Source organism: Mytilus trossulus, chromosome 11, assembly GCF_036588685.1.
Source record: "Mytilus trossulus isolate FHL-02 chromosome 11, PNRI_Mtr1.1.1.hap1, whole genome shotgun sequence".
In the NCBI taxonomy this organism is placed as follows: Eukaryota; Metazoa; Mollusca; class Bivalvia; order Mytilida; family Mytilidae; genus Mytilus; species Mytilus trossulus.
Genome location: NC_086383.1, coordinates 42286503 through 42430681, shown reverse-complemented (window position 1 = coordinate 42430681; position 144179 = coordinate 42286503). Strand labels below are relative to the sequence as shown.

General features: G+C 32.8%; 6 protein-coding genes across 8 annotated transcripts; 5 read left to right on the top strand and 1 right to left on the bottom strand.

Annotated features, from left to right (window-relative positions):
- Positions 1-31800: 31800 nt before the first annotated feature.
- Positions 31801-37264, top strand: LOC134690065 (uncharacterized). Its single transcript, XM_063550039.1, has 4 exons — positions 31801-31898; positions 33352-33453; positions 34609-34675; positions 36892-37264. The coding sequence occupies exons 2-4, from the start codon at positions 33408-33410 to the stop codon at positions 37262-37264; spliced, it is 486 nt and encodes a 161-aa protein (XP_063406109.1). The 5' UTR covers positions 31801-31898; positions 33352-33407.
- Positions 37265-48039: 10775 nt separating this feature from the next.
- LOC134690064 (uncharacterized) lies at positions 48040-50838 on the top strand. The gene is made up of 5 exons (XM_063550038.1): positions 48040-48128; positions 48714-48911; positions 49206-49306; positions 49848-49941; positions 50636-50838. Exons 1-5 carry the CDS (start codon positions 48068-48070, stop codon positions 50836-50838), a joined length of 657 nt encoding a protein of 218 aa, XP_063406108.1. The 5' UTR covers positions 48040-48067.
- A 509-nt stretch (positions 50839-51347) lies between these two features.
- Positions 51348-59431, top strand: LOC134690371 (uncharacterized). The gene is made up of 5 exons (XM_063550344.1): positions 51348-51516; positions 54530-54637; positions 55468-55554; positions 56243-56327; positions 57832-59431. The coding sequence occupies exons 1-5, from the start codon at positions 51372-51374 to the stop codon at positions 59327-59329; spliced, it is 1923 nt and encodes a 640-aa protein (XP_063406414.1). The 5' UTR covers positions 51348-51371; the 3' UTR covers positions 59330-59431.
- Positions 59432-66634: 7203 nt separating this feature from the next.
- LOC134690370 (uncharacterized) lies at positions 66635-103573 on the top strand. 2 transcript variants are annotated; one of them, XM_063550343.1, is made up of 11 exons: positions 66635-66671; positions 67565-67650; positions 68162-68356; positions 91422-91528; positions 92680-92779; positions 93381-93515; positions 95185-95361; positions 97817-97924; positions 98694-98741; positions 100070-100148; positions 101283-103573. In XM_063550343.1, the coding sequence occupies exons 2-11, from the start codon at positions 67599-67601 to the stop codon at positions 103135-103137; spliced, it is 2856 nt and encodes a 951-aa protein (XP_063406413.1). In that variant the 5' UTR covers positions 66635-66671; positions 67565-67598; the 3' UTR covers positions 103138-103573. The 2 variants fall into 2 exon arrangements, with proteins under 2 accessions (XP_063406413.1, XP_063406412.1); XM_063550342.1 differs by lacking the exon at positions 66635-66671 and adding an exon at positions 66672-66726.
- Positions 103574-108591: 5018 nt separating this feature from the next.
- On the top strand, positions 108592-115021 carry LOC134691139 (uncharacterized). Of its 2 annotated transcripts, none has more exons than XM_063551423.1 (3): positions 108592-108662; positions 111038-111539; positions 114257-115021. In XM_063551423.1, exons 2-3 carry the CDS (start codon positions 111060-111062, stop codon positions 114824-114826), a joined length of 1050 nt encoding a protein of 349 aa, XP_063407493.1. In that variant the 5' UTR covers positions 108592-108662; positions 111038-111059; the 3' UTR covers positions 114827-115021. The 2 variants fall into 2 exon arrangements, with proteins under 2 accessions (XP_063407493.1, XP_063407492.1); XM_063551422.1 differs by lacking the exon at positions 108592-108662 and adding an exon at positions 108704-108857.
- Positions 115022-128787: 13766 nt separating this feature from the next.
- LOC134690063 (neurotensin receptor type 1-like) lies at positions 128788-131910 on the bottom strand. The gene is made up of 2 exons (XM_063550037.1): positions 131802-131910; positions 128788-129969 (listed from the first exon to the last, which is right to left on the bottom strand). Exons 1-2 carry the CDS (start codon positions 131802-131804, stop codon positions 128788-128790), a joined length of 1185 nt encoding a protein of 394 aa, XP_063406107.1. The 5' UTR covers positions 131805-131910.
- Positions 131911-144179: the final 12269 nt, after the last annotated feature.

The window sequence follows — 144179 nt, the reverse complement described above, 5'->3', positions numbered from 1 at the left end:
GTCATCGTACGACCTTTTAAACTTTGCATACGGTTTTGTTTTTTCTTTATAATGATTGCCTTGCAGAAACGTGTATTTCTTATCCCAGTATCTGATGGCAATGTTAAATAATTGACTAATTGACATTCATTTCATATCTCTGTTTATGGTATAACCTGATTGTCATTCCAGAGTTGTTAAACCTTATTGACAAATTGGACATGCTTTCATATACATCACAAATTCAACCCATTATGCTCTGATTGATTGTACACTTGTGCATTATGTTATAATTAGTAAACAGAAGCTCACTTTATGAAAAAAGTATGCAAAAGTCTTTTATATATTGTTAATGCATCTATAATATACGCATTTACTTTGTATAGAAAATGTTTAGACATGAAACTCTGATTTTTTTTTAAAAGCCAAATGTCATTTTCAAAGATTTCAATAAAAATTTACCTCGTAAACATGGTAAATACAGATATTTCAAAATATCACGGTTGAAGTCAGAAGCATCGAAATAATAAAAATGTTTTATTGTGTATAAACTTCAAAAGTTTCTCGAGACATGTTTAATCTAATAGGTCGGATTGATTAACAACACACACTGCAGACGAATTCAGGTTTCAACTCATGAATGTTATCTGGTGTACTAAGTGTGTGTAGGCGATAACAGATTTCGATTTTTGCTTCCAACTAACAAACAGTTTAGGTAGGAAAATGATAAGACCTACACCATTTACAGGAATGTTATGTTAGTTGTCGTCATATACATTGACTTACATATACAGTGATACGATTTCTAATGAGCAAATGCGTACTATATATTTTTCGGTTAACTATCAGCGGGTAAAGTTCGACCCTAAAATGAATTTTCTGAATTATAGCCAATATCATGATGGCTTTTTATTGAACTTACGTTTTCGTTTGACAATCACTAAAAATCTTATAGATGTATTTTGACCTTAGTAATTATCGGTTGACACTATCTATTTCACTGCTATAAGAACAATTATAAGACTTGTAAACTACGGAGATAACACGACCTGTAAATACTTACTTCATTCAATTTATTTGGTACTCTTTCCGATGTATAAAATATTAATGCAGGATATACGAGAATACACATTGTTCTAAGGGTTTTTTCGGGAAGGAATTATATTCTGACAAATGGATATAAACAAGAAGATGTGGCATGATTGCCAATGAGAAAACTCTCCACAACAGACCAAATAATACAAACATTAACAACTATAGGTCACCTAACGGTCGTCAACAATGAGCAAAACCTATACCGCATAGTCAGCTATAAGAGGCCCAGAAACGCCAATGTAAAACAATTCAAACTAGAAAACTAACGGCATAATTTATGTCAAAAAATGAACGAAAAACAAATATGTAACCCTTAAACAAACGACAACCACTAAATAACAGGCTCCTGGCTTGGAACAATCACAACCATACAGTACGTAGCAGGGTAATACATGTAAGCGGGATCCCGACCATCCCCCTCACTTTGTTTCAGAGATTATTAATGATATATAATCAACCATGATAGTTTATAGTGATATGATATTTTAGTAATAATAAAATCTAAAGAAAACGGAAAAGATAACACCAGTGCAATAGAACCTACATACCACTCAAGTCTTGGTTTTCAATGCATTTTTTAAATTGTCTATAATTAAGTATTGTGTCCTTTAATTACGGTTTAATGTTAGCTTTTGCATCCTCAAAACCCCTACCCCTTCCGCGGTTTTGTCTCCTCTACAAATTAATCACACGTTAGCCTACCTACACTTTATCCCTTATCAATATCAACGAATGATGAACAGTGTTTTTTAACCGAGAATGACATTTTTAATCTTTAAAAAAAAATCTACTAAAACAGGAAGTTGAAATGAATATTTATGGGCATATATCCACGGATTAGTTAATAGACTGTGTTGTGGTTTTCTAATTTAAAAAAGAAGTAGGAAGTTCTTCCGTTTGTCTTTCATATAGGTTTTCCCACGATTTTCATACCATCGAGGGGCACATGTCTCCTAATTCACTACAGTTTATCAATGTTTTATACTTTCAAATATGTTTTGTATTAATAAATGTGGTTGTGTATTACTACTCCAAGTCTTGCGGCAAAAAGAGTATTTAGATATTGAATGAAAAAATAAAATAGTCACGCTAAAACTAAAATAGATATGATGTATATATGTTAACATTAAATCCTACAAAAGAATTTATCCAATCGGATAATCAAAAAGTTTGACAGGCATAGGCTATCAGTCAATCAGTTGTGCCACCACCGATGTATTATTACAATACATTAGAAAAATGGTAATATACTGAAAGCATTCAATTCATTGATAAATGTTAACATATCGAAAAGCAAATATTATTGTATAGTTCTAATTGAATGATCGTACAGTTGACAGGAAACTGAGGAACTTTAAAATAAATTAACATCCGACATCAGAATGAATAGTTATCAAAGGTACGAGGATTATAATTTAGTATGCCAGACGCGCGTTTCGTCTACAAAAGACTCATTTTTAATATATAATCTGAGCAACGGTAACCTGAAAAAGTACAAACCAGTGCTAGGGACCGTCATAAACACGCATGAATGTGAGAGTTGTTTGCTCCTTGTTTGAGGCCTCAGTGTGATTTTTTTATGAAACAGCAACACGAGTGCTGTTTCTTTGCATGTGTGTGATTGTCTTTTTTTATGATTGTTGCTAAGCATGAACTGATTTTCTGTCATGAATGGATCCCTCATTTTCTTTTTTGTTCATATTTACAATTATGTTTCATAAGTTTTTCATGTATATATATCAAGGAACATAACATGATAGGTCTCCTAGCAATCGAAAAAAATGAAGTCCTCATTTTTTTCGATTGCTAGGAGACATATCGTGTTATGTTCCTTTATATGTTTATATTTGATGTTCCATTAAAATGTAGAACAATCTAAATTTGTTGATTTATATATAGTAGTTTCAAGTTTGTGGTAACTTTTCCCCGTGCCCTAATCCAAAGACAATATGTGATTTTATTAGCTAATAAACAATTTAGGCCAAGTATATTGTTGTATACAAGTTTTTTTTTTCTATTTGTATTTCCCGTGTCATACATAATTATTGTTTTATTTAATGGTACTAGATATTTTATTTGGGTTGGACGTCGTGAAAATAAAACTTCCTTTTTAGGATTTGTGTTATATTGGAACATGGAGAAACCTCACCTCTTGATTCACGTTTTTCTTGTTTTATTGAAATTAAAAGGTATGGCATGTTTCTCTTATAATTTGTTTGTTTAGTTGTATACCTATATATTCATGATTTATAATGTTAGGCTAATGTAATATATCTTTTATGGATACTAGACAACCTAATGATACACCTTTACTTGTGAACATTTACATTTATTAATAATTGTAATTTTCTTCAGAATCGACACCAACACAATTGTGTTATGGTTGTTATTATACAAATAAGGAAAATGATGAATGCTTGTCAACAAGACAATTTCGACCAGAAAACAAATGCGTATTCATCAACTTTAGGTTATTGTTAGGCCATTACCTTTGTTAATATCTTCAATCGTAAATTATCCTATAAATAAACTCATCATAGATACCAGGGTTAAATTTAGTATATACGCCAGACACGCGTTTCGTCTACAGAAAACTCATCAGGGACGCTCGAATCCAAAAAGGTTAAAAAGGCCAAATAAAGTACGAAATGTCCGAAATGTTTTTTGTAAAGGAGAAGATCATTACTGAGCCAACCAATGATATTTAATCTTCATCATGACGTCACGGGAATCCACTTCCACACATACACAAGCAACTTACATTTCAATGCACATGTATATGTATCAGAAATGCAAAAATAAAAGCCTCTATCTCGTTCTTTTACTCTTTGTATTAACAATTTAAGAAAATCTCTTGGTGTACGAAATGCATTGACAATCATTTTGTTTTGTTATTTACACTTCGAGACAAATTGAGACAAAGTTCTAATTTGTTCATTTTAACTGCAGTTTTATTCTAAAATCATTTTAATTTTGTCAGGATTTATTATGCAAAATGTTACATTTTACAATGAAAAAGATACTTTATTGTAAGAAAAGCTTACTCACCTCGGAGATCATAAAGACATTTGGCAAGGGAAAGGTAAATTACTAACAGATTGGGCATATATTCGAGATATGTGCATTTAACACATCCTTCAAAATGATGTCAGTTAGGTCTGAGGGTATTATTGATTCAATAATGTAAAAAAAAAATGATAGTTTATACTTATGTATCTACAAAGCTACGATTTGTTATCTAGATGAAACTAAAAAAAAATAATACTAGTATTCTAAATATTCAAAATAGGAAAAACCTTGCGTATGGACTTTATAATTTGGAATTTTATATTTTTAAACTTTACCATGTTTATGTTCAAGATAACTTTAATTTTGTACATGATGTTTTTTCATTCATATAGACTTCATACACTGTGTAATAGGACCATCTTAAACTGCGGAGTTAGAAAGCCAAATGTTATGTAGTGACTACACATTTTATAGTATCAAAGTACGTTTGAGTATTCGTGTTTGACTAAATTATGTGTAATACTATGTTGCTTCGAATTGTTTATGAATTCATATCTATGTTTAATTTACAACACATATAAACTCTGTTTTTGAACAAATTACCCGGCTCTTTAATTTGATAAAACAAAAATACATCAAGTAAAGTTCATTGTTTGACAAAACATAAATATTGACATCCTACCAGTCTTTTTAAACATTTCGTCATGCTGGTGACGTTTATAACTTATTAGAAAATTATAACAAATTAATTGATACTTTTACAAAATATTTTCAGATACAAAGATTTGACTAGTATGAAGTTTCCTAAATTTTTTTAATTCAATTCAATTCAATTCAAATATTTATTGCCATAAAACTACATATCTATAGTGTGTGACAAAACATAACAAAATGAAAATAAAAAATAACAACAAGATCATTAATATACACAATAAAATTAAATATTTTAAGAGTCTCCTATCCTCAGTTCAATAAACTGTTTTGAAAAGGATCCCAGCTTATTTACTTGAATGTGTGAAATTGGATTGAGTATATATGTTATTTTATCTATGTCATTTAAATTTATAAAGTGGATATTCTCATTTATCAAAAAATCAAAATAATCTTTTCTATTATCATGATTATTATGGTTTCTGTTACAATATAAAAAGAAATGAATTTCATATTTAATTTGTTGACAATTGTTGCATAATCTTTCTTCTCTTGGTATTTTAAGGTATCTTCATAACATTAGGATATTCTATTTAAAGTTTAACGCTTGATAGCTTTTCAATTTAGATGCAATGCATGTAAACCAATTGATTCTTTCCAAAAGACTTATTCTTAAAGGTTATCATATTGGTGTCTGTAGATATATAAGTTTTTATTACCAACCTCTCTCAGAAAGTGATCTTTGAGGTAATGGCCATTTATAACCTGTTTTGAATCAACCGAGATCGACTCATCAGAGGTAACTATGCATTTATCAAACTGGAATTTTACCGGGACTGAGACATTACTTCGACTCATCGGAGTTTTCGACACAACCGAGTTCGACACAACGAAGATCGACTGTATGTCAAGGTACGGTCTTCAACACGGAGTCAGGGTTCTCACGGAACAGCTCGTTATAAAGGGCCATACAGGTACCAGTGTAAAATGATTTTAAACGGGAAAACCAACGGCATAATCTATATAAAAAAAAATATAGCACGGACAGTCAAACTTGACACATTCGTGATTTTTCTATATAAAAACCCTGTGTGGATAAAATTTAGATGAAAAGTATTGGTCTCGTTAATAAGGGGTACACGACAATTCAAGCAACTCCTACCTCTACCAACTCGTTTTTAGTTGTTACGAGTTCAGTTGGTAACAGTTCGAGTTAGTTCATTGAACGAGAAGGGTACGACTTGGTTGAGTAACAGTTGTAATATACATGTATCTGTACGCTCTTGAATCTTCTCCAATATGATCCTTCTTGACTGCAGTCAATTGTCAATTAAAAATATGTTATGCAATTAATATATTAATATGAGACGATGATACCAAAGAAAGAAATAACATCTGTTAGTCAAAGTTTTCCATTATATCGTGTTTCGTGAAAAATAATATATGATACATACACACATATTACATGTATTATTCTTGATTTCATTTATAATACCTTTCATTTAAACGTGAAGTATAAAAAATGGGTTTGTCAAACGTGACAGAACATGTATTTTATAGATAGATATAAGTAGATAAGGTATGAAATGTATGAGTTTCAATACGACAACTTTCCATCCCGGTCACAATGTATAATTAAAGTACTGATGTACTGAACATCGGATGACCGCATGTTATTGTGAATGGCCCGACAAGCACTTGTCTCAGAAAAAGAAATCTCATCTCTATACCTGTAAGTGTGGTAAATGTACAAATATTTTTTTTTCTCGGGGACAACTTCGTGCGTGGATAATAAATCAATGACAGGGAAATCATTCTCATCATAATGACAATCATGATGTAGGGATGAAATCAGTATACTCTGATTTATTGTTATACATGATATCTATACTTGTATATTACAGTTACATTATAAATTTAATGCACTTGTATATCAATCCATTCTACGATCTTTATAATAGTGCATTACAAGTGCTTGTTGGACACGTCACTCTTCTGTTATAATTCGATATTTCTAACAGAATGGATTGGAGTACTAGGCATTTGTATTTTCCCGCAAACAAACGTTTAATCATCCATGCAGAGTTATCGTTTCTTGAGAATGCACACGTTCTTAGGATATTCTTCCGCATGCGTGTGCACATATATTGATGATTTTATAATCCTTGTACCTTTGATAACTAATTATACTTATATGTATATATAACAAAACATTTTAATATTATAAATGTATCTTCTTTAAAAAGTATTTGATGAGTATTCATTGAAGAAAATGAATTTATAACAAGCAATAAGTTAGTTTGCACTTGATGATGTCTCCGTATTAATTCTGTTTATAGATCACCACAAACTCTAAACGTTATGGAAATCTGGGCGAAAGCAATTCATCGGAATTCACTCACGGTCACCTCGATGTGGAAAGTAAACACATATAAGCTAAACGTACGGCCTTAAACACGGAGCATTAGAACGTTTTACTTCTGACACAAATCTACAATAAATTTTCTAGTTACCTTTACAATATCTTTGAACTGGTAATTTTTAAGAGCTTTTTTCAAAAGTTACCAAAATAAATTCTGTTTCGTAGATATCAAACAATGTAAAGAGCATTTTGTCCGGTATCAACACTTTACAAATAGTTAACATGGAGTGTATATTTGCATATTTACCGTTCCTCTTTAAACATAATATATCTATTGTTTTTATTTTTCATACTGTACTTAAATATATAATTGCTGTCATCCTGAAATTTTGTAAATTGTACTTTAAAAGTTATATGGAGAGGATTATCTTAAGTTGTTATAACTGGTATCCAATCCTAGAACAATAAAATATTCTTAAACTAGACATATTTGCTCCCCCCTTCAAATCAACTTCCTCAACGATGTTTTAAATCATGTAGTTTGTGATAGATTAATTCATAAACATGACTTTACTGTTAAAATTTGTTGAAGGCCATTCCCGTTTGATCATTGGAATATTAGCACTCTCTGCCATCTGTAATTGCGATAAAGGTATGTACAATGTATGATAGATAAAGGATAAGCAAAAGATGTCAGAGGGACATTCTAACTTTTAAGTTGTGTATTCCGAGATTACTCTGCTCTCCAACAGCTGATTTTCCAAACAAGCTAGTGATCACAGTCCCAGCTTTCTGGCAAAACAGCCGTTAGACCTTAAAGTATTCTTGGACTAGTTGAAAATAAATAGATATTTTCTAGGCTAAAAAAAAAGACCAATAGACACACAATAGTACCCTAAAACAAAACATCATATAAAACCAGAGACTGGGAAACACGACCCTTACAAAAACTGAGGTTGATCTCAGTTGCTTCGGAAGGGTTCACAGATCTAGTTCAATTAAGCATCAATCGGCCGTAATTTGTATAGGAAATATCCTTTTGATTTTGAAGTCCAATCCTCAATGGTCAAGTTCAAAGTTTATATAGAATATAGAGTGATTTTCTTTAGAAACAGCTGCATTTTGAATTGGATTTAACCACTATAGCTAAATAGCATATACATTTTAATTAACAAAGATAACGAAGTATTGCAAAAAACTTACAGACTACATAAAATTTGAATTCCAGATTTTAATTTAACATTCTACAATGAAAACAAGACCTGGTTGGAAGCTAGAGACTTTTGTTTCACGAATGGTGGAATTTACGTGTATCTATTTTTGTTTTTACTTAAGGCTGTTATTTGTGGAATGCAGATGGTAGAATTGACTCAATAGAATTTGATTTGAAAAATAAGGAAGAATGTCAGATTCGTTGTCCACAGTCAAAGTATGAGTTTTTTTGTCTTCAAGGTAATTTGATTATTATACTTCATATCAAAATCCTATATTGTGATTGGTTGATACGATAGAAGATAATTTTCTTTATTCAATGAAAAATACACGATAACCTTTCGTGGAGACGATTTTTCAGTTGTGCGCTTTATTTAATACGGATGAGCAGACTGTTACCTCTCGGAAATAACACTGGCTTCGAGCGTTTGACAATATCTTCTCCGGGAAACGATCTTCTCTGTCCACCTCTCATCTATATAATATAATATTTATACACTATTCAGTGACATGCATTCATCCCGGTTTCAAAACGTTTTCGCTAAAACAGGGTACAATATAGGGCTAGGATTATGACAATAATTTAAAATTAAAGAAAAATCTGTTTATTCTTCCGGAACACCGTAGTTCCCCTATTTTTGCTAGTTTCTTTTCGTATTGTTTAACTGTTTTTATTCAGTTTCTAAACGCCTGTCTGAGACGCGCCGAATTATGATATACCGTTGTCTGTCCGTCCGTTATCTCACTCGTCTGTCCGTCGATTCGTAGTCCACACTTCGAACACTTAATAAAAAACCCGAGTCCACCATCTTGAAGAAAATTTTGTTAAATTGTAATTATATCTATTGATGTAAGCTCCCATTTCATATTAATAGATTTTAGAATATTCGCTTCCATGTTATGAAGTTTTATCCTAAAAAAAGGGGGGGGGGGGGGGCTTTCCAGTTTTCGAACAATAACTAAAAAATGCTTCATAAACTTTAATGAAACTTTGGTGAATTGTTTTTATCTGTTGACTCAAGCTACCTTTTAATTTTTATAAATTTCAGATTTTACGTTTTTCAGTTATCAATTTTTATACTTAAATTTTGGACAATTATAACTCAAAAACACTTTTACAAACTTTTATGAAATTTTGGTGATTTGTTTATATCTATTGATGTAAGATCGCTATTGATTTGTATATATTTCATATTTTACATGTTTCTTGTTATGCAGTCTTGATCTTGATAAATGAGACTTTTTTCCAGTTTTGCAAATAATCAAAATATGCCTTCAGCAGTTTATGATGAAACTATGATGACTGGTTTATATCTATTGAACTAATGACCTTTTGTTTTTATATCTAATTTCTGATTTGATGTTGTACAGTTGTAGATTTTTTTCTTTTTGGAACAGCCAAGTAAATTCATTCGTTGAACAATCGCAGAAAACAGCCTAATTAAAGTCCAAAAAATCATTTAAAGCATAAAGAAAAGCTATAAGGACAAAGGGCGTATCATAGACTTATATCGCATCTCATTATTATTGATGAAGACGGTTTTTTTTGGTATTGATAACCGTGTTCACATTTTAGGTAATGGATTTCAAAATTTTGATAAAAGATATATATTTAATATATCATGTTTCACTGTGACATTATAAGTTGTAATTTTTTGTATATTTCCTGTCTTCTGAATTTAAAATTTTCTCCACAAAGCGAATCGAGAAAAAAAATAATATGTTATATCTTTAGAATTTTTAAAACATCTCACAAAAAACAACACACACATAATATGATTTGCATGTTTAATAAAAGTGTTTCCGAGGGGAAACCTGTCAAAAACCAGACGACAAAAAATAAATAAATTAAGAATCTTCAAGTGCACAAGCGACTAACATGACTGTGCACAAATCTTCGAACGATCATGGCAAAGGAATTTATACATCCTTATACAACAAAATATTAAAAAAATCAGAGAATACACGCAGTTACTGATAGCTAGTTCAATGTCAATGACAACTAATTACAAAATATGTGATGCAAGCACTTGCTGAAATGTTGGCTATTCAGTTAACATTACCATGTTATGGGGACAAAGTTCCCTATTACGGTGGGAAAATCAATAAAAATAAACGTGAAAATTTCCCGATTTTTTTCATTCTACCAATGAACTCAAAATCGTTAACACTTTTTAGCCTTTTTTCAATCCCCGCATCTGCGCAGAAATCTACTTCCTTTTCCGGTCTTGTTTGCATGAGACTTTGAATTAAATATATATTTATCAGCCTAGTAAGACAATAACAATTAAAACCAATGAGTAAACAAAGACTCACAAACCCAAAGGACATTTACATCAACAGTATTACATAATAATTAAGACAGAACACGAGCTCGAATAAAAACCGGGGATGAAATTTGATGGATAAAATCAGAGGATCCCGAAAAATTCTAAATTAAGAGGTGCAAACATCCTAAGGTGATACCTTACACTACAGGGAGATAACTCTGCAAAAATCAGCTCAATGTTTTAATCCCCTTGTATTGTTGAGGAAATGTAAAATTTATTAGTAATCAACATTAGTGTTTGTCAAACTGCTACATATCCAATGGGAATTTTCCCAGAAAAAATGTGGTTCATTTTTTTTTTTGAAATTTTCAGATTTTTGTCAACGGGTCAATATATTTTGTCAAAATTTCATGAAAATTAAACGAGCAACATTTAGTTCAGTCCAGTGTTTTGTTACCACCTTAAAATTCAACTGATTACGTCGTATAATAAATAACAATAACTCTAAATGAAAAATCTTTTATTTACTGTGTGCAATAAAAACCAAGTACCATGATTATGATTTTATTGTGTCCCATATGACTTCAACACTTTTCTTTAATATGAGACTGGCAGTACCTGTGAATGGGTTTTGGTTCTGTTGTTTATGACATTATTTAAGTATGACGTCATGTTCAATGTTAACAAAGAAACGATTTCATTAGGTAACGTTTTTTCATGTCAAACAATTATTAAAATAAATTGGTATTGAGTTCCAATCCTATATTGAACTGATTTTTGCAGAGTTATCTCCCTGTTGTGTAAGATGCCACCTTAAGATGTTTGCGTCTCTTATTTTATTTTTTTTGGAATCCTCTGATTTTATCCATGCATTGCTATTAAAACATTTGTCCACTTACCTATACTTTTCTTTTCATAATTTTTTAACAGATTGATTTTTTTTTTAAATTCTTGTTTTTCATTTTTTTTTTTTTCTAGTTTTTAAAATTAAAAAGCGATCAGTGTTAAAAGTAGGAAAAATTTGGAAAGGTAATAATTTCCAGACAAATTTTCAATGGTTTATATCTCGGAAACAAGCACACGTACCCCTCATTGTATTCTTTTTTTTTAGTTCCTTTAATGATATACTATCTATTAGTGTTTTAAAAAACATATTTTGAAAAAGAGTATTTTTGCACCATATACTTTCTGAGAAAATATTCATTGGATACATGTAGATAGCATAAAACTTTTACTGGGTAATCCTTATTGAAATTTCAACTAATGAATGCATATTTACAAATTTAATACAAAATGACTGTTTTAAAAAAACATGAGAACATTTTTAGGAGAAAACCTGCTACTGTTTAAATAGGGAAAATACCACAAAGTCATGATGACCCATCTCAAAAGAAATGTTTGGACTCTACTGAAACTGACTACGTTTTGATTTACAGGCGTAAGTAAAGTTGACATGCTCAAAATAAATAAAATTTACGTATAATGCATAAGAAATTATAGATAAAAATATAATAAACTTATGTTTTATTATTTCAGTTTTAAAAAGAAAAATCATTAAAATACTGAACTCTGAGGAAATTTCAAAACGTAAAGTCCGTAATCAAAAGGTAAAATCAAAAGTTAAAACACATCGAACGAATTTAAATCCACTATCATATTCCTTACTTGGTACCGTCATTTTCTTATGTAGAAAATTGCTGATTACACCTGGTTTTAAAGCACTAAACCTCTCAGTGGTATGACAGTTAAAAGAGACAGATAGTTAAAAATGGTCAAAATAGGGGTACACCAGTCATCACCGTGTCACAATCTCAATCAAAACAAAAACAAGCAAATAGTTAACAAAGAAGTAAAATAAACATATATCAAATTTAACACCGTGCGTTTGATGTCAGAATATACACGGCACACAGGTAAAGAGATATTAAATAATTGTGTCGACAAAAAAACAAAAAATAACACGTTATCAAAATTATAAACAACGTCAGTACGTAAAATCTATACACGAAGACCATCATGTTTTATTTGTAAAGAGTTTAAACGGAATATTTTATCAAAACGGTCTTGGTACCTTCCGATTAACCTTTTTAGAAAAAGGACGAAACGTTCTTTGACAAACCCCTGGTTCGGTAACTTTCTGCTCATTTATTGATGACGTTTTACAAAGTCAATAACACACTGTTTTACATCTAATAGTGTGTTTTTTTTTTAATTCCCTTGTCAAAGATTAAGCTTATAGCCTGTATCCTTTTACATGTAGCAATTTAAAGAATATTATTATTTTATTTTTGTTTTCTTTTTTCGTTTCTTTTTTTAAATGATTTACGCTATACATGTACATGTATACAATGTTAAACTATTTAAATTTGCCAATCTTATATAAAAACCAACATGATATTTGTTTCTATTGGTTGGCATATTGTTGAGGAAAGCAAAGTTTTAAAACTATTTAACTAGTGGTTGTACTGCTATTAAATATCTAGACAGTATGCAGATATATTTCTACTATTTTCTTTTTTCCAAATTTGTAGAAAACGTAGGACCAAATGTCGATGGAGATAATTTTAACTGTATTGCAGTTGAGTGTAGGCATCACGATCGCATTTTTACTGCTGAAAACTGTGATTCCATGTATAATGTGATATGTGGTAATGTTGGTTGATGCATGGTTAAAATGTATACAGATTTGATAATATTAAGATAAAATAAAGATATGCAAACAAAATAAGCAGAGGCATATTAAAATATATGTCGCAGTTATAAAATATTTAAATTAAGATATTATAGAAACGTTGTATTAAGAATCGACAATACAGATAAAAAGAATTGATCTCCCATTAAACAGAATAGCCGAAAAAAAAAGATAAAAATAAAAATAAACACAAAATGAAAAAGCTAGAGATTAATCAACAAGGAGCTCAATCACAACAATGGTAAACATAGACGATCTTCAACAGAAAGTATAAAAGTGTTTCTCTTCTCTCAACTTATAACAATCTTTAATAAACATGTTTAAAATTAATATTGCTAACATTGTATTTTAGAAAATACGAAAAAGAGGTCCGCTAGAATTCTTTACAACGCAACTACATTCTGTGAGAATGAAGACAGCTTCGTGAGATGCAACCCATCGTTATCATGCACAAGTACCAAAGAAAGTGTTGACTCAAAACACTGGACCAGTATAAAGAATTCAAAACAAATGTTTCCTCTAACAGCTAATGGTAAATACAGAATATAGTAATGCTTCATGTGTATATTCTTTTGGCAGACACATATTTTCTAGGATAAAAAAACAAACCACTTCATCAAAACATCAAAAGTCAGAACATATAGGTTAACACAGGAAGCAGAGTCAACTATATACAAAACCGAAATCATGTAGCGTAATTTCCGTGTTTGCTACATTAACATGTTCACTTGATGAAATTATGAGAAAAAAAAATGTCTGTTAATTGGCAAGGTCTGACTATCTTTTTAATAAATAAAACGTTAATAAAACATAGCACTATCATAGCTTTTGTGATGTCGTATTAGGCTCGGTTGTGGAAATAGGTTCTCACTCATGCCAAGTCAAACTAAAGGCTTGAAACCTTAAAACTAGTATGTGCTGCTTCTCTGCTAAACTCACGGCATATACAAAAATGCGGATTATCTTAATGGGACATTTAATCTTATCAGTCAAAGACAAAATCACAATGTCATGTTTAAAAAACAATCTACAAATTACAACGTACATAAATACGACAATCTTTTTAAAGTTTTAAACAGCAAATATGTACCATTATTTTAAAGGAAAATATACAGAAATTAAATCTCTTCAGAATGTTTCAATTAATTGTTTATGTACTGAATGCGTATGAGAAAATTCCAACTAATTGCTAAACATAAGCCTATGATCTTACCATTTCGAAATCTTTGATATTCATATATTCCATCCACTATACTACTACAGTCGAAAATACTTGCCATGAAAACGCTCACCATTCATGAGTCCAGTCTTAGACTTTCATGGGGCCTTTTTGGATGGGGGTGGGAAGCAGTTTTTTGTAGACTTTTCCGTTTTTCTTGATTTTTTTCTTTTTGTATGGTCAAATATTGAAAAGTTATTATGGAAGTTTGACAAATTAAAATGTTTACTTTAAGATGAGAATATATCATTGAGGCCGTCACAGTGTAATGTAAGAGAAACGTCTAAAGACCGGAATAAGTTTGTTGAACCATCATTTGTTAGCTGTAATGAGTTACGGACATTTTATTGTAGATATGGTACGTTTATCTTTCGATAATTGAAACAACAAATTTAAAAGTTGATAACTAAGCGTTAAACCTTTAAATTTACAAAACTGAGTTTACTACGCACATGCTTTGCCAATATTAGACATCATAATTGTTGTAACTAGAATACACCCACTGAAATCGAGGGCAAACGACTAAGATTAGCATTAGCATTTGCAAAATGACTTGGTAACTGATGATGAACGACGCTACTTATAACTGATATAAAAGGTGTAAATGAACTTTTTGTCGTGACAAGTAAAATGTAAAAACACAAAAATACTGAACTCCGAGGAAAATTCAAAAAGGAAAATCAAAAGGCAAAAGGCAAAATCAAAAGTCCAAACACAGCAAACGAATGGATAACAACTGTCATATTCCTGACTTGGTACAGGCATCTACAATAAAATAGCTTAAATCTAGCTCCATTGGACTCAGTTGTGTGTGTGTTTGTTAGATGATTTCTATGTGCAATCAAAATGTAGTGGCACATAGTTGTTAAGAAATTTGACACTTTTTTGTTCATTATATAAATGTATATATGTTATTACTTGGATGTGTTGTTGATTTTCAGTCGTGTCTTTACTGAAAATTTGCTTACATGACACATGGAAAGAATATAAGGGAGACAATGTCGTGTCCAGCTAAACTAAAATTGAACTGTTTTCTTGTTCGGTCTGTTTTAAGGACCCAACAAAATTTAAAGGATTGTATATCATATCTTCAGTCAATGTCTATAAAAAAAAATAACAAAAATACCGAACTAAGAGGCAAAATTAGAACTAGGACCTTGTCAAATGCAAAATCAAAATATGGAATTTAAAACGTTTCGAAGCTAATTTTCTGTATGAATTTACTGTATGACATATTTTATACACAGGGTCACGCCCATCGGTACACAACGCATCCAAAGAATCACCAGAACAAAATGTAACCATGGAACTTCCTGACAATGGTCATATTACTCGTTATATTATACCAGGTATCATTATAAAATAGAATAATATAAACTTTATTTTATGTTCTTGATAAATTAAATGATGCATTTATCAGCATCTGTATTTTTTTCTGTCTATGAAAAATAGGATAAAAATGTGGTGCACACTGACTAATCCGCGTCGAGTTTCAATTTAAAATTATTGTTTGCATGTAACCCATGAATTGTCGGAAAGGATGGTATCTTTTTCAAACAGTTACCAAAAATGTGCCAAATGATATCAAAATAGCACCGTCCAGTTAAACGTAAACCCGTTGTATTGGTCGTTTTCTTTTCTCCAATATGTAATGCACAGTTCTCTTGGGTTTTAACAGCGCCAGAATAATGACGAAAACATTCAATCAAATCACACAACCGAATTTATTTCTATCATGTCTAAAGTAAGCTTTTTAAAGTCATAAGAAACCTCAAATCAAACAAAAATAATGCATATGTTTTTTTATAACTCAATGGATAGTTTTCATTGTAAAACTTGTGTACATATACTTTTTTCTGAAGAGAATTCTTTAATTTATTAATATTTAGAAGAAGTTTACTTTATTTGAATTGCTTCCTTCCAGCAAGCAATTCCCCCTGATATATTTTCCGTATGCAAGGTGACCTCAGTGTGACCCATCTCGTAAAAATCCGGTGACCACAATACGCATGGATGTCCTTAAAATAAACTATTATCTGAATTTACATGATAAACACGTGCTCAAATTCCATGCTTTTTTGTTTATTTGTCGTCAATTGTTGACAAACAGGTGACAATCGTTAAACTTCGGCTTCAAACACGAACTTTAATTACCTGCCATATTTTCACAACAACACTGACCGATAGAAAAAAAAATTGACGATTATACGAAATTTACACTTAAAAAATGATAAATTCGAGCACAGAAGACTAAGTTTATGATGTTTGTGTGCATTGGTTTAAGAATTGGAAGAACATTATTTTTCACCGGTCACTCGTTTCTTATGACTTTAATTTACATCCAAGTAAAATCGAGTTTGAGTTTGTAACATATAAATCGATTGAAATAGAAACACTGAATGGCTAGTTGCTTAAAGGTAGAGAGCAGGCATCGTAATTGAAAAAAATGTTTGCTTTGTTTTTCTTCTTCAGGTATAATAGTTGGAATTGTTGGATCAGTAATTATTATAATACTAATAACAGTTGTGATAATAGCTTTCATGTTTAGGAGGTAAGCATCATTTTGAATCGGCCTGATAAGTTGTCCACAGGGTTATTTCCAACATGCGTATGAATTTGACTCACGTATACAATGATAATAATCTTCAGAAAATAAATGCTAAACACTTACTAAAACAATAGGTATTCATTCAAACACACGTGCAACATGCTAAACATATAAAACATTACACGGGTTACCGGGAACAATATCAAAATAACCATGAATATCAATATATCGTCTGCAAACCTTAAGTTTATAGTTATAGAATTAAATGTAAAAATTGTACAAAACGCAAGTTGCAACTTTTTGGGTGTTCTTTTGTGTTCATTTATGCGATGGCTTCTTTTAGGGACATGCGTATTGGTCACGGACTATGGCATCCTGTTTATTTTAGCTACTGATTATTTCTCAATAATATTAACACTTATTAAGTTTTGATCCTTTATTTTTCGAAAGCATTAACTTTTTTGTAGAGTCATATAGGTTGGTATAGTTTTAAAGAATAATTATGTTGATTTATTGATTGTAATATTTATTGCACACTCATGAAGAAAAAGATTGTTTTTATTAAAATGAGGTTATCTGTTTAAGTCTTTTAATTTGCTTTTTTAGGAAACATTCAAGAAAACTTTTATCGTTTAGTACAATTATCAAGAATGAGCCTAGCACAAGTAGAATGGATAGTAATACAGTTACTGCGGCATATGAACAGTTAAACAAGACAGATACAGACAATATTACACATTGTCAATCTTATGATCAGTTGATTGTACATGAAGAAGACAAAACCATCAAACACAACAACAGAATTTCAAGAGAGGAAGAAGGCACATACGAATCAATCGAAGAACCAATTGAAAAATATTATGACGCATTAACTGCGGAATACGAACAGTTAGAACAGAGTGAAATAACGAAAATCGCAAACGTGTATAATCCATTGCATTATACACCCGTAGAAGATTCTGATCCGACTAACGCCCGATCCAACACAATTATTTCAAGAGAAGAAAAAAGAAAATATGACACAAGCCAAATCGAAAACAAATCACATGAAAACGTATTTCCTTTAGAATATGAACAACTTGATATCACTAAAACTGACACAAGCACAAACGTGTATGATCAGTTACATGTTACAAACACTGCAGGAAAACAATCAACTAACGACCGCCCAAAACTCATTGTTTCAGGAGGAAAAGATACAAATGTTGAATCGACCAAAGATAAAAACGAATTTGATTCGAGAATAGTTCCTTCTGAATACGAACAATTAGATATTACATATCAGGATAAAATAACGAAAGCATATGATCAGTTGCATTTTAAACATGCTGTGGTCACTGAGCCAACTGACGAACACTGCAACAATTAAATTTCTAGAGAAATACATGTACAATAGGGGACAAAAACATATGAATACCAGAATAGACTATTCGTATTAGGAACAGTAAGAAAGTGCAGATATAGATAACAGAAAGAATCCGTATGACCAACTGCTTGTTGTATATTTGAAAGACTTTACTAATACTAAAGACCATCCACGACATCATAACTTCAACAGAGGAACTTGAAAAAAATGAATATTGAAACTCAAACAAATGACATTTAATCGATAGAAAATATGTCAAATTATAATTTTTCAGAGGTTATTTAACAGGAATATCTTTGGAAATTTCGAATCCACGATGCTCAAACTTGATTTGCCACTATTGTTTGTCGTCGAAACAGTACATCAATTTTTGCTATTACGTTCAATTTTTCTTGCAATTCCGTCCAACTAATTGGCTCTCTTCTCTGCCGATTTACCTCGTGAAAGCATAGCATGGCTTATAATTAAAAAGTGTTTTGAGACTTTAAAAAAAACTGTATTAAATAAATAGACAAATTCATTTAAAGTCAACTTTGCCTGAGGGAGTTGAAACCTTAGTTTCTTAAAAATTTCATAATTTAAAAACGGACAATTTTATTCATATTATATACACAAAGTTACAACCACATGTTTATAGTGTCAAAGATTATGACATACAACACTTTTTAAAACCATGATAATAAAACAAGTGATATTGAGAAAACTGCTATGAGACATCAACAGAACAAAACAAAACATAATCATACGGTCAATATACAGAGTTACAAAAAAACGAAAGTATTTACAAAAAGTCTTAAAAATACTAGTGGATGAGAAGATGTGGTACTTATTTTTAAATTAGACACATTTTCATATTAACATCTAGAAATTGATAAGAGGGTCGGGAGAAAACAAGATGAGAGATGATGTCAATTTCCCAATTGTGAAATTTCCATTCTTATGTAGCAATATTCCAGCAGCGGCTACATACGAAGTATATAACTCCCAATTGATACGTTATTCTCGGGCTTGTATTTCCTATCAAGAATTTTTGATAGAGGGTTGCTGCTCACAAGGAAGCTATTTAACTAAAGTTGAAATAATTCCTTCGTAAATTTCATGGAAGCCATCATGATAAAATTGAGAATGGAAATTGGGAATGTGTCAAAGAGACAACAACCAGACCAAATAAAAAACAACAGCAGAAGGTCACCAACAGGTCTTCAATGTAGCGAGAAATTCCCGCACCCGGAGGCGTCCTTCAGCTGGCCCCTAAACAAATATATACTAGTTCAGTGGTAATGAACGCCATACTAATTTCCAAATTGTACACAAGAAACTAAAATTAAAATAATACAAGACTAACAAAGGCTCCTGACTTGGGACAGGCGCAAAAATGCGGCGGGGTTAACCATGTTTGTGAGATATCAACCCTCCCCCTATACCTCTAACCAATGTAGAAAAGTAAACGCATAACAATACGCACATTAAAATTCAGTTCAAGAGAAGTCCGAGTTGGTTGACCCTTATGGATCAAAGATGATATCAGATATGTTCCTAACTACAATCATGTTCCATATTCACGAATGTCACATACGAAATTTGACGATTTACTGGGTTTGTAATAGTATGAGCAACACGACGGATGCCATATGTGGAGCAGGATCTTTGTATCCTTCAAGAGCACCTGAGATCATTCCAAGTTTTTGGTGGGATTCGTGATGCATAGTCTCTAGTTTCCTATGTTGTGTCTTGTGAACGACTTTTAGCTATGGCAGTACCAGTTAACTGTTAGCTCTGATATCTTTCTTAAATCTATTTCCACAAAAGATCATATGTTTTAGAATTTAGTAACTCAACTGGCATCTTAAACTTAAATATAAATCAGTTCACATATAATTGTAACCTTCGGTTGATTGTATGTAAAGACGTCATAGACAGTCAGAGAAAAAACATGACCTTGTGCAATGAAAGATACAGGTATGACAGAATAATCAAAAATCTAAATACAGTGTTAAATTAGTAATCGTTCGGAATAACTTCATTCAAAGGCTCGATAAGTTTAACCGGATACCAGGACTCGGCGATCAACATCATCATATTAATGAGTATCCATGTGCTAAGCCGGTTAATTTTTTTTTTACAGGTATAACCAAACTTCATAACCAAATTCTTGCATCTATACATGTATGTATCTAGTTAAAAATAGTCCCAGATACTAATTTTGATCTTTGACATAATATAATTACAATATACAGCGTTTTCACTTTTTATATAAATAGACCATATGTTTAATTGTTTGAATAGCTTGACAATAGTAATTTTTGGGGCTTTTCGGTGTGAGCCAAGGTCCTATGTATAAATTTGTACTTTGACCTATAATGGTTTACTTTTTTCAAATTTTGACATTGATCGAAAGTTCACTCATTTGCAATCTTACCATTTCTTCGAATATTTATATAAAGTCTTTAAATGATCATTGATAATCAATAATGCTGACATTTTTTTATTTATTCAAGACATGAACGTGAAATAAATCCATAAATGTATCTTTTAAGCGTGTAATATGTCTCCGACAACATCGGTTGTAAACTGGAAATGTGTACTTTCTTCTTTTATACTTTTAATTTGTATACTTTCTGGGCTTTCAAAAATGTCTGCCAACTGTAATGTGGTAATTATCAGTTATCGTGTAAACCTGTCTAGAACTGATCAAACGTAAAATTTAAAAAAATAATTGTACAGAGAACAAAATTAAGTCTTTCCACATCGATTTTAAAAGTTATTGATAAGAAGCAAGTTCCGGTTTGCTCAAAGTTAAAATTGGCACCGAATTATAAGTTTCTTCATACTGATATCGATGCGATCAATGAAAAGTTTCTGTATAATTTTGAGTGAAATAAAGGATATAATATGCTACTTCCGGTGTTGTAATTGCCACTTTCGGTCTTATAGCTTGATAGCTTCTTTCACACTGATTCTAAAAATATACAGTTGTTATATACTATCCACAAGAGACCACAATAACAGAAATTAACCACTATAGATCACAACAATGAGCAAAGCCCAGACCGCATAGTCAGCTATAACAGGCCCCGAAATGACAATGTAAAACAATTCAAAAGAGAAAACTAACGGCCTTATTTTTTTTAGAAAATGAACGAAAAAAAATTATGTAACACATGAACAAACGACAACCACTGAATTACAGGCTCCTGACTTGGGACAGGCAAATACATACATAATGTTGCGGGGTTAAACATGTTAGTGGGATCCCAATCTTTTCTCTAACTTTGGAACAGTGGCATAATAGTATAATATAAGAACGAACCATACAAATCAGTTAAAATATTTGCAGGTTGAAATTTAAAAGCGCATACTGTACGATACAATATATAGACCATTATAGTGCATTGACTTGACATATCGTTGATATGTCAAGTCAATGAACTATTATTGTCTTTATACTGCAATCTGGAAAAAACATTTCCACTAATTGTTTAATGTGTTAATTTTATTATTTGATTTAAATATTGGAAAACTCCCCCTTTATAAAAAGGCCTCATATCATGCAGGCGGAGAAATATACAGCACAATGAAATGTACATTTCCTAATGAAAACCTTAATCGATGGCATAGGAATTGTTTGAGAATGAACTTAAATATCGACAACAAACATAAAACATAATGATATTTAAGTGAAATATTTTTTTTCTAAAATTTGCAAAAGAAATAAGTTTGAGTCGTTGTATACATTGGAAACAAGAACAGGTTGAATAGGTCGTATGAATAATTTTAAAATTACAATTTCGACAATTTCTATTTAAATATTCATGAGTAAAGGTGATATCAGGTCAGTGACTGTATATGACATAGAAATATACAGTCAAAACATTTTGACTGCTCAAAAAGAACGAGTGCAGTATAAAATGAAATATATAAGTGACATATTGCGAAACAAATATTTATCGAAGGAGCAGAATTAGGCAGAAGAAAAAAAACAATAAATATAAATACATATTTGATTTGTCAATGATTTATGGTTTGATGCTGTGGTGTATATTGTTCTAGGAAAAGAAATATACTAGGCAAAAATGAACCGTGACATGTTTGTAAAATCATTAATATTTTCATAACAATAAGTTTAGAAACCCTAAAACAAAATTCAAAAATCCTTGTCAAGTAGATCCTGAAAAAATACTACAAAAATATTCATAAAAGTACGAAATGACGGATGGATGGATGAACTGACTGATGGACAGACAGATGTAAAACAGTATATCCCCCTTTTCTAAAAGCGAGGGTATAAATATCACATCAAAATTGATGACCGGTACATGATTAACAATAATGCAACGCTCAAAGTAAAAATATCTTCTTTTTTTTAAATTACAAATCATTTCAATACACCCAGTTCTATTGTTAGGCTGCGTAGTTTTTATTTCTGAAACAAGTGTAAATTAAATAGATCTATTGTTTTGAATAACAATGGATTTTGTCTACATGGCGTGTCTAGCGGGGTTTCCGAACACAGTCCATTGTTTTTCTTATAAACAATATAACTTAGAATAAAAAATAATTTTCAATACTGCTTTGCTTGAATTCAAATTGTTGATCCTAGTCGTACGACTCTATCCTAACGCATTGATCTTAAAAAGCAGGATTCTAACTCACAGATCCCCCGTATTGCCTCCCAAATTGGTGTTCCTAAATATTCAATCTGTATTATCGTATGTTGAGGGTATCCGGTCGTCGGGTTCCTTTTCCACACACCTATCCCTCAGTATGTCCGAAAATTGAATGATTTTTTATATGTGAACTATCTACCAAATCCAACGGACTAAAAATGTATTCAGTCTTATACCCGTTCATAATGATCACTGCTTATAAAAACATGATGTACTTTTTTGTAATAAGAATGCACGAAACGGTCAACCTTGACTCATATGACATTGTACCTTGGCCAAGATCCATATTAGCACATTGATTTAACGAATATAAAATCTGTAAAATCTTCTACCTTTTACTCTCAAATTTGGCAATTAGGTCACTAAAAGATAGAGGATTATTGCAGGCAGTGCCAGCATTTGCAACGAATCATTAAGGTTTATGAAACCTTCTGTAGCAATTTTTTTTAAGAACTTTTCAAACTTTAATTGTATCAAAACTACAGATATAATGAATTATGGAGATATGCCATTTTGTACATATTTCTAGGGAAAACTTGATGCAAAGCATTATTTTTTTACTGTTTCATGTAATAATGGTTCTGTAATATTGTGGCGGGAATGTCAAATCCACTATAAAACTTAAAATTATTCAAACGGAAAGGACTATCTATCAAAATGCATGAAGAAAACATCCGGTGTCTATTAGATCTCAAGACCTTTAGCATATCAACCCATGACACATATCCCTACACCAGGACGACTGGATACCAACTAACAATAATTTAACATACTTAAAGGGAACAATATATTTTCATAAGTAGGGCGATTTGGCAGACAAGTTTTCAGTGTGGTTTTAGACTTTTTCGTGTTAAGTGGAAAATAATATGATGCTTACACACATATTATTGTTTTGTAATACCTTTCTTTTTTAACGTGAATTTATCAAACCTAGCAGAACATTTTTTCATAGATATTGGAAGATGTGGTATTAGTGGCAATGCGACAATTCTCCATCCAAGTCACAATGTATAATTATTTTTTTTACATTATATGACAGTATGCTTAAATCTTAATACGTTGATCTGTTTGGCTAAGTAGAAACTCGAGTTATAATTCCTTAATCAACCTCATTTCACTTCTACAGTAAAGTGCACTGCTGAATAAAAAAAACGCATTGAAGTTCATAGTTATCGTGTTTTCATGAATATAGTGAAAAAAATGTAATTATATTATTAAGTATTAAATGATTCTTTAAGAAATTTCACAGGTTTGTGAAAACGTTGAACGTGCGCACATTTTAAGAAGGGCTTCATACAAAATGTACTTCGGTCAGCGCTTTTACGCCCAAAAGAATTTACAAATAGAAGCATTCAATTCTTACGTAAACAATTAAACTTTAAGTCATAGAACGGCCTTCAATACATAGCCATGGCACGTTTTACTTCTTACACAAATTGAAAATAAATTAGCAAGTCCCCTTGACAATATCTTTGAACTGATAATTTTTAGAGGTATCAAAAGTGATAAAAATAAATCCTGTTTAACTTCAGTAGTTATCACGCAATGTGAAGTGCAATATCCGGATGAACACTTTAATTACAATGAAATTATGTGTATTTACATATTTACATGTACTTCCTTAATGTTGTGGCTGAAAGTGTAGTTTTTAATTAATGAATTCGTAAACATGACTTTATTGTTGAAATTCGTTGCAGAATATTCCCGTTTGATCATTGGAATATTAGCACTCTCTGCAATCTGTAATTGCGAAAAAGGTATGTACAATAGAAATACAGATGCTGATGGTACCAGAGGGACATTAAAACTCATAAAATAATAAAAGTCCGAGTTTAATTAGATGTCCAACGGCTGTTTTTGACAGACAAGCTTGGGCCGTGCTTGTTTGGAAAACAGCCGTTGGAAGTCAGAGTATTAACGGACTAGTAAACAATTAATTGTCTAGGCTAAAAAAGAAACGTACAACAGACACACAGTAGTACGTTAAACACAACATAGAACAAAGAAAATGAGCAACACAAACCCCACCAAACACTGATCACCGTCAAGCTAAAATTATTCAGCTCCATGTTTGGCATCCGTTGTGTTGCTCATACCATTACAAACCCGGTAATATTATAATTCTAATTCGGTAAGTCACATTCGGGAAAGGGGACTAGATTGTAGTTACATTTTGTTATAATTTATTTATGAGAAACATCGATACTTTTCATTCATAACCACAGGTTAAATGTAGGTGGATGCAAAAATGTCTATTTTGTTCATACAAAATGTGTAAAATTTGTCTCCGGAACTATATTGGAAAATTACCCCTGCTTCTGCGGTTGTGACAATATTCAGTCAAAATATTTTTTATATATAACATTGCTATTTTGTTTGTTAAGTTTCATGTTTCTCAAAAATATTTACAAATATCATTAAATAAAACCTAGTTTTGATAACGAATGACTGCAAAGAAGTTGTTTTTTCGATGCTAAATTCCTCAAAATTTGCTGGAAATCTAATTCACTTGGTTACCATGGCAACCATGACCTAGCAACATTTGGTTGGGCATTTTTCTCACTTTTTTACATGATCACATGTTTTGGCTAAGTTTCATGAAAATCGGTGACTATGCGTGTCGAAACCCTTATATAAAATGGTTGGTGGTTACAAAGAATTGCTCTTAATTAGAAATATTTCCGCTTTCATCTGTCATAACGGATATTCCGCAAAACTTACAAAGGTAGAAATTCAACTTCTCCACTTGGAACTCTTGGTTTAAAAGCTTCCTTGTGTGTATCTCTTTTGTCTGTAAGTTTTGTTTTCAACTGACCACCATTGTCAATATGTAAGTCAAGAATTAATTGGACATTTCTAGGCTAAAACAGAATCGTACAACATACATACAGTAGTATATTAACACAACATAGAACACTAAACTATGAGCAACACAAACCCCGCCAATCACTGGGGTCTCATGTGCTCCGTATGGCTAAACATATTCAGCTCCATGTGTTGCTGCCGTCGTGTTTCTCATATTATAAAAAATCCAGTAATATTAGAAGGCTTATTCGGTAACTCACATTCGGAATGAGGGCTAGGTTGTAGTTACAACATTAGTTTGAAATATTTCCGGTATCATCTGTCAATACGGATATTCTAACTCGTGGAGGAGTCCGCAAAACTTATACGAAGGGACAAGTTACTTCAACTACGCCACTTGTAACTCTTTATTTAAAATCTTCCTTGTGAGCATCTCTTTTGTCGTTAATTTTTGTTTTCAACCGACTACCATTGTCAGTATGTAAGTCAAGATATAAAGCCGACTTAACATTAACTGTATCTGTTGTAATCTGTATAACAAGTTCGGTTGGATAAATCACCAAATGTCTCCAAATCATTTTAATTCCATTATACAATTTAGTTTATCATTAGCCGTTCAAAAATCGGTTTGATCCATCAATAAGACAGCATTCCACCGGAGACAATAGTATATGCTATAGAAGTAAGCATCTATAGGCTGCAATTTGTATCGTAAAAGATCCTTTTCATTTAAATGGTCAGGTCCAAATTTAATATAAAAAAATGGATTGATTTTCTTAAGAAAAAGAGGGCTGTATATTGCTTGGGATTTAACCAGTATAGCTAAATATTAAATGCATTTAAATTAAAAAGATATAACGAAGTATTGCCAAATTGAACAGACTTCTTTAATTTGATTTCCAGATTTTAATTTAACATTTTACAATGAAAGTAAGACATGGTCAGACGCCAAAGACTTTTGTTTCGTGAATGGTGGGATTCTAGAGGCAGACGAAATCACCATAAGAAATTACACGACAGAACGTGTCAAAATATGGCTTGGTGCTTACAGTAAGAGTATTCCATGGGCAGGGGTGTATGGTAAGTCTATATGTAAGAAACTATAGTGAACTAGCTGTAAACCAACCTGCATGAGCAGATTACTTAAATAATATTCTCAATTGATATATCGAAATACAGCCAGTTATCACGAAAAAGTCCAATCGTGACATACAAAAAATAAAGACCGAACCAAACAGAACAATACACAGCAGAATCACAGTCTAAGACTCATATATATATATATATATATATATTATTTTGTTTATTTTAACTAATAGAAAAAGGTTTTTTATTGATTTATCTTAAAAATGAGGATCAAATGACACCTTTATTTCGACTTTTTGGTGACGACAATGTTACATTACTAAAGCCATATAAACCACATTCAAAATAATTCTGTGTGAGCAAAAGATACGTGTTGAAGACCGTACGTTGACCTATAATGTTTTGTTTTTTTACAAATTGCGACTGGGGTGAAGAGTTGTCTTATTGGCACTCATGCCATTTAAAATCTATGTTCCGGACCATATGAAAATTTGAACCATACGCGTATGGTCAAGACCATATGGGTACATACTCATATGGTCGGGGTAATTAACATTTTGTTACAGCTTACTTTTGATAATTCTGTACTCGTCATATGGTATGACCGTTCATTAAAAAGTCGCTATCATATAGGTAATGTTATTATTATATTATGATAAAAAGATTAGCTAAAAAAAAAAATCACAAAGTTTATTTTACTTACTTGTCAAAACTATAACAAACACATTTTATACTGATGGTCATTACCGATGATCATTGCCAATTTGTAATTAAGGGTGAATGGCAATATGTCGACTTAAAAAATAAATTCCAAAAAAGTCTTAAAGAACTGTTACACAAAAAGTAACTGGAAAGTGACATAGTTAATTGTATATGTCTTTTGAATATGGTGTATTGCAGATTTTGCGATATTTGAGATCTAGTAAGAGCTTCTTAAGAACACCGTAGAGATCAAAATGGGAAAAGACCTCGATATCACTGTACGCAGCTGCAAAAAGGCTAGCTTTTCACTCGCAAATAAAAGGTGTAAATAAAAAGAATCGTGTACTACCAAGACTCGCAAATGCAAAAAAGTCATGATACCGTGTGGTAGTAAATGTCAAACAAGCCTACATTCAAGAATGTAACTAGCGATGACAACTATCTATGTCATCAATATTTAATGTTTACGTAATTTTTTATTTTTTATTTGTTATGAAATTAACAAACTGTCATGTAACCATCATTGTTTTATTTAGATAAACTTTTTGTATTATTGAAACGTTATAATGTTATTTGAAAAAATACCAAAATGGTCTAAATAATCATATGGTCCGGCCTGTTAAAAACCAAACGAGTATTATTATACTCGTATGGTGCGCCCATTTGAGTTTACGCATATGGTCATGACAAAACGTGTATGGTCCAAATACTCATATTGTCCGGAACATCTATAAACATTACTTTTTGAACTCATGTATTTCGTGAAATAAGTATAATAAATAATTAGAGCATTTGTTTCATTATATTAGTCCTTTTCGCCTGCTACAAATTCCAGATGTATCATAAATATTATTGTTTTAAATAGGCTGCTATTTTTTTAATGCGGATGATAGAAACAAATCAATAGAATTTGAACTGCAGAATATGGAAGAATGCCAGATTCGTTGTCCGCAGTATCAGTACGAGTTTTATGCCTTCAAGGTAACTCAATCAAATCTGAGACATAAATTTAACTATATATATAATAATTTGTTTTCGCTATAACGAACTAAGACTAGAACATGTAAAGATGTGTTTGATGAATTTATCATATTGGTCTTAATCGCCATTTAGATCATATGCAATTAACGATGCGTGATTTTACATAATGAATAACCAAAATTTAATACAATCTTCTTTGTTACATCTCATTCGTCACAGCTTATGTTGTAATTTTTTTTAAATAAAGACAATAATGACAAAATGAAGGAATGACAAGAGCTCAAGAGGCAAAGAGAGCAAGTGCGTCAAATTGTTGAGCGTCTACTATAATTTGAAAATAAGAAGACAAGGTAATAACTTTGCATGCCCAAAAAATACGTATAAACTCTTGTGAAAGTTATGTTTTACAATAACAATATTTCAACAAAGAGCATATTGTGGATTTGAAATCTATACTAGGGAAGGCGATTACTAGTATTTGATTTAGAATAGATCAATTTTCAACACATTTATGTATACTCTGACATTCAAATCGACACTCAGTTAAAAAGAGTCATAAGCGGGAACTGGGCACATATCCTTATTTTCATATTGAGATTACGGATACAACCGAAACTAGAAATGCTGCTTGTGTATATTTTTTTCTTGGTGTTGCCAGGGTAATATTTTTTTTAAATATCAACCGATGAATGTTTACAAATGAAAGAAAAACACGACTTTTTATAAAACATGAGAAAATTTTTAGGAGAAAATCTGCTACTGTTTAGATAGGGAGAAACTACCCAAAAGTCATGATGACACATTTCAAAAGAAGTGTTCGAACTCTAGCGAAACTGACTACGTTTACATTTACAAGCGTAAGTAAATAGTTCTCAAAGGTACCCGGATTATAATTTAATACGCAAGACGCGCGTCTCGTCTACATAAGACTTACATGTATCAGTGACGCTCAGATCAAAATAGTTAAAAAGCCAAACAGGTACACAGTTGAAGAGCACTGGGGACTCAAATTTCTAAATAAGTGTGCCATATCCGGCTATGGTAATCTATGTCTGGAATAAGAAAATCCTATTTTTTTCTAACAATTTAAAGTTTTGTAACCGGAAAATTATAAAAAAAAAATGACTATATAATTTATATTCATGTCAACATCGAAGTGCTGACTACTGGGCTGGTGATTCCCTCGGGGACGAAACATCCACCAGCAGCAATATCGGTGAACATACATTGTAGTTACCAAGGGTACCAAAATTATAATTTAATACGCCAGATGCGCGTTGTGTCTACAGAAGACTCACCAGTGAACTCAGATCAAAATAATTCACATGCACAAAACTGACAAATAACATGCGTGTAATCCATAAGAAATAGATAATATAAAAAAAAACATAATAGTATTAATCTTATGAAAAAGATTTTTTATTTTAGTTTTAAACACATTTTGTAAACATCTGTTTGTTTTTCACGTTGTTGCAATGTTAAACTATTAAGTTTTGCCAATCGTATATAAACCAACAGAATAATTGTTCTATTGGTTGAAACTGTTGAGGAAAGCAAAGTTGTAAAACTATTTAACTGTTGGTTGAGCTGCTAATGAACATGTAGACTGTTAGAAGTATAACATTAATTGCTTTGCTGTTTCCATTTTGTAGAAAATATAGGACCAACTATCGATAGAGATGAAAGTGATACTTATAACTGTATTACAGTGGAGTGTACTCAGAATCGCGATCGCATTTTTACTGCTGAAAACTGTGATTCCATGTATAATGCGCTATGTGGTAATGTTGGTTGTTGAATGGTTAAAGTGTGTGTAGTTTTGATAATATTATGATAACATAGAGATATTTAAACAAAATAAGTACGAAAAGGCATATCATAAAAAACATGTCACATGTCAGTTATAAACTACTGAAATTAAGATATTATAGAAACATGGTATCAAGAATTGACAATACAGATACAGAATAGCCAAAAAGGGAAAATAAAACAATAATAAAAAAAACACGAAACATAAAAGCTAGAGATGAAGCAACAAAAAGCTTAATCACAACAATGATAGACACGTACCCTCTTCAACATAAAGTAATTTTTTTCTCATTTTATAACATTCTTTAATAAAATGTTTTAAATTAACATTGTCTACCATGTATTTCAGAAAATACGAAAAACATATACGATATTAATTTTTATGACGCAACTAAATTCTGTGAGAATGAAGACAGCTTCGTAAGATGGGACCCATCGTCATCATGTTCAAATTCTAAAGGAAGTTTTGACTCAAAATACTGGACCAGTATTACGCGTTCAAAACAAACGTTTCGTGTAACAGCTAATGGTAATTAAAAAGTATAATATTGCATCATTTGTAAATACATTTGTATTTTTAAGGACAGGAACATATTTTCCAGGATAAAAGCAAATCACTTAATCGAATCGTTTACCGATGCCAAAACAGATAATTTAACAGAGGAAGCACATTAAACTATGTCCAATACCTCAATCCTGTAGCATGATTTTCGTGCAACATCTATATGTATCTCTTATTACTATTGAAATAATATCATTGGATAAAATTATCAAATAAAATGTGCATAGATTGACAAGGTCTGATTGTATTTCTTTTGATAAAAAGTTGCACCCAGGCCAGGTCAAACTAAAGGCAGGCTGGAAATCTTTGAACTGGTATTTTCTTCTCCGCTAAACTCGCAGCATATACTAAAAATGGCGGAATCTTCCAAAAGAACATTAAAACTTGTAAAAGGTGGTAAAGAGTTAAAGGTTAAAATAAACTGGCAACGTCATGGCTAAAAATGAAAAACAAACGAAAAAAACACAACATACAAAACTATGACAATCTTTTTCAAGTTTAATACATCAAACATGTACTATTTTTTTCAATAGGAAAAAATAGAAATAAACGTTCTGTAGATTTTTTTAATAACTGTGTATTTACTGAATGCGTATGAAAAATCCCAATTGATCGTTTAGCATACGCTTAATCAGCCTATGATATTGTCATTTCGAAATGTTTAAATTCATTATTTTTTTTTCACTATACTACGACGATCGCATTAATTTTTTTTTTTATTTTTTATTTAAATTGAAAAGTTAGTATGGATATTCAACACGTTATAATGTATACTTTCAGATGAGAATATAACATTGGTGCCGTCACAGTGTAAAGGAATTGAAACGTCTGAAGACGGGAATAAGTTTGTTAGACCATCATTTGTTAGCTGTGAAGAGTTAAGGTCATTTTATTGTAGATATGGTTCGTTTAATTTTTGCTTATTAAAACGACAAATGTTAAAGTTGACAACCAATAGATACAATAAGAAGTGGTATGAGAGCCAATGAGACATATCTGCATCCAAATCACAATTTATAAAAGTGCACCATTATAGGTCAAAGCACGGTCTTCAACACGGAGCCTTCGAGTTGGCTCACACCGATCAGAAAGCTTTAAAGAGCTTTAAAGAGCTAAGCAATGACTAGTTTAAATCCACTTAAACGAGAAAACCAATGGTCTATAGTACTATATAAAAAAAAGAACGAGAAACGAGAAACAAATATATACCACATAAACAAACGACAACCACTGAACATCAGTTTTCTGACTTAGGACAGGCGCAAACAAATGTAGCAGGTTTAATAAATTATTTAATATGTTCCACCCTTCAACCTTATTACCTGAAACAATAGTGTAACATCACAACATAGAAAGACACACTTATTGTCTATAAAATACCAAATCGAATTGCTTAATTTAATCAAACAACATATTAAAACAAACAAATGAAAAAACACTAAATAAACAATTTGATCTATGACACAAGTAAATACAAAATCAATAAAAAGTAGGGATGATACGTTTAACAATTTCAGAAAAAAAAAAACATACCCTTGATCAAATTGTCAAACTGTCGCAAAATAGAATAATGTACATACTATATTAGGTAAATAAAGAACGGAAATATACATTTGTTCTTTAAATATAAAAATAATTTTGTTGTTTATAGTTCGAGAACAGGAGTGAAACTGTATAGTCAGACTAAACAATAATTATAGCTGGTATATATTAAAAATTGGACACGAGATATAACGTTAAATAATTTATATCATTCAATAACAAAAAAGCCATATAAATTGTATCAACAGGTCAAATTAAGACGAAAGTAGGATTTGAGAGTACAAGCAGATACTGAAAGCAAGTTAAAGCGAAACACACTGAGTTACACTTAAAGGGCTTTTTTTTTTGCCATGGACTCAATTTTGTGAGTGTTAGATGATTTCCTCTAGGATTTAAAAATGCGTTGGTGCATTGTTGTTAAAAATATTGGTTTTAGTCGTGTTTTAAGTTTTTTTTGTTTGGCATGGCACATGCATCTATGGACGGAATATAAGGGAGATAATTTCGTTTCCAAAGTTATCCTGGGAAATGGAATCACAACTGAACTGTTTCCTTGTTGTGTCTGCTTCAGAATATAATTAAGGGGTTTGTGTATCATATATATCCTCACATTCTCTTATATTTTTAAAGAACTCCAAGGAAATTCAAAATTCAAACGGAAATCCCTGATCAAAGGGCAAAACCTAAATATGGAATTTAAAAATGTCATATTTTTTTATGCATTCGTTTAAAAAGGGAAATGGCCTTACACATCTTACTACATAGATTTTATATATGAAATAACTTACACACAGGCACGCTTACACTGATAATCAGCACACCTAATGTATCACCAGGACACAATGTTACCATGAAACTGCCTGACAACGATCACATTACTAGTTACATTATACCAGGTACCTCTAGTATTTATGTTATATAGAAAAGAGTATCACAATCATAATTTTGTGTTTTGTACGTCTGCTGAATACATGTTGTTATATTTAGCCTTGTTTTTAATTATGTTTTTATTAAAATCTGTATTGTTTCTGTCTATGACAAATAATATCCAAAACGGGTGCACACTGAATCCACGTCGTAGAGTGTTAATTTAAAAATGTTCACCACATGTTGAGATTCTTTTCATTTGAAAAGACAAAAAAGATTACAGGCATTCCTAATGATTAAATTCTAACTTCCATTTGAAGTGAGTAAATCGTGAATAACGTAACAGTCACATGACACAATTATGTCTGATAGACAAAAAATAGTCAGCAAATCCAAATCGTGGCTCATCTAACTTTAATTCGGATGGTGAAGGCTGAGAGCTTTTGTAACCTTGATTTTATAATAACAAGTATTTATTTTAATTGAGAATTCTTTCGTTCTAATGATATCCACGTTACCATTTAATAATACTATGAGAAACATGAATAATAAAAGCAACAGTGGTATACCGCGGTACAACATTCATAAATCGATTTAGAGAAAATAAATCCGGGTTACAAACTTAGTAAACAAGAAATTAAAAAAACAAATCTGGTATGCCTGTATCATGTAGATATTATCGGGAAGGTGATAGTTTCCATATTTTGTATGTTATGGCAGTGAATGACTGTTATCTGTCCTCAATGCTCTTCAACTTTGTACCTAATTTGGCTTTTTTTATTATAATATAATTGTTGGATTCAAGCGTCACCGATGAGTCGCAAAGTGGAAAGGGATTAATATAAGTTGCAAAACTTGTTTCCCAATCCACTATAAATAAATATGTTTAAACTAAACTAAAACTAAACCGATGAGTCTTTTTTAGACGACAAGCGCGTCTGGCGTATATAAATAAAGTAGTCCTGGTATCTATGAAGAGTTTATATACATATGTTTAAGTCAATAGTCGTATCGAGTGTTCTGGTAAGGGTCAAAGAGAAAGCAGCGATTGAAAACCGAAATATGTACAAGCTAGGGTACAGCACCATAAAATTATGGCGCTCATTACAATTTATCCGTCTTTCAACTTATTTGAAGTTTCCACAAAATCTTCTCTAATATACTATGAAATGTGTGGTTTTCAGGAGTTATAGTTGGAACTATTTTATTATTTATTGTTATTGGAGCAGTGATTTGTGTGTTTAGAAGAAGGTAAGTCAACTGCGATTGTTTCTTGAAAGATCTGCTTAATCATAATTATATTTTTTTAAACTTAACAAAACACATTGAATGCTAGACAATTGTGACAGATTTCCTCCTACGAAATATAAGAAGGCATGTTAGCACGGCGGGATGTAACATGGTATGAAGCCAGTGACGACTAACATTTTGCAGCGATACTTGTTAAAGATGTGACTCATTATTTGCTTGTTTGTCGTAAAATAGCATTCAATACATGATATAGTCGTTCTTTTTAATGCACTCTATTAACTTGTATTTATTTTGGCCTTTTACACATTTTTCGATTCGAGCGTCACTGATGAGTTTTCTGTAGACGAAACGCATGCTTGGCGTAAATATAAAATTTTAATCCTGATATATATCTATGACGAGTTTATTATACCGCGGTCACACTAGGCCACGATCGCACTTCGAGCTGTGAACAAAATGCAAATTTTAACGATCGTAGTACGATCGTGTAGATCGCAGTTAGGTCGTGGTAGGGTCGTGGTGATGTCTCCATGATCGTGATGATCGTTGCCAACTTCAATGAAGAAAATATGATCTCCATACATTTAACGTTACGTTTTGTACTCTTGCCTTCAAATTCGGCTTATAGGCTTTATTTTGTAAGTACTTAAATGTCATTTTGTGTTTCTCTGTTGAAATAGTTTTCAAATTTGTTTTATAATGATTCAGATTTTAAAATAATCTTCAAAACAATCGTGTTGCTGTCGTGGCGAAATCCGTTCGTAGTAGAAGCGTAGCGAGAGCGCGATAATGTCGTGGGAGGATCGCAAAAACTGTGTACCATCGTAGCGAAACCGCGATTCTAGTCGGAGATATTGCACTACGATCTCACAGCGACGTTAGTACGCCCTAACTACGACCACGTTCTTCCTGCGACCCAACAAGGATTCCTCTATGGTTATATCTAGTTTATACTGTGAAGTTCAAGACCGTCCTACGATTGTAGCACACTCATCACGCGCTCATCACGCTCATCACGCTCGTCTTACGACCTAACTACGTTCTTATCACGACTATTTCGAGTTTTGGTCATGCTCATTGTCATTGTCACATATAATATATAAGAGCTCTCAAGGTTTTGATTTCATGTAATTTGGACCTGATGTTCATAATTTCCAACAGCTTGACACATCTAGAGACACTATAGACACTATAATCGTTCAATAAAATATCGTCATTTCATCTTGATGGATCAACAATACAATGTGATACAAGTTGGGTTGGCATCTCTACTGGATCATGACTTGTATCAATGGTCCCTCTGACTCTTCATCTACCCCTACCATCACATTCCCGAGTTCTGTTAGATTTTAGTGGCATGGCTGTGTTGAATTCGAGAATTCTACGTTTTAAAGACAATTAGAAGGAATGGAACAGTATTTATTTGAAACATGATATTAACGTTATTGCTGAGAGCGTATAGTTAGATCGCAATATGAACGTGGTAAGATCGTAGAATAATCGCGGTAAAAGCGTGCTACATGTACAATCGTATAAGAAGCGTGGTAAGATCGTGTTTCAATCAGATAAATCGTTGTATGATCGTAGTGAAAACGTGGTGAGCGTAGTAAGATCGTGGTAATCGTAGTGTAGTCGCAGAATAAGTGTGGTGAGAACGTAGGTTAACCGTAGCAAAAGCGTTGTAGAAGTGTAATGGGGACGTAGAAGTATCGTGAAAACAGCGAAAATCTACATAATAATGGAACTTATACCGTGACCTCACCACGATCTGATTTTTTTTAACGCGATGAGCGTGGTGCGATTGTGGTTTAGTGTGACTGGGCATTATTTAACATTTGAGTCGAAAACAAACCATTAAGCAGGCTTTGTCTATTGATTTATACATGTATTACATTTAGTCTAGTTTAAACTCATGTATATCAAATATACCATATACAGTGAAACCTGTTTACACCGAACCTCTTTGGGACTTAAGATTTTGTTCGGTTTTGGCCGAAGTTCGGTTTTATCAGGTTAACGATGCACATATTTAGATAAGACGGTTTTCACGGACATGTTTGGTTTACACAGGTTTTCGGTTTATACAGGATTCGGTTTATTCAGGTTTCACTGTATATACAGTTTTGGAAACAATTTATAAATTCACATTGCAAGGTCATCACAATTATATTATGCATGTTAAAATTTACTTGTAAACCTTTTTTTCGTTTTTGCAGATCAGCTCAAAGAACATCGAATCTTAAACACGATGCGCTTCGACCTATTAATACAGAAGAGATTGGAAATGTAATTAACCAAAATCGTTATTCCTACAGTGAGGTGAAAGTGGAGGGTAGCAACCAACACGACAATATGAACGTTAAAGATGACGACCAATACACAACAGGGACATCAGATGTGTATGATCATTTGAATGAACATAAGAACAGAAAAATAAAAACAGAGAATCCACATGCTATATATGATCACTCTATCGGAGACAATGATGAACCTGATTACGACAGTACCAAACACGTAGTACCGGCAAACCCGGATTACCAAGAAGTACGAATTGGTACCGAAGCGGAAAGCACCAAAGAGACGCTTTAGTTGTTTGCTCAAACTGAAAATACTGAACACCATAAAAACTTGTAATTGCTTATTAAGGTTTAGTTGCTTCTCCATGAATCATATTTGATTGAATTTCGGAAGCACATATTTTATTTTTTACCACTGATTCAATAATAAAATAAAGCATACTGTTGTGTGAAATATCGTTGTATGCTACACTATTTTATGCAGAGTTATCTAGATTTTTATATATATTAGACATTTGGTTTTCCCGTTTGAATGGTTTTACATAACTCATTTTGGGGGCCTTTTATAGCTTGCTGTTCGGTGTGAGCCAAGGCTCCGTGTTGAAGTCCGTACCTGGACCTATATAATTGTTTACTTTTATAAATTGTTATTTGGATGGAGAGTTGTCTCACTGGCACACATACCTCATCTTCCTATATCTGTTATCTGTCTAAATAGGAAGGACCGAAAACTCTACATGGGAGATTGATTTGTAGTATACAAGAAAAATGGTGATCTCTATCCCACTTCCCTTTCTTGTGAGTGTGTGTTGTATATATATATATCGTGATATCAAAAATCTCTTTGCTAATAAAAACACAATGCATTTCTAAGATTGTTTTTATTGTTGATTTATGTGAATTGAAAATGGAAAAGGGGAATGTGTCAAATAGACAACAACCCGACCATAGAACAGACAACAGCAGAAGGTCATTAATAGATCTTCAATACAGGGAGAAATTCCCATACCCGGAGACGTTCTTCAGATGGCCCCAAAACATATACTAGTTCAGCATGTTCAGTGATAATAAACTCCAAATTATACACAAGAAACTAAAAATGAAAATAATACAAGACTAACACAGGCCAGAGGCTCCTGAACTGGGACAGGCGCAAAATAAACATGTATATGAGATCTCAACCCTTCCCCTATACCTCCAGACAATGTAGAAAAGTAAACGCATAACAATACGCACATTTTAATTCAGTTCAAGAGAAGTCAGAGTCTGATGTCAGAAGATATAACAAAAAAAGTAGTCACTACCTGATGATGTAAAGCTCCTGGTGATCCTTAGATTTTTAAGCATATAAACTTTTATTGAGTTTAATTATTTCATTGTCTGTTTGTTTTGTTCACGCATTTTTGTCAATATAATGGAATGTAATGAGACAACAAGTGAGAGGTTTAGCTAGATATAAAACCAGGTTTAATCCACCATTTTCTACATAAAAGAAATGCCTTTATCAAATAAGGAATATGACAGTTTTTGTCCATTCGTTTGGTATGTTTGAGCTTTTGATTTTGCCATTTGATTAGGGACTTTCCGTTTTAGATTTTCCTCGGAGTTCAGTATTTTTGTGATTTTACTTTTTCAAGCCTCAAATGTAATGAAAGTTAGTGGACGAGCTCATGGTTCATTTGTAACTAGAATGAAAAAGATGTTTTAAATTGATTCTTTTTCTGTGTTATTTATAGGCGAGTGACATTTTCAGAAAAGTCGCTAAGACGCTTAGTTAGTGACTTTAATGCACCCACCTAACACACAGCTGAATTTTTAATATGTTATACTATGGTATTAGAACTTCCTTTTTTGGTCGGTCGTAAACAAATCGTACGGTGCAATTTTTGTAAAAACTGAATTAAATTCGGGAAATAATTCCAAATTGAAAATGACCAACAGTGTTGAAGCGAGAAAAAATTAACGTGTAGCTTTATTTTCTGTTGTCACAATGCAAATATTATGTACGTCTAACATGTCAATGTATAAAAAAATACTTTTCAAAAATAAAAGAAGTATTTTTTGCGAAAAAAAAATAATTTTGTAACATTTTTGGAATTTTTTCTAAAAATTGTGCCAATTTTCATTTTTTTTTTCATTTCTTAGATATTTTCGACTAGAAACACAAATTAATGATGTTCGTATTATTCAAAGTTCATTACTTTTCAATCAAATTTCAAAAATCGCTTTCTCTGTTAATTTCCGTCATGTTAACGGACCTAAACTCTTCGAAAAAATGTATGAATAACCATGATGGCATTTTGGTACAAATATTACGCAAAGTATAAAACAATAAATAAAAAGGACCATAGAACATGTAGAAGATGTAGAAGCTGAGATATCAACGCTTTTTCTTGGAAGAAAACCAATATCTTATTATTCTTAGTCAATTTGTACTAGAGATTATGAATAACTATTAAAAAAATTACTTCTTTCTCAATTGGAGCAATGCACATTTTAGTTTTACAACTAAAAGTACGCATAAATCTGTCAAATCTGATAGTTTCCCCATGAACTTGAACGTGAGATATGTCCACCTTTTATTTCCTACCGTTTTAACCATCGCATGCGGTAGACGTATTGGTGGTGCAAATTTGGTCACTATTTTAGAGGAAGCATAGTGTATGTGCTATGGCCACGTCAAGAGGCTTATGTTGACATGCTATAAATACTTTAATGAATGGGGATATCTATGCATTCAGTTGACAAATTTTGAATTCTTAGTAGATATTTGAAATACAATAAATGTTCTACCTCAGGCGTTTACATTACCTAAATAAAATTGAGAATGGAAATGGGGAATGTGTCAAAGAGACAACAACCCGACCAAATAAAAAAACAACAGCAGAAGGTCACTAACAGGTCTTCAATGTAGCGATAAATTCCCGCACCCGGAGGCGTCCTTCAGCTGGCCCCTAAACAAATGTATACTAGTTCAGTGATAATGAACGCCATACTAATTTCCAAATTGTACACAAGAAACTAAAATTAAAATAATACAAGACTAACAAAGGCCAGAGGCTCCTGACTTGGGACAGGCGCAAAAATGCGGCGGGGTTAAACATGTTTTTAAGATCTCAACCCTCCCCCTATACCTCTAACAAATGTAGAAAAGTAAACGCATAACAATACGCACATTAAAATTCAGTTCAAGAGAAGTCCGAGTCTGATGTCAGAAGATGTAACCAAAGAAAATCAACCAAATGACAATAATACATAAATACCTAACCCGTATTTTAAATAGGATTACTTGTTTTTCAATGTTATTCGAAGTTTTAATTGGTTCGAGCGTCACCGATGAGTCTTATGTAGACGAAACGCGTGTCTAACGTAAACAGTCGATCATATGCCTGGTATTTTTCAAATTGATTTATTATTCATTATCTTTTTCGTTAGTTGCTTTGATGATTTTTGCTTTTGTTTGTAGTTTTGAGCATGAATCAAGCTTTTGAGTATCTAATTAGAATTGTTTTAGAACCTTTATAGCTTTTTATACAGTGTTGGCTATTGCTTCTTGTTTTAGGCCATACGATAAGCTATAGTTGTTTACCTCAAAGCATTTAGTTTCTGGTATACATAGATCATAGTGTCCTTTTAAGCATACTTATCAAAGGTACCGGGCTTATAATATGATATCATAAGGCTTCTTATTCTAAATACGGATTAACAATTTAAGAGGAGTAATATCAGAGGGTCAACGAAGACCTGACACTTCGTTGTATTCTAGACTTGGAACAACTGTGTGCTGTTTACGAGTTTTATAACCATTGGGAATTATGGTTGGCGATGCATCATGTTTATTATGCATGTATAGTTTCTTTTATTAAATATATGTACCTTTACCAGCAGTTCGTGCTCTTACAGGTTTTAACAGCTCAACAACTATCTTTGTACCTAAGAAAACTCTATTTTAACGCTTTCGATATCATCAATAGATGGCGGGTCTATCACAAATTAAACAAAATTCATATTGAAACGAAGATCTGTGCTGCAAGAAAACTCTAAATTGACCGAAACAAAAAATAAGTATGTATAAGTCTAATCAAGACGATTTGAGCAAGCTACATACTATCAGACTTCCAATAAAATAGATTACCATCGTGTAACGCCTACCACCAAGTGCATCATCATTCAAACTACATGTTTTGGAAGCTCACAAACAAAGACATGGCGTCATAACAAACACATACGGCAGTAGGCTTACCCAAGTATAAGTACGGATGACAAAAGTGGTCTTAAAACGTCATGCTTTTTTCAGGATTTGATAAATTTGTTCTTGTGAAGGACAAATACCTTGTGCATGTACTGAAATCAGTGCAAGCATCTGTTACACAGAATTATGTCAGAAACAGCGAAGAATCCAGAATTGTTCCAGTAGAGCAAAAGCCTCACAGGATTAGTTTTAAAATATGAATTTCGACTGTTTCATATTGTTAAAAAAACACAAAATCGAAAATTGCATTATTTGTAATAAATTAGATTTATGTCGTTTCTTTTAAAGAAATTTACTATTCACAGAAACTTCTCCAGAATGACAAAAAAAAACTATATATAGGTTTAGCCGAACTATATTCCGCAAATTCATATTAGTTGATATATATCTATATATTATATCTCAGTTTTGAATACTGGTAAAACATTAAAAGTTGCATTTTTAACTGCAAACCTTTTGACTGCACAAATGTGAGTGAAAATAAATGCAGTCGTAATTAAAAAATTCATTAAGAAATTAAAGTGTTTGTAAAGTATATAATTCCAAATGTCAAAATAAAGGTCACCGTGGGACCTAACTTTAGTTTGTAAATCACCCCATTCTAATTTTGCATCTGGGGTCAGTTTCACAACAAATCTTGAGACTAAAGCTGGTCATAAATCATGAATAGTTTAGTTTACTTACGATTAATCTTGTCTTAAGTTTTTTTATGAAACCGACTTCTGTATCTGAAGTTTGGTAAACCTTAGTTTTGCAGCTATACCTGTCGCGGGGAGGATTACATTATGATTGGATCCATATCATAATGACATAATTTTAGTTTATAACCATACCCTATTCTATGATGTATATGCATACTTAGTTTGGAAAACCCAGGTTTAACGGTTCAAAAGATATGGACCGTACACAAACCAGACAAGCAAGAATCAAACAATGTTTGAAAACTTGACGGCTCAAATGTCAATGTCAAAATGAACTAATTTAATTTATGAAGAACCACATGCTATCCCATCATACATCTCTGAACTAAGAGTGTTTAACATCAGTTCTATAGTTCAAAGCAATGCATTTTATATAATTGAAATGATTGGTTTTTGGATGAACTATATATCTGTATACATGTATGAGTTACCTGATTTAATTCGGGCCGCAAACAAGTGGGGACTGACGGACGGACAGACTTAAAATGTGATTCATATATCATCTTTAACTTTGCTTGTGGTTGTATTAAACATATAAGATAGTGATTTCCGATCTTGACACGGTTTGTAGGCTAGTATCACTGTTAATGTGACAAAGACGTCTACTTTTTACTCTCTTTATTGCGTTGTTTTCCTTCCCTTTTACTCGTACAACTTACAAATACTTCATCATATTTTTTATTTTGCATAGCACACCATCAATTATAGGAAATATTAACACATTTAAGGTCAAATATTTTTTATTGTAAGCCGTTTTTGTAGAAACGACCGTTTTACCTATAGCAGAGTGAAAACGTCAAAATAACGTCAATTATCGCCAAACCATGAACGATATGCAACTTAGAATCAGAGATATGTTAGCATAGTATCGTGTTAAGTGAAATTTGAATTAATATAATTATTACCAGATGCTTCAAATAAGACAATAATGCTACAAAAGTGTTATTCTTTCAATTTTTTATGAATGACCTTTGACCCCAATTAAAACAAAATTGCACCATATGTCACTTTTACGACCGGGAAAAATGGAATCTACACATGTTTTCCTTTCGAATGATATATAATATAGCTGTGTGTAAGATAGGTGCATTAAAAATATTTTTTAGGACTGAATCTCACTCGCCTATTACTGAGTAAGGAGATTTTTCAGAGTCAGTTTACGCTGTTCATACAATTGTCAGGACTTTGAGTCTGTTCTTTTTTTTTTATCTATCTGGTGTCGTCGGTGATCGACTAATTGCTAAGTAAATGCGCCACTTTTAGTGATAACTCGTTCTATTTGGAGGCGGTCACGCAATTTGTACATGTGGAAGAAGTATATCAGTTCCCAGATTGATCTATCGACGTTTTGTAGAAAAACTAACAATCCTTGTCAACTAAGATTGGAGTCGAACGCATCTGTCATGTTCAGAATTCGAAACTTCCACCAGTTCGACTATTCACTCCATTCGATCATCGATTACTTTAGGGTTTTATTATGATGTGTGATTACTATTTCGTAACATTTTTGCAAATTTATATAGAAAAACATAATTTTATATATCCTTGACCAAAGGTTAATTAAGACCTGTAATTATATTATATATGTGTTCGTTGGAGTTCGGTGATCAACGAGTTCGGTGATCAACAGACAAACAATTAAATTGGCAGCAATTTACAAATCATAGAGTACAAGAACCATTACAGCCGATTACAGTGAGTGTATAGGCAAAGGTCACATCTTTGGTTAGCTTGCTCGCTAGCTGAACCGTCAAGTTATTATCATATTAGGTAAAATACCCTTTTTTAAGAGTAGACAAGTCTGATACATAACCAATCTATCTATTTGTTGGACTAGCCTTCTTCGAAAGGAGGGTATAGTATACATGACCTTATAACAACTTCACGGTTCAGCTAACTAGCAAGCTAACCAAAGATAATACATTTGCCTACACACTCAATAAAATCGACTGTAACTATAAGCAAGAACAGTTCTTGTAATTCTGTTCTATATTGACAATTAATGAAAGATATTAAACATTGTACTAGCAAAGCGGTTCATACCCTAAAGCTTGAAATATTTTGACATGCAAAGAAATTTAAGGTCGTGTTCACAAAAAAAATATTTGCTAGCATAGAAACAAAACCAGAACAAAAACGTTCGTGCGAAAAAATATTCTGACTCAGAAAAATAAGTACCCCCCTTTTTTTTTTTAAGTTAAGTAGTTGCTCCTATACGATTACGCATTAGAAACCGTAGGATGTAGCATCGTGTTTACAGACGAAGAAAAGAGATTGCGATGTTAAGAATCACTACATTTCTCACTTTTCTGTTTCAAATGGTATTTCTTCTCGAATGAGTATTTGACAAAGGGAGGGGGTAATGATTTTTTTATTATTTCTACGTGTATTTTAACGGAATTGAGATACTAGACAAACAAAATAATTTACCTCACACTATTTTTTAGTAATACATTTATGAGTGAATCGTTGTTTGAGTAAAGACCATGGGCAAATGTTTCTGTGTATTTCCAGACGATTCGGGAATACATTTTCAAATGAATTATGTGTTCTGCAATGATGGTGTTTTGAGTCTCCATCTTTTTGTTTAGGGGTTAATAAAGCTGCGTTTAGTTTTTTTTATAAAAAATAATTTATATAAAGAATAAGTGTTGACAAAATTTTATGTAAAGAACAGTATTAATAATTGCAAAAAATATCGTTTCTTCCTTAAATATACATGGTAAAATTAATGTTCTAAATGCCTAGTTTTGTGTAGACTTAACCTACACAAGGCGCCTACATTGACTATCTACGGGGCGCCGAATGGGACTCTTGTGATTTTGTACTCAAAATTCAATTTTGTACGGACAAAAGTGACTTTTGTTCAACAAAAATGAGTTCAGTTTAACAAAATTTGTATCATACTACAAATTTGAAATTTTGTCATACAAAATTATCTATCAGCGGACAAAAGTCACTTTTGTCATGACAAAATTCATTTTTGTTACACAGACTTGACTTTTGTTACCTAATTTGAAAATTGAGCGACAAAAGTCAATTTTGTATTTAAATTAGTTTAGTTCGGTTTCTGTGAACTAATTTGCATACAAAATCGACTTTTGTTACACAAAATTGACTTTTGTTACACAAAATTGACTTTTGTTACACAAAATTGACTTTTGTTACACAAAATTGACTTTTGTTACACAAAATTGACCTTTGTTACACAAAATTGACTTTTGTTACACAAAATTGACTTTTGTTACACAAAATTGACTTTTGTTACACAAAATTGACTTTTGTGAGACAAAATTGACAAAATTGACTTTTGTCTCAACAAAATTGACAAAATTGAATTTTGTCTCAACAAAATTGACAAAATTGAATTTTGTCTCAACAAAATTGACAAAATTGAATTTTGTCTCAACAAAATTAACAAAATTGAATTTTGTCTGAACAAAATTAACAAAATTGAATTTTGTCTCAACAAAATTGATTTTTGTCTCACGAAAGTCAATTTTGTCTCACGAAAGTCAATTTTGTCTCATAAAAGTCAATTTTGTTGTTACAAAATTGAATTTTGTCATCACAAAAATGAATTTTGTCGTCACAAAATTGACTTTTGTCTCAACAAAATTGACAAAATTGACTTTTGTCTCAACAAAATTGACAAAATTGACTTTTGTCTCAACAAAAATGACAAAATTGAATTTTGTCTCAACAAAATTGACTTTTGTCTCAACAAAATTACCAAAATTGACTTTTGTCTCAACAAAAATGACAAAATTGAATTTTGTCTCAACAAAAATGACAAAATTGAATTTTGTCTCAACAAAAATGACAAAATTGAATTTTGTCTCAACAAAAATGACAAAAGTCAATTTTGTCTCACAAAAGTCAATTTTGTCTCACAAAAGTCAATTTTGTCTCACAAAAGTCAATTTTGTCTCACAAAAGTTAATTTTGTTTCACAAAAGTCAATTTTGTCTCACAAAATTGAATCTTACCGTACACAATTGACTTTTGTGATTTAATTTCCATATCAGGTAACAAAAGTCAATTTTGTATGCAAATATGTTTATATTTGCATACCTTTAAGACAAAATTGACTTTTGTCATGACAAATATGAATTTTGTCTACAAAAATGAATTTTGTCATGACAAAAATGAATTTTGTCTACACAAATGAATTTTGTCATCACAAAATTGAAGTTCTCACAAAACAAGTCTGTAGCACATAGTTTTGTAAGACAAAAATGATTTTGTTATGACAGAATTGAATTTTGTACAAAACCACAAGAGTCCCATTCGGCGCCCCGTACTATCGACTTCATGTAGACAAAACATGATTTACTACATGTAAACATTGAGTTTTATCAATAGGAACGTAATTGTGTTTAGCTTACGTGTGAGGTACACTAACACAACACAGAGTTTAGGTCAATGTGAACACGGCCTTATTCATATATGCATTTACTTTTCTACATTGGCTAGAGGTATAGGGGGAGGGTTGAGATCTCATAAACATGTTAAACCCCGCCGCATGTTTGCGCCTGTCCCAAGTTAGGAGCCTCTGGCCTTTGTTAGTTTTGTATTTTTTTGATTTTAGTTTCTTGTGTACAATTTGGAAATTAGTATGGCGTTCATTATCACTGAACTAGTATAATTTATACTTGTTTAGGGGCCAGCTGAAAGACGCCTCCGGGTTCGGGAATTTCTCGCTACATTGAAGACCTGTTGATGACCTTCTGCTGTTGTTTTTTATATGGTTGGATTGTTGTCTCTTTGACACATTCCCCATTTCCATTCTCAATTTTATAGTAAATGTTATAATTTATATCTCAAAATGCGCCTGAATATATTGAACTCAACTCTAACTATATATATTAAGATATTGCATAGCCTTAAAAAGATAACCACTGGGAATAAAGAATGATGTATGTGAGGACAGAAGTCAGTGCTGCGCAGACCCAGGGGTGGGGATTCCGGAGGTTGCAATCCCCTTTTTCTGGGACGATCAATGCATTTGAATGGGGATATGTTATTTAAATCCCACTTTATCCTTGGTTGGGGACCCCCTTTTAAAATGGCTGGATATCCGCCCCTGGAAGTGTACATTTAAAAACAATATAGGTTAACAGAATTACACGTATAAAGCAACATTAATAAAAACATGAATACACAATTAATCAGTAAAAATATAATAGGCGTACATTCATTAACTACATATGTCTTTAACATCATCTAAATCCTGTTCTATTGTTTCACGGTGTGTTTATATGTACACTGTACATGTAATCGATAGGATATTGGGATTATAAATCAAATCTATGAGATATATTTTTGTTTTGAAAAATTATGTATATCCGTTTCAAAACAATGAAGGTAAGCGTATTGTTATTTTTTGTAATTTACACTCGTCTGATATATTCTTTTTCATTCTAAATTTATGATTCTTTTAAAATTCTAAAATACTTCTAAATACTCTATGATTCCAATTATCTATTCAGATAAAAGTTGTCAGTCTAAGGAATACTAATTTTCATTTGCTTTTCTCGTAATGAAATATCAGTTTTGTCCGAAAGCTAATATCTGTTCTAGTTCATGCAGTGAAAAGTCGTTGTTGTCGTTAGGAACAAGCGGGTAAAAGAGAGATAAAGATATCACATGGATGTTCAAACTAGTACATTACTCAAAAATAAACTAACAAATTAAAGATATGGTGAAAAACGAAAAACTACAAATAAAAGTACACAAAATACAGCATACATGTAGTTAAATTCAGATTGAGCAACACGACATACATCAAACACTGGGTGATATCAGGTACTCTGGAAGGGTAAGAAAATCCTGCTTAACCCATGGGGAGCCAAACAAGCTGAGAACAAAACTTGTTTGACCTTTTGAGGTCCTTACCATCAATTGAAATTCATATTTTGCTTTATGGACAATGGTCTATGCTCATTGTTGAAGGTCGTACGGTGACGTATATTTGTCAATTTCTGTGTCATTTTTGTCTCTTTGGCAATCCTGCCACATCTTTTTTATATGTTCATCAAAGTAATGTTTGAATCATTTTGAATTCATTTAATCATTTTCACATTGTGAATATAAAGTTGCTATAATGTTTTCAGATAAACTCCAAGAATGACAACCAAATATGGAATTATTTGAACTTACAGTGTATATCGTGATATATTTTCTTCTGTTTATATATCCAGGTAAGTGCCTCAAGAAATTGAGATGCATGCATGTACAAATGTACGTAGACAGATTTTTTTTAAAACCATTCCTCTCTTAAACACACATTAAATATACATTAATTTTAATGCGTAAAAAAATATTATTTATTTTTTTTATTTTTTAGGGCTATGAATATGCATGTACAATGTATCTGTTACAATTTAATAATTGAGATGTTAAATGCGTTGTTAAGAATTTCTTTTCTTTTTTTTCTTTTTTAGGGCTATAAATATGCATGTACAATGTATCTGTTACAATTTAATAATTGAGATGTTAAATTCGTTGTTAAGAATTTCTTTAAAAAAAAATCTGAGATGCCTTCAAATAATGTCCTATTTATTTCTCTTGAAATGGGGATCAAAATAATTTCTTAAGTATAAAGATCTTATTATTTGTTTGCGGGATGTGAATATATCTGAAAATTAAAATATATGAAACGTTTAAAAAGGTTTAAAAAGTTGTTTTTCTACATTTTTCGATAAATTCGAATATATTTGGGATATAAATATATCTTATAGTATTTACCCCGTCCATATATGTATCTCTACAATTTCTATCTGCAGTCTTTTTAGTAGCCGAGACATCTATTATATCTTACTACGTTACCAAACTATCATGGACAGAGGCAAGGGATTTCTGTTTCAATCAAAGTGGCATCCTTGAAAGTAACCACACAGTAATCAGGGCACAATCAGACAATATGACAGAAGAAGTGTGGACAGGAACTTATACAACCTGGTCTGAGTGGGCCGCAATTTGGGGTAAGTATTTCTTATGTAATTACATATATTAAATATACCTGTACATGTATCATTGTGTTATCCAACGGTAATTTTAAATATATCGAAAGCAATTTCTTTGCATCTGGTTCATGAAGATGTGCATATACATTTTGTACCAGCTCTTTATATCCATTTATGAAAGAATGAGTTGCATAAAACGTTAGTTTTCCCCACCCTCGCTCCCTTTTCAACACCAGATCTGCATCTGAATAACTTAGGTATCAGAATTCATCTTTTATTTTTGTTTATATTTATTACTTCATGTACTTTTAGGCTGTAATGTACATCCACCAACCGTGTCATCAGTTTTTGAAGACGACGACTACTCTGAATGTCAAAGATTTTGTCAGGCAACGGAATATTTTGGTTACAACGTATGTTTTCTTTATATAGACCCAACACTATAATGAAATGGCAATCATTCATAATTAGAAATGCGTTTTTTTTTTTATTCTAACACATATTCATTGCGCGTTTAAATTTAAAAAAAACAAAGGAAGAAAAGAAAAGAAAAGAAAATGTAAAATAGTGATTTCAATGTGTAGACATGTGTTTCTGGAATCTTCGATTCGATCCTTTTCTTACTTTAATTTTGAACATAAAAATGGTATGATGATGAATCAATGCCAAAGAGACTAAATGATATAGAGGCTAACAAGTAAATTAGGTCATCGTAAGGCCTTCGATAATGAGCAAATGCCATACCGCAAAGTATACGAATTTAACAGAATGAACCAGACTATATTTTAATATGTTCATTATTGGCCATCATTATTCTGACTCAAATTAACAATTGTTATAGTCTGCCATGTAGCAGTATATGTAATTTGCAACTCAAGCGTTTACTCAAAATCTCTTACTCATATATAGTAAACATTAAATAGATACATGTAAAATTGATTAATTGTTTTACAGGGGTCTTTCTGTTACTGTATGGACAAACCACGTGTCTCAACACTGTTTACCTTCTGCAAGAGTTTCCCTAAAGACTTTATAAAAGTCTACAAACGTAAGTTACCAGTCTAAATTAATAAATTTGATAATACTTTTTTTTGTATCTAATATTGTTTTTGACTGCATTAATTAAAGTAGGAAAGACATACGACACCATGATTATGGTTGCAGTTAGCGGTTGGTAATCAAACCTATGTTGATATAAGCTAGTAAAATCTTTGTAAAAAATCACAAAGGAAAATATACATTTAGTGTTGCACTATACATTAACCACAAGCAGATACATATACATGTAGTACGGACGCGTATTCTGGACAGAAAAAAAATCAAATTGGCAGTGAACTTTTTAAGGTCGAAATTTCTAAATTTAGAAACTTAAAATTTCTGTATTTAACTCCAAATTTTAACTTTTCAAACCACGAAATTAAGACTTTTTTGGAAGTTTTGACTTTCTAAATTTTTTAAAAACTCAAAATTTCTCGAAACAAAATCATACAGTTTTGAATATTATTCATTTCTGTGTCAGTTGGTTTCTGTGGACAGTTACATGTCATTGCCACATCTTCATATATCTTTAAAAGTCTTTTTTTTCTTCTTTAAATTGAACAAACAAAACAGGAACACAGGAATACAGTTGTCAAATGAGATATTTCGATGAATGTTGTTGTATTAGCTAACAATCAAAACACACCAATGATTAAATTTGAATGATATGATTTATGACCAATTGTTTTATTACTTCTATTTAGAGAATATAACAGCAGTTAAGGCACCATTACTCTATACACCGAAAATAGAACTAAGATGTATGTCTGCGCAGTGTCAGGATGGTGATATTATTTTCAGATCAGAAAACTGTCGTTATCTTTTTGAAGGAATCTGTGGTAAGAACTTACAGTCGCATAGATCAAAGATGTATTTATTTGATGTCGATTTTGAAATTATTTTCTGAATACACCTGGTCTAAAAATATCATTGATTTTCATTATTCTATCAATAAAAAGTTGAAATGATTATCAGTATAGCTAAAAGCAGCACCTCATATGTAACCATCGTTCTGCAGATTTATAAAATATTTGCCACTGGACGTTAAACAACTATCGACATACATTTTTTGTAGGTAAACAGGGACGTTAAGCATGTATGCAGAGGTGTTATAACGAAACTGAATTATTTGAAAATGCTGTGTGGTTACAATTTAAAAACTAAATAGCATTGTATCGTCATTATTTAATTGATACAATGAACCAAACTAACTTAAAGTTAATTGTATTCATACAGCGAACTCCCAAATGGCTTTTTGAAGCGCTAGGTAATTGACAAACGAACTGGGATTTGTCTTAAAAAGATGATTAGTTTAACGAAAAGTTGAACAACATGCAGCCCCCAGTTTTATTCAAATCGTTCATTTATAAATAATTTATTTTAAAATAAATTATATAACATTGTTTTGTAGATTTTGGAATAAGCGCTGGAACTTATAAAATGCAGACAGACGCTGCTAACCTGTGTAACAACTCTGGATCCTTTCTAAAGTGGTATGACAAGTCCTTCTGTAGCTCAGGCAAAAAGAACCAACTATGGACAAGTGCGACCCGTGACACGGATACTCGAGATTTATTAGAAAGTGGTTAGTCTGAACTGTTTATCTTTACTAGCTTTTTATTTTCCGTCACAGTATCTTGTAGCGCTACGACGAATGATGTAGTGATATTCTTTTTCCCTCGGTCTGTTACTCTGATGATTCTGTTTTTAGAAAACTTGCATTTAATTTTATTGTAAAATCAACATGCTAACTTGACTATAGGTTTTTTTTTAAAAGGTAAATGAAGTATGGCTTAACTAATCTTAAAATGTTTGCATGAGTTATTGAACTTTCACCATTTAAAGCGCTTCGGACACAGCAAAGAATAACGTTTTATCTTAACACTGTGAAGATGCATATGTATCTGCTGGTGGGTTTTTTAACACTGTGTAGGTACATATACTGCAGTGTATATAAAGTGCGAATCCAGCTAGTTCATTTTTACTGTTATATGCGGGTATGTCTATTGTAGAATAAAGGATCATGGGAAAAATGTATTTGTTTACGTTTTGAAAATATCAAGTTAAATGATTTTAAGTAAAGTTTTAACATATTTTCAATGTGATATGTCTTTATAATATACAAACATAGCATTAAAGTTCAAATAAGTGTTATAAAAGCACCATAATATAGCATATCGATTATTGAAAGCGATCCATTTTAACTATAGATGCGATGAATTATCACTGTTAGTGCAGTCATTATTAATGTAGAATTTTCAAAGATGCGAGGAATTTTTATTGTAGAATTATGTGATAAATGCACTTGCAACAAATGAAAAAAAGACTTAGTTGATGACTTTAGGATTTATGATACATGTATTTTCAAATTGAAATAAAAGCTCCTCATTCATTCCTCATCAAATATATAGCAAATATATATAGTCAGTGGGCCCCTACTTATGAAAAATTCTAGGTCCGCGAATGGATACTACCGCAGAGGTAAAACCATGCACATTTGGGTCATTGTACACGAAATGCATGCTACAATTCATTTTTGTTGATTTTAGACCCCTTGGAACTCTATGTGGGCTATTTCAGCAACTAGGCAAACAATCCTTAAACTAGATACACGGTTAGATTCAGCATGTCAACGAATTCCAAATATCTATATTAAAGGACTTTTGTCTATAAATTTGGACCCCACAAAATTGAAAAAGGGACCAACAATAAAAAAAATGCATGCATCGGATATATTTGTTATTGAAGGCATGACTGTAACAATAGGACGAATATACAAAAATATCTTATTCTGGGGTCTCATTGGGGGGTTCTGATCCCGGATCCCGCTTACGGTTTTGGCAGATTCCCGTATTCCGCTTATTGTTTTGCCCACTATTTTACTCTATTTTGACTCATATTGAGTCCATAATATATTTGTTATTGAAGGCATGACTGTAACAATAGGACGAATATACAAAAATATCTTATTCTGGGGTCTCATTGGGGGGTTCTGATCCCGGATCCCGCTTACTGTTTTGGCAGATTCCCGTATTCCGCTTATTGTTTTGCCCACTATTTTACTCTATTTTGACTCATATTGAGTCCATAATAAATATATTAAAAAAGTAGCGTAGATTTTTTTATCCCTTTTTATCCCGTCTCGTTTCGTTTTTGAGCCATATATAGATGTCGTATGTGACAGTGAGACAACTCTCCATCAGAGTCACAATTTATAAAAGTAGACCATTATACGTCAACATACGGTCTTCAACATTGAGTCTTGGCTCACACCGAACAGCAAGTTATAAAGGGCTCCAGTGTAAAACAAAGGTGCAATCTATATCAAGATGTACATTATTAGTGGTGAAGTGTCATGGAAATGGATAAAAAATAAGGATAAAGATCCCTATACGCTTTATAAGAAACTAAATGGAATACATTTGAAATAAATGTTATTTCTATTGAATTTATTAGAGGGTTTTAAAACCAAACTTTCCTCCGTAAGTTAAATTTTATCAAATCTTTCTCTTACTTCATCTATTGTTTGAGCAAGTCGCCTAAATTAAGGCTTTACAGCTAATTTCCTAATGCATGTAAAGCAAAACTTTGGTTGGCTTGCCTGCTTTGTTTGTATAATTGTTTATGCAAACTTTGTTAATAAGATTGACATTTTTAAACAATATGAATAGGCATAGTTTTAACTGTATTTTTAATATTTGAATTAAATTGGGTCTTATCATAATGATTATCCAATAAAAAAAAGCAAGCAAATCAACTAAAGTCTTGCTCTACATGCTTAAAGAAATGAGCTGTAATAGATAAAAAAAATAAAAAAATATACAGTGAAAATGCACCGCATATACAATACTAATGATTCGCTCCACAGTGAAAATGAAAGAATAGTATCATTATTCGACAGTAAACATGACTAGCATTACGAAATCATCATAGTGGAATTTAGTTAAATATGAAGAAACTGAATGACAAAACATATTCTACGTTATACAACTTTAATAATTGTATTAAAATGAATGATTTTTACTGCAACAACATCTCACCTGTTAGTTATAAAGCACCTGCACGATCTGTTCGTGAAATGTCCTAAATATTCACCTATTTTGGTATATATTTCACAGCTGGATGGCTTTAGGCGCGATAAAACCCCGCTCGCATCTCTAACTTTGTTTTATTAGTATTATGTATTTCTGAACATATACATTTTAACTAATTTTCTTCATTTTCTTCAAAAATTAAAAAAAGTTCGTCTGTTTATTTATCATTCTACATTAGACATTTATGGCATATACAGTAAAAATGATATTTTAGGATCCGCACTTTACATACACTGTACTGTACCTATGATGTGTTTTTATCATACACGTTTTACTATAGTCTCCGACTTTGACGTTATTGCAGATTTGTTTTCTTTGTTGAAGTTTTTAACAGCTTGATTACAGCGTTTGACATGGGACTCTGTATGTTTTTATCATTTAGATCGTAGCTTGACCTCTTAATTCAGTGTTGGATGTATTAAACTTGTTTGGTTGCTATATGATAAACATTTGAACACACGTATTTATATATTATAATAACTAGAATGCTAAAAACATTTTCAGACAAAGGATTATCCTTTAATCCACTGCTGTGCCAGTATATGGATATGAATAATTCAGTTGTTCGTTCTGGCAAATGTATAGATACACGTTCATTTATGTGTAGAATTGGTGAGTATACAAGTCATGTATATACATTTATTATACTAGTAAATTAATTTCAGTCTACACTTCTATCATCATTCTAAAGTATTCGAGTTCTCATTTGTTTGACATTTTTTTAATGGTACAGCAGGGGCGGATCCAGCCATTTTAAAAAAAAGGGGGGGGGGGGGGGGGGGGGGCCCAACCCAGGACAAAAGGGGGGTTCTAACTATATGGCTCCGCCAATGTACAGGAGTAGATCTGGTAAGGGCCGATTTTTTGCCTCGAATTTCAGATTCATCTGATAAAGATGTTTTTACCACTTTTTAAAATGTCTACTTCGCTCGATTCAATTAGTTTATGTGCATGCTTTTAAATTGATCTCGTCATTAAAGGCCCTCTTATGCAAGCTTAAATATGTCACTTTGCAGATGTTTTTGTCAAAAATAAAAGTGGCCGCATCAACATCTCGATATGTTAGGTATTATCGTCAAATACAACTTACATTTTGAAAAATATTAAGAATGAACACATATGCGGGCACTTCCATTTAAGACGAAAAACGTTTTCATGACGTCACATAAGCAAATTCAGAGGGAATTTGAGCAATGAAAAACTGAGATTAAAGTCCACAAGGTAGATAATGAAACAAAAATAAATCAACTGGTCAAAAATTCATGTTGCATATTAGAACATCGACTAGAAATTAGAAAAGGGCCATTTTACAAACTATGATCGTTATTTTAAGAATGTTGAATTAGAATATATACAATAAAGCTATTCAATCAGCAATAAGAGAATGAAAGTGCAAGGCTATTTATAAACTTAGCTTAAGTGAAGGATATATTTTTTTTCAGAGAAAATAGAAGTAACTACAGTAGAGAAAATAGAAACTACAATAATACCTGTAGTAAATAAAACCCAAACCAGTACGGATACTACAGGTAATATCAAAAACTACGTGTAAACTCCTTAGAAAACAAATATAAAAATAAGAAGATGTGGTAAAAAGTCAGATACGTGTACATGTATGTAGGATTGCTAATCAAACAATTCTCCACCAGAGAACAAATGACATAGAATATTATCATACGGCCTTTAAAAATGGAAGCCCACAAATATATCATATTAAAATACATTGAGAAAGATACTAATGTGCATCAATGGAGGGTTTTCATAATGGTATATATGTTAGTACGTCAAGAATCAGCAGCCAAACATCACTAAAAAAAACAAAACATTTTCATATCAATAACCTGTTATTAACAATCATAGACAAATATGCAAAGCTTTCAATCACACCGAGTATAGACTCAAGTCAGTTTAAGACAAAAGCCTTATAGATAAGACATAACTACTAGTATACAAATTTTCAAGGTAAACACAAAAGCATTGTTGTTTCTAGTGCGTTTTTCATTCCAAGTTGTTACCTGATAATCTGTGGCTACATGTACCATGTACTACATTTATCTATTTATTTGATTGCAAAGTTTTATTTTTCCTTTTAACCTTTTACTTTAAATTTCAATTGACAAATTACAATTTTCTAAATGATTGCAAAACGTCCAGCGGGAAATATTTCTTATGCACGTTCAGGATGATTTTACCTTATATTATCTTATATTTGTACAGGTACCATTATGTTGATGTTTATTCTTATTGGAAGTCTTTCGTTGGTAGTACTTCTTATTTTGGCTATATGTGTGTACAAGTTCAGGTAAAGTTTACATTATGAATACAAAATACAAAATGTCATGTGTTAAAACTAGGGAGCAAAATTACTAAAGTAAATTAAAAAAATAACATCTGTCAACAAAAAAGAATTATTACCATTGCAAAAAGTAGAAAAACAAACAAAAGGTTTACATAACACTTAGCAAATTAAAAATTTGCAGACAATATATATACAAAGCTCTGTCCGATTATTAAAGGGTTAAACGATCCTGGTATTGCAATCTTTGAAAATATTTTTGAATCGAGCAGGTGCTAATTTTTGTTAACAGATTTTTGTTGTTTTCTGTTTTAAAAAGATAAATTCACTACATCATAACTGTTTTCTCGGACCTATATTTGTTTCATGTCAGTCTTGTTATGTGACGTCATTGTTGTCAGGCTGTTCAATAAAGTAATTATAAGAATTATTCGACTGTTTTATAAATTGTTTATCGGGGCCTTTTATAGCTGACTATGCGGTATGGGCTTTGCTCAATGTTGAAGGCCGTACGGTGACCTATAGTTGTTAATTTTGTGTCATTTTGGTCTTTTGCGGATAGTTGTCTCATTGGCAATCATACCACATCTTCTTTTTTTTATACCTTTATACTGGTATTTGCTATACCACTAGCAATAGATATATCTGATATTTGGTACTTTGTCCTTTTTTTTATCAAGAAATAAAATTGAGAATGGAAAAAAGGGAATGTGTGAAACAGACAACAATCCGACCAAAAAGCAGTATACAGCCGAAGGCCACTAATGTGTCTTCATCACAGCGAGAAAGTCCTGCAACCGGAGGTGTGCTTCAGCTGGACACGTACTAGTTTAGCACCAATCTGATTGAAATACGTCGTCTCTTTGCATACCAAACCTGACAAGACCTCATTCAATTTTCATTTCAAAAGACATTTTCAGGATCCTCTGTTTTTGTATTAATTTTGTACCTGCACAAATTCGGCGGCAGATATTCCGTATACTAATGTAACAATTACCAGAATAGAAAAAAAGTGTTCAGATCATTTGTAATGAAAGTTTGTACAGATAATCTGTATGTTAGTCAGAATGGGGAAAACAATCAATCTTGAATCAAATGATAATGTGTGTTTAATTTGTACGTGGTTAATCTTTTTATAACATGCGAATGCCATATCGTATTACTACCGTGGAAAAATTACCGTTCTTCGGAAACCAATTTCCCTAGATTTCATAGATATCATTGGCACAATGCATTGTAATTTTCAACGTAGTACAAATGTTTATAGGCTTGTATGCAGACTTTAGTAAACATTACACATTTCCATTCTCTTTTTAATTTAGTAAAACAATTTTAATTTTCATTATAAAAAAATGGTATCCCCAAAAATAGAATTCAGAATACGTTCAGTATGCATGTTTTGTTGTTCAACTTCTTGTATATACTTCTATATTGATTTGCCACAAGAACTTATTTGAAAGCTAATTTTGTTGGAAGATAGCAAAACTCTTGATGAACATTTCTTTTACAGCAAGTCCGACAAGAAAAAGAAAGTCGGTGAAGACTGTAACGAAGACTCAAATGAGAACAACAGCGTAAACAGAACCAAAAAGCCACCACACCATGTCGACACAGAGAATTTAAAAGGAATTTCAACAGAAAATTCATCAAAAGAAAATATGCCAAATTTGGCAATTGGAGGCGAAGGCGAAACAAAAGAAACTAGAGACGATTATGATGATATTGAGAATAAAGTGTTTTTCAATAACAGTGTTACTCAGAAAGACAAGAAACAGAACAAAAGTTCTAAACTATATAAAATCAAAAACAGTCAAACACAGAGAAAGTTTGACAACTATGATGATATGGAAGATAAAATAGGGGGTTTAAAACCGGTCTCAGAAAAACTGAGTAAAAGTTACAAAGAAACTGAACATGAGTGTAAACCTAAAACAAGTAATCAAAATACAGATCTAGGATCTAAATACTATACAGATATCGAGAATCACAATTTAAAAACAAAGATTGAAAACAATACTGTGGTTGCTATGAATACGGGAAAAGTGAGTAAAGGTCAAGAGTTCCGAATGGATGTTGACTATGACGAAATAGAAGATAGCAATGATGTGTCCGTGCCATCTAAATCGAAAAATGTATGTGACAAAGATCTTAGTCCGAAAGGATACTTAACCATGAATCCTGGGAATGTATCAAAAGGTGCATTGCAGAGTGATATATTTACTTTTAAGGATGGTATAAAAGGTTCAGATAAGCATGGTTACTGTGTGAATGATCCACCAAAGTTTACAAAAGATGAGCAATCAGAGTTCTCTATGCCAATGATTGATGACGAGTATGCTGAGATTGAAGATACAATTGAATCAGTGTATTCAAGTGCAAGCCTTATTGGTGACGATTCCGAAGAAAACCAATTACTCAAAAGTGGTAACCCAAATGTGAACTCGAATACTCATAGTTCATTAGGCGAGGACGAGTATGCTGAACTTGAAGCAGAAGGAGATTCAGTATATTCCAGTGCAAGCCATATCGATGACGAAGCTGGTGCATTTAGATACAATCTAACAAAAAATGAAAACACAGCAAGCACGTCGGTGCACTCAAATATTCAAAGTACATACGACTTTGTAAGTCATCCAGTGTATGCCGTTTCTTCCAAGAGTTCGTCTAATGTAAAATCAATGCCTGATCTTGAAACCGAACCTTTAATTTCAACAAACACTTTACCAAAAGCGTCTCCAAGGGATTTTGGACTTATTTCTCAACCTGGATATTTTGCAGTTCAAGCAAATGTATGCGAAGAACAGAAACAAAAACATTTAGACTGTGAGGTACATGAAGACGTTTATGATGAACTGCATACGAACAGATTGGAAGAAAACAATGATCAATCAATTTACGACCAATCAATGAATTTGAACTATCATGGCGATGAGACAGTTTATGATAAGCTGCACGGGAAGAGTCTGAAAGAGTCAGAAAACTCATCAGCAGACTATGATCATGTATAAACCAACTGTGCTGTTCTTTACGGTATATGTATGATCCTCCGTTATATATCGGAGCACTCCTCCGGCCCACTTGGGATACAGACCTACTGCTTAACAAATATTTGCAAGGAACTTGTTATGACTATAAGTAATAAAAAGAATTATTATATATATTATCATCTCATTGGTAATTTCTTACTGATTTAATTTTATATCTATATCATTGTCACAGAATATGGAAGAAAGTAATAACTAACAAATACTGAAGTCTTCAACGTATTTTAATTGAAAAACTTCAATTTCTGTATATGTCTTCTACATGTATTTTGGCATTTTTTCATGAGCAACACGAGGCCTGTTAATGAAAATAGAAATGAGAAAAATACAAAGTAAAATATGTGTCGCTACACCTTAATAAAAAAAAAGATGTATGATATATGAGACAACTATCAACAAAAGACCAAAATGACACGGACATTAACAACAATAGGTCACAGTACGACCTTCAACAATGAGCAAAGCCAATATCGCATAGTCAGCTATAAAAGGCCCCGGTAAGACAATGTAAAACAATTCAAACGAGAAAACAAAGCTTGTTGTGTGTAATAGCAGTGGCGGATCCAGAGGGGGGGTTCCGGGGGTGCGCACCCCCCTTTATTTTTGCCGATCAATGCATTTGTATCGGGACATATGTTTTGCACCCTATTTGCCCTGGGTTAGCACCCCCCCCCCCCCCCCCCTTTCGAAAATTCCTGCATCCGCCCCTGAATAGGTACATTTTTGTATTCCGTGTGGTTGATTTATGGTGTCGTGTTATATTGACAAAGCACAGATAATTTGTAAAATGAACTGTTTTGTACAGTTACTGTAATTAGATATTTAAACTTCACTTGAAAATCAAATGGTTCTCATATGACACTCACTACTATATATATATTCCTGTACAATGTCCGCCATTGACTAAAAACTCTATGGATAACCTAATTATATATTAAGTGTTTTTACAAACAATGTATTTCACTCGAGATATCACTGCGTCTGCCGAATGCTCACGCATTTAAAATCTATATAATCAACAAAATAAACCGGCTTCAGCAATGCTGTGACTGAACTTCTCTACAAACATATTATCATTATAAAAATCTGCTAGCGTACATCCAAATCTAAGTCCTTCTCTTTATGCAGTAGTTTGAAAAAACACCATGTTCCCAATCCATATATATAAACTGAAACAGACATAAGACACAGTTGGGTCAAAGCATGATAACTTATATTTTATGCGACTGTCATACGATTGAGATGCTTAGTTTGCTATAAAAGAGATTTAATCCACCATTATTTACATAAAGAAAAATATAGATTCTTACACTGCAACAAGTGTATTACGATATTTCTCCACTCGAGACAGTTAAATTTTATTATTTAAAGCGCGAGGCTTGCCGAGCCCTTTAAATAATAAAATTTAACTGTCGAGAGTGGAGAAATATCGTAATACACGAGTTATAGTGTTGGAATCTGTTTCTCTAATGCTTTTTAGCGTTCTTTTTCAAAGATTTTCAGAAAATTGTGCTCTTTATATGCGATGTCATCAGGCAAGGTCGCCTTTTTTCATGACGTTACAATAGGAAAATTGAGAAGAAAACAAAACATTTTGACGTCACAATCAAATTTCGACTAATCATTTGCCGAGAACAGATTTTCACTAGTGAGGAGAACTATTTTTCTCACACCGGTCAGGAAATGTGAAAATAGCACAAAAATTAGAGAAAAACCTGTATCAAATCAATTTTACTTGGTCTGGAGTATTTTTGTTATTTTACTGTCTCATGTCTCTTCAGTTGAATAAAGTTATTTGTCTCATTCGTGCTTACCTTTGATACTTTTTCGTAGTAAGTTATGTTGGTCCTTGATGTCTCGTCGGCTCTTCAACAATTTGTTTAGATTATCAAATAATTTGGCCTAGGGTATTGCTAAAAAGATATTTAAACAAGACAAGACAAGACAATTTTATTCTTTAAAACCACTGTATACACATTCGTACAAAGAATGAAATAATAATACATAGTATGCAACACAAATTATGCACAAAACAAGATAGTTAAGCTGAGACGAAATAAACCAAAGAGATGATCAAACTAATAAGATTACGGAAATAACAAACATAATACATATTATGCGGTATGAGCTTTGTTCATTGTTGAAGGCCGTACGTTGATGTATAGTTGTTAATGTTTGTGTCATTTTGGTCCTTTGTGGATAGTTGTCTCATTGGCAATCATACCACATCTTCTTAATTATATAATGGCAAAAAAAGGATACATGACCAAAATACAAACCACAGAATACCGTATACAAAATACAACATAGAGTGCTCAACAATGAGCAAAACGTAACCCATATAAACGTAGATGCTTCTCTCATGCTACATGTATGATAGGGGCAATTATTATAAAACAAATCTGTTGCAGAAAAAAATGATACGGTTAATGTTAATTTTTAGGATGTATAGGGCCTACATCAAACTAAGTGGAGAAAAAAATGATTAAAGAGGAACTCTGAAACTGACAATGCTATTTTATGTCAACACAAGACGAAACTTGCCAATTCGGAACAAAATCAAACAGCCCAAGAGTGCTTGGTAGGTTTCTGTTTGTATTAACGAAAAGTATAAACACCCAAACATTCAGAAAAGGTTATACTTATGGTCTTTGAAATTTCAACAAATAAAATTGAGAAAGGAAATGGTGAATGTGTCAAAGCGGACATAGAGCAGACAACAGCCCAAGGCCACCAATGGATCTTTAATGTAGCGAGAATTCCCGCACCCGTAGGTGTGCTTCAGCTGGCCCCTAAAAAATATGTATAGACGTCGCGTACGATGTTGGTGATAATACGGGTTTTGCTTTCCAGTTCGCCTTTATTGCATTTGTTAGAAGTTTCGGAATTGATAACTATATAAATGTATATATCAAAATGTGCGTAATTAAAAGTAGAAATGGAATATGCCTTCAAATCAATACCTTTATTCATTTTGTTACTCGGATGATCCCTAATAACACTGCTTTTGAGCGTGTAGACAAGTAACATCGCGACATATGATCAACGTTGCTTTGAAGTTATTCTTGTAATTTTTTGAACTCATTAAAAAAAATTGTACTCCTAGAAAGAGTAGTCTTTGGTGTTAATGGTGTATGTTTTATTTATGACGTCATCGTTAACTGGCCGCGTCTGACCAGGACGAAAAGTTCACTTTGTTTTGTGGTCAAGCCGAAAATCGAAAAAAAATATGGATAGGGGTGAAGATAAGAGTGATTTTAAAAGGTAACTCAAATAAATTATCCCGAAAATGATATATCTTTTTATTCCGTATATAATAAGGAAAAAAAAATAAAATTTTTTGTCACAACATTTCAAAAGATCGTGGAAGAATTAATGATTTTTTTAAATTTGTATTTCTGTCACAAAATCCAAATCTCGCATATTTTTTGGAGTTCTTCAAAATTCGAACGAAAGCTGCAGATCCAAACCACAATTTACATATCCATCCTTCCTGTGTCAAAATTATACAATACATATACTACTTGCTATGTCTTCAATTAGTAAGTACTGTTTAAATTATGTCCTAAATTCTTCATTTTATTAAATCCGTTGAAATGTCACACTCGCCGTTTTCTGACGTTTTGGCGTATTTGTTAAGTGTCTTATGAAAAGTAAAAGGCAGTTGCAGTCTTTTCTACGATATGATTTTTTTTTCAAACGAGAAAACTTTTTTTTTAAGTGTATAAAAAAAAATTGTGTCGAAGTTTTAAGAGAAAATATTGAAAAACAAATAAACGCGATCTTTTTGTTTTTGTCTAGTCAAAATGTCACAAAACGCCGTTTTTTACATTTTTGTTACAAGTATGATAAGTCATATTATACAGTTTTGGAGGAAGGAAAATTTGAAATAATAATAGCACAAAAAATACTATATAACATTAAAACCTATTGTTCATGGATTTTTTTGAACCCATTTTCGATCACATGTCGGAAGTATTAACGACACAGTCAGCGAGTACTTTTGTCTAGTCATAATGTCACACCATGCTTTTTTACTTGTTTTGACGTTACGTTCTGTAAAACTTGACATGTAGTGCCTAACGTCGAAAATTGCGGAAGCCTATACGTGTCATGCTTATTAACTTTTTCCAATTTGATATAACGAATTATGAATTTGATATAAAAATTTATCACATTGTCAATTTGATATAACAGAGTATCAATTTGATATAACAATTTAATATCAATTAGAGATAACTAATAGTCAATTTGATGTGAATTTCTCTGCCAATAGTATGATTTAATTATAATAATGAGATTGATTGAAACATTGCGTAACCCAAATTTGCGCATTTGTTTGTGTATTGATTCATTGTTTATCTGACGTCCAGCGACAAATATGTCATTGAATGTTTATTCAAAACTTTCTTAACAGGTTAAATGTTTCTGAAACCCTCTTCCTCCCCTTTTATCTATTATTTGAGGCAGTTTGCGGGACTAGTTTGAACGTTATTTGTATTCAGTACATGGGACCTGGTGTCTTCAGAACGAACGATTATAATAGAAAAAGGATCAATTTATATTGCACATTTTCAAATCAGAAAGAATGGATAGTGTGTTTCTAGGGACATCGGAACATGCAAGGATAAACAAATGCTGGCATGCTTCTATATCAATTTCGACGGGCACATGCAAGGATTAATAACTCATCATTAAGTTCATCCTTCCTTTATATTTGTTTCAATATTTATTTTGTTTGCACACTTTTTATTAAAAACAAAGACCCATGCGCGAGATCTAGAAGAGAAAACCCATGCACAATCGGTGCAAAAGGGATCTGATATATCAATTTTAAAAGTCCGTTCTAGCCTGGAATTTATATTCCAGAGAACGTACGTAATGGGCTCTGTGTATATCCCCTGTACAAAATTTATTTCCTCACACAATACTGTTCATAAAGTTGCAGTAGGAACTGATTTTTCTCTTTATCTTGTCTATATAAAAAAGAAGATGTGGTATGATTGCCAATGAGACAACTATCCACAAAAGACCAAAATTACAAAGACATTAACAACTATAGGTCACCGTACGGCCTTCACCAATGAGCAAAGCCATTACTGCATAGTCAGCTATAATAGATTGTTGTGCACATTCACCTATACATTGTATTTTTATATATGTTGTTGTTTGCAATTTGATGATAGTATCAAGAAAACCGTAAATAGCTGAGTGACAACTATAGAATTACTTTTATTTCAATGATGAACCAAAGTGAACATATAAATATACATACAACTTTGATATTAAGCCAGCATAAATTAATGCTCGTGGTTTTAGTATTATTCAACTAGGAAAGTTTTTGCTATTAAAAATGGGCTTTCGAAAATACAGCTGAACGGATTAATCCAGCGCTAAAATGGGCTCTAATGTCTGCGCTTAAATGTCCCCTAGTAGTTTTTCGCTAAAATTATCTGCGCCCATCTGTTTTCTTGTTCATAGTTGAGATTAAATTTCCTTTTGTTTATGAAATTGGCAAATTTGATTAAATTAATTTTATTGTGGTTAATTTTGAATTTGCTTTTAACTGTTGATTCTTTTGACATTTAATACAGGCGACGAAACAAACGATTCAACTTATAAAATCTTTATTCGGAAATTATCAAAAGCGGATAAAAGAATAAGCCCTTGACAACATTTACGTGTATGATGGTCTTGTTAAACCATGATAGTCCGTCTGAAGGGGGTGATAAATGACTGAACCGTGTTAAGAGAGAGCAATATCTCTTGCACATAAAAGTCACCCTTTTAGATTTTAAAAAGAGCAGGCTAAGGCTACAAGGAAGCACTCGCACCCTCAAAGTGGAAACGGATTAATTATAAATATCCTGTTACAATCAAAAGAAAGAGAAAATATCTTTGCTCCAAGGGGATACTTATTCAAATGAATATTATTTTTCCGTCTTAATTTAACTGTACTTAAAAAAATATGTGCCGCTTTTGCATTTCGGTTCTATACGTAGCAAGTCAAGCAAACCGCTCATATAAATTATGCTGTATGATTGAGCTGTACGAAATGAAAAAACGTACGACGTTATTTATACAATGCATGAAAAATAACGTCAAACTAACGTTACCAAAACTAACACCAACACCGTACGCGACGTCAGACTACTACAGTGAAAATGGACGTCATACTAAACTCCGAATTATACACAAAAAACTAAAATTAAAAAAGAATCTTCATTTGGTCCTTTTTGTTTTCAGTTCCTCTTAACGTATGTATCTAATTTTTACTTTCAAAAATTATGGCTATGAGTATCACCGATGCGACACGAATTGGTGATATGCGCATCTTGTGCACTGAATTCACCGTACTGTTATCAGAAGAGTTCTCTCAGATCTGTACTAAGTTACTTTTTGGTTTAGGGATGAATAAGTACCCGTCCACCTCCACTTTTTGTATTCTATTTGTACCCATCTGATGAGTTAAACTTTTTTTAATTAGTTTTTATTGTTTGTTCTTATGTTGTATTGTTACACCACTGTTCCATGTTAGGGGGAGGATTGAGCGCTTACAAACATGTTTAACCCGCCACATTCTGTATATGCCTGTCCAAAGTCAGCAGCCTGTAGTTCTGTGGCTGTCGTTGGTTCATGTCTGTCTTATTTGTTTTCACATTATTTTGTTATAAATAAGTCTGTTATAGATTTTCATTGAATTGTCTCATATTTTATAATGTCGGTACCTTTTATAGCTAATTAAGTCTACGGCATAGGCCAAGTCTGTCTCATTGTTGAAGGCCGTTCGGTTTCTTATAATTGTTTAAATCAACTTCATTTTGATATTTGGTGGATAATTGGCAATTATACCACAACTCCTTATTTGCAAATTATTTATTTTTTTCTCTCTTAGAACATTCTGTTCATTTTTCATTGTTTGGCGGCGACTTTTCATGGAATGCAACTGAGGACGACTTTCAATTGCGGGATTTTCTCGCTGCGTTGTAGTCCCTGGCGTTGGTGGCCTTCGGCTGTTGTCTAGATCTGCTCTTTGGCAGAGTTGTTGTGTCTTTGACATAATCATTCCCGATTCCCATTCTTTATTTTAACTATAATAAAGCAACTTAACCGTCCGAGTTATTTCCCCTTACTTTCTGTCCTGCAGTATCCTGGTATCATTAATCTGTTACATGCACAATTAACAACACACTACAAATATATACACTGACAGGATCTCTAAGGATTATAAACACTCTATTTGAAAATAATACATACTTTAATAAACTATATGTATAATAGTATATCCGCATCAAAAACAATAACTGTAAGTATATGTGTACTTTTGTTTTAGATGTATAAAAAATATGGATTGAATACATGTAAGTATTTTGAAGCATAATATTTTCTGCGAATTCAAAGTGATGTTGGAATTCTCTATGATGAGACAATAAAACGTTCCTTATATACATTTAGTACATAAGACTTAGTTTTAAAATGCTTTAACAATTTGTACTTGTCTAAATATTTACAACTTGGTGATGAAATTTGTTCATAAAACAAGCAAGTGCCAAAAAAATGCATGATTCTTTTTGATGGTGTCTAAAGGCGTTGACAGAACACATTTTGAATGAAGCGCGAAAGTGCTTTATAAGACACTTAATGTTCACACGAGTAATAACGACTAACATCCACCTTTTCGGGTGTTGTTTGCATTGCTCGTTCATTGTCACAAAAAAGCACGTGTAGTCATACATATGTATATGTTATATTTCATTAGGAAATAAAACAAATCTTCTTTGATTGGCCTAGCAATCCGTCTAGGCCAATCAAAACCACGAAACTTATGAAATAAATGTAATGTAATTATAATTTATGATTGATGATCTATTTCATGTATTTGTGCTCACAAAAGCCTATATTCTTCATGACAAAAACTTATAGTATTCATTATTAGTTTTAAAACATATTTTTTTTTTGTCATCGCATTTTATGTTGAAGTCGCACAAAATATATCTATTCGTGATCTAATATCTTGACTCTTATTTACTATAATAAGAATTTCCAAGAAGAACAACTAGAATTAATACACTAGTGCTAAAATTGGTGTCAATCAATTAAAGAATAACTTTATATGCCGATGTTAATGTCTTTTCGTTATATTAGTATGTTTTAGTTAAGTATATTAAAGATAGATATTTGGTTATTTTGATTTTTCAGCTTATATTAAGGTAGATAATTCGGACATAGAATCATGGTTCCTATGACAGTATTGTTTATTTTCATGTTATTGAACAGCCATCAAGGTAAGACATCTTTTAAATTAGTTTATATTTTAATACCTTTTTTACGAATTTTGTAAATTATGTGTCTTATGCCCGCCGATAGAAATTAACAGCCACGAAATAGCACAATAGTGCCATAAAACACCAATCAATCAATTATTCAGTGAATGGTAATGATACTCGAATTTAAATGAACCAAAATAACTTGTAGAATTTCCTGAGGAAAGTGATCTAGGGTTTCTCTGACTAGTTCATTCCGTGATTCTAAAAATGTTCTTAATGTGCGGATGAAGTCGGTCAATATACTTGACTTGGTACGGCTTTCTGTAGAAGAAACAAATTTTGTAATTGTTTATAATTGATTAAAATTATACAATTACAAGTTGGTTTTTTTCCTTCTACAGAAAGCCGTACCAAGAATATTGACCGACATTTAGAACCTTTTTTTAAATCACGTAATGAACTAATTCAAACGAAAACCTATAAACACATTGAAATTTTTTAATTTTCGTTTACCTTCTTTTCTTTTTAGTTGCGTTAGAGACCGTTATAGTAAGAACATATTACAATACAGAATTATCATGGACAGATGCTAAAGATTACTGCTTTAACCAGAGCAGTATTCTGGAAGCTAACCATACAGATACCATGACAAGTTTTGAAAACGAGACAGCACAAATATGGACTGGATCTTATACCACGTGGTCTAACTGGGCTGTAATCTGGGGTACGTTTGCCGTTTACATAAGAGGGTCTGGTCGGGGGTACTCAATTTCTCTATTCGGCAGTGGCATAGCTAGGTAATTTTTACGTGTAAGCCAAAACCTCGGCGAGGGGTCTGAGGGTTCAGGTCATTGCACCTGCTGGTAGTTGGTTCGAAGTCCCCGTAAGCTAATAGGTTATCGAGAATGAGATACCATTCCCTTTATTAAAAATTCTCATCAATAAAACATACTTTAAAAAGAATCTAAATGGTTTATTTTTTATGATTAGTTTATTCATTGTGTTAAATTGGAATCTTATGGTCATTAGTTTTACAGAAAATGTCCTACATGTAACTAGTTAGGGAACTACCATTTGATTTTTAGGGGGGGGGCTAGGATGAAATTTGAAAAAAATAGGCAGGACAGGAGTTTTGAGTAAAAAAAAAGCAGGATGAGCATCTTGGCTAAAAAAAAAGGCAGGATGACAATTTGGGTAAAAAAAGTCAGGATAAACTAGTAAAAAAAAAGGCAGGATCGAATAGAGTAAAAAATAAAAAGGCAGGACAGAGATTACAACTAAAAAAAAAGCAGGACAAAATTTTTCATCCTAGCCCCCCCCCCCCCCCCCATAAAAATCAAATGGTAGCTCCCTTACTTTATGTTTAAAAGGAGCAATGGGGTAAATATCGTTATTGAACATGAAATAATTAATGTTCGGAGATGATCAGACGCAGTATTAAAATGCGTGAAGGTTCTGTGGAACCCTGGTTCTCGCCTTTGATTGCTTACCTAAAAAAATGAATGAATTTATCAGTCTTTTACATGATTATAAAAAAATAAAATATTTTCTTCAGATATTTTTCTTGTTCTGGAATATCGACTTCTGTCTTACTTTCACGACAATCTATTGAGGTTTATTATGTTAACTTGCGTAGAAATAAGTATGTCTATAAGTATAATGTTATGATAAAAGGATGGAAGACAAACATTCCATACGAAAGTTTCACAAAGTTATTGATATTAAAAAAATAAAGTTAACCACACACTGAACCATAAAAGTGACGCTGCCGACGAAATTTATGATCGCTATGTCTAGCCTTTGCGACATATGAAAATGTCACGGACTCGACAAAAATGCAAACCACATATCGAATTTCAGAAGATAATGAATTGCTTTAAACAAAAGGAAAGTGGGTAAAATTAACCAGACTCAAGCTGGCAGCCACTTTTATCGGCCAATCAAGTTAGCAGCCACTTTTTTCCAGCAGCCAATTTTGACGATATGTCTAAAAACCCAAAAACCGCATGAGACTCAAACGTTCCAAAAATTGCTAAATCTTAGTTAAATAAAGTTTAACAGCGGAATTCGACAATTTCGCGGCTTGTACTGCTTCTAAAAGCATTTAATTACGTTTTGAATATGTATGTGAAGTTAGCTGCCGGTTTGTTATTAGATATTCGATATTCAATATACAACCGGTTGCTAGCAGTCGGTTCAACATCAAATTTAGTTGAAAATCAAAAGTATGATTTCATAGTTAACAGGAGTGAAAAATTACGTCGCAAATAGTTTTATGACCCCTTCAAGCTGTCGTAAATTCTCGTTGTCCTCGAATATAAACCCTTATATAAGTTGCATATTTGTCTTTATGTAATAAAGATTTTTATCAATAAAACGAGAGATTCAACAAAGATTTAATTCAACATATAATATATAAAACTAAAACTAAAGCCGGCAACTCTAAAAACATTCCAAAATATAAAAAGAAATATCTATGGAAAGCCAAAAATAGAATAAATATACTGTGAAAACCTACGGGAGACTGCTCAGGTGACAGTTATACCCCTTGTGTTTTAATACACAAAATGCAACGATATTATAGACTCTGTAGTATATAAAATTGGGTGTAGAGATTAACGTGACTATGAGAATCTTGGATTATGGGTATTGAAAATACATAAATGGGCAACTTTGAACCTCTGTGGTGGCCAGACGGGCCCGGATCCCAGAAAAATATTTAAGTGGGGAATAGCTTGGGTTAATACCTTTAAAATGAGCTAGGTCCGGTTCGGAACTTTGCCGTAGGGATATACCGAAGAGTACCGAATGTGTAGTTGATATGAAAAATACGTAAATGGGCAACTTTGAACCTCTGTGGTGGCCAGACGGGCCCGGATCCCAGAAAAATATTTAAGTGGGGAATAGCTTGGGTTAATACCTTTAAAATGAGCTAGGTCCGGTTCGGAACTTTGCCGTAGGGATATACCGAAGAGTACCGAATGTGTAGTTGATATGAAAAATACGTAAATGGGCAACTTTGAACCTCTGTGGTGGCCAGACAGGCCCGGATCCCAGAAAAATATTTAAGTGGGGAATAGCTTGGGTTAATACCTTTAAAATGAGCTAGGTCCGGTTCGGAACTTTGCCGTAGGGATATACCGAAGAGTACCGAATGTGTAGTTGATATGAAAAATACGTAAATGGGCAACTTTGAACCTCTGTGGTGGCCAGACGGGCCCGGATCCCAGAAAAATATTTAAGTGGGGAATAGCTTGGGTTAATACCTTTAAAATGAGCTAGGTCCGGTTCGGAACTTTGCCGTAGGGATATACCGAAGAGTACCGAATGTGTAGTTGATATGAAAAATACGTAAATGGGCAACTTTGAACCTCTGTGGTGGCCAGACAGGCCCGGATCCCAGAAAAATATTTAAGTGGGGAATAGCTTGGGTTAATACCTTTAAAATGAGCTAGGTCCGGTTCGGAACTTTGCCGTAGGGATATACCGAAGAGTACCGAATGTGTAGTTGATATGAAAAATACGTAAATGGGCAACTTTGAACCTCTGTGGTGGCCGGACGGGCCCGGATCCCAGAAAAATATTTAAGTGGGGAATAGCTTGGGTTAATACCTTTAAAATGAGCTAGGTCCGGTTCGGAACTTTGCCGTAGGGATATACCGAAGAGTACCGAATGTGTAGTTGATATGAAAAATACGTAAATGGGCAACTTTGAACCTCTGTGGTGGCCAGACGGGCCCGGATCCCAGAAAAATATTTAAGTGGGGAATAGCTTGGGTTAATACCTTTAAAATGAGCTAGGTCCGGTTCGGAACTTTGCCGTAGGGATATACCGAAGAGTACCGAATGTGTAGTTGATATGAAAAATACGTAAATGGGCAACTTTGAACCTCTGTGGTGGCCAGACGGGCCCGGATCCCAGAAAAATATTTAAGTGGGGAATAGCTTGGGTTAATACCTTTAAAATGAGCTAGGTCCGGTTCGGAACTTTGCCGTAGGGATATACCGAAGAGTACCGAATGTGTAGTTGATATGAAAAATACGTAAATGGGCAACTTTGAACCTCTGTGGTGGCCAGACAGGCCCGGATCCCAGAAAAATATTTAAGTGGGGAATAGCTTGGGTTAATACCTTTAAAATGAGCTAGGTCCGGTTCGGAACTTTGCCGTAGGGATATACCGAAGAGTACCGAATGTGTAGTTGATATGAAAAATACGTAAATGGGCAACTTTGAACCTCTGTGGTGGCCAGACGGGCCCGGATCCCAGAAAAATATTTAAGTGGGGAATAGCTTGGGTTAATACCTTTAAAATGAGCTAGGTCCGGTTCGGAACTTTGCCGTAGGGATATACCGAAGAGTACCGAATGTGTAGTTGATATGAAAAATACGTAAATGGGCAACTTTGAACCTCTGTGGTGGCCAGACAGGCCCGGATCCCAGAAAAATATTTAAGTGGGGAATAGCTTGGGTTAATACCTTTAAAATGAGCTAGGTCCGGTTCGGAACTTTGCCGTAGGGATATACCGAAGAGTACCGAATGTGTAGTTGATATGAAAAATACGTAAATGGGCAACTTTGAACCTCTGTGGTGGCCGGACGGGCCCGGATCCCAGAAAAATATTTAAGTGGGGAATAGCTTGGGTTAATACCTTTAAAATGAGCTAGGTCCGGTTCGGAACTTTGCCGTAGGGATATACCGAAGAGTACCGAATGTGTAGTTGATATGAAAAATACGTAAATGGGCAACTTTGAACCTCTGTGGTGGCCAGACGGGCCCGGATCCCAGAAAAATATTTAAGTGGGGAATAGCTTGGGTTAATACCTTTAAAATGAGCTAGGTCCGGTTCGGAACTTTGCCGTAGGGATATACCGAAGAGTACCGAATGTGTAGTTGATATGAAAAATACGTAAATGGGCAACTTTGAACCTCTGTGGTGGCCAGACGGGCCCGGATCCCAGAAAAATATTTAAGTGGGGAATAGCTTGGGTTAATACCTTTAAAATGAGCTAGGTCCGGTTCGGAACTTTGCCGTAGGGATATACCGAAGAGTACCGAATGTGTAGTTGATATGAAAAATACGTAAATGGGCAACTTTGAACCTCTGTGGTGGCCAGACAGGCCCGGATCCCAGAAAAATATTTAAGTGGGGAATAGCTTGGGTTAATACCTTTAAAATGAGCTAGGTCCGGTTCGGAACTTTGCCGTAGGGATATACCGAAGAGTACCGAATGTGTAGTTGATATGAAAAATACGTAAATGGGCAACTTTGAACCTCTGTGGTGGCCAGACGGGCCCGGATCCCAGAAAAATATTTAAGTGGGGAATAGCTTGGGTTAATACCTTTAAAATGAGCTAGGTCCGGTTCGGAACTTTGCCGTAGGGATATACCGAAGAGTACCGAATGTGTAGTTGATATGAAAAATACGTAAATGGGCAACTTTGAACCTCTGTGGTGGCCAGACAGGCCCGGATCCCAGAAAAATATTTAAGTGGGGAATAGCTTGGGTTAATACCTTTAAAATGAGCTAGGTCCGGTTCGGAACTTTGCCGTAGGGATATACCGAAGAGTACCGAATGTGTAGTTGATATGAAAAATACGTAAATGGGCAACTTTGAACCTCTGTGGTGGCCGGACGGGCCCGGATCCCAGAAAAATATTTAAGTGGGGAATAGCTTGGGTTAATACCTTTAAAATGAGCTAGGTCCGGTTCGGAACTTTGCCGTAGGGATATACCGAAGAGTACCGAATGTGTAGTTGATATGAAAAATACGTAAATGGGCAACTTTGAACCTCTGTGGTGGCCAGACGGGCCCGGATCCCAGAAAAATATTTAAGTGGGGAATAGCTTGGGTTAATACCTTTAAAATGAGCTAGGTCCGGTTCGGAACTTTGCCGTAGGGATATACCGAAGAGTACCGAATGTGTAGTTGATATGAAAAATACGTAAATGGGCAACTTTGAACCTCTGTGGTGGCCAGACGGGCCCGGATCCCAGAAAAATATTTAAGTGGGGAATAGCTTGGGTTAATACCTTTAAAATGAGCTAGGTCCGGTTCGGAACTTTGCCGTAGGGATATACCGAAGAGTACCGAATGTGTAGTTGATATGAAAAATACGTAAATGGGCAACTTTGAACCTCTGTGGTGGCCAGACAGGCCCGGATCCCAGAAAAATATTTAAGTGGGGAATAGCTTGGGTTAATACCTTTAAAATGAGCTAGGTCCGGTTCGGAACTTTGCCGTAGGGATATACCGAAGAGTACCGAATGTGTAGTTGATATGAAAAATACGTAAATGGGCAACTTTGAACCTCTGTGGTGGCCAGACGGGCCCGGATCCCAGAAAAATATTTAAGTGGGGAATAGCTTGGGTTAATACCTTTAAAATGAGCTAGGTCCGGTTCGGAACTTTGCCGTAGGGATATACCGAAGAGTACCGAATGTGTAGTTGATATGAAAAATACGTAAATGGGCAACTTTGAACCTCTGTGGTGGCCAGACAGGCCCGGATCCCAGAAAAATATTTAAGTGGGGAATAGCTTGGGTTAATACCTTTAAAATGAGCTAGGTCCGGTTCGGAACTTTGCCGTAGGGATATACCGAAGAGTACCGAATGTGTAGTTGATATGAAAAATACGTAAATGGGCAACTTTGAACCTCTGTGGTGGCCGGACGGGCCCGGATCCCAGAAAAATATTTAAGTGGGGAATAGCTTGGGTTAATACCTTTAAAATGAGCTAGGTCCGGTTCGGAACTTTGCCGTAGGGATGTACCGAAGAGTACCGAATGTGTAGTTGATATGAAAAATACGTAAATGGGCAACTTTGAACCTCTGTGGTGGCCAGACGGGCCCGGATCCCAGAAAAATATTTAAGTGGGGAATAGCTTGGGTTAATACCTTTAAAATGAGCTAGGTCCGGTTCGGAACTTTGCCGTAGGGATATACCGAAGAGTACCGAATGTGTAGTTGATATGAAAAATACGTAAATGGGCAACTTTGAACCTCTGTGGTGGCCAGACGGGCCCGGATCCCAGAAAAATATTTAAGTGGGGAATAGCTTGGGTCAATATCTACGAAGTGAGCAAGGTCCGGTTCGGAACTTTGCCGTAGGGATATGCCGAAAAGTACCGAATGTGTGGTATATATGAAAAATACGTAGATGGGCAACTTTGAATCTCTGTGGTGGCCAGACGGGCCCGGATCCCAGAAAAATATTTAAGTGGGGAATAGCTTGGGTTAATACCTTTAAAATGAGCTAGGTCCGGTTCGGAACTTTGCCATAGGGATATACCGAAGAGTACCGAATGTGTAGTTGATATGAAAAATACGTAAATGGGCAACTTTGAACCTCTGTGGTGACTAGACGAGCCCCGATCCCAGAAAAATATTTAAGTTGGGAATAGGATGGGACGATATCTTTGAAATGAGGTAGGTCCAGTTCGGAACTTTGCCGTAGGGATATGCCGAAAAGTACCGATTGTGTGGTTGAAATGAAAAGTACGTTAAAACACAACTTTGAATCCTTACGATGGCCGACCTGCCCGGATCCCAAAAAATTACTTAAGCAAGGAGTAGTCCAGGTCAATACCATTGAAATGAGCTAGGTTTGTTTCGGAACATTGCCGTATAAATGTGCCGAGAAGTACCGAATGTGTTGTTAATATGCTAAGTTTGCTGAGATGCTACTTTAAACTTCAGGGTTAATATTAAACGTTACAGTCTGACTGCTGTTAATTTACACTAAGTTCTGTAAGTTTATTGCATCAATACAGGATATAAAAAAATACCTAAAATGACAAAAATCCGAGTAAAACTGATGTCATACCTAGCTAATAAAACAGGGTCATATTTTCATAGAACCCTTTCAAGATAATTTACAATTGAATTTTTTTGTTGTTGTAAAGAATATTTAAGTGTATGTTGAGTTAAAGAAATAAACAAAGTTTTTAGAAAAATGATGCATTAGATTGGGTATGACAGCGAGTACTTTCCAGAATACCAAGTCAAAAAGGCACAATCATTTAAAAAAATACAATTCGAAACATTACGATATTTGCAGGAATATGTACAAGAGGAACTTTTCAAAAACCACCTTGAGTTGGGTAGACTAGTCACATTTTGCATGAAAATAATATAAAGGAAACAAATATTTTCCGGAGTAGGTACTCACCAGAAAATCATTCCCAACGTCTCATAAGGGCTAGTGATGCCCGACAAGTATAAGTTTACTTCTTAAAACGGGTACCCTCTTGGCAAAGGATTTTGGGTTAAAGGGATAAAGTAGAAAACCAAAGGAAGTGCTGGTAAAGCTTATTGATGTCAACGCATCATGTGTAAACCCGTACAGAAGTGTTTCCTAAAAATGAATTTATACTACAAGCAAAAAAAAACGTGGAATACCTTAAACATCTAGATTAAGGAAATACGACTTCAACAAGACATAGCAAAGGAATCTGTTATGAAGGCGAAAGATGGTAGAAAATTACCACAGTGACCATTGAACCATTTTTAGGCAAGTCGAAGTGCTTTGCATACACTTGATTAGTAAAATGTCAGAAGCACACAAGTTAAGAAGGCATCGAAGGTACAGTAGATGCTTCGAGTAGAGTTGGTAAAAACCAACCCCGTAACAGGTGAAAGTTGTTCCATTTTTTGGTCAACTGAAGTTATTTTTACTGAATCAACTAACTAAGACACTTAACTAACGTTCAAAGTTATGAAAGTATAGCATATTGCATGCGTGATTGAAGGGGGTGACCGTTAAGACATATTGTAGAATTACACCTTCATATGTATAAATTGTAACCCTAAAGGGTAAATCTTACATTCGCCTTTCAGTAAAACTAGCACAAAAGAACGCCATTATTAACGTGAGCTGTGTTATAAAGAGTACACATAAAGAGGTGAATCAGAAAAGTACACACAAAGTGCGCCAATATAAAAAAAACACGTGAAAATGAGTTGAACAATAAGGGTTTAGTTTCCCCCATGTGTTTGAAACACATTGACCAGTTGTAAAGGCTAAATACTAGAACTAGCTTTTCTATCAACGTGTTTGGGTATGATGGTGTTGAAATAAACAACAACGATTGAAAAAATGAAGAACCCGAGAAAAATTTCAAAGAACATCGGAAAGGACAGAACCCACGCAGACATGTAACTAAACAACATTACTGATAGATAAAAAAAAAGTTTATCACATTTGTTCAGAGCCAAAGTGTCATCTACAATGTTAAAGTATTTTTATCGAAAGTGTAAGAAGCACTGTTTGAGAGAAGACATTTAAGACGAAAATTCATAGTACTAGTATTTTGATTAGAGGGCTGGAGTGAAAATCAAGATACCTGAAGAAGATACCTTTATAAGATATACTGTAAAAGTAAAATGCGATTTCCTTATGTTAATTATGGTGACGTTTAATGTTACTTATAACATATAGACACATGACAACCTGACAAGTCAAAAGCTCACACGAATGCTTACCAACAAAATACACCTTCAGGTTTTTTACTACCGCGTCAGGTATGATGGCGGAAATTCAAAATACAAAGAAACAAAAGTGTACCCAGGGGGTGACATGGTTATATATGTGTGGCTTGTAAGGAAGAGGAGATGAAGGACATTGCAGACTTGTACATGGATAAAAAGACCTGGTGATGACTGAAGAATATCCCCAATGTTTTAAAGCGAGTTCACGTTGTCACATGTACGATGATGAATTAGGGCAAGGCAAAGTGCGTGATCGCGACCACTTGATCGTAAGTATCGTGATGCAGCACAGATAATTAATGTAACTTAAACTTACTTACCTATGTTTCCATTATATTTCACAACTTAACAATGTATGACGCCCACTTGTTCGTAAAGGCATTGGGGTATACTGTGTTTTGAAGTGAACTGCATTCCAAATACCGATGAAGAGAACATTAGTCTTTCTAAGAAAGTTGATGGGTAAGACATTCTATTCATTGATTAGTGTATGTTTATGTTATTTTATATATCTAGCCATTTAAAGCTGAACCAGTGTAAGGTATTGAAGTCTTGTTTTAGGAGCATTATGAATGAATGATAAACAAAGTGTGTACCCTTACGATTTCATGAAGGGTCCTCATAAGAAGAAGAAAATACAACTACCATTTGCTGACCAGTTTTACAACCGACTTAACAATGAACACATTAGTGTGGCTGACTATGCTCAAGCAAAACTTGTGTTAACTAGATTTAATTGTCAAACATTACAAGACTACCGTGATGTGTACTGGAAAAGAGACGTTGTGTAATTGGATGATATATTTGAAAACTAGTGTCATTTGTTTAAAAGCTTACGGGCCTTGATGTATTTCATTATTACACACACCAGGGATAGCTTACGATTCGGCGTTAAATATCAGCAAAGTTAGATCATAATTGTTACACGACCCAGACATGTTACTTCTGTTTGAATAAGCAACACGAGAGGGGACTGTGCTCAAATAAGCCATGGACATTGGGTGGCCAACAACAAATACATGAGTGAATGCGACCCTCCACAACCTTCCTGTTAGATTTGAAATGTAATTCCAAATTGTTGGGTTACTTCATTAATTATTACTGAAGTTATTTATTTTATTTGTAATACTTGTAGATACGATTTGGGGTATTTGCGCATACATGTAACGTTGCGCTCTTATGAATTGTTATATTTCCCGTTTTTAAAGTTTTATGACGTTAGCCTTTTACGTACGTTACGTTGTCTAGTTTTTATTCATTACAAATTATTTTATTACGGAGACACATCGTTATTTATAGAGAGATCATAATCGGTAAGAAATAATTTATGTACATTTTTAAGAACAATATTTATTTAAAGAAAGAATATTAAGAATTGTTAAAGTATTTATAAAGTAATATTTATTTCAATTAACTTTTTACTTTAACAAGTTATTCATTAAGCGTGAAAGAAAGTGTTTCCTATTGTTTGTTTAGTATTATGATTTTAGTGTTTTATGTTATATTTTTACTTACGATGTATGTTTATGTGTATTTGTATTCTATTGTAGAGAATCGGTTGATATAATATATGAGTATAAGAAGCCAAAATTAAGTGTAATTTTGAGGAATAAAAGATACATATTTATACCGCATACTTGAGTTATCGTCTTATTATAATTTGATGCCTGCCTGAATGATGTGATCCGCTACACTTCCCAATGACTTTTTTTGGAATACTTAACTAGTAGTATGAGTATGTGTTGGCCATGTCAGAACCGTAGCCAACAAGGGTTTTGAATTAGTGGACGACTTTGAAGTCATTGACATGTGGAAAGAGGAGGATGAGGTTGGGTACATAATTGAATGGGATTTGGTTACTCAGTCGACCTTTAAGATAAGCTTAACGATGTATAGTTTTCACATGAAAACAGAAATTAATAAGTTTCATAAGTTGGTACCGTATTCAAATCCGACAAAGGTGTACAGTATGTTCTTTATGATAGAAATTTGAAACAGAGTTATTCAAATGGGTTGGTATTAACAAAAGTGTATCATGTGTTAAAATTTAAACAATCATGTAGGCTTGAAATTTGCATTTACCTGAATATTCACCTTATAACCATAACTACCACTCGCACCCTGTCTGTAAAAAAACCATTTTTTTCAAACTGATGAACAAAGTTTGGAAATACCATGGTACACATACTCAAACGGATGAATATAAAATAAGTGACTACCGAAAAACAATCGTACACATGAAGAAAACCGAACTCAAATTTGACAAGCCTGTGTATTTTGGAGCATGCATCTTAGACATTTCAAAGATTTCAATGTACGACATTCATTATGAAACCTTCGGAAACAAAGTTCGACTATTATTTACCGACACTGATAATCTAGTCTATTAAATTCAAACTGACGACTTTCTAAAGACATGGTATCTCAAATTCAAACAAGTTTGACACACTTAACTATTGTACGAACACCCTATCGTTGAATTCCAAATAACGTCAGCAAATAGTGATTGATGTGTTTGAAGATACGTTTGGTGGTCAAATGATTGCTGAGTTTGTAGGGCTTCGTGCAAGATGTTTTAATATCGAATGAAAGATGGTTAAAACACAAGGAAAGCTTAAGGAAAAACCAAACAGGTCAATCGACAGAATATTCCGTGTAACCATTACCAGCCGTGTTTTATGACCTACCAAAGTTGTCATAGAAAAATGAACGTCATTCGCAGTTACCTTGAAATCGTGATGACTTAAGAAACTAACACACAAGATGACACACGTTACATTTTAAAAGATGGAATCAGAACACTGGCACATGGACATTTTCAAATTGAAAACGAATACCTAAGAGACGTATGGTGATAGAAGTAACAATGCCTGGATTTATCAAACCTCTAAAACATATTGTTATATAAGGAACAACAACATTTATCATATGTTAAAATAATATGAATGATATTGAAAGATGATTGCAATTTCGCGCCCGTTTGGAGGCTCGAAAACTTCAAATAAGTGTTAAGTGTACACAACATTCTGCTTCCAAAAAAGCCACTCTCAATGGGAAATTGTAGAGAACAGTTAAAACTTTTCATATTTGAGAAGTTTGTTAATGCGGGTTACCCTGCTTTCCAAACCTTTTTATCCTACCGTTATGGAACATGTAACCCATTGGGCGACAAATAGCAAATAAAGTTGAGAATGAAAATGGGGAATGTGTCAAAGAAACAACAACCCGACCATAAAACTTCCTTCCCTCCCTACTTAATGGTAAATTTCTTGAAATCAAGATCTGCTACAACACATGACAGACAATTTTGGATTCTATGGAAATTGAGAAATACCGGTACATTACAATTCCAGTGTAACCTATTGGAGACGGATATAAAACGACTAGAGAAAGATTTAATAACAACCATTAAAGAACTTGAGAAAAAGGTAGATGAGTTTAAGACCACTCTGCAACAAAAATTTAGGTAAATAAGATTAAAAACTTGACCCATAAAAACATTGATGCACTCTTGGAACGTCCATTGTCCATGGAAGCTTAAGAGCAAAACAAGGAAGATCGAGAGAGTCTGATGATCTGTGAATTATTGAAACATGCTGGTGTGAGATCAAAAACCCTAGGTGGTTCTTCACCTGGTAAAGATATAACCCAGATGTTTAAGCCTTCACCATATTGCTCGCATAGGGAAAGTAGCCTTTATGATCTTGTGCAAACTGCCAAAGCTTACGACTATACTTGCTAAAAGGTTTTTACTGCAAATCTGATTGTTAAATACAGGAATTAAAGGACTTAAAGTACATTTTCCATTGAATAAAGATCTATTTCAAACCACCCTTGGTTCGTTTTTTTTAAGTTAAGGTTCTTAAAAGGACCCTTTTACGTAGACTTCATTAAAATCCATGGTACGATTTTTACAGATGGCTTATCATTAAACATGTTAAAGAATTTCAAAATAAAAAATGGGGGTCACCTGGCAAATTTTTTCAAGGCATTTAAATGGGTAAAACCAGAGAATTCCGTAAATCTAACAAAAAATCCAAAACATGACAAGCCAGCTTCCTTAAACACGCTTTTCTTAAAAAGTACGTCAAACTGTATCGACTACTTTAAATTTACCCTGTTTTAATGGAAGAAGATTACCATAAAAGTTCCGTACACTTTGTGTTCGTGTTTAGTTTAACTGTCATTAAAAGGAGTCATCCTAATGGATCTATGTTTGGAGGTGTTATACTGATGAACGAGATTATTCAACACATCGATGTTAGTACGCGTAGAATAAGCCAAAAGTATTTAAAAAAGATAATTTTCATTGTTCTCATCCAACATTCAAAGAAACTTGTTTTTTCTTCATTCTCGGTAGAGTACAGTTCAATGTTGTGTTTCTGACGAAACTCTTCAGCCTCTTTGCTGCAAAGTTCAGCACCTTTATCTGTTCATAGCTTTGGAACAACCCATGATGGTGAGATGAACGTTTGTAATGCAAATTTGACCGTGACACATTTCTTGTTATGAGGGACCAATGCTTCCCCTAAAAATTCTGTCCTTACCAACATCACATTAAGTACTTCACGGGATATCACTACGGAAAATTTTCTATCAAAACCCATCCCAATATCTAGGTATTGACACGGTCTATTACCTGCTTAAATATTTTTTTCTGGGATCCGTGCCTGTCTGGCCACCACAGAGGTTTACAGTTGCCCATATTAAGCGTATTTTGAATTATAGTTTTAATGAAAGGGTGTTTTTATAATGGCCTTGTTATATGTCCAAGGTCTGTATTAATGGTCGAGGATGTCTATAATGGCCCGAGGCATAATTACTACACATTCGGTACTTCTCGGTATATCTCTACGGCAAAGTTCCGAACAGGACATACCTCATTTCAAAGGTCTTGACCCAGGCTATTCCCCACTTAAATATTTTTCTGGGATCCGGGCCCGTCTAGCCACCACAGAGGTTCAAGTCGCCCATTTACGTTGCCCTTATGGCAAATTTTCATTATTAATCCCACACTCGGTACATTTCGGAATATCCCTACGGCAAAGTTCCGAACCGGACCTAGCTCATTTTAAAGGTCTTGACCCAGGCTATTCCCCACTTAAATATTTTTCTGGGATCCGGGCCGTCTAGCCACCACAGAGGTTCAAGTCGCCCATTTACGTTGTTTCCATACCAAACACACATTCGGTACTTTTCGGCATATACCTACGGCAAAGTTCCGAACTGGAACTAGCTCATTTCAAAGGTCTTGACCCAGGCTATACCCCATTTAAATATTTTTCTGGGATCCGGGCCCGTCTAGCCACCACAGAGGTTCAAAGTCACCCATCTACGTATTTTTCATATATACCACACATTCGGTACTTTTCGGCATATCCCTACGGCAAAGTTCCGAACCGGACCTTGCTCACTTCGTAGGTATTGACCCAAGCTATTCCCCACTTAAATATTTTTCTGGGATCCGGGCCCGTCTGGCCACCACAGAGGTTCAAAGTTGCCCATTTACGTATTTTCCATATCAACCACACATTCGGTACTTTTCGGCATATCCCTACGGCAAAGTTCCGAACGGGACCTAGCTCATTTCAAAAGTATTGACCCAAGCTATTCCCCACTTAAATATTTTTCTGGGATCCGGGCCCGTCTGGCCACCACAGAGATTCAAAGTTGCCCATCTACGTATTTTTCATATATACCACACATTCGGTACTTTTCGGCATATCCCTACGGCAAAGTTCCGAACCGGACCTTGCTCACTTCGTAGGTATTGACCCAAGCTATTCCCCACTTAAATATTTTTCTGGGATCCGGGCCCGTCTGGCCACCACAGAGGTTCAAAGTTGCCCATTTACGTATTTTCCATATCAACCACACATTCGGTACTTTTCGGCATATCCCTACGGCAAAGTTCCGAACGGGACCTAGCTCATTTCAAAAGTATTGACCCAAGCTATTCCCCACTTAAATATTTTTCTGGGATCCGGGCCCGTCTGGCCACCACAGAGATTCAAAGTTGCCCATCTACGTATTTTTCATATATACCACACATTCGGTACTTTTCGGCATATCCCTACGGCAAAGTTCCGAACCGGACCTTGCTCACTTCGTAGGTATTGACCCAAGCTATTCCCCACTTAAATATTTTTCTGGGATCCGGGCCCGTCTGGCCACCACAGAGGTTCAAAGTTGCCCATTTACGTATTTTCCATATCAACCACACATTCGGTACTTTTCGGCATATCCCTACGGCAAAGTTCCGAACGGGACCTAGCTCATTTTCAATACCCATAACCCAAGATCCTTTTAGAAACGTTTGTATTTCACCCAATTTTATATATTACAGAGTCTATATAATATGTAGAATTTGGGACATTTAAAGCCCACGGGGCTATAGGTTTCACTATATATGTTTTTGGCTTTCCATAGATATTTCTATTTATATTTCAGTATGTTTTTACAGTGGCCGGCTTTAGTTTTAGTTTTATTTATCAAGTTAAATCTTTGACGAATCTTTGATGTCGTTTTATTGATAAAAATCTATATAACATAAAGACAAATATGCAACTTATATAAGGGTTTATATTCGAGGACAACGAGAACTTATGACAGACTGAAGGGGTCATTCATAAAACTATTTGCGGCGTATCTTTTCACTACTGTTAACTTTGAAAATCATACTTTTAACTGATTTTCAACTAAATTTTAATTTTGAACCGACTACTTTCAGCCGATTGGATATTGAATATCGAATATCGAATAACAAACCGGCAGCTTACTTCATATACATATTAAAAACGGAATGAAATACTTTAAAAATCAATAGAAACTGTGAAATTGTCGATTTCTCCTGTTAGATTGCATTTTACTAAGATTTAGCGATTTTTGGAACGTTTGGGTCTCATTCAGTTTTTTGGTTTTTAGACATATCGTCAAAATTGGCTGCTGGAAAAAAGTGGCTGCTATCTTGATTGGCCGATAAAAGTGGCTGCCAGCTTGAGTCTAGTGTAAAATTATCAGTAAATTCAAACTAGTAACTTCAGACTTTGAAAGACAATGAACAAATCTATATAATATGATATCATACCATTTGGTTGAAAAGTAAATTTCGTCGCAATTACAAGAAATTGAAAAAAGAAGTACAAGGCTGATGTACATGTATGTGAAGTTAGCAGCCGGTTCGTTATTCGATATTCAATATCAAACCGGCTGCTAGCAGTCGTTTGGATATTAAAAATTTTGTTCAAAAATCATATAAAAAAGAATTTCTTAATAACATTAAATCATGATTTTCATACTCAAGGGGACTGACAAGATACAGTGGAGATCACTTCTAACCTCTCATTAAATCTGTCAGGTGAACTGTCCTAGGACAGTACGTAGAACTGTCAGCCTGACACCTTTTAGTCAGTTCTAGCTAGAACAGTTCTAACCTAGAACTGATTTAGTCAGTTCTACCTAGAACTGATCCTGACAGTTCTACCCTAGAACAGTTTTAGACAGTTCTAGCTAGAACTGACCAAATCTTTAGTCAGTTCTACTTCTAGAACAGTTATACGGTTAGAATTGATTTCTAATTCTACGGCTAGAATTGATTTTTATAAATTCTACGGCCAGAATTTATTTATAAATAATTCTACGGCTAAAATTGATTTATAAATTCTACGGCTAGAGTTGATTTATAAGTTTTAAGAACTATTTGTCTTAATATAAAGGCTTGGTAAAATAGCGATTAAATTATAAAGAGTTTTGCTATTTTGCCGGTTTTATTTCAGATTTATAATCGGCAAGAGCACATATATGTGCCTGTTGCAAGTCAGGAGCATGTAATTCATTGATTTTCTTTTGTTGATGTGTTACATAAATTATTTGTTTTTCTTTCATTTTTTGTACATAAATTAGGCCGTTAGTATTATGGGGGGGGGGGGGGGGGCATTATTATTTGAATTGTATTACATGTCTTATTCCGGGAGTCAGGATGGCTCATTATCACATAACAAAATTATCGGACCTCATTAACCAAATGTAATATCTGTTTACGAGAAGTTTGTCCCAACCATTAGTAAAGGGGGGGGGGGGGGGGGGGGGGTGTCCAACTACAAAATGTATATGCTCCCATTCAAAAGCATTGATCGTAATATAAAGTGGAGTTCCAACTCCTGGACCTCTGTTTATTAAAAATATTGAATCATAAACAAATATCAGTAGTTTTATACTTCAGACTGAGTCGTGTAATAAAATCTTTTGACTGCATCAACCAAAACTTACCATATTTGCCTTTTTTTTGTTACTCTATATAGCTGCACAGTAATTCAGTTATAATTTTAGGTCAAGAGGGACTGTAGTATATAAATAACTGCAATATTGGAAATCTAGGACCACAATTTTTTTTCGCATCAATTGCGTGCCAGCATTTCCTATTTTTATTCAAAATATCGCATCAGAAACAAATATCAGTAGTTTACATACCTCAGACTGACCATATTTGACAGCATCAACCAAAACTGACCATATTTGACTGCATCAACCAAAACTGACCATATTTGCTCATTTTATGTAACTCTTATAGTCACATAGTCAATCTATTATTTTTTTATGTAAGGATGGATTGTATAATCATGATAATACAAATGATAGAAATATTGGAACACAATGCTTAGTGCTACCTAATTTCGTTTGCATCAATTTAGAGTGCCAGCATGTCATCTTTTTATTCAAAATATTGCATCATAGGCTGACTGGTATAACAAAATTATGTGTCTGCATCAACCAAAACTGACCATATTTGCACTTTATTATGTACATGATGTCAATCTTAATAGCCGCAAAGTAAATCACTTATATTTTTATATCAGGATGGATTGTTTAATATAAATGAAAGCAATATTGGAAAAAAAAATTATGCTCGCATCAGTTTATAGTGCCAGCATGTCCTCTTTTTAATCAATTTTTATATCGTAAACTAATTTCAGTGGTTTTGATATCTCAGACTGACTCATGAATATAACAAAATTATTCGTCCGCATCTACCAAAACCATGAAAACTGACCATATTTGACAGCATCAACCAAAACTGACCATATGTGACAGCATCAACCAACACTGACCATATTTACACTTTATTATGTAAATCTTAATATATATATAGCCGCATAGTAAATCACTTATAGTTACATATCACGATGGATTGTATAATTCAAATGACAGCAATATTGGAACACATTGGCTACAAAAAAAATTCCATATCAATTTAGAGTACCAGCAAGTCCTCTTTTTATTCAAAATATTGAATTATAAACAAATTTCAGTAGTTTCGATATATTGTATCAGACTGAGTTGTTTTAACAAAATTATTTGACCACATCAACCAAAACTGAACTTATTTAATTTTTATCATGTAAATATAAATGATATATACATGTATGGCCTCATTGTAAACCAATAATATTTCTATGTCAGGACGGATCGTATGATAAAAATGACACCAACTTTGGAACACAATACACCTTATTGCTAAACCTGGCTGACCCGGCCTCTTGAACTTTTGAAGCATACAACAATCACTTTTCCATTGTGGCGTCAGATATTTTGTTTTATGACGTCAAAATGTTATGGGAACCTGTGTGATATCCAGTAACAGCAGACAAATAGCGATAAGGTGTACCATATCTAAAAATTTAGCGTTATTTCCTCTCTGTATCCATAATAATGAACCGTCACTAAAGTGACTTTTTAAGTCAGTAGTTTGTGATGTTTTTTTTTATTTTTAAAACAAAACTGATTCATATACTTTATTTTAAAATAAAAAGTACATGTATGGGAAGTTCTCTTCTTGGAATAGTATATTTTTAATATAATTTGAAAAAGGCAAAGAAAAATACATGATTTTGTTTGTAGCCGAACGTCCAGGGGCAAATGTTTCATTCATGTTCAGATCGAGGATATTTTTCTGAGTTCCAGACTCCCAGATATCATTTATAATAGTTATGGATATGTCTGTCATAATTGACGAGATGGTGCAAATGTATCGTCGTGTCATATGTTTTCGTATGTTATATGTTTTCGTATCAACCACATTTCGTCGGTTTCGACTGCATACGCGTACATTGTGGCATGTTTTTCTGTTTCTATATTTAGAACAACAACACCACTACAACTTGACATATTTAAAACATATTCAGCGTCGCTTTTTAAAGACGTAAGAACAAATTAAATAAAACTGACCTATCCAGCCATTTTTATTTAATGTCAAAAATATGCATCACTAGAATAGTTGTGGAAAACAATTCTGAAGGGTAAAAATAAAGTCCAGATATGCTTTTTGCAAGTCAGACACCGGATCTTCAAGACATATGACTGTCATGTGGTTTTTTTTGGGGCCGTTTTAATTACAAACCATCGAGTTAAAATTAGAAGGGTTCTTATATAAAATGGTTGTTCAAAATCTAATTATTCAATTATATTTCATTGACAATTTTTTTTTATACATCCTTGATACATGAAGATGAAAACAGTCTTAACTTTTTATATTTAATCCTAAATTTTAAAAACTGCATTTTATTTTAGAAAAAATAATGTGTTTTGTTCAAACCAGGTGCCAATCTGAAATTAAACAAAATCTAAAAATTTCAGCACACGAAACACCAACCTTACACTAAGTCTAGTATTTACTAGTAATTTTTAGTACTGAAAAGTATTTAATAACTTTTTTTATGATTCAAGCGATCACATGAACCACGACTTTAGAAAATATTAATTTCCGGATTTTGAAGTCATTTCCTGTCCGTGTACTGATCCAATTTTTATTTCATACGAAAACATATGACGCCGGTTTTTTTACATACAAAAATCGTAAAGTAATCGGAAACAGTAAAAAAATGTAGTAAGCATTAACAAAAAAAAAATAGATACCTAAAATCAATCTACAGGACATGCTTTTTAAATTTGAATAAACACTTGAATAAAAACTCAACAGTGAAAACCGTAATCAGTGAAAATTGTTATTAGTACGAAAATTTTTAAACACATTACACGATGATATATAGTTTTTTTACGTTATACAACACTTTTTTCATTAATATCCCATGATTTGTCAAAACAGAATCTTAAATGAATGTAAATCCAAGGCAAACAAGGTAACTATACGATTAAAATTTCTGAATTAAATGCAGAGTTATATTTAGGAAGAGACTGTTAAAAACGGGGACCGAAGAAACGTAAACAATGATGTTTCCGTATGCAATCTTATAAAAATATTTCTCCGATGAGTTGGATAACCTTCTATTCACTTCGATATTTGTACATGTAACGTTTGATCAGTAAAAAATATAGAAAATTATTATATAGCAAAGTAATTGGAGGTGATTTATTTCTTCTAAATTCTAAAGTGCCCTAGCTTACTGCAGTGACGTCATTTAGAACTGTTCTACAGTCCTGACTGATTTAGTCAGTTCTGCTGACAGTTCTACGGTTAGAACTGATTTGGACAGTTCTACCTAGAACTGATTTAGACAGTTCTACCCTAGAACTGATCCTGACAGTTCTACCTAGAACTGATCCTGACAGTTCTACCTAAAACTGATTTAGTCAGTTCTACCTAGAACTGATTCTGACAGTTATACTTAGAACAGTCATAGGGTAGAACTGTTCTAGGTAGAACTGTTCTAGGACAGGTTAGAACAGTTCTATGACAGATATTCTGACAGTTCTAATGAGAGGTTAGAAGTGATCTCCTTCTAACCTCTCATTAGAACTGTCAGAATATCTGTCATAGAACTGTTCTAACCTGTCCTAGATCACTGTACGTAGGAAATCGTTTCTTGACCTCTTCTAACTGCCGTAAATTCTCGTTGTTCTCGAATATTAACCCTTTTCTAACTGGCATATTTGTCTTTATGTAATATAGATTTTTGTCAATAAAAGAACTTCAGAGATATACTTTTATATGTGATATTTCTTCAAACAAAAAGTAAAACCGATCAAGCTAGAAAGATTTTAGAATATCAATAGAATTTTTATGGAAAGCCAAAAAAAGAAATATATAGTGAAAAACTACCTGAGACCGCTTAAATGAGGGCGAGACCCCCCTGGTCTTTCAATGTCCATAAAATTCAACCAAATCATAGACTCTGTATATTTAAAGGTTGTATCAGAAGGATTTCCCAGATTAATGTCATCTTCGATATCTACGGAGGGCTTAGATTGTCACTTTTTAGCTAAACATTGTCAAAATTTTAGGACAAAGGGCACAGGGCAATGGTGAGAGCACACTGATCTCTCAATCTTTCTAATATAATGCAGACATTTAGTTAATAGGTAGATACAATCGTGATTAAAGGGAATTTGGGTATACTTCCTGTCTTCCATATATACGGAGCGCCCAAAGTGCCAGTTGGATATTCAAAATTTATAGTGAAAATCTATCTGAGACCTCGATATTGAATATCGAATAACGAATAACGAACAGGGCTTGTAACTTCACATCCATCTAATTTACTTATAATATTCAGTTCTTTGTATTTTATTTAGTAAGATAACAATAATTTTTTCATCAAAATATTTTTTTCATCAAAATTCAAGTGGACGCCCGGGCGTTTTTACGTAAACGTAGCTACGCGCTTGAAATTTCGTAGATTTTTCTGGTAATTTCTCTAGTATTCTTTATTACTTTTGCCCATTATTTCCACTTCTTCATTTTTTAGTCAATTCTTCTGTTGTTTAAATCTATAATTATTCTCTCCCATACAAACCCCACACTTATAGCATCGATGCACAATCGAAGTTGCCAAACTAAAACATGTTGTTTCGTAAAAAATTCCAACACATATATAAACTAAAATAATTTGAACTAAGAATAAAAAGAAAATATTGCTATAAATTGGATATTGATAAGACCCTTTGATTAAAGGAAAACAATTTAGATAGAGTGCAACTTGAGCAGACTATTTTAAAACAGCTAGTACTGTTTCAATATTTGTTGGTTTTGTTTTCCGTTTGTAAAAGGAAATATCTCCTTGTGAGGAATACATAAAAAAATAAATACAGCCTTCAAATATCAAAACATGATTTCCAGAAATGTTTGCACTGAAAAGAAGCACTGTATTTTTTTTACATTTGAATAATTATAGAACTTTTCTATTATCTTATCATTGCAAAAAAACAATCTAATAAAAACCAGATCTACGCATAAGCTTATAAAAATAATCGAGTTCGCAGATTTAATTTTTTCATTAGATGGTGCAAAAAAACAATTTTCTCATGTTGTTATGGCAGTATCGTATATCGGAAAAAAGTAAAATAACAAAAATACTGAACTCCGAGGAAAATTCAAAACAAAAAATTCCCCAATCAACTGACAAAATCAAAAGCTCAAACAAATCAAACGAATGGCGAACAACTGTCATATTCCTGACTAAATTTGAATTGAAGGTAATGCGTCAAATAGACAGAAATCCATCGACTTAAAATGTTAGACACGAACATCAATTTACATCTGGAGGTCATCATGACTGAAGCCGTCGACTATCTATACATGTCGCTAGTTAAATCAACCATTTATAGTCAAACTGTCAAAGAATCATATCCGTGACAGCCACGAAAGATAAACATTGAAACTGATCTTGAATGAATGGCTAATTACACTGGATAATACAAATTCATTACCACGTTGTTGATTTTGCCATCCATTGATTTTAAACCAATATAATTGATTTTCGTTTATTTTAACTTAAAGAAGACAAAATATGTAGCTGCGTTACAGATTAATCCAAAAGCACGCAGAAATGGAACTAGAATAATCTTGATATTGTAGAGATAGAGGAAAAAAATAAATGTTTTGCAAAACTTCTTTGCCTACCGACCAACTTGTCTCTCCGTTTTTTTTTTGTTTCATAAAAAGCTGTGAACATGTGGTATCATTGCCAACAAAACAGCCCTCTCACAGATATTATTAACACATGAAAGCTCGGTTACAGGCAAATGCAACATAATTGTTAAATATAAGGGCACACAGCAAATGCGGACACATTCTACTACATCCACACAGCACGAGCACAGAAGATGTCTACAGAGAAGGTGATTATAGAGAAAGTCAACCCAAACCAAATTTACAAGATACTCATTTAATGTTAAGAAGTACATATATGGCTTAATGTTGTCTGATCCCCAATGTTAAAACATTTAGCTTGTTATTATATAGTAAGGTACGATTTTATCAATAATAATGTACATGTATGCTGGTGCAATTAATTGGTAAACATTGGAATAACTTTTATTAGTTTGTTGTTTTTGTAATTATAGGCTGTTATATGTCTCCCCAGACAGTATTTGCTACGTTTGAGGACACAAATGACGGAAAGTATGACTGTCAACAGTACTGTCAATTGTCACAATACTTTGCTTTTGAGGTTTGTTGCGTATAATATATCAGATACCTGTATTCTTATACAATCTTAATGCAACAAATGTTTTCATTGGCTAAATTTAGCCGCCAAATCCACAAGTGACAGATCTTATTCCGCGATTTTGAATTGCTAAGCGTGACCAGTAAAACTGTATGTGCAACCGTCAAACAGTCAATTGACGGCGGCAACCCTTTAACTAGATGTAGTATATTATTATTCCTTAATAAGTAATTTTTGCAAGCGCGAGCATAATGATGTATATTTATATTTTTCAAATAAACTGTGGCAGTATTCACTTTTTTTTTTCTTTCTGAATAAGTGACTTTACTACCTTATTTTCTCATTAGGTCAACTTGTACAACAAAATGTTTATGCAAACCAGCAAAATGCTTTACAGGAACTACCACCCACACAATTCTATGAAATGTATCTCAATATGCCATGAGCTAAACTTTGTATTGGTTCTGTATTTGCGTTTATGGCAATACATTTGTATCTGTTAATTCGATGTAGACAGTGTGTTCTTAAAAGATAATGTTATCATAATTATATATTCGGTTAAAGATTAATCCTCAAATTATAATGTATTACATGCTCCGAACGACACGTTTCCATAGATTGATAGAGAGCTATCCATTACTAGCATTTCTATATGTGGCGTGACCGCGAATTAATTTTAAACGTTTATATATATATTAAGGACTATTTGTACGTTAAGTGTTCTTTAACGTTTTTTTTTATAAAGCTCCGAACCTTACCCTTTTGGTCCATTGCACTTTAGCGTGATATACCATCGTACTTTAGCGAACAAACAACCATCGCACTTTAGCGTGAGACATCATCGTACTTTGGCGTATACCATCGCACTTTAGCGTGACCATCGCACTTTAGAGTACCATTGCACTTTAGAGTCCTACATATATATGTTTGTTTCTCTTGTATAAGGAACAGTTCATATGCAATCCATGATACAATAGATGTGACTTAATCATTTTGTATTTTGACCATTTGAGTGTTCATGGCGTAATTCAAAGTTATGCAATGAAAATGTCAAAATAGTTGCTAATAACATATTTTTTTCTTAATAAAATACGTTTGTTAATGATAAAATTTATGCTAATTCTAGTGATATTTTTTTCGTTCTGTATTTACAGGGTGGTGCGTGTTACTGTCTAGGTGAAACCGGTTCTCCCGTCTCATACTCCTATTGTCAAACACCGAGGCAAACACCGAGTTATGTAATTGTTAATAAGCGTTAGTATTTTATTTGGGCAATACCATTCATTTTACGTGTACCCTGTAGGTTGGGGTTGGGGTAACATCTGATTCAATTTACTGGAAGGTGATGGTATGCATTTGTATTTCATATTTGTACATGTTTGTTTCTTTGCGGGCCTTTTATTTACGGAAGTATGAGAGTATTTTGATTTTCTTCCTTAGCACAAAAGTAATCTAAAAATATTTGTAATTTATCTGTGTCCTTAAACTTCATAAATTTGAAACAAGAGATCACTTATTGCAGTTATAATGATTGTAAAACCAAAACTGACGTTCTTCAAACGCTTTGAGTATACTTTTAATTAGTACCGTTCAAAAGAAAGGTTAAACTATTTCTTATTTATTTTGATATATTTCATTTTATTTTAAATAAATGAGGCCGTTAGTTTTTTTTTCGTTTGAATTGTTTTACATTGTCTTATCGGGGCCTTTTATAGCTGAATATGCGGTATGGGCTTTTCTCATTGTTGAAGGCCGTACGGTGACCTGTAGTTGTTAATGTCTGTGTCATTTTGGTCTTTTGTGGATAGTTGTCTCATTGGCAATCATACCATATCTTCTTTTTTATATTGTACAGAAAATATAATCGGAGTACTGAGAACATTAGATGACACACCAGAAGACCAACTAAAATGTATGTCAGCTCAGTGTCAGGACGGAGAAATCATTCTCAGATCAGAAAACTGCAACAGTTATTATGAAGGAATATGTGGTAAACAATACGTTAAATAGGAATGCAAGTGTGTACACAGATAAGAAATGCGTGTAAATTGTTAAACGTATGTTACGAAGAAATGCATTAAATAAGCTAAATTGCATGTGTCTATCTGTAACGCATTCAATGCCCTACAAAATAATGCACATGTAAATAACTAAACGAGGAACGAACGATACAGGAGGGTCAGTCAAACTCATAAATCGAAAATAAACTGACAACCCCATGGCTAAAAATGAAAAAGACAAACAGACAAACAATAGTACACATGACACAACATAGAAATCTTAAGAATAAACAACACGAACCCCACAAAAAACTAGAGGTGACCTCAGGTGCTCCAGAAGGGTAAGCAGAATCTGTTCCACATGTGGCACCCGTCGTGTTACTTATGTGATAACAAATCTGGTAAATAGTCTAATTCGGAAGGTCACATTCATGAAAGGGAAGGGGATTGTAGTTACGACGTAAGGAACATAATATCCGATATCATTTGTGAAACGGTTATTCCATATATTAACGGTCAACCAACTCGTGATGGCGTCCGTAAAATTTACGATGTGATGATTTCAACTTCACCATTTGAAACTCTTGATTTAATAGCTTCCTTGTGAGTAATAACTCTCTTTCAAGAAAATCATGATAGGAAATGAAAGCACGGGAATATCGTTTCAATTGGGAGATATATACACCGTATGCAGGTGCTGCTGAAATGTTGCTACTTTGAAATGGAAAGTGCACAATTGGAAAGCTGAAATCATCTCTTTTGTCGTAAAGTTTTGTATTCAACCGACCCTCATTGTCAATTTCTAGATGTACGTCAAGATATGAGGCCGACTTAACTGTATCTGTTGTATCCTTTATCTCTAGTTCAAAGGGATAGATGCGTTCAACATAGTCACCAAATTTCGAATTACCTAGTGAAAGAACATCATCTATATAGCGGAAAGTAGAGTTGTATCGTATAGATATTTTCGTAATTCAAAACTCTTTTAACTATGATATACATTTATCCTGTTAATTTTTACTTAAACTGTTATATTTTGTCACTAGTGTACATGTAGCAATATACAAATAAAAAATGTGGTATGAATTCCAATGCGAAATCTGAACAAAAGATTGACTGTGAGTAAATATTAGTCTTCAACAATGAGAAAAAAAACAATACTAGTATATTGTCAATAATTTGAAAACTGAAAAACCAGATTGTAAGCAAATATTGGTCGCCGTACGGTCTTCAACAATGAGAAAAAAAACCAATACCTTATAGTCAGCTATAAAAGGCCCCTACATAAAAAATGTGGAACACTTCATACCAGAAGAAGGCATGAACCAACCAAACCACTGAGTTACAGGCTCCTGGCTATGGACAATTACATGGAGTATTTAGCGGGTTTGAACATGTTTACAGTTATAAATCATACCCTCCAACAACCTCTGGATACCGTAGTTACATGTATGTTACAACACAACATACATTTAAAAAGACCGAAAAATGTAAGATCAAATTTCTTTACTAAAAAGATTGATACAGATTACACTTTCGAATGATCTTTATTCATCCTATGTGTTCATATGAGTTTGTTTTGCTTTCTTTACCTGTAATGTTGCGTGTATTGTATTTGAACAATTGTTTGAGCTTATGTTTCCTATTATTTTTTCCCAGAATCTGGTTTTAACAATGGGAGCAATACAACTCAACCTACCGCTGCTACGTTATGTGACAATGCTGATTCATTTTTGCAGTGGTACAATAACAAATCTTTTTGTAATACTGGGAAGACAAACCAACTATGGACCAGTGCAACACGTGTTATTAATACATACGATCTAACAACAAATGGTTAGTAAGAACTGAAACACATTTTTAATCCGTATTTTATAATTTGGTATTTACAGATCTCGAACAAGTATTAATTTGACAAATTTGAAAAAAAACAGAACGGTTATGAATATAATCTGCCCTGTTTGTTACATGTATAAACTTGGACTTCTTTTAAACTGATTTTTACTGTGCGTATTGCTTTGTGTTTTTCTACATTGGCTAGAGGTAAAGGGTCTAAGGGTTGACATCTCACAAAATACGTTTAACCTGCCGCATTTTTGCGCCTGTCCCATGAGCATCTTGCTTTTGTTAGTCTTGTATGGTTTCTAATTTTAGCTCATTGTATGTTGTGGAGTTCAGTATGACGTCCATTTTCACTGAACTAGTTCACATTTTTATTTTGTGGCCAGCTGAGGACAATAGCAGGGTGCAGAATTTTCTAGCTGCGTGGTGGCCTTCAGCTGTTATCTGATCTTTGGTCGGGTTGTTGTCTCTTTGACATATTCCCCCTTTCCATTCTCAATCTTTTTTACGTTTGTCTCCCACATACTTTCTTATTTGGTGTTTATTTGTTCTTTATTTAGTTTTTGTTTTATTTCTTTCCTATGCTATGCAGGGAATTATAATCTTCCGGCAAAATATTGTTGCATGGACTTTTTAATATTGTAGTCTTATCATGCAATATGGACGAAAATTGAGTTTATTGTTTTGGAAGTTGAACGCATTGCTGACTTAAGTGAACAAGACAAGAAAATGATTATTTTATGTATGATGAATTTGTTACACCTGAGCAGATAGGTAAATGAGTGTTTGTACTGATTTTTATGCCCCACCTAAGATAGTAGAGGGGCATTATGTTTTCTGGTCTGTGCGTCCGTTCGTCCGTCTGTTCGTTCGTCCGTTCGTTCGTCCGTCCGTTCGTTCGTCCGTCTGTCCCGCTTCAGGTTAAAGTTTTTGGTCAAGGTAGTTTTTGATGAAGTTAAAGTCCAATCGACTTCAAACTTAGTACACATGTTCCCTATGATATGATCTTTCTAATTTTAATGCCAAATTAGAGTTTTTACCCCAATTTCACGGTCCACTGAACATGGAAAATGATAGTGCGAGTGGGGCATTCGTGTACTGAGGACACATCCTTGTTATTGTATTTTTTGTAATGAATATTTGATAGTCCAAAATATTATAACTAAGATACAAAAAACAGTTGACACCCCTATACAAATTGCATGTCTCAGGTGAGAAACCTATTTGTTTTGTTGGTTTTCTATTTGTCATTTTTTTTTTCTGCCTCTTTGACCTCCTTCTTCTTTTATGTACACTAAAAGATGTCCGAGAAATCGTGATACAAGTGTTGAAACACAGTTTATTTCATATCGGTTTAGAATAGGGTTCTCTAATTGGATAAAAAGGGACCACATGACATTCATTATTCTTCAGTAATAAATTCCATCGGTCATTAACAGAACAAAACGGACCCGAAAACCGATCGTTAACGGACTTTTACATGATAATGACCGGTGGGGCGTGGTTTCAGTCTGTTAATGACCGTTGGGGCGTGTTTTTTTGTTAATGACCGATGGGGCGTGGTTTCACTGTTTAGAGAGATGTCCCTTTAATAAAACATTTTCCTTTTTTAATATTATATCTAAGTTGCTGAATTGTTTACCATATGTTTTCGTAAATTATAAAATTATAGAGAACTTGATTTAGTATTCATACACTGAAAAATTGTACTTAAATGAATGGCAGTATTACTACGACTGGTCTTCGCTCTTTGCCATAGAAATCGTACAACTACTAGAGTTTGTTTTGGACATTTTGAATTTATGCGAATTTTCAAAAACATGGTTCCTCAATGAAATAAACATAATAGTTATTGAAGAACTGGTCATTATCGTGATACATGGACTGACCGTAGGACAGTGGTATTGACTGTAACAGCGATAATGACCTCGCCTTCGGCTCAGTCATTATCACTATCTTAGTCAATACCTCTGTCATGTGGGCAGTCCATATATCACGATAATGACCAGTTTTTCAAGAACTATTATGTAATTAAATTTTGAGGGCAGAACGTCGACTGATCATGCGCAAAAGCATATAAGACACAGATCGTTAACCGTCTCCGAATTTGGATATTTTCTCAAAAATAAGCTTTTTCTGTGGAAGAAAGATATTTTCAAAGACTTTCGAAGTACAAAACATTACATTTATAAATACGTCATATCACAAATATTTCCGACTTTTTGGGTTTCAGAAGAGTTGCAGCCCTATGAAATCGACCCATTCTTTTAGTAGTATATAGATTCAAAAACGCCTAATGTATTAATCATCCACTACAACATTATCCGCTTAGCCCTCAATAATGAAATCTAAATGTATTTTGCTTTCTTAATGTGAGTTAGATTATGTGTCTCATTGACTTGTATCCCACAATTTCATATACCTATATTAATGCCTATTTTTTTTTCAGATCAAACATCATCTATCAATCCACTGATGTGTGAGTACATGGACTTCCGCAATTCATCAACATCGTTTGGAAACTGTACAGACAGACGGACATTTATTTGTAGATTTGGTAAGTTATGCATTTGACATTATTATTCTAAATCTTTATTTGTCAAAAATAGATTATCTTCAGTTGAAAATTGTTGCATATTTACCTTTGGATATCATATTGAAGGACGACAAATTCCTTCAAAAATCAACCGCCTATTATGCTATGAAATTTTATCGCACCGCGGGAAATTATAACGGTTGTGATTGGTTTAACGCCGTCACGTGGTGACCCCCTATGAGAACGTAAATTTCATAGGAGGTTAATGGTGACGTCATCAATAATGTTGTTCTGTTTCATTGCTTATTTTTCAACAAAACGCAGCAGAAAAATTCCAGCGTGCGATAAATTTGTTAAACGGTTAACTACTGACCCCCCTACGGACCATAGAGGGTGAATAAAATCCAAAGAGGGTTCAGCCTCCGGTCTCACACCCTATGGATTTTATTAACCCTCTATGGATCCATAGGGGGTCAGTAGCAACCATATAACTTATGATATCATACTTAAAAAGGGACTATATATATATACATTGATATATTAACTAAGATAATTATTAGATTGAGTACAGGCATTTCGCAAAAAAGTATTGTAAACCCTAGTTTTCAAGGTAACAATAACACCGAGTGTACCAATAGCATTTATGGTTCTAAACCAGTGAAACGTTTAAAATAGGCAACAAGTAAATGCATCTGAGAAAACCTAACGGTATACCAGCAACGGTATCAACGAAATGACAAAATCAGAGTATACGAGTCTATTCATATGTGAATAACTTATTATTTTGTAGAGAAAATTGTGTTACCAAGCGAAACTTTTGCAAGTGATAATATTTTAGGTAAGTACTTTATAGATGTGTGTATATCTTCTGCACATGATGACGAGTTACACGAATCATTTATTCAAACCATGCATGAATCGGATTATACACATGCATGATGTTAGACACACGAAGATGCCACAGTTCAAACTAGCACAAATCTATCTAAAGGTCAAACCGTGATAGCATAATCAAATCAAAACTCACCGACTAACAAAGATCTTTTAAATAGTCCAATAAATGGCCACTGACTAGGTTCATGACTTGTGACAGAAACATGTTGATTTTTCGTGTTCAGACATTTCATTTGTGATTACCATGGTAACATCACTCTGCCTTTGAGTTTCAATTACGATCATTGGACAAACAAAAGAACCATACAGGAACAGAAAATATAAACACATTAACACATTCAGGCTAATCTTTGATAACTGTAAGACAGAAAACCAAACTCTTGTTCATATTATACCGTATCAAAGCATGTTCGCAGTCTCTCAAAGCAATCTAAAACAATCAACCTGCTCACGTGAACCTGTTGATATGAAATGCTCCCGTTAAATATAATATATGTATTTATGTAGAAAAAAGAAAGACACATAATAATCATTGAATTAAAACAAAACAAAATATAATTGTTCCTGTATGTTTTTTATAGGACTTGTAGAATATATAACTCAATTAAAAAAAGTATGTTCTTGATAGGTCGCTGTCTGGGAGCAAATCATTTAATACATAATAATTTTTCTTTTGATAAAGATATGTTATCGATATTTATGTTACTTCTTACATAAAATGTATACACTAATTTCATAGGGACTTTCCGTTTAGAATTTTCCTCGGATATAACACAGAAGATGTGGTATGATTGCTCAAGAGACAACTCTCCACAACAGACCGAATGAATTAACAACTATGGGTCACCGTACGACCTTCTACAATGAGCAAAACGCATTCCGCAGAGTCAGCTATAAAAGGCCCGGAAATGACAGAATAAAACTATTCAAAAGAAAAAACTAATGGCCTAATTTATGTTAAAAAAATGAACGAAAAACGTGTCACACATAAACAAACGTCAACCACTGAAATACAGTCTTTTGACTTGGGACAAGCACATACATACAGAATGTTGCGGGGTTAAACATGTTAGCGGAATCCCAACCCTCCCCCTAACCTGGGCCAGTGGTGTTACAACATCAAAACAAACTATAAAAATCAGTTAAAAAAGTCTGAACTCATCCTATTGATACAAATTCAAAACATAGTTGACGTGGTATTTTAGCACACCATGTAACGAGGTTCCGGGAGTTCGTTTATCTTTTTTTTATATATATAATTGCTCTTTACAGGTATATCAATGTATGGACTGATGGGTTTAATTTCACTGATGATAGTCATTATAATTATTGTCGTTAGCAACAAAACAAGGTAAACATATTTTGAACTATCATACTATAACAAGTGAAATATTTCCATACAGGTACTGCTTCGCTATATCATAAAAAAATGTCAGCAACAAAAAAAATCGCAAAAATACTAAACTCAAAACAGAAAGTCCCTAAACAAATGGCAAAATCATATGATAAAACACTTCAAACGAATGGACAACAGCTGTCATATTCTTGACTTGGTAAAGGTAATGAATGTTTTGAATGTTTATCGGGCCATGGATTTCCATACTACAAAGATTTAAAAACTTATTCAGTATCTTCCGTACTAGCTACATGAAATTGTATATCCTCTCCTGTTCGGGAATCTTCTTAATTCGATATACATGTATCATTCTAACCAATTAAAACTTAGCCACACCACAAGACAACCAGCCAGAACCGATATTTGTTAAGGTTATTCCAATGTAATAGAAAGGGCACTTTGAAAATGAAAAAAATATATAAAATAGAGATCTAAATGAAAAATGACCGAATCGTCCAATAACTTCTTATTTGAATTACTGCCCTTTAATGAAGACTATTTCTAATACTTTGCGTTTTGTCTAATATCTTTAAACAAAACCTAAAAATTGATAGATGAAACGTAACTGATCATCAAGACTAGATCTTCGAATAGGTTTAAAGCCAAAATTCGTCAGTTGACTTCATATTGGAGATCTTACTCCTAATAGTGATTTTTACCTGTGTTTAGGGTTTTTCGCCTATTATCTTGAAAACTATAATACTTAGATAGACGCTGTTAATCACCATTATAATACGCAATAGAAAATCAACAAACAAATTTGTGTAATGAATTATATTTTAGTCAACAATGTCGAAATGTGTACATTGTTGAAGATGTATATACATGTATAACTAGGTAACACATGCTCTTTAAAGCCTCAAGTTTACCTATTCTAAATGATAATTTTTTGTTAATATAATTATTTTGAAAGGGGTGTGGTTGGGGATATATATACTTTTTGTTTGATTTTGTATTCTTTCAATTATTTAGCTGTAATTTTGTAAATGGTATCTTATTTATTTAGGCTTTTATTTTAATATTTAACAAAATGAACACAATCAGGTTAAAGTTTGTGGGGTTGTCATTGTTTTGTTTTGTTTGTTTCAGTTATTCCAAAACTCGAAAAAAGGAGAAAGTAAAAGAGCATGCAGCCGTTGTTAACAAACGTTCATATTCTGTACAAATTACCGAATTACAATCCCCATTGGAAGATATAATAGAAGACAGCGATAGTAGCAATGAACAATCAAGTGATGGAAGAAGCAGCGGAAACGGAAGTGTGTTGGGAGTGCAGACATCTTTTAAAAAAGATAAATTAAATAAACGTCTTACAACTTTCAAAAGAGGCAGTCATCGATCAAAAGTAGAAATCGGAAACATTACTACTAGAAAAGTTGAAGGAACAATTGATAACGATGAATCAATCAGCAATATTTGTCATACTAAAACACAAACGGAACAATCAATACTTAACTCAAACACTACCAATGTTGACTCATATATAAGTGAACATATTCCCAGCATCACCAGTAGCTCTGACCACGAAGAAGATGATCATCATAATAATGACTTACAAAAGCAGTATCAACCAAACAAGCCTGCATTTACCATAAATCAAGAGAACAAAACAGATACAAGAAACAACAATTGTCCCGAGTTGGCTTTACAAGTTGATTTTGCAGATACTAAAGACACGAAGAACTTTGCAATTCCTGCCCGTGATACCACAAATGAATTATCTGGTAATGCGGATTCCAAAGATGTGGAAAATTCATCTAGAAGAGAAATGGACTTGACATATGATTTAACTGGGGATTACGATCACATTGACGACCCCGAAGATGTACCACACGCTTCCCAAAGACAGTTCGACTTTTCAATATGTTCAAATGAATTAACCAGTAAATATGATGACATTAAGGAACCCGAAGATGCATTCAATGTCTTCAGAATACAAAATGAGTTTTCACATGAATTAACCGGTGATTATGATGATATTAAGGAACCCGAAGATTCATGCCATGCCTCCAGAATACAAAATCAATTTACACATGAATTAAGCGGTGATTATGATGATATGAATGATTCTAAAGATATGACAGGCTCTTCTAGAGGACAACTCGACTTTACAAATGAATTAACTGGGGGTGATTACGATGATATTGATACTACAGAAGAAATGTTAATTCATACCCAACCTATGCATGTTTTCACAAATGAGCAAACCCAAGATTATGACGAAATTGATGAAAGGAAAGACACATTTACTCCTAACGAGGAGAAACATTTATTTACTAAGAAACTATCATTAAATGACATATATGATGGCATAGAAGAAACAACTAACGAAAAGACGGACCAAAGATACCATAGAAATGAAATTATTCCTGCTGACAATGCGTCCAAGTTTAATTTAACCCTGGAGAAAGATAGAAAATCGTCTTTCGGTCAGTTTGATGACTATGATGAAATTGAAGATTCCAGTGATGCAATGTATACAACAACAGAGCCATACATTGGCATGTCTCCGATAATAGAGCAATACATTGGCACGTCTCAAGGGAGTGGTGCGACGACAGAACAATACATTGACATGTCTCATGGCATCCGTGCGACACAATTATCTAACAGTGAAGGTCGCAGTACAACAAACACAAACTCAAATAACCCGTCACCAGCCAAGCTAACAACTGAACCCATATACGCTATATCGACGAAAAAGTCAGTGACAATCAAGTTTAAAGAACCTGACTTAGTACCTGAAACATTATTGAACAGTGAAAATATCGCTACAACGAAAATAGATTCAAATAATTCGTCATCAAGCATAACCAATGAACCCATATATGCTATATCAACTAAAAAGTCAATAAAGAGCAACCCAAAAGAATCTGACTTAGTAACAGAACCCGTTTATGCAATTTCATCGAAAATAAAATCGAACGACAAACCAGACAATTAACATAGCAACACAATGCAATGCGCATTTTATGACGATCTATGACTAGTTGCACGAAAATAGACTCAAACCAAAATGATGATCAATCTGTACTGTACGATCATGTTTAGCTTTTATGTTGACAAATCCTTCAAAAAATTTAAATAATAAAGCACCCTAGTAAATATTATACTTCAGATAGCTACATGTGTGAATGTCTTTAAATCTAAATGCTTTTGTTGAAAGTAAATCCGAAAATTAATAGCAATGTACAGCATCTCTGTTGGTATATTTTTGTTTCAATTAAATTTACAAACTATGTTTGAACACAGCATGTACATGTTTGCGACTATAAACACATATGCTTACATATACAGTCCACAACGACATCGACCAGTAAAATGTAAGCGGTCGTCCCAAAAACCGGCAATGGTCGTGAATGAATTACTTGTATGCATGTTTTACTGGTCATATTGATGTTTATCTGGTTTAAGTTTTTTGCATTTGTTAATCTGAATTCATTTGTATATTTACATTCACAATAAAATAAATAGAATGTTCACAAATATTTCTAAACGAAGAGCCTCTATCATCTTCAATAACACAGGGGAATTGAAAAATTGTAGAAAAAATATTTGGATATCTAGAGCAAGGTCAACTCGATCATGTCCATACAATTTCTACAGATTTTTGACTTGAATGCTTCACAATCGTTTCTTTGTAGTAAACTCACCAATTTGATTTATAACTCCATTCTGTAATAAGTAATAATTGTGTCTTTTTAGTTTTAGGCTTACGGTAGATAGAAGGTATCATAAATAGTTAAAAGGTGACAATTTTGGCATACCGGCAGTCGTTATCCAATGAATACATGGATTACACTGAAATCTTCATTAAATTGAGTCCCCATAAGATACATACATGTGTATGATTGGATAGTAACGACTATCCGCTGGTGATGATATCGAAGGGATTACATGAACAGGTGAACAAACAAAACATGATTTAGTCTGTAATTTCGCCCTTCAAATGAAAACTAATGTTGTTATCGAGATCTGAAAGATGAATGTTTTTGTAAAACACGCATTCAGAACTGAATCCGATAGCTTAGAGAAATGCGCAAAGGAATTAGCCTTATCAATGATAAATTAAGTTCGAATATTTCCTTTATGTATAAATAGTAAATATAAAAGCCTATTTTAGTAGACAGTTATTTAATGAAATCAACATACATTTTGCTAAAATGATTACACTCAAAATCAAAATAATGTAATGAGATAAGACTTGCCAGTTGTTTCTTTATCAACAGTACTATTTCTGTCAGAAACAACAAAGGAGTATAATAGTACAACCAAAGGTAAGATTTTTTACAGTTTGAGAAAACCCAGTAAACTCATCAAAGATACCAGCGGCCAGATGTACTTAGCCGGGATTGGTTAATTGAAAATGTAATGGTAATTTAGTGTAATGCATTACAATTTTCCATGCAATTGAATGTAATGTGTAATTGAACATTTTTTAAATTACTAGTAATTTAATAAATTACTGTAATTGTACTTTTTTCGCGGGTACTTATTTTCGCGAATTGCGTATTTCAAACAAGTTTGCGGGTATTTATTTCCGCGATATTTCTCGAAAATGAAAACAAATTAATTTTTACAGTTATAATTATTGCCTCGTGTGTACATCGGAACTGTATTTAAAGTAAAAGCGTAAATAGCTGTCGTGTATACTGTATTAAAGTAAATGCTTAAATAGCCGTCGGGTAAAATATTTGTAGTAAGAGTACCGATAAAAGTGAACTGAGTTCAATTTTAATTTATTTGTTTTTCATTCTTCATTTGTAATTCAACATGTTAAAAAGTTGGTCAAATCGGGAGAAAGGCAAGCCTCCTATTCGTCCGTTTCTGCCCGATCCTCGTAATGACTCTACGCCAGAGAAGGCTGAAATGGTTGTGTCAGCTAATGAAAACGTAGATAAAACTATGACAGCTTCTTCAAGTAAAAAACGCAAACGTGGCAAATACAATCATTATGAGAGTGAGCAAAAGCTGAAAATGGCAAAATACGAATGTGAGCATGGTGTTTTGAAAGCAGTAAGGCGTTTTAGTTAATAGACAGGGAAATCCATCAATGAATCTACAATACGAATTCTTAAAAAGGGATACTTGCTAAAACTGAAAACCCAATCGTTTGACTCTGATACAGAAATATCACTTGAAAGTCAAAGACGTTGACAGCCACTGATTCTCGGAAAATACGATGCCGAAGTTCAGGAACACATACGAAATTTACGACTAGCTGGTGGTATTGTTAATCGTCCAATTCTTGTGGTCGCTGCGCGAGGCATTATAATGGCTAAAGACCGCCAGCTGCTACATGAATTCGGAGGATCCATTGAACTCTATTATTCTTGGGCTCAGTCATTTTTCCGGCGCACTGGATACGTACAAAGGAAAGATACATAAGCAGCACGTAAAATCCTAGATTATTTTGAAAAACAAAAGGAGGAATTTTTAACGGCTATAAAGATACAAGTTCAGAAAGATAACATTCCGAGTGAGCTAATCATAAACTTTGACAAGACAAATGTATATATTATACCTGTTGGTGACTATACTTTAGAGGAAGAAGGTAGCAAACAAGTGTCTATTATGGGTCTCGAAGACAAGCGACAGATTACAGTTTTATTGGGTGAAAAATTGAATGGGAAATTTATATCGCCAAAAGTGATTACCAAGGCAAAAACTAGTCGATGTCATCCTAACTTTAAGTTCCCTAAAAAAATAGAACATTACGCAGTCAGAAAATCATTGGTCAAATGAAACGACCATGCTCGAGTATGCTGACAAAGTTCTTATTCCGTACGTTGAGTCCGTCCGTGATAAATTGCCATTATCCAAAGTAAAACAACCGGCTTTGTGTATTTTCGATGTTTTCCGTGCTCACAGAGTTGAATCATTCATGACTAAGTTAAGTGAGAATAACATTCGCCCTCGTAACGTACCAGCATCTTGAACAAGCGAGTCACAACCACTGGACGTTTCAGGAAATGATGAGTTCAAACATGTGGTGAAATCTAAGTTCACTGAATGGTACTCTGATCAAATCATGACTGGGATTAAAGCCGGCAAAAAAGTAAATGACATTAAAGTCGACTTAAAACATCTACTTTAAAACCACTACACGCTGGATGGTTAGTGCATGCATTTCAGAATGTTAAAGATGAGAGTTTGAAAAGAGGTTAGGTTAAGACCGGTATTGCTCGAGTCGCACTCGGTAAATGACAAACTGTAGTAACTTTAGTTATTTGTAAATAATCTTCGTGTGTATTTATTTGTGCTTGTTTAATTTTCATAAAATCGACTTATAATTACAATTTTGTTCGTTATCAAATGATTACAGTAAAGCTTTCAAGAACATTGTCTGCTACTATACACACATGTTTGTAAATCAATCAATAACAACAACTATAGAAAGTCATATGGTTCAAGGTAATCTCGAGTCATTATTGTTTCTTTGATCTTTAATTGGTTTTTACTTGTCACCTGTTGATATTAATCTAGTTTATTTATTTATCGGATTAACAGGGTTGTAAACATGTCATGTCATCGTTGTAAGGTCAAGTTTACATGCATTGATGAACAGTAAGTTCTCATTTAAAGGGGCACTAGCTGTCAAATTCATGGTCACCGATTTGACTCAAATTCTCATATTTGATTTATAACAATGTAAAACATTTATCCAAACTACCAAAAGTCTAAAATAAACAGTATACAGAGCATGGTGTAGATAATATGTAGGTTCGTTTCGTGTGTTTGTTAGCCCAGACGCCATCTAATTAACTATTGATTTGACCTCTGATGACCATTTAAGCGATGTAAACATAAATAACGATATGAATAGATTAAACCAACACGTGCAATTGGATTTTTATAGGTCTGTTTGATTTTATCTTACAGATTAAAAAAATATGTTTATCATTGTTTTTAACCATATAAGAATGATTTTATATAGATCGAATCAGTAATCAAATGATTTACCGTAGTTTCACTTTCATTGTTGACATTCTTTTTCTTTAAATAACCTGTACACGTATAATGCATGCATTGTCAATCTCTAGCTAGGGGTTAAATTGAAGTTCACATGAATACGGATTTCATGAGGTCGACTAATTCACTTGCAAGTGAATGAGTAATTATCAATGTTTCTTCGCTTAATTTGACAAAATTGAACCAATTTGGCTGCTAAAAGCGAATTATTATTTCACTATTTCACTTTAATTATTGATTGAACAAAAAACATCTTACTTAAGATTTTTTTATATAACTCGTAGCTAGTGCCCTTTAAAAAGTTGGATTTTAATTCGCGTGTATTTATTTTCGCGATAGTAAACCAACCGTGAGGTTCGTGAACAAATATTAGCACCGCGAAAATAAGTACAGTTACAGTACATTTGAAAGGAGTAGGTCCAGTAAGACCCCTTTTTGGCAGTTTTACAAAATTGTTAAAGTGTAAACTTTTAGCTTTTAATTGGAAAGTAGAATACTTCTGCTACATAAATATGGGCTGTTTTTGACAATACAATGCACATATATCGGGTACTAGCATCATCAAGTCATGCTAAATTACTGAAATCCTCGAAATGTTTGGATTTTGGTAAATTTTTAGACGGTTTCCATTTGAAATGTAACTGGCCGAATGTTTGTTCATTCTTAATATTTAAATATAAGTTGTATTGGGTGATAAAACATAACATATATAAAGGTTGGGAATAAACACGGATGCGGCCACTTTCATTTTTGACAAAAACTTTCTGAAAAGTGGCATATTTGATAGATTTTTTATATTTAAGCTTGAATTGGAGCGTTTTAGTGAATAAATCAGTTAAAATCTTTCATCTTTACTAATTGATTCGACTAAAGAAGACACTTAAGTGTTTAAAAAGTGTCCAAAATCTTTCTTCAGATGAACCTGAAATTTAAGGCCAAAATCGGCACTAACCGGACATACTCCTTTAAATTAGATATGTCTGACATCTTTGAAATACACATTACTCATCAATGATTTAAGAATAGGAACTTGTATATCGTGTATTCATTCATATCACACATAGCATATATAAAACAAAGACAATCTTCGTCTGAACGAACGTTACAACAAGGAGTTCTTGACGATGTGAAACGTAAATCTCACTGCAAGCAAAATTCAGTCGTGGTATAATTATCTTGCTGGTATTACATTTATTTATTTTTTTCAAAATAAAACAATACAACTTTTCTTTCTGACATAATTATGAATTTAACATTAGTTCAAGGACTGTAAATGTCAATATCCTGTTTGTGATAACGATATTTTATACATGTTTATTTCCTTACTACAAAATAAACTACATGTAAATATAATTATATAGATATAAATGTGTCAAAAAATGAAAACTCTATCAATGATTAGGAATATATTTCCTCTCGGTACAAAGATTAAACAGTAAAGTACTTTTAAGTATAAGGCGTTTGAGTGCAATCAACATACATTTTCTGAAAATACTTGTAAGTGTTAAATTCAAAGTCAACATTATATAACATGTGTATAGTGTAGATAAATATTTGCAGTTGTGTGTTTACTTACTGACATTATATAACATGTGTTAAGTGTAGATAACCATTTGCAGTTGTGTGTTTACTTACTGACATTATATTCAGTTTATTATAAACGAAAGTAGGAGTGTTATAATAAATACACAGGTAAGTGTTTGTATAAAGAAACAATCTTTACGATGAGAAAACAACCTTACAACACAAACAGAAGAATGAGATATTTAAATGTTTAGAGTCAAGATAAGGCCTAACACCAGTACACAAATGTAGAACTGTATTATTACGTAGGTCACTGCTGAAAGAGTTTTAGCATTTGTATCATAACTTCGCATATCAATTTGAAACTTAAACATCAAAGTCTTATGTTAAGGATTGTTCGAACTTTTTTATTAACTTCTACCGAACAGCTAAGAACTGTGAATGTAGATATTTACTGCAGACGATGTGAATATCATGAATATAGACTAAACATGTTTAAATTGTGTTTTAAAGTTATAGAGAAAACAATTATGATACAGCATACAGCTTCTATAGCATTAGAAATCCCCCGGTTTTTTGTTTTGTTTCTGTTACGCAGTCTTAAATTGTCTATGTTGTGCTTTTCGGGTCGATGCCACTGCTTTGCGGACATTTTGTCCCCGAGGGAATCACCATTCCAGTAGTCATCACTTCGGTGTTGACATGCATATCATTTTATGGTCATGTTTAAAAACTAACTGTTTGCAAAAGTATAAAATATTCGAAATAATAAAGATTTTTCTTATCCCCAGCATAGACTATCTTAGCCGTATTTGGCACAACTTTTTTGGAATTGTGGGTCCTCAATGCTCTACAACTTTATTCTTGTTTGGCTTTTAAAACTTTTTCCATATTAGCGTCACTGACGAGTGTTATGTAGACGAAACACACGTCTGGCGTATCAAATTATAAGCCTGGTACTTTTGATAACTATTTATGTACTGTTGTTTGTCTGTTTTGTATTTTTCTTTTTTAGCCATGGCGTTGTCAGTTAATATTCAGCTTATGAGTTGAATGTCCCATTGGTATATATTTCTCTTTTATACAAACGTAAATCAAATCTAAACAGCGAGTGCAGACAGGTTGTTAATGTATTAGTCTATATACTTTTATATAACAGATGATGAACACAAGACTTCGTATTTGGTTATCTCATTCAAATTAAATCACAAAATTGTCTCGGGGCTTTTTTAGAACTTGACATGTGGTAAAAAGAAAGCTAATAGTTCACATTGGCCTTTTTTTTCCTTAAATGACTGTATTGTTATCTGTGTTGTTGTTGTGTAGCTTCGAACAATTACCATGCAGCACGCATCATTTTTCTATAATAGCAAAGATGTTTCATCGACATCAAATACCTTGTCTGACAAACAACCTTGTTATTAATTGCAGTGTCAATTAGTATCTTGTGGAGAGTTGTTTGAGGGGCATTCATACCACATCTTCTTTTTTATATAGATATTCTAAAATAAAAAGCACAATAACAAACAGTTAAGATATACAGAAGGGAAAATGAAATATTTCAGTCATTCCAAACTAAATGACTGAATCGAAATTTTACACGACATTGGTAAAATATTTGGAACAATGATGCACATAAATTGTAAGTGGATTTTTTTTTTTTTAATTTGTTTTCGGGACTTATCGCTACTTTTATGGCGCTATTGACTAACTCATTGCGGTTGGTTTTTTTTAAGTTATTGTAGCAACTATGACCATTAATATAAAAGAGGGGCAAAAGATACCAGAGGGACATTCAAACTCATAGATCGAAAATAAACAAACAGACAAATAATAGTACACAAAACACAACAGAGAAAACTAAATACTTAGCAACAAGAACCGGTGCTCAGCAAGGGTAAGCAGATCCTGCATCACATGGGCTATTCGTCGTGCTACTCATGTTATATATGGTGATTGCTGCAAAGGTGTACGGCATATATTATTTGACGAGACGTTTTAACATGATGTGTATGCTACTATTGACCCGGATATTAGCCAACAAATTAAAAACATGAAGGATAATTATGTCAACATTCTATTTTCAACAAAGGGCCAGTATCTTGATAATTTAAGAAAAACTGAAAATCTGGTAGTACATAACCATGATATTCCTATTTCCGCAAGGGTACATACTGAATACTACGCAACAGGTATCCCACTTTGAACCTTTTGGTGATCTCAGTTACTGCTTCCCATGATGTACGCGTCAATCTTAACTGCAGGTTTCAGTTACATTCAAGTTTTCTTACAGATTATTTCGATTGTTAAAGTTATTTTTTCCGTTTTTGTTTTCCATTTACTTGCAGGTGTATAAGATCACACATTACTATGGCAGATGGTAACTTTAGTGATAATAACAAACTCCTTCACCAAAACTGTCGAGACAACTGGCCTGTCTGGACATGCATTCTTGGCAATTTAAGCGGCATGTGTAGCACCACGCTATGGTTTATTGTTCTACTTCCACAAGTATGGAAGAACTTCCGCCGGAAATCAGTAAGAGGACTCAGTGTACTATGGGCAACATCAAATTTTACAGCATCTTTGATTAACTTATTCTTTGTATTCATATATGCCAAAATACCAATTTATGGACAAATAAGTTCGGTATATTGTCCTATTTTAGAATTCACACTTCTTGTGCAATTTTGGATTTATGGAAAGTACCAAAAGATACTGAAAATAATTTACCCTGCTGTTTGTGTTGTCACGTGGTCGGCTTTAATTGCTGTTGAACTGATATTCAAAGTGGAGAATTTTATAGAATATGTAGCAATTGTATTATGGTGCATAGAAACCTTTCCACAGGTAATATACACTTTTAATTTCGAGTGCACGCCTAGAGCAATATGAAACATTGGTAGGGATGTGAAGTCATAGCACCTGTTGTTGATGATCTTTTCAAAGATTAGGGGGTTAAATATAAATTTGGTATAATATATTTTAGGTGCACTAAAAAGAAACTATTTTTGCATATTATGCATACTACTGATTGATGTAGAATAAACATTTCCGTGATTTGGTTAGAATTTTAATATATTTGTGCAGCGTGATAAAATAATAAAACAATACAAATCAACCCATACAACGAAAATACTGCAGGTTTCATTCCCCAAAATCTATGTCTGAAATATAAACTCGATTTAGTACTTAAGAATATACCAATAAAAAATATTTTGAAGACAAAATCAATTCAATTTAATAGATATACATTGTAGGAAGATGTGGTATGAGTACCAATGAGACAACTCTCCATTCAAGTCACAATATATAAAAGTGAACTATTATAGCTCAAGGTACATTCTTCAACACGGAGCATTGGATCCTACAGAATAGCAAGCTATAAAGGGCCCCCAAAAAATACTTTTGTAAATCATTCAAACGGGCAAACCAGCGGTCTAATTTCTATTAAAAAAACGAGAAACGAGAAACATTTATGAACCACATCAACAAACGACAACTACTGCATATCAGATTACTGACTTGGGACAGGTGTTTTTCAATTTGTAGCACTCAATTGTCAGTGTATCTTTAACGTTTTGTGTTTATATATTCCTTCAGTATTCGCTTTATCTCTAGCACATGTTTTACCAGTGTTTTAAATGTTTCACGAGGTAAACGTTGAAAACTTTTAACTGTAATTATCAAAATCCTTTGCAATATCGGGTTTTCAATGATATGCAACTACATGTACGTACTTTATATAGCTCTTGATTTTTTTTCGAACCTCACTAGTCTTTTGTGGACAAAATGCGGATCTGGCGTAAACAATTTTAATTCCGGTATCTACGATGAATAATAAATTAAAAAAAACAACATATAAACCTCAAGTTCTTGTGCTTTTTATACTATTATCTCAAGTTTTTTGCAATTTCAGACAATTTGTTATTCATGTTATTTAGGAACGCGAAATCGATAACACAAAATACGTTGAAGATTTGGTTTTGCAGTATTTCTTATTATTGTTGAGGAAAGCCGAATGTCATAACATAGAAACATGAATCAATTAAGAAATGTCTGTCGTCAGTTCTTCGATCAAGAATCTTATAATTTTTCTATTTCCTTGGCATTTTTGATTTGATAATTCATCATTCTTTATTAAGGAACAGACATGAAATTAGGTCAATTTACAACCAATCAATTTTCTTTTGGATTGCCTTAATATGATATCAGTGCATCTTAATACTTTAAAGGGAGTGCTGAACTAATTTACACATGATATATCGTCAGAGGCATTGATTTTTGCATTCACTTTTGGTTATTAGGAATTTAAGATAAAATATTCACACTCTATATCGAATGGAATGACGTCGTTAGTAGTTCAGTATCTTAATGCAATTGTATTCTAAAATATTCAGCTGTGCTACTTATATTTAGAAAATAACTAGGGCAATCGGAAAATTACAATTTTAAAGTCTTAATTCCTTTTTACCATTAAAATATCCAATTTTCGAGCAGAATTCACAAATTAGGAGGAATAACTTAAGTAGGACCGTTTTTAAAAGAACACGTTCAATTAAAGGTGTGATATACTATATAAAAAAACATGCACTTTTTCACTTTTAACGTTAATATTGTTCCATATTAAGATCGAAATTATTTTGTTAGCTGGTACAAAACAAAAGAAGAAGAACAATCAACGCAATACAAAATATAATACAATATTGTGAGACGAACAATTGTATTGTTCAACTTGTTTAAAATATCATACTTTGGTCCCTCGTGAACTTTGTCAATCATACCTCATCTCATTGTTCATAATCCTACTGTAAAAAGTGGGAAAAGAAAAGAAGCGACAACAATTTTTCATTATGCATTTAAAACAAAAATGTTTTGTTTTGGAGTTATATAGCTCTAGGGGTAACTTTTCTGTAGTTATTCGGAAATAAAGCCTAAGGACCTTTTATATATTTACTAAAGTATGACCACTCCTCGTTCCATATTGAGTAACAACAGTTATGTGCTGTTCTGATAATAGAAAATATTTGAACTCATTTCTGGTCTGATTTTTATTCCTGGTACAACTTTTTCTACAATGAAATAGTATTTCGATCAACAATACAGCTGTTCTTTTAAATCATTTTGTATGTGAAAAAGTTGCAATACAATGAAGATATACTAGATTTTATATAAACAGAGATAGATTAATTGACATTGAAATATTAAAAACTGTACGATTTCTGTTCACCTCGATTACTTGTTGCGTAAAAACGTCAACTGGACTTATTACCATAACAACAAGATCTTTGGCAGATGACAAAAACAAGCCACGCTTTCGTCAAAATATGAGACATTCATGTATTGGTTACGCCTGATCCATAGGATACAGGCATATAAACAGTACATCAGAATTTTGTTAAACAGTTAGATAATGAACTTCAAATTTTTAACGAATAACATATTTTCATAAGGCTTAGTATACAGAGATCGACAAAACCACGAAATCAAATATCCACGAATATGAAAATTTAAGAGAAATACACGAAAATAAATGAATCCACAGTAAACTGTATGTTTTTTTGTAGGTGTTACTGAACATGAGGCTACAGTCAACCAGTGGTCAAGCGACCGGTTCAGTTGTTATAGCTATGGTAGGAAAGACGACCGACTTTCTCGCCAACAACATCCTTGTCATGCCTATTCAGTATGTCATCATGTGCTATTTTTCAAGCAGTGTAGCATATGTCAACGGTTTCCAAGTAGCTTGGTACTATGGGAACGAGGCTCCTCCTAAAGAATCGGACCAAACAAAGACAAAAGAGTCCAGTTATCAAACCAAGGAAAGGAATGTGGTTGGTAGTGAAATGACGTCATCATATTCAATGAACAATGATTTTCCATCAGCGGTATCTTCATCCCAAACAAAATTGACAACTAATATTCCGGACGGGCTTAGAAACGCTAAGATTATTTTTGTTGTTAGATGGGTTTCTATGGCAATAATAAGCTGTCTACTGCTGATGTGCGTGATAGGATTCACCCTGAATATAGAATCCTTTCTTGGATTGCTAGGACCAACGACAATAGGACTTGTTCTTATTATTGCTCATGTGTATTTCACCTACTTTAAAAGGTCACATTATGCCCTGTCTTGACAAATCAATTTATATCAGTCTTTGTGGAAAAAGGCTTTATTTTCTGTATTTTAAGCAAATGTGTTTATTTGTTGTGGGATGGTGCTTTTGTTTGCTTAATCGACACTTTAAAAAAAATATTTCGCCTTGCTCGTCATAATTTAATGCGTTTATTTGCAAAATGTATAAGTGTAAATAAAAACATTATAAATTTGATTGCCCCTAGTAACTTCAATATAACAATGAGTAAATACAATTAAATGCCACGATTTAAATGTCTGATGAAACTGTCGATTGTGATGGTACGTTATCTTTCGTCTAGAGATATTTGCTGCATACTAAATTCAAACAAATAAAACACACATGTTTATTAATAAAAAATACAAGGATGCGGTATGTTCGATAATAAGAAACTATCCAACTACTACCAAAGAAAAAATGTTGTTGAAGTAAATAGCTATAGGTCACTCTCGGGCATTAGCAATCAGTAACACTTATACTGTAGCATCATATTAAAGGTTTCGAATTAAAAATGTAAAAGAATTCAAACCTTTGAAAAAAGTCTCTATTCGTATACAAATATGATAAACAAAACATACAATAACTTTAACATATAGGTTTCCAAATAGGGACAGGCACATATATAGATTGGTGGGTTTAAACATCTGTTTACATGGTACAGTAGTGTACTCGCACAACATTTGAATTGATTGACGGTTTGATCATGCATGGTATCTTTAAAAGTGATATATAAAAAACATTTGTCTAAACAAGACAAACCTGTCATCATATTACGTAAACGAAATAATCACTAGAACCAAGAAAAAAGTACAATTCGATGAGCATGATGTAGGTAAAAATTACAACAACAAAAATACCGAACTCCGAAGGAAATTCACAACGGGAAGTCCGTATTTAAATGGCAAAATCAAAAGTCCAAAGATATCAATCGAATGGAAAACAACTGTCATATTCCTGACTAAGTACAGCACTGCTCCATGCAAATCATGAAGGATCAAGCCTGACCTTATATCTACCTAAGTCTCTCACATGCATGACATTCTCAAAATTACGTTATAAGGTATCCAAATTTCCTAATTCCGCACGGAATTCTTTTTAATGATGTTGTCAGGTACTTAATGATGACTAAAACGACATATTTAATCCTTATTTCAGGCTATGAATACCAAAAGAATATGACTCAATTCCAACCTGATGATAACTTAAATTCTTCTTACTTACTTAACACCAACACACCATATACAAACGAAAACTACATCTGGCTTGATGGTTGTTTAACACTGATACACCAAATATTTCACAAATAAATGAATTCAGGATGAACTACTATTATAAAAAGTGGCTACTAACTTGAAAATACAATCCTGTTCCCTTTTCACAAGTGTGACCTACCGAATTTGAATATTTACCTGGTAATAACATGGGCAACACGACAGGTGCCACGTGTTGGGCAGAATCTGTTTACCCTGTCGGAGCGGTGCAAAATTTTGGTGGGGTTCGTGTTGGTTAGTCTTTAGTTTTCGATATTGTGTCTTGTGTACTATTATTTGTCTGTTTGCCTTTTTCCTTTTTAGCCATGGCGTTGTCAATTTTTTTTTCGATCTATGAGTTTGAATGTCCCTCTGGTATCTTCTTTTTTAAATCACACAAACAAAATCATGTTAATGCAAAATAATCACACAATTAACCATTCTGGATTGTGTTTTGCTGAAGGAACTTCTGAACATTAAATCAAGCTGGTAATTATCTTTGTTTATAGATAAAAAGTTAATTAATTCAAATTTATAAGTATATAGGGTATAATTTGAATCAGAATAATACTCGCACATGTCAAAAAATCTGCTTCAATGCACAACTTTATAGAATATTTGGTTTTCATTGTTTTTCAACCAAATCATTTTTAACGAATTTCAAATGTTTAGATATGGATACCACTAGAAAGTCACAAAAGTACTTCAATTTCATTTCAGATATTCCTGAAATAGAAGTACTTTAGATGGTGTTGTATCCCATAGTTTTTTGTTTGTCCTTAGCCATTTATTTTATTCGTTTAATTTATCCAATTTTATAGACTTTGGGCAATGAAGAGATAGACATATTGTATAGTCAGCCATCTTTTTGTTGAAGAATGTATAGTGCCCTTTATATATCGTTTAGATAGTTTTTTTGTTGGGTTGCTGTATCATTCGCGTATAACAACCCGCATATCCTTTTATTTTTTAAATTGGCATAATATGGATCAAAATAAATCCGCAGGTGTATAGTTTACTAGAACACAATGTTTTAACAATTGACTAGCTGCTACGTTTTGTAACTTAAGATACACGTCTTTTACCAAATTTGGCTACAAGGCTTCTTTTTTGTCAATAAGTAAATTGTGTAACTTTTTATTTTAACAACTGCGCCCTAACAAACTGACAAAATTAAGGTGAAACAAATATTTGATTTTGCCTAAACCATGACAAATTTAGACATTTTCAGAACAAATAAACATATAAAATTATTCTTCATTTAAGAAATATGAATTACAAGAACTCATAACAAAGATACTAATAAGAAGTTTTACTTACTAATTTGATTAAAGTGTAATGCCATTGCTCGGAGGAATAAAAGACTGATATTGAATTAACATTAAACTAAGGTATATGAAATCTTATTGCACGTTGATCGTTCCTAACGGTTCTTACATATACATACTCAAAACTAAAAACATGACTTGAATGTTATTGTCTATTTTTTTTAAACACAGCAATCAGTCCGGAATACTTAAATGTTTATTATTAACTAGATATTTAATAAGGCATTTGTCAACATCAGAATCAGAAATTGAAATATAGCGACAAGTGTCCGTATGAAACCCAATCTTGCTTTGTGATATCAAAAATACTCTCTGACACTCGCACATAACGTAACTTTTACATTATCTAGCACCTGGAAACTAACACACAATGATACAAAACAAGATATATACCTACATTTAAATCCTTCTTTCATGTCATACCGAAGTACGAAAAACACCAGTGTAACATTTAACTATCCGTAGTTCAGTTAATGTGATGGATTTATTCAATAGGTCTCTTCGTCGGCCGTTGAGCCATGGACATCGCCGTTTTCTAGACTGAACTCTCTATTGAAAGCGATTGAAGAATGCCACACTACAGATAGTCGATATACGAAGTATAAAATAGTTGCCATGGTGATGGATATTGCTAACCATAGATTATTCTGACCCGTTTTTGAACATTTGGAGGAACTGCAAAAACGTTCATTCTTCATCTTGAAGTTCATAAACAAGGGTATTTATGCTATAAATATAAGTAATATTCTTCACCATAAAAGAGTAAAAAGCACCATCTTTTTTACTTTAAGGATCAATCTTCTCCTATAGTATCGTATTCCTTCACCAACCCTGTTGCATCTCAATATTTTAATAACAAAAACGTGTTGCAGAATCTAAATATTGATGACTTCAAAACTAAACCACCTGATAGTGCCTGTTCACATTCCCATTTCGTGTATAATCCTGCTGGCCATGTAATTTCTGGAGACATAGTCAATAACTACAAGTTGAGACACCTTTTGTCCAAGGGTCCGAAATACAGAGAGCCACAGCCAATCAATTGGAAGCAGAACTTCAAACTACTAATGGATTCTGTTGAGGGTTATGCAAAAGACTGGGCAAAAAGAGAAAAGGTTGAGGTTGACACTCTTTCGGAGTGGGTAAAATCAGTGAGATCATTGATTCAGATAAGAGTTAGTAAGCTTCAAGGGTCAATGAGCACCAAAGCTCCTTCCATCTTTAAAGACCCTCAAGGTAATAGAGGTTGTTGTTCCAGCTGACAAAGCCTCAAACAATATTGTTTTTGTTTGCAAGAAACACTACATTGACTGCCTGATTAAGGAACTGGGGATAAATAACACACTTGGAAATCCTACATATACACCAAGTACGCTTACGAAGCAGAAGATCCTGGAAAACCACAAATCGGTTCTAATCTCCTTTGGTGTTAATCCAAAGGATGAAGACCAGGATCTGCCATCCTTATATTGAATACTAAAGCTTCACAAGAATCTTTATAAGGAAAGGTATATTGAAGGTTCTTCAAAGTGTTCCACTAAACCCCTTTCTAAAGTTCTTACTGCCATACTCAATGCAGTCAAAGAAGGACTTCAGATATATTCCGAAACGGCATATTCAAGAAATGGTGTTAATCAGATTTGGATATTCAAAAGAATTATTGGTGAATTTACAATCGTAATCATTAAAACATTGTACCAACATTAAAACCTTTGATTATTCAACTCTTTATACCACTATTCCACATACTAAACCCAAAGCTCGACTGAAAGAACCCGTCAGCTTATGTTTCTTTAAAAAAAAGGGCACTAGACGTTTTAAATATCTAGTTTTGGGCTGGAATTCAGCTTACTTTGTGAAAAATCATACAGAGTCAAGGAACAAATATACCGACGAGGATATCACCGCCATGCTGGACTTTTTACTTGACAACATATTTGTTGAATTTGGAGGTTTGGTCTTCCAACAGACAATTGGAATCCAAATGGGTACCAATTGCGCTCCTCTACTTGCAGATTTGTTTTTTTATTCCTATGAAGCAGAATTTATCCAAGGGCTTGTACAGAAAGGAGGAAAGAAATTGGCCTAGTCTTTTAATTTTACCTTTCGGTATATTGATGATGTACTGTCTCTTAATATTAATAGATTCATTGATCACTTACATTTAATATATCCAAGTGAACTTGAAATTAAAGATACTACCGACACAGATAAATCTGCTTCATATTTAGACCTTTTTCTCGAAATGACTACTGATGGTAGGTTGAATACCAAAATTTATGACAAACGGCGATGATTTTATTTTCCTATAGTCAACTTTCCATTTCTGTTTAGCAACATTCCAGCGGCACAAGCATATGGAGTATATGTGTCTCAATTGATACGTTACTCTATAGCTAGCTCAAACTACGCTGATTTTGTTGAACGAGGAATACTGCTTTCTCAAAAGTTGCTAAGACAGGGCTATGAATCAATCAAATTAAGGTCATCACTCAAGAAATTTTACAGTCGCCATCATGAGCTGATTGGCCATTATGACAAAAATGTGTCAGAAATCATATCTGATATTCTTCCTCAGTCATAATGACCTTCCATCATTACCGGAGTGAACAAAGAAATAACACGACGGGTATCGTATACGGTACAGGAAATGCTTACATTTCCGGAGCACCTGATTTCACTCCCGGTTTTAAGTGGAATTCATGTTGTTTCTTTATTATTATTTATAACTGTTGAGGTAAATGTCCTTTGGTATTTGTGAGTAAACTATCGACAAATCGTAAAATATCTCTTTTACTTTATAATTCATTGATAACGAAGGGTCAAATGCATACAACTTGTTGTAAGTGATTGCTTAATCAATAAGAAAAACAAATATAATATATATAAGTTGTGATATTTTTAGCAGGATGTAAATTGATAATTACACACCGACATTTACACGACACATCAATAATCTTCAACAATTGCAAGACGGAACATTATAATTTTCTTTTCATTGTCCACTAGCACGCAAAAAGAAGGTTTTACTTTTAACTTATATCCACACCATCTATATCCTAAATAGATAATATTAAACAATAATGTATAGTTAGCTCGGTCATCTATGTCTCGGAGGAGTATATTCCAAGTGATTCGAATTGTTGAAAATTTTATTAAATGTAATAAAAGAGACTGAGATAAACAGAAAAGATATTGAGACAAACTACTGGAATTTTAGAATTGATTGAGAAATAATTGATTAAACACTTCAAGGATCTTATAAAATAACCAGTTTCCATCTATCTAAACAAAAAAACTATTTTATCATCAACATTATGTCTCATCAGCAGCATTTATTTGATATGAATCGTTCTATATATATGTTGTGTACAACTTATCATTTTGTACAAATTATAATTTGTACCAAAAAATTGTACACATTATAATTTGTATTTTGACTTTGTACAAATTGTAATTAGTACAAAAAGTGCCTGTGCAAATTACAATTTGTACAATATTTGACTTATAACTTGAACACTAATTCATAATTTGGATTTTGATGAAACTAGATGTGGCAAAGCGACACGAATGGTCCCGTCTCAAAACGTTGAAAAATCTGCAATTTCAATAACACATGTGGACACAAACATGATTGTAACATCAAAAATCACCTCAAAATGGGGAGGCGTATAGAAAAAAAGTCTGTATAACTGTGATTTTCAACATTTTATTAAAGTCCAAAGCCCGTAATTTCTGCAAATATTAGCGAAGCGGAACGAAACTTAAACTAGATCTGTAATACATCATGGTTAACTCACAAACCAAAAATCAGCCAAATATCTGGAGGCGTTTAGAAAAAAACTCCGTTTAATGTTTTGTTGCGGAATGACGGAATTTCGAAATTACGGACAAGGGTAAAACTATATGGCACCGACAACTTCGTTTGCGGGGCCATAAAAGGCATTGATACACACCATTGGTATTAAATGACCATACAGTACATCTTATTTACAAAATATAAAATTGTTTTTTATGATTCGTTTGGGCAGGTGATTGAATTCTGGCATCAGAAATTGCATCATTTGACTTTCACATTTATCTCTTCTTAAAAACTTTGCAACAGCTGACTACTATGGGGTCAATTGTTTTAATAAGTTGTTAAAGCTCTATATTATAGAATTTATTATTTACACGCTTTTACATGTTCAGTCATTTACTCAATTAATGTAATAGTGTAAACATGGATGGCATTGTTGATCACAAGGATAAATTTGTGCAAAACTCCCTAAACCTAACAGGGAATGATAGACAAAAGAACAAGTATGTGTACCCCAAGGACAAGCATAACGGACTCATAGTTAAATTGGAAACGATACTGATATTGAAACACCGATCATTTTTGCAAGGAAGTGTGCACTGTGTGGAAAATAGATCCAAGACTAATATCTTACCAAGAAATCAACCAGTAACTATCATAACTTGTAGTTTTAGGCTATTGTCATTATACATATTCCTCAGTATGATTGTGTCCAAACCTGTTCTCGATATATTTCAGGCGTAATTGTTGAATCTGGAGATTTTGATTACCAAATCAGAAAAACTGTATAAATTTGAATATGATATTTATGTCTCATAGTTAAATTGAAGCTATGAAAAACACATTTTATTCACAGTAACTGTTCTTGGGCTTCAACTTTTGCTATGTATTGCAGTTAAACAGCCTTTAAAAACAGGTTGTCAGGTGTTTCTGTCATGTGAATGCACAGGCGGGTACAGTGCCCTAAAAAGTAAAAATGTGAAAATCAAAAGATATTGTGCTGCATTCCTGATGCCATCTCAAACGAAAGATACAGAATTAATTTAGTGCTTGATAAATATGGTGAATTGTGTGGTCATTAATTAGCAATTCTGTTGTGTATCAATGCTTTTTTCACCAAAATATATATAATATATATAAAATATTGTACACGTTATAAGTGAGTTTTCATCAAATTTTGTACAAATTGTAATTTGTACAGACACTCTTTGTACAAATTACAATTTGTACAAAGTCAAAATACAAATTATAATTTGTACAATTTTTTTGTACAAATTATAATTTGTACAAAATGATAACTTGTACACAACATATACAAGTTATAAGCAATCAGTGATAAAAGAGGGGCGAAAGATTCCAGAGGGTTATTCAACGACAACGTCATGGTTTAAAATGAAAAAGACAAACAGAAAAATAATAGTACACAAGACATATCATAGATATTTTTAAAAAACTTAGCAACACAAATAAGAATTTAACTTCCACAGAACATGCAAGTAATAATGACCTTTGTTCGTTTTCTTTTCAATCTTTATACATATTTTTGATGAACATGATGAATTACGATTGACAAAAACATCCTATTTGCAAAACCAATTTTATATCAATTTTTATTTTAAGAGAATGAACAAGCTGACTGTACAATTAATTCCTAGCATAATTATTCAAATACAGATAAATAAAGTCAACACATTTCACAAAATTGGTTTGTAAATAATTTATATATCGTCATATTTAGTTTTATATTTTTCAAATACATATTGAGCAAAAAAAAACTGTTTGATGTTGATTGTACCAATTCCCTGATCGAAAATGATAGAACATTATTCAATCATGCTAATGTGTTTATTTGTAATAAACACAGAAGCGCTAGGACACAACATTCATACTTGGGGCCAATTGAAGTAAGCCTCCTTGTACGGGATATCCCCGATGTGTTGAAGACCCATTGATGACTTTCAGCTGTTGTTTAATTTTACTCTTTAGTCAGATTGGTGTCTCTTTGATACATTCCCGATTTTCATTCCCTATTTCATCAAAGGATTCTATTATTTTATAAATTTCCATAATTTTTTAGAGACACTTTAACAAATTTTAACAATCAGCTTAAAAACATCCATTTGTCTTTTGCATAATTATTGTTTTTTCTTACGTCAAGTACATACTGATAAAAACATACCATTCAGTTTCGCGATGGAAATATATTAGAACTTTTTTTATACTGTTTACACTTTTTTTATAATTCGGTTTATGCACCGAAACACATATAAAAAGACCTTTAATACCTACAAGCTTATGTATTAAGTATTCAATCCTATGCAATACACATTGTTTTATAAGCTTTAGCTGCAAAGAAAAAAAACAATTGAAGTAGACATACAAGACATAATAAAGATACAACCGATGTTATATTTGTTCTTCTGTCTAGTGTTGCTTAGTAATAGCAAAACATGTTTGAATTAAAGCCAACTACAAATCAATTAGTCATTTTATTGAACAAATTAAATTGAACGCAATGCAGATTGTCTGTTTGTGAACATGTTTTGTTAGAAATGAAAAGTTAGTTCATTTGTAGGTCACTACACGCTGATCAACAACTTAGCTACATAACAAGTTCATATCAACCATACAATAATAGGTTCTTTATATTTGTTGAAGTATGAACTTAGTTATTTTTTAGGAATACGGTGTCAAACTATAATATAAACATCTAGATTATCATTATTTTTTGGACGAATTCTATATCGAGTATAGAATCCCACATATTGCTTAGCAATAGCAAACATTTTTTTTTAAATTGTAGACTACTACAACACCTTTGTTTCAATGTGAAGGTCTTTTCATGAAAACAAGAATATATAGGATTTAATCATTTGAGATGAGTTTGAACAGTTTTTAAAGATACCTAACAGTTCATGGAATGGAAGAGACGTGACTTGTACCACATACAGTCATCGTGTGGAATAAAATGTCTAATCCAGGCAATTGCGAGTTAATATGATGTAGGGGTAGGAATGTAAATGTGTCCTCTGCATGGGTACAAAACCTATGGTGAATTAGGAACGACTTATCAAGGAAAAAAGGGAGGGGATATAAATCATATTGGAGTTATTACGAGGCATTAAATGACCTAAGGAATTAATCCTTTTGTGCAGTAAAGAAAATGGCATAGCCTGTAAGAACATATATGGTTTAAGGGTTGGACATACAATCATTTAACCATGAAAGTAAAAGGTCAAGAACAAAACATCAATTAATTGGACCTTGAGATCAACGGTAAATGTCATAATGATATTAGACTGTTATGATACCTGAGTCATGGCTATACACTGTATGCCAAATATCATAAGTCAATGTCTAAAAACTAAATAAGTGTAGACGTGGACAAGTGTGTATGAGAATAAAATTCCAAAAAAGAAGAATAATAGTTACGTTTAATGGAGTTCGCTTCTCAGTTTCAAAATAATTAACTTTTCAAAACACTAGCTATATATATATATAGTTTATATTGACATGATTGATAGGGGATTAATAAAGGAATCCAAAGAGCAAAAACAATATATATAGGTCACCATGCTCGTTTTCGAGATATAAGCCATTGAAATTTTGGCGGGAAAATATTCTCTCTTGACTTTTCATAGCTTTATCATTTACAAGTTCAAGTTCTCAAAAACTATAAAAAATAATTAAAATTTTATTTTTTTGTTTTGTTTTTGTGTTTTTATAAATTTTTTATCAAAATGAACTACAGTTATAATTGGACATGCAAGTTACTAATAAGAGTATATAAGTTAGGTTTAGGGTGAAGGTTTTCGCCTGTTTAAACGTTTACACATGCTGTGTTCGTTTGCAACTAGTAAGGAACCTGTTCAGTGGTTGTCGTGGTTCATACGTGTTCCTCGTTTCTATTTTTTTTTATATAAAAATCAAACCGTTGGTTTTCCTGTTTGAATTGCTACATTAGCCACTTTTGTGTCCTTGATAGCTTGCTGGTCGGTGTAAGCCAAAGCTCTGTGTTAAAGGTCGTACTTTGACATATAACTGTTCACTTTTTATATGTTGTGTCCAGGAAGGAGAGTAGTATTATTGGCACTCATACCACATCTTCTTATTTCTATATATGTTGCAGAAGTTGTTTCTTTTGGGTGGATGTGTATGTTTAAGCGCGGATTCATATGGAATTCAAGATGGATTCTTACAGTATGCACCATTTTATTAATTCATTGTACAATTAAATAAATATTATAAATGAATTAAAACGCCTGATATCGTGGATTCTGACACCGGCCTGGTCAAACCTAAGACTTAAAAATTGGTATTTGCTGATCCCGTAATCAATTGGCATTAAGGGGTTAGACTAAGAGCAAAGACTAGTTGGATCGGAGTGTCAAGTTAGGGTTATATGTCTTCCTGAGGACTGTAACCTTTTTAGCTAGCACAATAAAAATTAATGACACGAACAATCCATGCAGCAGCACAATGTCCAAAAGTTAGTACTTTGTGAAAACATGAATTATTATTGAAATAATCAATTTTATGAATTAACTGTTAACAAAACATTATATTGTTTGCAAAAACTACGGATAATATATGCAGGAAAAAATAACCTTTATTAGCTGTATTTGGCCCAAAAAAAATCGGAATTTTGAGCCTTTTATGGTTTTTCGACATTTTTCTATTCGACCGTCACTGATGAGTGTTTTAGTATACGAAACACAGTTCTTACAAGCAAGATATCTTTATTTATGATTCTTTTTATTCCTTTCATATTCAATATTAATTTTCTTTTCTTTGACGTGTAAATATCTGATTAAAAAATAAAATAAGCTTTTATGCTTTTGAATATGTTTAAATTCATTATAGTACTGTTATTTTAGAAGATGTATGATTGATTGAATGTTGTTTTCTGACCGTCCAGTGACAAATACTTCATGCATGCATATTTATAATGGAAAGATATGTAGAGAATGATGTGTAAACAAGAAATACGAAGTAGCACGCGTTGTTGTCAAGATAGTACAACAGAAAGGCGGGGGACAATTACAAATAATAAGTCCAATAAATTCAACACGACAAAAATAACTCAAGATACATAATTTAGATCATAAAAGTGTTAGATAGTTTTGTTTAATCTTGATTATTGTAACACTGACACAATTAACTAACACATATGAATAACAATGTATGTTATTATTTACAGTTCTGTAATTTATTTTCGCCATTTGTGTTTATATTAAATGATTGCCTAAAATGTTAACTTTGCATGCCATACTTAGTAGAAATGCAGATGTGAAAGAAAGCACTTTTCACAAAAGTGTCAACGGAGATTAAAACAATCCAGGGCGACGATTTCGTTAATTATGAAACAAAATACGTATATGCACTGTTTGAGTATGAACCAGTTATTATATTCATTCACCATTACGTTCCAAGAATTTCTCTGAAATTTGTCACAGTTCCGTCTAATTTTGGGTCAAATTTCGACGGTCTGCTAAAATGCTACTTTGAATTCAAGAATGAGAAATACAGGAATATCCTGTTTTCCTGTCTCAAATATGTTTTTTTTTGTCCTAAAGAAACTAGCCATTTTAGCGTAGCATGAATACATATCCATCGTCGGATCCAGTAAATACCGGAAATCATCTCCGGTCCACAGTTCGTTTACAAATTTCGATGATTCAATGAAAACTACGACGATTTTTGTCACTTTTTGAATTTTTAACTATGAGCGTACTTACGACCCACTTAAATATTTGAACTGCATCAACATTTATGTTCAAGGAATGTCTGGTATAAATATTATCATGGGTCGTAGGTACGCTCATAGTTTAAAATGAAGGAAAAGGTTTGGAAACTGCCATTTTTCTGTCCTTTTCGCGAATCTTGAGGTCTTTACAGCAACAGAGCATGAATAATATCAGCGGAAGTTGAAAAATCTATTGATGTTTTCAAAAATATAGGTTTTAAACTTTAAAAATAATGTATTATAATAATGGCAAGTCACTTTTAATTTGAACGCAATTAGGGGACCGTTCTCTGATGCTTATCGTACCTTGTCCTTTCATATTACACGATTGTATTTTTACATAACAATGTTCTTAAATGTTCCCAATTACTTTCTACCGGTTTCACTATTAAATAAATAATCCTGGATATAGATCGGATTTGTCTTGTATTTTGAACTCGAAATTGCTGTCTATGTAGTACTGTAAATTGTTTTCTAATGGTGTTTTCGATTTGGTCAATATAATTTTCATGACAAACATTGCAAGTGATAATATGTAGAAGATTTTCCGAAGCACAAGTACAAGTGTTCTGAATTTAAAAATAAAATGTGTCCGGATTAAAAACAACTTATGTTTCCTTGGATAAGTTTAAACAAGAATCACTATTTTGTGGTCATATTATTTTACCTTTGGTTGACTATATTCAGTTTAGAATAGGGCACGGTTTAGTAACGTTTCAATGAAGTATGTTACCGTTTGCCTTTGATGACTTTAATTAAATTATATAATTTCATCATGGCTATGTATAAATGATAAATCAATATGTATGGTATTGAATAATTCATTATGTCTTGGTTTGTGAGTTGAAACTTATGATAAAACGATTACTTCGTATGCGATTTAGAAATTCCTAATTCCTGTGATGTAAACACATTTGCTCTGACTATACCGTCATCAATTATTCCCTTCGATTGTTTTCGGTCTAAAAGTAAGTATCTAAATTCATTTAATCTTGCAATCAGGATTGAAATTATAGTACATATACGATCAGCTAGGTTATATGGTACATTTACTCTAGTATATTTAGTATGACATTATGTAAACAAAATAGATATTGTTTGGAATTAGTCGATGTATAGGAAATATTTGTTTCTATATTTGTTCCGTTCTTTATGATAAGAATGTGTAGAAATGGTAATTTGTTACTTTAATTGTATTTCATATTCAATTGGATGTCTTGTTTATTTCATTTAGCATATCTTTGAATTGTAGTAACATGATTAACATATCTAAGCAGTTAATCCATAGAATAAAACAGTCATCTATGTATCTTTTCCATAAATGTCCGAATTTCGTTGTGAACTCAGATACATCTTAATCTCGAGGTATCCTATCAATAAATTGGCTTACGTAGGTGCATATTCTGTACACATTGCAGAACCTGATTTTTCGGACAACATTTTAGTATCGAACATGAAATAATTGTTCTGAACAACTATAATTTCTTTCTCTATTGTGTTGAGTAGTTCGGTTTTTTATTTTTCTATCCAATAGTTGATTGCTTCCATTTTTTTATGGATGTGGAATATCTGTATAATATATAATTTCGAATTCAAATTAAATGATCTTGTATTAATGTATTTGACACAAAGAACTGATGACATCTTGAACGGTTTATGTTAGTAGTCTGTGTCTCCAAAACATATTTTTGTGAAATAATTTCAAACTAGATTAAAATTATTCAAAATTACACTTCAATTGTGATATGCCCTTTCAAACTTCATAAACAGTCTAAGTTAAAACTGATGAGTTCTTTATTTGTAGGATTATTTGAAATAAGCTAGTTACATTGCACCAATTAAACCCATGAGCAAGTTTTTGAAGTTGTTTGGGAATATCTAAATGACGTCTTTTTATGTTCACATGTTAACATCGATTTGACTTCACGTCTAAAATGCCTCCTTGTGATACTGTAGAGAAAAAAGTTAATACAGTAATTCATATAAAATATGGTTTTGGTTATATACAAAATACCCTGCCAATACTCCACGCCATAGTTTGAATATTGTAAATGTACATGTGTTGATAAATGTTTACTATGTAGAAAATTCCGAAACCAAACAATAAAGTATGGTCCATTGCATGCTATATAACAAAACGAAATTGTAAACAATATAAGAGTAAACTCCAGTTTTATCAAACTCTCGTCTGATGTTACTTGAGATGTGATCGATCGGTTGTCACGTCTGTTCACGTGTGATCTGCCGAATACACGGAATTGTGATTTTCGTAAACAAAGTTTTCGCATAATCAGAACGTTTAGTACTGATATAATGACAAACGGAACTAATGTAATCAAAAGCGCAAATATACTATCTAAGACGAATGACAGGAAGTCGTGTTCCTTACTTCCGGTACAATAGTGAATACCATCATGACTCAAATAAACTCCACTTAGAACTGGTTTATAAATAACTATTATGCAACTCGCTATCAGGATTCCAAATATTATCCGCCTTGATCCAGGTAATGAACATATATAACGTCTGTAAAGAGGATGACATACTCCTATATATCGTTCAATAGTGAATGCTGTAACAAGCCAAGACGAGAAGAAACGTAAAACATAAGCTATGTAAAGTAACGTCTGGCATGCACCATCCTTATCCAGAAATTGTAAATTAATATTCGGAAGTAGATAAACAAGGCCTCGTTTTAACCACTCGACTGTCACATAAAAGATTAAAACCAACATATCTGAAATTGACAATGCAGCTAAATATGAACTTGCTGAAAGATTCCTCATGTTTCTGGATAAAAATACTTTTAACGACAATGAGTTTCCGAGAATACCAACGAGCAGTATCACAGGTGTTGCATACGCGTAGATGGATCGTCCCATCTCATTAGTTCGTGATTTTTCTGGGTGTTTCATTGGTGTACAATTAGCAGATGTTTCAGTTTCGGAGTAATACTGAGTGTTCAGAAGCTTAAGTAACATATCGTAAACATCATCGTTTGTACAAATCAGTGTAGTATTCTGAAAATAAAAAAAGAAATTGATTTTGTGTTGCAGATAATTTGAAACACGATCCTTCTACAGATACAACAAGTGACAAAGGGACATGCGATTTCATCTTTAAAAATATTTTTTGAAAACGATACTGAATCGATGATGTCGTCACTCAATCTTGTTTAGAAAACTAAAAGGAGATATTGTGAATGAAAATTAAGTCAAGGACAAAGAAAATAAACCGCAAAAGAGACAGAAAGAAGGTAGAGTACTGTCTTCAACACCACATACACAGGCAAATTTTTTTCACGTGAATTTAACGTGAAATTATCGTGAATTTCACTTGAAAACAGATTTTTTTAATCAAACTAAGATTTCCAGGGAATATATGATAAATATCCTACAAGGTATTAGAGGTTGACAAAATATTTGTTTCTCAGTTATTTTATTATTACTTAGACACCATTTCAATTATGTTTTCACGTGAAATTCTTGTGAATTTTTTACATGAAATTCATTTGAAACTCACGTGAAATGATATTCACATGAAATTCACGTGAGCAAAATTTGATTGTGTACATATCTATGTAATATTTCAATCTGTTAATAGACCGAGAGTGAATTAATGAGAAACGATCAAAGGTGTGCCGTTAAATATATAAAAAAAATCCCAAATAACAAAACAGTTTTTGAATGATTGATTTGAAAATGCATTTAATTAGTCGGTTTATCATTGTTTCTATCAACATCTGACGGAACAACTGCCTTATCAATAATGATCAAAGGACGCGTGATATTTGATGTTTGTCTTTATGTAAAATCAAGTAATAAAGTATAGCCTGCATACCAATTATCGTTATATCAAATTGATAGATTCTGCAAAACAGTCGACCGGTTTAAATGGTGGACATTTGAACTTAACTGAAAAGGGTAAAATAACTTAATTTTGGAACTCCAAGAAAAATTCCAAACGGAAAGTCTTTTATCAAATGGCAAAATCAAAAGCTCAAACTAATGAAAAACAAACTACCATATCCCCGAATAAAGAAAGATTTCCAAAAAGACTGGCAAAACACGTCATGAATGAGTTTAGCTACACATATCGCATTTATAAACAAATTGATGGTGATGACATTAAATGCACAAGGTTCGTCCTTAATACCGTTTATGTATAAGGGGAACATCCCTTACGATGAGGTCAGTTTGAAATGAACAAGCACAAGAGTAACGTATAGGTTAAAAAATGTAAACCCCATACCATGTATTAAAGGGTAAGTTATTGCAAAAATTTAGACGATTGAAGTCATAACGTTTGTCAGAGATTCAAGTTCGAAGCTGTCAACCTATGGCAATATCGATGAACGTATCAACATTTACTTTTTGTTTTATACGTAGACGTAATAAGTTAACTGGGTTATATTAGATGAAGGAACATATTACGATGTTATTCGATACACAATGTTAAGCCATTTGTTTATCATTTCTAATGACAATTGATTGATGATTTTGAGATTTTGATTTTATAGTTCATTCATAATTCATTTAGGGACTTAAATTACAGTTGTGAATTTTCGTTGAAGTGTAGTATTTTTGTAATCTTACTTTTGAATATGAAATTGATAGTATTACGTAGATTACATCTCCTATTATTAATGTTGTATTTTATCATTTTAGAATATCAAGAGCTTTGACAATAGAAGAAATATGACGAAAATGAAGAGCAATTAAAGGAAATAAGATGAAAACATATGAATTAATTTTACATTTAATAATTGGTCCTTAAACATCATTGATAAGCTAAAATAAAAACCAATACATTTGTAGATTGAAAACTGTAAATACTAAAACTTTCCACATACCATAGTTAACAAATCCAAATAAAATGTCAAACAAAAGCAACATATTCCGTCATATCTCTATATCCATTTCACATAAATGATGCCAGACCAATTACGCATCCTATTTTGTGTTGGTAAGAAAAGTATATTCTTCCGCTGTTAAGACGTTTTATGTTATCGGTGAAATACAGATGATACAGTATTGATGAAATAATAAAGACCACAAGAGTTACCTAGAGTGTCATGTGATAGATATAAATGATAACAAATATCATACAACATATGTTGATAAGATCACATTGGAGATATGATTGCATGGCAACATATTCAAATAAAAAAAAAATTAATCCAACCATTATAGGTGTCTATAATCCATCGTACGGAAACATGTATGGATGTTTAATGCAAATATAAACTGCTCAGAAACAATGATGACTATTTCGCTAAGATAAGAATTTGCAGTTGCAAACTTACATATGAACTTTTTGTTATGAAATTTTACATATACTTCAAATTAAGATACATTTGCAGCTGGTTTTTTTTTTATCGAACTCTTTGTTTACATTGGCTTTAATACAATAGTGCAAACTAGAAGAGATAGTAATTAAAGTTGAGAAAGAAAATGGGGAATGTGTCAAAGCGACAACAACCCGACCATAGAGCAGACAACAGCCGAAGGCCACCAATGGGTCTTCAATGTAGCGAGAAACTCCCGCACCCAGAAGCGTCTTTCAGCTGGCCCCTAAAAAAATATGTATACTAGTTCAGTACGGTTATTTTTTTCTTTTGCACGTGATTTTTTACCTATCTTGCAGCTTGGTAGCCTATAGGAATTGCTTCGATCGTTCGTCTGCCCTTGTTTACTAAACAAATTGTCCCCGCTTGATAAGTTGCCTTTTTTTAATGGAATTTAGACAGGTGAAAAATAGAATGCATAGGGAGAGGTCGATTAACTATTTTATTCAACGAGTTTATAGTTAGGGTCAATGTAACGGATAAAATCTTTCCTCGGATAATACAGTTTTGTAACATTAATTTAAAAAAAATTAAAGATGGGATATGAAGGGCAGGAAAAAGTAAAATCATAAAAAATACTGAACTCCGATGAAAATTCAAAACGCGAAGTCCCTAATCAAATGGCAAAATCAAATGATAAAACACATCAAACGAATGTACAACAACTGTCATATTCCTGACTTGGTACAGGCATTTTCAAATGTAGAAAACGATGGATTGAACCAGGTTAGTAATTCAGATGTGGTAAGGTTACCATTAAGTTAACACAATTGTGAATTCGCCGTTTCAGAATCTAATGCATCCTGGGTAATATTTTCAAAAGTGTACAACAAAACGTCCTGATTTGTTAAAAATGTCATAAACAATGGAAATTTAACCAATGACGTGACGTTATTTTCATTTTGGGGTACGAACAATGAAATTACCCATGATGCTTTATATTCTGAAACGGCCAATTCCCGATAGTAATAAAAGACTGCGTTTATCGAAAAGAATGACACTTGTATATATAAAAGTTATAGGGAAAAAAAAGAGTCAATTGCTTTTGACGTCAAAAGATCCAGGTTTAAGGTAACTAAAACTACTAATTTGAATTGTGCAAATAGTCACAGGATGGTAGCTAACGTGTTCCGAGTAAAAAGATCTTGACATCATAAAAACCAAAGAGCAAACGAACAAAATATAGGTACTGCATAAAGTACTCAAGTAGCCAACAAACTTTTGGTACAATTAAAAAAATTCTTACGCGGAATTTACAAACAAAGTCTGTCACAGTATTTAGCTGCCACTGGTCACTAGTGGATAGCAACCTCTTGCATTGGTATGTGCAGCCCAGACTGGGTAGCAGGCAAAGATTTAAAACTTGTAAACGTGATACTTGTACTGGTATTATAAATAAATAAACGGGCAGTCTTAAGAGTTTCATAAATTAACTTGTTCAGTTCTGTTTTGCCAGTCGGTTAATTTTCGAATTTATCTACGATGATAAATTCAGTACTGTCCAAAAAAATGATAGTGTCCTATTGTTTTATGGCGTCTTGTTGGTTTGATTTGAGACCAGAACATTTGGTCTTCAATATAGGTACTAATAAAATGATATATATAATATAGACAACGTATTAATATGTATATACAATGTGCAGGTATGACAAGGAAGGTCTTTTAAGACATGTCGAATATTCTTTAGCGTTGCAATCAGCATTAATTCTCGTAGCACAAACTGGTAGAAAGGATTAAATTTTCTGAAACATAGAAATTTGCGGACTACATGATCAAATTTAAGATTTTTCTGAAGATAAGATTAAAGATACTAAAAACCCCACGATATACAAAAGACAGACACATACAATGCGTGTGGACAAAAACGAACTTGGAAGCATTAAAAACAAAAAATCACGTAAAATATACTGTGGTGCCCATCATAAAACATAATATCCTTCTCTAAATGTGATATCTGTCCTTCAATTTTTAAGTAAACAGAACAGTTCTTTATAGTACATTGGTTGGTCATGGCCACGGTGAATTCACTACTTATTTGATCAGGTGTTTAACGTAATACGCAATGTCCGTGTACTAAAACATAATGTCGAATTAGAGAATAGTGATTCTAAAATCTGAAAAAAACTACCCTTGGCAATGAATTTAATTGACTATCATTTGGTACGGTAAACAGCTGTCAATCCACGACAGGGTAGTAACAATGACCATGGGTAAACAACTTGCAAGTCATGACAAAACAGTTACTTATTGTGTATAGTATATTAAACGGCTTGCATCTTGGAAAATGTTTTAAAACAATTTCTATAATGTTACTAACGTATAAGTATAAACTTAACAAAGCATAACGCCGATTTCATGTTTGAATAAAGACAATGTATAATATATCGTATTATGATTTCAAATGATGATGTCAGTCCAACAAATATATTTTCCACTTTCTATTGTAAATGGTATATTTCATTGAATAAAAAATATATAATGAAAGCAATGATAAAACAATGAGCTAAATATCAACAAATCAAATCTAAAAAAAAAAAAATTTCAGGATGGTCACACTGAGGGGTCAAAAATGTCTAGAATTGAACTTATTTTCTTATCCAGATTTTTGGGTTTAAATGACTGTACAGAAATATTTGGCGAAGAAAAAAATAAATTGTGGTGCACTTCTTTTTTTATTACGGCCCTTTGAAAATACCCTATTCTGATGATTTTCCCATTTATCATAAATTTTTACCTATTTTTTGGCTTTTATAAAGATAAAGTTGACCAATCTGAATCTTTTAACTTAAAACAAACTATAGGTAGATGTTAATATAAGAAAGATTTATGCTAATTTGAAGCTTTTTTTGTGTTTTATTTTCCATGCTGTCAATTTTGTACATTTGTGATTTTTCTCAGTTTTAAGAACAAAATGTATATTATTTCAATGCTTTTGTTATAAATGATTTAGAAATACATATCCCAGAAATTTGAAAAGACCCAAATGATATGGGATGTACATGCTTCTTGTAAAATAATTTTTTGTACCCTTACCCATTTTGGCGACAAAGACTGATTGGTCGTAAAAGTGGAAAACGGGATTACTCAAAAATTTTATTGTAAATTACCATATTTTTGCAGAGTCATTTTTTATTATAATATTTTCTTAATTCATTGTTATTTCCACTTGCATGCATTGTATCTATGTTTTGAAAATAATTCCAGAACAAGATTGCAACGATACTGAAACGTCAGAAGAGTACATCGCTAAAGGCCAACTTTGCCTAAGGCAATATTTTAAGAGCGCAAATTTGCTTGTGATATTACAGGGCTTGCATCCCTTATCGTGATTTACGTAGCCGTATTTTGGCACACCTTTTTTCAATTTTAGGTCTGCAATGCTCTTCAACTTCGTACTTTATTTGGCCTTTTATAACAGTTTTGATTCGAGCGTCACTGATGAGTCTTTTATAGACGAAAAGCGCGTCTGGCGTAAATATTAAATTATATTCCTGGTATCTATGATGAGTTTATATTCTTCATTCATACACTTATTATTTCATATCATATATGTTTGGATTTCTAACTATTTTGCGTCAATTATGAGTCTGTGTAGCCTGGAGTATTAAATTATAAGCTTGGTAATTTTGATAACTATTCCTTGCTATGTAAATCCTCTTTACATTGCAAGAAAGTTATTCAACCAATATCAGACACTGGTAAATTGAAGTTATTTTCCGAGTCATCGGGAACACTCATGATTATGTTGACTGCTTTGAAATATCTATGTCAGAGATGATATGTTCTAGTTGTTGTATTCTCCTTCTCCTATGCTTCTTATTGCTTATTCATTCAATCTTATGTTTAGTGTATATACAAATTTCTTTTAATCATTATTTTCTAGCCATGTTTTTCTTTATTATACTACTTTTAATGTGTGTATTGAACCACGACGTTGTTATTTGTTTTTAAGCCAACTCGTCGAAAACACCCCTCTCCAAATATAAATGCTTGTTAAAGGCTTATTACATTAAAAGGCCATATTTTCTAACTAGTTTCCGAGAAGTTTCATGTCTTAAATATTCCTTTAAAATGTTAACGACAGGCTCCTAGACTGATCTTTCAAACCAAACGTACCTGTTGTATGTTATCATCTTTTATATGGACATTACCGCAAGTTACTATTTCGAATAAATAGTGTTTTAAACAGCACTGCAGCGAGGAACAGGACAGATACTTGGATCGATAGGAGGAGGTGTCCTGTAAAAGCCATATCTGCTGTCTGAGATACACAAGACTAATTTGTCAAATGAAAGGCAGTGATAGCAGAAAAACGGTTCAATTCCATTTATTTTGTGAATACAATACTAATTCTTCTTTTTGTGACCCCCACGCACAGTAAAGCCCAGCTGGAAATAATAAAAAAAAACACCCGGTTGCAATTATTTTTTTTCAATAACAACCACCTTACATGTACCTTACTGAAAATTGAAGAACACTGGTAAATGTTATTAATAACAATCTTTTATTTGTATTAAAAGGTGACACAGTACTGAGTTATTTGTTATCATCCTTTAAAGATAAAAGCATAAAAACTTTGAATACAAAATCGTTTGATTATCACCAAAAAATATGATAAAATTATTAGTTATTTTGTTATTAATCATGTTAATTTTAGATAAACATAAAATCATCCGATGTCAAAGTAATTGTTGGCAGTCCCAATAACATTTGTGCGTGGTCAATCATGCTCCTTTTTATATAAAGCCATGGAGTCTCAAGAGCACTCGTGTTCATAAAAGGATATTAAAATAACGTAAGAAAAGGCACTGAAATATTAACAACATGTACAATAAATATTTGAAATGACAAAAACAAGATACCTGTAATATGATTTTATATAAAAAAAAAACCAATCTGTTTTCAGTTGTTGAATAATTCAATATTTTGATACAAAAATTGTGTCAATTATAACATTTTTAAAGCAGATTAGCGTACAAAGCCGACAAATCCGTAGTGTTTTGACCTTCAAATGATAGAATTATAATCAATCCCCGTTCTCCCATAAAGTACATAAGATACAACACTTGACAGTTTCAGAACAATAGCATCATGCTATCATACTATATTTGTTAAATTTTAAAACCGGTTTGAACTACAATTTTGTTTTTATTTTTGTTTCATAAAAAGTTATCTATGCGATGTATAATTCATGTTCAATGAAACGTCAATTATAAATTTTTATATTTGTTATGAATTTCTAAAAAATAAAAGTTAGAATTCAACATGTTCAAGGTAATCAAAATTTGCAATCAAAAACTCTGCTACTGGCACATCTATTACAAAAAGGGTAAACAAAAATATAATTACGTCTGTTAAACTAACAACAGATAAACAAATAATAACGCTTTTGAAGCATTTGAACATAAAGTTAATGAAAAACGGTTTTCGCAGGGGTAATTTGAATTTATCTGATAGTGATAACTTCAGTCAGTTTTATTGTTAACCGAACCGCCTTATATATTGTGTTGACAAATACAATTAAGCAAATCTACCATAGTTGGTTTTCATATGTATGTCTGATTGTTTAAACAATACACGTATACTCAATGATAAATACATTTTACTTATAAAGTTATCAAATACCTTGATGAGGTCAGTTTGAAATTACTTTCCGTTCGAGATCGCGATTCTTACAGAAAATATATTTCGTCCCCTCCTGTAGAAAGAGGATAGTTACAAATTTTTGTAAATTTGACTTCCGCAATAAGATATCAGATCTCTTTATCAAGGTTTGTAAGGTTAAATTAAAGAATGCTTGCGTCAATGGTAATTAAGGAAATCAAAGTGTACCAGGAGAATGACTATGATTGTATATATTCTAACAGATATTTAGAGCATTTTCGACACCAATAATTGATGTCATGATTCATCAGATTTGCACATACACTAAACCAAACTAACCTTAAGACAAAAAAAAAGGAAATTAACTATCAATCTAAAGTTAAGGTAGCAGTTATAAAACGCCAGTTGAGAGCAAATAACAAACAAATAACTTATGTTTTCCCGGAGTAGTTACAATTACTTGAAAAAACTCATTTATTGATTATAAATTTAAAGAGGAAAATTCCAAAAAGGTTGTGTCAAATACGGCTTTAATCAAATTTGTAAAATATATTCATCCACAGCGTAGGATATGAAGGACATTAAACTTATACACTCTTTTGTGTTATTGTATGAAACCTAGGTGACAGAGTTAAACAGATAATATACGTATGAAACAACTACGCATTGCGAGTCAAATAGAAAAAATAATATATATCCAATGTTACGAGAGTCATGCCGGAACATTGTAAATAACGACTAAAATGAAAACTTTCTAAAAACAAGCACACAATGAACACTTTCACAAGACCAAAGAGACGATAATACAACTAATCAACTTGAGTTTAGGTCTAGAAGCAAACATGTAGAAATAAAAAGAGTTTAATCATTCGTTTAGGGTATAAAATGATTGAAAAATGTATATATTCAAACCTATTATAAAGGTCGCACTTATTAGATAAAGAACTTGAGTTTTTTTCAAGTCACCCTCATATCCAAACTTAAGTAATACCTTTGCATTTTGAACCTCATTTCGAATGTTACATAACTACTGAGGTCAGGGTTGACTGGTTCGTAGACTGACCCTTAATTAAAAATTTACCTGTTTGTATATGTTATCATCTGTTATTAAGACATTGACGCAAGTTGGAAATTTTATAAATACTAAGCTTTTATTTGTATTAAAAGGTGACAAAACTGAGAGTTATTTGTTATTATCCTTTAAGAAAAAGCTTAGCACAAAATTGATGGCCTACAAATATGTTTGAGTATCAAACTTTAACTTCTTTACAGGGAAAGAAGGGTCATAAAATTACTAGTTATTTGTTATAAATATTGTTATTTATAGATAAACTATAAGGCATACTATGATAAAGTATTTGTGGGCAGTCGCAATAACATTGAGTTTATCTTATTCAGCCAATTTGTCATGCTCCTTTTTAAATCGAGCTATAAAGTATAAAGGGTACACGTATCTATGAAAGGATATTCACATTGCTTTATAAAAAGTGCTTAAATGTTTACAACATGTACAATACATATTTGAAACGACAAAAACAAGGTAATTGTAATATGATTTTGTGTAAAATCAATTCTGTTTTGAGTTGTTGAATAATTTAATCATCTTATTAAAAAATCGTGTCAATTTAATGCAGATTAAAGTGAAAAGCCGACATATCAGTAGTACTTTGACTTTCAAATGAGAGAATCAATATCAATCCTCGTTCACCCATAAAGTACATAAGATACAGCTTTGACAGTTTCAGAACAATAGCAACATGTTATCATACTACAGATTAAACTGACTTGAAATAAATGTCTTATAAGTAGTCCATCTCAAGGGGACTTTCCGTTTTAAATTTCCAAAATGTAAGAACAGTTTCAATATGTTCAAGGTACTCTCGAACTAACGTAAAGCTAAACATTTTGTTGAACCTTGTTTTTTTTTTCTTTTTTGTTATTTCTTTGTATGTCACGATCAATTCTTAATGAGCTTAACAAACCTATGGTTTGGCATTCGTTATCTTCAAGAATTCCTTAATTCGAGATGAAAAGACGGTCTCCATCTTTGTTAACTTCCTTAAGTTTCACCTAAGCTCACCCTTCGTCTATAAATATATTGATCAGTATTTATGTCGTTGTTCTAAATTGTAAATCCATTATGCCAAGTCAATTGTTAATTTTCATTTCCGCATCCGACTTTTAAAAGGCAATACCGAGGTACAATTATACAAGTTTTGTTTGATAGTTCCTCGTCGTCAAAAAGTATAATTCGTGCCCTTCTGTAGCCAAATGATTGTAAAATGTTTAGTTACTTTTGCATTTGCAATAGAAATAGTTGATCCCTTTATCAAGGTCGGTAGGTTTAATGTAAAGAATGTTCTAAAAGATTTGAGGAACTATTTCTACAACAAATTATTATGAGAACATATCGTAATTTATCAGATTGGTGCAAACAACTGAAAGAAAAGAGAAAAGAAAAGAAATACATCACTGATCTAAGTTATAGTAGCAGTTATAAAACGCTAGTTCAAAGCCAATAACAACTATCAAATAACTAATGGTTTTTTTTTCCAGAGTAGTTGCTTACTTGAAAAACTCATTTATCGATTATAATTAAAGAGCAAAATTCTAAGGTCAGGGTTGCCTGGTTCGTAGACTAACCCTAAAATACAAATTTACCTGTTTGTATATGTTATCATCTTTTATTAAGAGAGTAATGCAAATTGCAAATTCTAAAAAATACTAAGCTTTTATTTGTATTAAAACGTGAAACAACTATGAGTCATTTGTTATAATCCTTTTTACAAAGATTAGCACAAAAACATGGCATACATATACGTTTGATTAATACTATAAAAGATTATAAAATTATTAAATATTTTGTTATTAATCATGTTAGTCTTAGATAAACATAAAAGCATCCGATGTCAAAGTAATTGTTGGCAGTCGCAATAACATTTGTGCGTGTTCAATCATGCTCCTTTTTACATTAAGCCACGGAGTCTCAAGGTCACACGTGTTCATAAAAGGATATTAAAATAACGTAAGAAAACGCACTGAAATATTTACAACATGTAAAATAAATATTTGAAATGACAAAAAACAGATACTTGTAATATGATTTTATATATAAAAAAACAAAAAACTATCTGTTTTCAGTTCTTGAATAATTCAATATGTTGATACAAAAATCGTGTAAAAGCAGATTAACGTAAAAAGCCGACATATCCGTAGTGTTTTGACCTTCAAATGATACAACACTTGACAGTTTCAGAACAATAGCATCATAATATCATACTATATTTATTACATTTTAAAACAGGTTTGAACTACAATTTTAGATTCATTTTTGTTTAATAAAAAGTTATCTATGCGATGTATCATTTATGTTCAATAACTTGTCAATTATAAAATCTTATATTTGTCAAGATTATCAAAATTGGCAATCAAAAATTCTGCTACTGGTACATCTATTACAAAAGGGCAAACAAAAATATAATTACGTCCGTTAAACTAACAACAGATAAAACAAATAAATATAATTTCAGTCGGTTGATTTTATGAATTAGAATGAAATTATTTTCTTCTGAATTGTCTGCCCATAGATGGCGTTTAGGTTAAGTGGTTTGTGTGATTTGGCGGTTAAATCATTCGGCACGACAGGGTCTACTCGATAGGTCACGTTAATTTTTACATCCATGCTAATTGATATTTTGTATCATGCATTAAGAGATTGATTGTTTACAAAAGATTGTGGGTATTGGAATACTAGTACATATGATATATCGCATGGATTCGAATCCCGGCGTGGGAAGAACAAAAAAATTGCGAAAGCAAATTTACAGATCTAACATTGTTGGGTTGATGTTTCGACGAGTTATATATATAAATATATATATTTCTAGCGGGAAGGCTATAGTGCAGGCGATTTGGTGTTACGATATCTCAGTAGCATGGGTTCGTATCCCGGCGAGGGAAGAACAAGAATTTGCGGAAGAAATTTACTGATCTAACATCGTTTGGTTGATGTTAAGACGAGTTGTATATATATATTTATGATGATTTTTCGTACTGACTCGAAATTTGTATACAATAAATATTATTCAATGGTTGTTATTAAACCAGCCCTCGGCTCTGTCGTGTGGTATTGCACATTACTCTTTTTTGTTATTTATTAGTATGATTATTATCAGTTGTTGAGATATATGGGTGTTAACGGAAGAAGAATAACGCTTTTGAAGCATTTGAACACTAGCTTAATGAAAAACGCTTTTCGCAGGTGTAATGTGAGTTTATCTGATAGTGTGATAATTTCAGTCAGTTTTATTCTTTACTGAACCGCCCATTACATTGTGTTGGACAAATACATTTAAGCGGTCATATCTACCATAGTTGGTTTCATTATCTATATCTAATTGTCTGGAAAACCCCATATACCTAATGCTAAATATATTAAAAGAATTTTAACACATTGATGATGGGAGTTATATAGGACTTTTCATTCGGAATATTTTTTAAAAAAACAAGAATTTGACCCCTTCTTCAGTAATATTATTGTAACCACTTCAGTAACTTTTGCTTATGCAATAAAGATAGAAGGGTTTTTAAAGGTCTGTATGTTAACAGTAAAGAATGCGTGCGTTGCTGGCAGTTTAAAAAGACTTTTTATCTGAGTTTGGGGATTTTCAAAATGTATAATTAGTCCCCTCCTGTAGCCAGATAATTGTAAACAATTTAAATTTTATTTTTCGTAAAACTGAGGATTTTCTTATCCCAGGCATAGATTACCTTAGCCGTATTTGGCACAACTTTTTGGAATTTTGGATCCTCAATGCTCTTCAACTTTGTACTTGTTTGGCTTTATATATATTTTGATATGAGCGTCACTGATGAGTCTTAATGTAGACGAAACGCGCGTCTGGCGTACTAAATTATAATCCTGGTACTTTTGATAACTATTAATTAAATTTTGTATGTACAATAGATATAGAAGACATTGTTATCAAGGTCTGTAAGTTAACAGTAAAGAATGCGTGCGTCGATGGCAGTATCAAAGGACTTTCTATCTAATTTGCGAAATTTGCATAGAGTTAACAAATTGTAATAATAAAATTTCGTGATTCATCAGGTTGATACAAACATTAAAATAAACTAACTTAAAGAAATGAGAAAACAGATATATCACCGATTTAAGTTATTGTAGTATTTGTAAAACGCTAGTTCAAATACAATAACAACTCACAAATAAATTATGTTTTCCCAGAGAAGTTGCTTATTAAAAAATCATTTATCGCTTAAGAAGATACAAATCAAAGAAAAAATAACTTATGCGAAACAATACCGACTTCATTGGCAGCACAAACGTCCTCTTAGAATATTTAACATACATCATCCGTCATGCCAAATCCTACTCAGTTAAATTTTACAAGTCGGAATATGACAAAACCGGTAAAAATAACAGGTTAGATAATAAATTGGAAGACAATTTGTTTCAGGAGTATACATGTACATAATGAAGATATTCCGTGAACCTATTTGATACATGGATAAGTCAGACTCATTTATTTTATCAGATGTTATTGAACTGGAAGAAGTATGAAGGTTAACGCAATACCATAAAGTTTCAAGAGCTATCATTAAGCGTGCGCTTTCTTAATACAAAGTCACATTTGTTGCACTCGAATCAAACAAAATCAATACTGTTCAATAAGGAGAGGCGATTATTTGCCTATGTAACACCTATCCAATTGAGTTTAAATGGCATTGATTTCAGCATATATGGGGTAGTATACGGCAGTCTACATTACGTAAACCCAATACCATAGAGTACGCTAGAAAAAGCATCTACATTGCAAAGATGAAACAAACAAGAACACCAAAACAAAAGCAAATATAACAAACATCTAAAAATGACAACCCCTTGAAAACATGCTTATAACTTTGGTTTGTGTTGTTAAGTCTTTGCTTTTTTATGTAGTGTGTTGTGTGCTATTGTTTGTATGTTATGGTAGTGGTTGTTTTTTTTCATTTTTCGCAATGCCATTGCCAGTTAATTTTCGACTTTGAATGTCCCTCTGGTATCCCCCGCCTCTCTTTTACATATATAATGTTCCTGTGTTAACATGTTTGCTAGCGATTACAAAATGTATCCCTATCCTTAAACAGTGACGTATAACCTCAAATAAGAACATTGACATCATAAACGAGCTACGAAACAATTAGGATGGCTTTTTCAAATACAATTATGAAATAATGAAATAACAAACTTCGCATCCAACCTTCTTAAAAACATAATGA

Coding starts and splice junctions, on each gene's coding strand:
- LOC134690065 (XM_063550039.1), top strand. CDS start 33,408: ATGAAACTGCCTGACAACGATCACATTACTAGTTACATTATACCAG. Junction 33,454..34,608: donor TACTAGTTACATTATACCAG/GTACCTCTAGTA, acceptor TGTGGTTTTCAG/GAGTTATAGTTGGAACTATT. Junction 34,676..36,891: donor ATTTGTGTGTTTAGAAGAAG/GTAAGTCAACTG, acceptor TCGTTTTTGCAG/ATCAGCTCAAAGAACATCGA.
- LOC134690064 (XM_063550038.1), top strand. CDS start 48,068: ATGGAATTATTTGAACTTACAGTGTATATCGTGATATATTTTCTTCTG. Junction 48,129..48,713: donor TCTTCTGTTTATATATCCAG/GTAAGTGCCTCA, acceptor TTCTATCTGCAG/TCTTTTTAGTAGCCGAGACA. Junction 49,307..49,847: donor CGGAATATTTTGGTTACAAC/GTATGTTTTCTT, acceptor ATTGTTTTACAG/GGGTCTTTCTGTTACTGTAT.
- LOC134690371 (XM_063550344.1), top strand. CDS start 51,372: ATGCAGACAGACGCTGCTAACCTGTGTAACAACTCTGGATCCTTTCTA. Junction 51,517..54,529: donor TCGAGATTTATTAGAAAGTG/GTTAGTCTGAAC, acceptor AAACATTTTCAG/ACAAAGGATTATCCTTTAAT. Junction 54,638..55,467: donor TTCATTTATGTGTAGAATTG/GTGAGTATACAA, acceptor ATTTTTTTTCAG/AGAAAATAGAAGTAACTACA.
- LOC134690370 (XM_063550343.1), top strand. CDS start 67,599: ATGGTTCCTATGACAGTATTGTTTATTTTCATGTTATTGAACAGCCAT. Junction 68,357..91,421: donor TAACTGGGCTGTAATCTGGG/GTACGTTTGCCG, acceptor TTGTAATTATAG/GCTGTTATATGTCTCCCCAG. Junction 95,362..97,816: donor ATACGATCTAACAACAAATG/GTTAGTAAGAAC, acceptor TTTTTTTTTCAG/ATCAAACATCATCTATCAAT.
- LOC134691139 (XM_063551423.1), top strand. CDS start 111,060: ATGGCAGATGGTAACTTTAGTGATAATAACAAACTCCTTCACCAAAAC. Junction 111,540..114,256: donor GCATAGAAACCTTTCCACAG/GTAATATACACT, acceptor GTTTTTTTGTAG/GTGTTACTGAACATGAGGCT.